Here is a 128,030-nt window from a genome sequence, read left to right as displayed (position 1 = left end):
AAAACACCATTAAACCAAATCTTTTTTTCTCACCTCAATCAGAGCCAAGTTTTTCAGCATTTCATTAAAAAATAAGTATTTGAAATTGATCAGGAGACCTTAAAATGAACATTTCCAGGTTCTAGAATAAACAAGGTCATTTTCCAGATAATATTTTTCAGAAAAACAGGACTTAGTCACGTAGCTACTGTTCCATTAACCAGGGTGCCCATGAAAACTTTTGAGTGGGTTTTGTGCATCTCTGGTCTTGGGAAATGCCAAGTTTTGCTTCCTGCATGATAATCCTGTGCAGATTAAGAGACGGGGGTTTGTGTTTCCCGCATGCAAACAGAGGGCAACATCGTGTCCCCATTTGCAGTGCAGTTGAAATCTATTTATGAAGAGCCCCGGGCGGATCTGAGTTACATTAACCATAGGCACAGACTGCCTGCGTTTATGTGGCAAATCTACCTGTAAGAGGCAGGGAGCCTTCAGGATGGGGTTGACAAATACCATCTCTCATTAGGCAGAGCTGTGGCAGGTACTGATTCCCCTGGAGCTGCAGTCGTGATGCTTATGGTTCCTGCCAGTGTGCAAGCTGTGTCCTGACTTGCTTGTTGATTCCTGCAGATCAACAGCAAAGAAGCTGGCTGGGTCTGACCCCTTTGGGGCGAGAGCAGGATTAGCATTGGCTTTCCTCCATCACTTTTCCTCCACACTAGCTTTTGGTTGTCTCCATACATTTCAGGTGTTGAAACTTATGTCTCGCTGCTCATCTCTGCTCAGTGGCTCTTGTTCTGGGATCACTGGAGCTATCAGTCATGCTTTAATTATGTGGAGCTGTTTACCTGGGCTAAATGCATGCGGGTGACAATTTGGACGCCATATGAGTTCAGTGGTAAAAACTGAGCCTGGGACTCAGGCCAAGGAAGCAGGACCAGAGGGAGCTTAATGGGACTTCCTGTAAATCACAACTGCAGAGTTTCAGCTGTGTTCTTCAATTTACCTAACTAATGTTTTCTCCAGCCCAAGTTTTTAATCAATGATAATATCGTTAATCACATAATTATGGCCTCATCCCATTGTCTTATAAGACTTGGGTGACTAGTAAGGACACGGTAACACTTCAGTTTGTTTTGCTGTGTTGTATTGACTAATTTAATGTAGTTGAAAAGAAGCAAACGTGCTGGGGACAGAATTCCCAAAATATAATATTTGGCTGACAATATGCAACATTGAGCTATTTCTGGAGAGTAGGTTTGTTTTTTTTGCTTATTTACACTGGTTTTCATGTCAATACACACCCTGTCAGAACCTGGAAAAAGACTTGCTTGGGTCTCATCACGTACATTTAACTCACAAGCACACATCAGCATTGTAACAAACACACAGGGGAAGAATGATTTATCCAGGCAAGAGGCAGTTTAATCATGAAGGTTCAGATAAAAATCCTTTCAGTAGAATCATGGAACCATAGAATGGTAAGGGTTGGAAGGGACCTTAAAGATCATCTGTCTCCAACCCCCCTGCCATGAGCAGGGACATCTTCCACTAGACCAGGTTGCTTAGAGCTCCATCCAACCTGGCCTTGAACACTTCCAGTGAGGGAGCATCCACAGCTTCTCTGGGCAACCTGGGCCAGTGCCTCACCACCCTCATGGTGAAGAGTTTCTTCCTAATATCTAATCTAAATCTGCCCTCTTTTAGTTTACAGCCATTCCCCCTTGTCCTATCACTACACATCCTTGTGAAAAGCCTCTCTCCATCCTTCCTGTAGGCCTCTTCAGGCACTGGCAGGCTGCTATAAGGTCACCCCGGAGCCTTCTCTGCTCCAGGCTGAACAGCCCCAACTCCGTCAGCCTGTCCTCATAGGAGAGGTACTCCAGCCCTCTGATCATCTTCGTGGCCCTCCTCTGGACCTGCTCCAACACTTCGATGTCCTTCTTATGTTGGGGGCTCCAGAGCTGGACGCAGTACTCCAGGTGGGGTCTCATGAGAGTGGAATAAAGGGGCAGAATCCCCTCCCTTGACCTGCTGGCCACGCTTCTCTTGATGCAGCCCAGGATACAGTTGGCTTTCTGAGCTGCAAGCGCACACTGCTGGCTCATGTTGAGCTTCTCATCCACCAGTACCCCCACGTCCTTCTCCTCAGTGCTGCTCTCGAGCCACTCTCTGCCCAGTCTGTACTTGTGTTTGGGATTGCCCCAGCCCATGTGCAGGATCTTGCACTTAGCCTTGTTGAACTTAATGCGGTTCACGCAGGCCCACCTCTCCAGCCTGTCAAAGTCCCCCTGAATGGCATCCCTTCCCTCCAGCGTGTCAACCACACCACACAGCTTGGTGTCCTCGGCAGACTTGCTGAGGGTGCACTCAGTCCCACTGTCCATGTCGCCGCCAAAGATATTAAACAGCACCGGCCCCAGTACCAACCCCTGAGGCACACCACTCATCACTGGTCTCCACCCTGGACATCAAGCTGTTGACTATAACTCTTTGTGTGTGTCCATCGAGCCAGTTCCTTACCCAACGAGTGGTCCATCTGTCAAATCCTTGTCCTTCCAATTTAGAGACAAGGACATCATGCGGGACAGTGTTGAATGCCTTGCACAAGTCCAGGTAGGCGATGTCAGGTGCCCATCATTTGTCCACCAACATTGTAACCCCATCATAGAAGGATAGCAAGTTGATCAGGCACAATTTGCCCTTAGTGAAGCCATGTTGGCTGTCCCCAATCACCTCCTTGTTATCCATGTGCCTTAGCATGGTTTCAAGGAGGATCTGCTCCATTATCTTGCCAGGCACAGAGGTGAGGCTGACTGGCCTGTAGGTCCCCGGGTCATCCTTTTTTCCCTTTTTAAAAGTGGGGGTGATGTTGCCCCTTCTCCAGTCAGTGCCCAATAGAACATAGGGAGTTCTTTTGTAGATTAACTCCTGCAAGGGGCTGAAATCCCAGTGTTAGGCAGCATCAAATCCCACTGATGCCATAAACCATGGCAAGGAGCACGGAGACTAGGAGTTAAGAATACATGTTATTGAATCATGTAAAATGTTTTTTGACTCCTGGATTAATGTTAGAGACTTGGGTCTAATGTTATAGTTTGGGGAAAGAATATTTAATTTTTCACATCCTGTCTTTTTGTTCAGTTTTGACATTTTTTGACATTTTTTTCCTGCTTGACTGACCTGATCTCCTTCTATGACCAGGTGACCCGCCTAGTGGATGAAGGAAAGGCTGTGGACGTCATCTACCTGGACTTTAGTAAGGCCTTTGACACTGTTCCCCACAGCATCCTCCTGGAGAAAATGGCTGCCCATGGTTTGGATGGGTGTACTCTTCACTGGATAAAGAACTGACTGAATGGCCGAGTGCAGAGAGTGGTGGTGAATGGAGTTAAATCCAGCTGGCGGCTGGTCACGAGTGGTGTCCCCCAGGGCTCAGTTTTGGGTCCGGTCTTGTTTAACATCTTTGGCAATGATGTGGATGAGGGGATTGAGTGCTCCCTCGGTAAGTTTGCAGATGACACCAAGCTGGGTGGGAGTGTCGATCTGCTTGAGGGTAGGAAGGCTCTGCAGAGGGATCTGGAGAGGCTGGATCGATGGGCTGAGGCCAACTGTACGAGCTTCAACAAGGCCAAAAGCCAGGTCCTGCACTTGGGTCACAACAACCCCATGCAGTGCTACAGGCTTGGGGAGGAGTGGCTGGAGAGCTGCCTGGTGGAAAAGGACCTTGGGGTGTTGGTCGACAGCCGGCTGAACATGAGCCAGCAGTGTTCCCAGGTGGCCAAGAAGGCCAACGGCATCCTGGCTTGTATTAGGAATAGTGTGGCCAGCAGGAGTAGGGAGGTGATCGTGCCCCTGTACTCGGCACTGGTGAGGCCTCACCTTGAGTGCTGTGTTCGGTTTTGGGCCCCTCACTACAAGAAAGACGTCGAGGTGCTGGAGCGTGTCCAGAGAAGGGCAATGAGGCTGGTGAGGGGTCTGGAGAACAAGTCTTATGAGGAGTGGCTGATGGAACTGGGGCTGTTTAGTCTGGAGAAGAGGAGGCTGAGGGGGGACCTTCTTGCTCTCTACAACTACCTGAAGGGAGGTTGTAGTGAGGTGGGTGTTGGTCCCTTCTCCCAACTAACTAGCGATAGGATGAGAGGCAATGGCCTCAAGTTGCGTCAGGGGAGGTTTAGATTGGATATTAGGAAAAATTTCTTTACTGGAAGAGTGTTCAGGCATTGGAATAGGCTGCCCAGGGAGGTGGTTGAGTCCTCATCCCTGGAGGTGTTTAAAAAATGTGTAGATGTGGCACTTCAGGATATGGTTTAGTAGGAATGGTGGTGTTGGGTGGATGGCTGGACTTGATGATCTTACAGGTCTTTTCCAACCAATTGTTCTATGATTCTATGACATTTCTCTGCCAAAGTCCTCCTTTACTGATCCACTGTTCCTAATTTTACTGGATCATCAGCATTGTCCCATCTGGAAAGACGGCAGCTCTTTTCTTCAGAGACATTTTAAGATAAAGAGATCCTCTTCTACGCCTCTTGGGTGTAGGGAGGACTCTGAATGCTGAATTTCATAGAGTTCCTTGTATTCTCAAAGAAGCAGGGATAAATGACAAGGCTGTGGGAAGTCCAGCATTTGAAGTCCAATCTCCAGCTCTGTTGCAGACCTCCAGTCTGACAATTGGAGCAGATTCTATCCTCACACAACAGAAATAAGATGGAGCTATATTAGGGAGTAAAGTTAGTCTTCCCAGTTTAATCCATAAAGAAGTTTTCACATTATTAACAAAAGCATACACCTTGGTTCCTGCAGCCTAGGCCAGGCTTGGCTTAACCCAGGGCTGTGGCTGGTTCTTCCTGGCTGGTGCTGCCTGGAGGCTGTGCCCAGGTCTGCTGGTGTTTGCCCTTTCTGTGTTCAGGGGTGTCGTGAGCAGGACTGGGTTAGGGTGGGCTCCCTCTGCTTTCAGTGGCTCACTGGCACCAGGAGCACCAGCCGCTGGTCTACCTGCTGCCATGCTGCCGTGTGTGCAGGTGCCTGGCTCTTGCTGGACTCATCCCATCTATAGTAGCTATCTAGATATGCATTTCTGTCTGAAATCAGCCCATCTTGAAAGATGCTTAACAAAATACACTCTACTGGTTTTCTTCCCCGCAGGCCAATCTATCATTCTGAATTGGGCAGAAAGGACCTTGCTTAAAAAGGTGCCTCAAAGCTGGTGATCTGTGCTCATCAGAACCAGCCACCATCACTTAATTCCTTCCAGTCCTTCCCCATCTTCTGATTTCACCTTTTTACTGCCATCAGTATTTATGTTCTCCCCTGTCCAAAGACTCATTGTTACTTGGTTTGCAGCTGGCTTTTGCTGATATCATGATTTCACTGGAGATCTTGCAATAATTAGCAGTTTGGATTTTCTTCTGAGGATGCTGAGACTCATGGTGGTTTTCTTCGGGTTTTGGTTTTCTTTTTCAGAAAATGAAGCTCTAGTTCAGTTACTGCAGAAAACTGAAAGTTGCAACTGGAAGTTGCATGAAGATTGAAAACTAGAAGGCAGATATTCAGAACATACAGAGTGTTTTTATAAACCCGTCAATTTTTGAGCCAGTTTCACAGTTTCCAAGCCTAGCTTGGAAGTTTGGAATGTTTTGGGGTAGACAGTACTACACAAACAATATCCATTTCAAACACACATGCATCCACAAGCCTCTTATTGGCACTTGTGGAATTATCAGTAAAATTGAGGTTTTACATCTGAAAATTAAGGTTTATATGAAAAACGTAGCAGTGTTCACCCATTGAGGAAAAGCATGAAATCCAAAGGAGCTCTGAGGATGGGACACAGCTGCAGCAGGCATGCGAGGAATCCACTCACACAGCAGCTCCCTGCAATGTACCATAGAGGACGGAACGGAGTGGAGACTCCGTGGCCCTGCTCCGTGATGATAAAGTGGGAAGAAATGGTTCTCTAGAACTGATAAGCAGCTCATCTGGTCCCCTGAGCCAACAGGTTTTCGAAACCTTGCCAAAGTGCTATCCTCTCGTGAACTTTGCTCATTTTAATATCATTTTAATACCAAAACACACCTCCATCCCAAAGGCTACCCGCCTCCAAGGTGCGACCACCCCTCTTCGAGTCTGCGCTTTCGATTTTTCGTAAACTATACCTTTAAATGTGAAGCGAGAGAATTTTACACCAATCATGATAAAAGGTATGTATGACTACAGTCACTCAAACTCCACCTTAAAGATAGAAAGGATATAAAAATAGCCAGAGAAATGGGGGATTTTCGGAGAAGAAGATAACACCGTAGATTTTCGGAGAAGATCTTCGGAGGAAAAGAAGATAACACCGTGAGCAAGTCAAGGGAAACTCCACCTCAGACTGCCTCCAACAACCGGGATTGGCTGACGGGCTGAGCCTTGCTTCTCCCCGCCTTGGGACGCCTTGGGTGAGACTTAAACTAAGCGCTTTTCCCGGGAATAGTTACTCCCTAATGTTTATAGCCAGGCTGTATTATTATTTATAAACTTTTCACGCGTTTTATATTTGCACGTGCTTTCTTGCAGACAGTCACTATCACCGGCAATTCAAAAAACCTCTATACCTGTTGCACAAATAAAACTGCACTGTTCAAGTAGCCAGTTGTCACAGTTTCTCACTGAACGCGACCAAATGCAGCCGTGCTAGTTCATGAGCACGACTGGACTGAAGGTGCAGACTGCTGTTAGTGTATCCAGGATCGTGGTAGTTTAATATATGTATTAAACGCGACTGGACTGGTAGTGGCAAATTGGACATCACTCAGAATTCAAACATAGCCGCACCTAGCCTCTCACTTCGGTGAAGAGCGTTAGAAAGCAAGAGGGTTTATTTTCTGCCAAATTAACGCGACAGCACTGTGAAAACATTGCTATTTCTCCTACAAATAATACCATGTGATATTATTCGTACTAGCTTGATGTCCCAGTTGGAGCTGTGTCATGCAATGCGCCAGTTTTGTTTTCATCTTGCTACTCATTCCTTTAACGTCCATGTGGTAGCTGAAATACTGCAGCCTGCTGACCTTACTTTACTGTTTTCCTCTGATTTTCAGTTGTGCTGAGATTAGCACTTACTTGTTTTTGCAATCCTTGCCTTTCCCCCTTGTTCTCTTCTGTATGACATGATCAAAAATTGTTTGCACAGGATTTTTATGAACTTCTGCACTCACTAACTTGTCTTTTGAAATATCCCCCATCAATTTTCCACTTTGACATCTCCTGCAGCCTGCCATTCCTTAGCACTAATTTCTCTCACTTCCCCTGCTTTTCCAGGAAGAAATTCTGATTAAGCAATAAATGCTGGGCCATCCATCATTTTATGCCAGTCAGAAGTTACATGGTGCTTCTCAGCCTCTAAGACACAGATCATTCTTAATCATCTGTAGTAAGCCATGGGTAAAAAAGATGAAGACCTGATTTCCATTTGCCATCCCCTTGTGATCCTGTCTGACACTACGGAGGCACGGCAAAGCCATTGTAAGCACCATGTAACAGTGCAGCACAGCTGATTAGAAACCTGCAAAGCTCAGACAGTTTCATGAAAATCCTGTCAGTCAGCTTTCATTTGATTTCTGGTTATATTTTCATTTATTTACAGTATTGCCCATTATGTGTAGAGTGTTTGCTAAACACTGAAGAATAATGGTCCTGTCCCACGTAGCTGACAGCAGAAGGGCTGACAAAAGGAAGGAATGCAGTAAAAGTGGTAATTTATGTATGAGTCATGTTTCCCAGCCAGCTGTGCTGATAAAAAATGGCTGGTTTTACAGGAAGACTGGAAAACAACAACAACAAAATTACCTCTGTGAAAAAAAAAACCAAAATATTTGGACCAGCACTTTGATTAAAGATGACTTATTGCTGACAGCACAGGGAAGGGAGTCCTGGAGAGGCATTTAGATTTGTCAGATGCAGGCCTATGTAGGGGAAGATATTTCTAGCATAGACACCTGCACCTAAGACAATATGGAAACAGCAGCAGAAGATCTTGCCTATGGCACAGAAAAAGCTGATAAGGACGCAGGAAAACAGAAGGTGTGAAGAGTGAGAGATGAGAATTGATAAGGCAGGGGTGGAGTTGTGAGCCGAGGGCAGTTGTTGAGGCAGGGGAGGAAGTCATCTGAGGTAGTTTTTCAGCAGATTGCCAAGTAGTCCCATATCCACCTAATGCAGAGAATTCTGCAGGAAGGTTTGCGTTTTCATCCAGCCAGCGTGACTTGGGGACTGACTTTGCTCCACTTAGAGGCAATGACAGACTCCTATTGATTCATAGGAGCCTTAGAAATCAAAGAAAACTTGCTGTCATAACTGGCTAATTCAATAAAAGCATTGATTTCTCTGGCTGGACAATTAAAGAGCATGAATGCAGCATAGCTGATTTCTGTCTCTGAATTAATGTAACAAATGATCATTGATTCAAGTGAGAGGAAACTGTACCCCAAAGGAAAAGACCGCCCATATTAAAAAATCACCCAGCCTATTGAGTTGGTCTTTAATGTGCCACAGATAGAGCTAGTTGCCATTCACTGGGAACCCTTTGCCTGCATTTCCCTACATAACCTGTCGCTCAGTTGTAGAGCACCCTTGGGTTCTGCATCAACAGCTGTGGAACCGTCTGGGGTTTGTCTGAAACAGTGACTTTATCAGCCAGCATTCCTGTGGAGGGTTTGAGAGTAACTTTTTTGGACAGAGACTCCTGCAGAGAAAAAGGCAGCTTAGAGCAATGCTCGTCTGTGCTTGGCACGGGTGAGCTGTCTGTGCCTGATGTTTATTGTAAAACAGAAACAGTCTTTATGTTCATACTTATCTTCCTTTAATTCTCCAGCAACTCATAAAGGGTTTCCCTCAGTCACAGCATAGTGGCACCAAACGGTAGGTTGTTTCCGCCACTTCAAAAAATGGGATGAAGAAGAATCTCTGAATCTTTTCTATTTTTCCTTCTTTTGCAGTTCCTGGTTTCTCATGGACATAGAAATCAAGTACCGTATCTACATCTCCACTGCAGCTAATGGGAGAAGGCACCTGGACACATTTGTTGCAGGGAAAATCTGAAGTTGACATATCTCTCCTCTTTGCAGTATGCATCTGTGTTGGTTAGCAGGACTTGGAATTTAGTTGACTGGGTTCTTCTCACCTGGCAGAGCAGCTGAGGTAAAGGCAGACATACAGGGACAGGGAATATCCCAGAAAGGGGATGCAGGAGCCCCTGGGGTTCAAAACTGGTAGTGGGAGCACCTCATAGCATCATTCCAGATGAATGGCACTAGTTTTTCCCTGGGCTCAAGACGGCTCTCTCTTCCCCCGCAGTAGGGAAGATGCTTTGAGCCCAACATCAAAGCCATAAAAAAAGGAACTTCTCAGAGCACTCACAGTAGCTGAGAATGAGCCCAGATATTTTCAGGGCTGCTGGGTAGTTGCAAAGTTTGGTTATAGCTTCATGCTTTGCTACACTGACTCAGGAGTCGGTGTCTGATGCAGTATGATGACACTTCTTTCACAGGCAACTGGTTTGCAACTGTCCATTTGTAAACCTCTTTGTCTGTGGAGATCAGCTTTAATGGTGTTGAGGTGTATGGTTAAAACTTGAACTACCTGACTGTACCACAGAAGCCCTGGCAGATCAGACTGCAGGGGTCCCAGCTGCTGACAAGACCAGCCACCAAGGGTGACTAGCCTTGCAGTAGGGAACACATCCCAGTGTCCCTGGCTCCTAATTTGCAGGCTGGCTGGTGTATATGGGCTGCCAGCGGAGGTGGGAGCTGTGGGTATGCTGCAGCACTGGCACAGAGGCACGGTTGATTCTGCTGTTCCCTGCTAGGGATGAAAACCTGGAGTGCAGGACAGGCAGTGACATTTTAATGGCTACGGTTGTTTGCGTCAGTGTACAAGAGTCAGGGCACTGACCTGGGGAATGTTACGTTTTGACCTTGATCCATGGGCTTTGACGTAGAGCAGACCCACCTCGATAACGGATGGGACTTCCCAACACACGCTGACCTGCCAGAGGTAACTATCTCCTATCGTCACCGTGCAACAGTCAACCACTGCTTCTGTGTTTGATGTCTCTTTTTTTTCTTTTTTTTCTTTTCTGATAGCCTGCACCTGTGATAGAGATGTTCTGAGAGCCCCAGAAGACACAATGCTCCTTCTTCTCTTCATCCCAGGAACAGGACTTAAGAGATGTGATGAGAGTTGTGGAGCATTAATGGAGCAGGATGCTCAGTGCTAGAGGGGAGGAGGGATATTTTGATCAGCCACCAGGATAAAAACTAAGCTGCTTTGCAACATAGCCTGATACAACGTGGCCGTTTAGAAAAATGTGCCTATTAAAAGGTCAGGTGTGGTCTTGCATTCTGGACTGACGCTTGCACAAGCTGGTAAATGATACAGAATGAGTACCTCACGAGGTTAATTTTGTCTATTTGGGATCACCACGAACAGCCCATTAGAAAATAACAGTTTTCTCAGAGGATGCCAAATTTCTGGTTGTTATTATTTCTGCAAATAATACTGAATCTGTAACTTGATTGAGAGCAGCTTATTGCAATATTCAGTGGTCAGATTCGGAGTGTTAACTGGAAAGATAGCTACTTAGTGTGCTTCTCTTCACTGAGCAGGGGAGCGAAACTCTTAGAAACAAATTTCTCATGTGCAACAGGCAGAGGGACAACCACAAGTTCAGTTTTGCTACCCCAAACCATTCAACAATTGTGACATCTTTGCATTATGTGGTCTTTCTGATGTCCATATCTTTTTAGAGTTTATGTTTTTCAGCATTTCTTGCAGTTGTGAGGGCTGAAAATGGATTTTTTGCTTTAAGGAAAGACAGTACTCTCATTTATACCCCAGATCCCAGAACCAGAAACGTTAGGGAAAAATTAAATACCTGAGAGCACCAAACTGCAAATGTTCTTTCAGAATAAAACACAGGATTTGCTCGCAGTAAACTGTCAGTGCTCCTGCTGGAAGTGTAGAGTGCTTGCAGAAAACCTCTGTGAAAAGCACCAGACAGACTTGTTTAAAAATTCAGGTACACATTTACAGGCTGAGAACTTTTTTTTTACTTTAGTTGTAACATAGCCCCACTCTTGTAACTGCTGAGGCTGTCACAGAAGCTTTTTGTTTCCTAGCAAAAAGTACCAGAGGCAACAGTGGTACGTTCAAGCAAGCTTTGATGCAGAATTTCAAAAGCATGATTTCTATTCCCTCTCCAAAGCCTGGCCCCCAGAGACCTTCCTTGACCTCTTCCAGGTATGAAACAGTCTCACATGGACTGTGGTGCTTTTCTTCATAAGATTCTTCCATGTCCTCCCCACATGCATCTTTCCAAGCAGACAGCTGAAATGTTACCAGCAACGCTTTGTTCTGTGGATGGATTTTGATTATTAATAAGATGGTCAGGAAGAATGGGACAATTTCATGTCTTGTCAAAGCAGCACAAGTAGGATGCTGCTTTTATGAGACTTGCCACTGCTCCTCCCTCCTCTAGATCATCTCTTTCATGTGCCTGAGCAGGGCTGGGCTGCTTCATGGAGAGCTGTAACAGCATGGGAAACAGCCCAGGAAGTAGTTTATGAACAGCAAAGAGAAAACAAAAAAAGCTGATTGCAGTTTGAAGTTGAATTTCCACTACCTTCCAAGCGGGCATTCCAGTATGAGTACATTAAATTCACATATTACTCAACAGCCAGGGCTGTTTAGCAATAAGGACCTCTGGCACTGAAAGAGACTCGAACTAAATCTTTCCAGCCAGCAATAAAACGCAAGGAGTGTCATGCTGAAGATCACTGGGTCACATAGCTTGTTAAGGCTAGAGGCTGGAGGCTTATTTGTGCAGTCGCTGCAAGTGATGCTGTCCTGTGACACGCTCACTGTCATGGATAACTGCCTTGGAGAATAAAAAAGGAAAAATTAAATGTAGTCCTACAAATGCAGTTCTGTAGCCACAGTAAATTAAATTGTGCATGCACACACATATACACAGAGAGAGCATGAGGGCTTTTTGAAACTTCATCCGTGCTGCATTTGGAATTGGTTTTATAGCTGTTGATTGTTGTCTGTGGAAAAAAAGAACTGCAAATGATGCTTGTTGTGCATCCCAGAAAGTAAGAAAAAAAAGGCACAAAGCTAACGCATGCTACAGTCTTGTATGGGAGTCCCCAGCTTCCAGTCTGTGGCAAAGGAAGAAGGCAGTGCGAGGTTTTCACATTTTCTCTTACAAAAACAAGGTGCCTGACTCCCCAGCTTTCATGAGATTTGAATAACGAAATAGTTCTAACATGTTTATGTTAAGGTTTGACTTCTGTGGTGCTTTGCATTGCATCCACAGCATGCAAAATGCCTTCCTGCTGTCAAGGAGAGGCCTCTGGCTCCCACAATCTGGAGCCCCAGTCCTGAAAGGATGCCATCACACGCATTTCTTCCGCTGTTTGGGTAGCTGTTCCACATTAAAGTTGTCTGTGGAGTTAAGCATGTGTATAAATGATTGTAGAATTGGGGCTTTGAGATACTTAAGGGCTATGAATTTTAAAATGGTTTCTTCTGGGGATTTTACAGGCACTTGTGCCTGCCTTGCTTATACTCCAGCTGTGGAAAATTGTCCATAGTTATCTGATACACCATGTGTCTCACAATGGCTGGATTGACATTGTTCCTGCTCAGCTCAGAGCATGTGTGTTATCGATTATGGCTGAACTACCCACACCATGGTGGGACTCCCAGCTTGGGACTCTCTTCAGCAGCCAGGAGGAGGGTGATAGCCGAGTGACTTAGTGCTCCTAATCTGGCTGCACGCGTGGAAATGGTCCATGAAGCCTTCTGCCATGAGAAAGCACCTGAACGTACTGTTAGCAAGCTACCTTACTACCAACTGAAGGAAGAGGCCCCCAAGTTACCTAATTTTCAGGGGACCGAACATACTTAACTTTGAGCATTGCAGCCGTGGCTATGCGTGCCTCTAAAAATCAAGGGAATCATAGGGACTCTTCAATGTTCAAGAAAACGTGCTGCTGAAACTACCTATGCTCTTACCCCAGAGTGTGTGTGTGGGGGGGGAATTATTCCACCTTCTCACATGCATGAGAGTTTTTTGTCAAAATCTATATTTCCCTTCCCAAAAACATTATTTAACCAATGCTTGATAAGGATTTTTTTAAAATTAAGATTTTCCTCAACTTTTCCATGAAATATAAGATACTTCACTGTCAAAAACCATTCATTTGGACCACTTGTAAGACGTTTCATCAAAGTGGCATTAATATATGGGACTGAACAAGTCTCTGTAAATACCAGTGGTGTAGGAACGCAGTGTTTTACATTCGTGGAGGCCCAAGGCTCTTGCCTGTCTCAAAATGATGCATTCTTCGGCAACCTTTGTGCCCAAAGCAGTGTGAAAATTGTCAGGCAGCTCAGAATTGCTTGCAACATTTATTGCTATCCTAGCCCTTTTCCAAATGAATCTGTGCCTAACTTGCTTCATGTAAATGCAGGAGACAAAATGTTGGTTCTGCAATAGCTTGAGTAGTCATGCAAGCCAGTGTCTAGGTATCATAGACTCCTCAATATTGCTGTTCTTGTGCTGAGAGGAGAAATTTTTCCTATGGGAGACAGCTAATCTAGTGGTTGATGATTTCTGCTATTACATGTTATGTTATTTGCACTCTCTAGGTTTCTTCATACAAGTTAAACAGCCTGCACTGGTGAGAAGGTTAATGCCTTGCTGTGTCATCTGACTGACACTGGATATTATCTCCACATTTATCCTCTGGTTTAACTTCTAGGAAGAAGTTATATCCCAGCTAAATATCACAATCCCATTTCCTATCGGAAGTCCTTACTGCTTTCTTTGAATTATCAGAATGGCACAAACTGAGGCTTGTTCACCCATTCCTACTGAGATACTTGTATATATGTATGTATATCATTGTCTTTTAACTAGTTTTGGAAAAGAAGGCATCGGCTAGCTCCTTTCAAGCGGTTACACAGATTAGTGTCTACGGAGAGTGCACACATTCATGGTATTTTTTCCTCGAGCAGACATCTCGTGCTACTTCTGTTTTCTTGGAGGCAATGAATGCTGCTCCCAGTGCATCACCAAATGTCTCATTATGAAGTCATTAGAGAATGGTTTTTAGAAGTGTTTTGACTGTAAGGAACCCCAATCGTTATTGTTACTACTACCTTCTGGCAATGGAGAGGAAGACACTGATGAATCCTCCTTTGATGTCTGTTAAAACAAGCTGAAGAAAAAGGGCAGACCTTTGGACTCTAAATAATGATACTATCCATAAATAATAAAGCTCTTCGGGGCCTTTGTAGACAGACTGTAATTTCCTGCTGAAAGGTATTCATCTTCATGAACAGTCCCAGTGTCTGTCCTGTGCTCCTGTGCTGCTTTCTTACCACTGGTCCAGCTGTGTTTCATGGCTATAAATTTCTTACAGAACATATTTCTTATTGTGGTAGTTGTAGTGGCATCCAAAAGGACACACATCTTGGGTTTTTTTGATAATTTAAAAGTTTTTCCAGACAGAAATTTTGTTTGGGCAAGAAAAAATCCCAAGAAGCAACAAACAAGGTCATTTGTTTGAGATTTCCAGACTACAGAGGTGACTACAACTCTGGCCCAGTTCTGCAACTTGGAAGCTGCAAAACTGAGCAAGTCATTTGGGATGTCTTGGATTTTGGACCAAGGCGCCCAGAATTTAGTCACCAAACAACCTGGCTAACAGTCAGGGGGATCTGCCAGGCCTGCTGGACATCCAGAGGTCCTGGACTGATGGCTCTAGACAACTTGCTTTTTAGCTTTGCAGTGCATATACAGTAGGACCAGTACAACCAGGACCTATCTGACCTGCTGAGCAGGTTCTGCATGGTGGATTGCTGTATGCCCACCAAGCATGGCCTATTTTGGATGTGATCGACTATCTGTGGCTATCCAGAAGATGCTGGACTTGCTGTGTGCTTAGTGCAAGTCTGTTCAACAGTACTTGAGTTTAACTTCTCCTCTTTCTCTGTTCCATACCCAAGAAAACTCATGTGATGGAAGCAAAGTCACAGTATCAACTCTAGACTTTACCTTGTTGTCATTTCTCTTTCAAAAATAAAACTGCAGCGTGGTGTTAGATAAGTCCAGTGGTGAAAAATCTCTGAGGTATAAATCTAGAGTAGGTTCTTGCCCATTTGGTTATCCAGGGATGGGCATATCATAGCTAAAGAGCTCTGTGTGTATCAAGGGCACCTCCCAAGATAAGGGAACATCATGCAACCACTAGTGAGGGCGTACCAGTGGCAGACAGGTGGGTAATTGCAAACTCTAGCTCTGCAGTTGAGGCCCAGGTACACGGCAGCACTTCTTACAGAGACTCCCAGGGAGCCACTCTCTTCCCCAGCACGTGTACCACATCTGCTTCCCCGGCTCTTCAAGGTACACGCTGCGTGCCTTGTGCTCAGGCACATACAGATTTTGAAATACGGGCCATAAACTTAGAGCATGCCTTGTAATAAGCCCTGCTTATATACACTGTGCTGCCTTCAGCTGAGGAAATGGGATCAGAAGCCCAGACTGTTTTCCTCAGGAGGGGTGCTGGTGTGATAATTGATAGGGAAAGGAGGGGTGAGCACTCTCTCTCAGGCTGGTTAACTGAGCCTCAGGTTGAACCACCCTCCCTCTCACATTCAGTGAAGATTGCCCATCTCCATTGTATGAGTCAGAGAATCAAACCCTCTTTCGGGACATCTATCAATCACCTGAAGAGGAAAAAGGGTTCTTTAACCTTTCCTTTGCTATAAATTAAGGAGCTTTCAAAAACAGTCTGTAGGTGAGCAAGCCCTTCTCTGCTTCTGTCTGTGCCCCTCCATCACTGCAGTGCTTGTATGAGACTATTACAACACATAGTTTTCTTCTACGGCAAGAAAGTTCCCAGCTATAGGAGGCTGACAGGCCTTGTGTAACTTGTCATTACTCATCAGCACTCCCCACACTCGTTTAGATCTCAAGGTGTGGCTTTAATTAGCTGATTTTGTAAGAACACCCACGTGACTTGGTGATGGATAGACACCCTAGAAACCTATTAAATAGGAGTGTAGTAACTCTATGTCTTTAGAGTACTATTTCAGATTGTTGTTTGCTCCTAGAAATTGAGTCTGTTTGTCCATCCTTTCCTGTAACTTCTAAACTTGTTTGTTAATTTCAACCAGGTTATGCTGGTGGATAAATCACACAGAAATTATCAGGCCTGTAGGTATTTCATAGAAAGGTGCAACCAGGTAGAAGAAAAAGAGTAGGTTAAATGCCTGCACTGAGAATCCTGTGCTTGTTTAGGTAACAGAACATCCCTGTGGGAAGGAGCATGTGGGAATGCCCCAGCTATGAGGGGAAAAAATATTGCTTGCAACTCAGTTACTTAATCTGAGCAAACTGGACTATAAGTAGATGTCTTATTATCTTATAATAATATTTGTTTGTGTTTTTTTCTGTTGCTACTTTTAAGTTCTCTTATCTCAGCACCTTGGTGATGTCTTCCATTTTGCTAGGTTTCTGTGGTCTTCAGTACGTATCAACCAAGTCTCATGGGCTTTTGCTGAAGCTGCCTGGGGCTTTGAAGTGGTCTGCAATCAAGATATGTGCTTGGCCAAGGACTCTTTAGTATTTGATATCACATAGAGTCAGCCTTGTAAATCCAAAGACTTTATATTGTTTGGAGCTAAACAAAGCTTTGCTTTGCTTGTCTTTATAACACTGAGCAGGTTTTTGGTCTAGTTAGTAGCCTTTTGAATAGCGCAATAAAATCAAGTGGTACCCTCTGTACAAGTTGAAATTTTGCTTTACCCATGTTTTAGTGGGGTTTCATTGGACTTACTTTTCAGTGGTGTCCTTAGATCTGAAATAAGAAGCTCTTTTCTAACCTTATGCAGTCGAGACCATCAAATACCTTCCTCAGGATATCTTGCCCATGTTCTGTAAGTTAGACAGCTGTTCGTTCATCTTCACTCATCCAAACTCACCTTAGACATGTATTTGCGTCTTTCAGCCCACTATTTCAGGCTCTGTGGGAGGATGTCTGTCCCTACATAAGCTTACTTGCTAGCTGGTCCTGTTTTTATATGGGAGAACCAAGACAAGTTTTCTTTTTCAGTACTGGTGGTCACTGCTCTGTTGATACTGGCTTAATGTTCTGTGTTGCAGTATCTATCAGGATGTACGCTCTTGGTGTTCTTTCTACTTTTTCAAGTCCGCCAGTTGTTAAGCCAATCTTGCATTTATTATGGAACAAACTAAAAAAAACTTCTTTTCTAAATCCAGGTGACTGAGGGTTTATCTTCCCATCATGTGTGGATGACTATAGCTAATTTTTAACTTAATACAATTTTAATCTTTCAGGAAATGTGTGTTTCCTTTGCATACAGAACAGCGCACTGTTGTGACAAGCGCATCTTGCCTCTGCTGTCTCCTTATTCTTGCAGTCTGTCTTTAGGCTTTTTAATTTGGAAGCTGGTTTGTTGAAGTTTTTTGGCAGCTTTGCTGATGCTTTCATTTGGAAAACATGGTTGTCCCCAGCCTTGGAAATACCCATTGTTCTTTGCAGAGTGAAATCCATTTTTGACAGTGACCTTGCTTTTGTCTTGTTATCAGTCTTACCATAAATAGTGCGATCTCTAATTAGTCCATCTGTCAGCTGTCCAGGTTCACATGGCAGGACATGAGTGTTGCCACGCAGATCGGAAACTAGCTGAATGCACAAAAGAATGATACATGAGAAATGTCAGGATTTGGATGCTGGTAGCTGTCTAATGTCTTGTTGCAAGCCTTGGCATTAGATCTGGTGTCAATGTTGTTAATAATCTAGGGGAGGGGTTAAAGGACATACTAATGGATCTTGCAACGATATCGTCTGCTTGCTCTTACAAAGCAAGGCTCTTGAGCAAAGTTTGCATTGTAACAGGCATTCCTGTTACTGCATCAGGTAATGCCCACTTGCTAGCCTTGAGATTCAGTGGGTTTGTGGAGACTGAAAGTTGGACCCTGGCCTCAAGAATAAGGATTTGGAGAAAGAGTTTTAATTAAGGAGGCACTACATATAACTGTCTGAGCACAACGGACATGAGGTGGGCTTGAATACATACTGTGAAGAACTATGCATTGCTGGGCTTATTTGCTGAGAAGGAGGGTGAAATAGAAGGGGTATGTGGCTCTGCTGGTGAACTTTTACTGTACCAGGGAGAGATTAAACTGGGGTTATTGGTGACTGCCAGGATCTATCAGTAGCCGCTGCCTTTCACTGTCCATGATTTGTGCCCACAACTCTTTTCTGACTAACTTTTAATCCTAATTCGGTGTTGTGCGTGAATGGTATCACAGGGTTTTGTAACTGGTGGAAAAGGGACAGAGTGAAGCCTCCAAGCAGCCTGTGGCAAGGTAGGTGTGCATGTAGGAGCATCACAAATAAAGCCCTCAGCTGCTGGGCGTGGTGGGAAATGATTCATGGACCTGTAGGTTTGCTTAGGACCAGATGTAGATGAAGGTGACCTTAGGAGCAAACGAGTAGGGTAAAGGGCTGGCTGGTAACACTGCACTTCTGAACAGAGACACCATGGCTTTAAAGCCAAAAGCTGCCTAAATCTGCTCCTACAGAACATTGTTGACGTAAGAGGAAAAAAACCCTAATGATGAGCTCTTCTGAAAATCCTATCCCAAATGTTTTTAGCCTGTGGTGCCTCTAATTCACTTGCAGGAAGCTCAGACATTTTGCTTTTGGTGTTTGACTGCTCTGGTATCAGAGTGTTGCAAAACTCGTACTTGGTTTGGGGGCTTTTTCCTGGAAATAAGGCTGCTCTGTAGAAATAAACAGTTAATATCCAAGGGCCTTGAGCCGCAAATCAGCAGCACAGTTCTCCTTGAACTCTTTAGAGTGGGTCCTGTGTGACAACATCCTCGTGTTTCCAAGCTAACTGATGACTATGGACCACTGGAGGGAAAATTGCTTCCAAGAGGAGCTGTTTTGCAAATGCATTTTAATGGGGGCTGCGGGGGAAATCACCATTGTGGAAATGTCTTTGCTCGTGGCAGAGTGGTACTGTGGTGATGCCACATCACCTGCAGTTTCCATAGCGGATAATAATATTGCTGCCCATTTTAGGTTTTCTGAGGGCTCTGGCTTTTTTCAAAAATGATGAGTGAGCATCTCTCTAAAAAATATGCCTAGTTCAGGTGCCTGAAATTAGGCACCCAGAAAGTGTGGAGAAATTTACATCTCTAGGTTCTTGTCATGCCTTTGGAAGGCATTTGGAGTGACCCAGAGAGTATATGCAGTCTCACACTGGGGAATGCCACGGGCTGCTCAACAAAAGCCTTTTTTTATCATCTAGCAAATTGTGTTCCAGTTTGTACAAGTGTCTTACGCCATTTCAGCATCATCCAGCACTGTGTACCATGTTGCCTAATGCTGTCAATTCCTCAGGCAACTGCTTCCCTATCTGTGAGAAAGGCAGTGTTTTAAGTTGGCCACAGACTTTTAACTTTTACCTCCCTCAGTGCTGCAAGGGCATGTGATGTTCTTTGATTCCTACTCATTCTAGTTTCAGAGAATCCTAAAATTTAAACTTGGTTTGAAGGCCTGCCCTTTGATAGAGGACTACTCCATGAAAATGAGCAGCTGTGCAAGGGCTTTGAGCTGAAAATCAGTCGTACCCATTGCATGAAGGCTTTTCTTGCTCTGTTCTGCATCTGTCTCTGGTAGAAATGGTGACACTTCTATTTTTTAGCGCCTTGCTAGTGCGTGTGACCTTAGCAAAGTGCTGTCTAACAGGACATGTAAGTGTGCACTTACCCTTGAGCAGACAGGTCTGCGAGCACCCTACAGCTTGCAGATAGGAGTGTGGGGCTGAAGGCTGCTTACTCGGCAGTCCTTGGCATGGCTTGGTTTGTGGATAAGAGATCACAGCTGAAGTCTGTGCATAGATCTGAGATCTCTAAGGAGAGTGTGTCAAACATCTGGCCAATATTAGCTTGCACAAGCCATGAGGAAATCCCATCTGTTGCACAGTCTGGACTTGCTCCTGAGCTAATTTTTGTAACCAAAGACACTGCAAGCTCTGTAAGAGGAAAGTACCAAATTCAGAGTCCTGCGTCTTCATGAGTCATGGCATTACCCCGTCAGTCCCCTTGCAGATCTCCTTTGGTTCATTCCGCTTTGCGTGTAGTTCTCTGGCGTGGTAGTTCATCTGGTTATGCTTCTTCACTCACTGCTGGTGTGATCTCTCCTCCAGGTCCTTGAGGGCACCTAACCACTGTTCACCTGGCTGCCTCTGAAAGTCTCTGCTGTGGTTTAGTTGTAGCATGCAAAGTCACTACAAGATTAGTGTTTTGTTTTGGTTTTTTTCCTGGTAGCCAGTAGAATAGGTTTTTAATGTTTCTTTTCTGGCACTGGCTTCAAGGTGGTAAATATTCTGCCCTGTCAGATTTGCTCCAGCTACCCCTGTGTTTAGAAGCCAAGCCATGAGGGTTAATGAGCAGACAGCTGCTTGCATTTTATGGTGCTGTTAGCTTTCTGGTGTCTGGACCTATTGTTTTGACCAAGCAACTAGTGAAATGTTAAATACAAGGCTGGGCGTTTCTCCTCATCCTTCTCAGTGTGTTAGATCTGGAGAGAGCCCAGCAGCTCTTCCACAGGACAGTTTTCTCTGTTCATGGATCCGTCCCTTACATTGCGCAGTGCTGCTGCCTGAGGCACACACAGCTGCTGGCCCTGATACAGCAGGACCCATAAGGGCATGTCTTCTTGTAAGCATGTTTCCAGCACTCTTGCAGATCATGCATGCATGGACTTTATCCTCTTCTCTTACCAATTCTGTGTTGCATCATTTCCCTAAGCTTTCATTTCTTAGAGGTAACTTAGCACATCAGAGTAGCATGAGTGCACTCGTTTTTACTTAAGTAAAAACTCCTCTACGTTAAAGAACATCCCAAGGAAAGGTCTTGGAGTTTGAGTTCTCGGTGCAATGGAGAGAGTCTTTTTGCCCTGGAGGCTACAGCCCCTGCATGGCGTTGTGAGTCATAGCCACCACTGCAGTACATGTGATGGGTCATATCTGTAGAGAGCTGCATTGAATGAAGTCACATTTTGGAGCTCCCTTGAGGGTTTCCTCAGCTTCATGGTCACAGAAGCAAATTCTACTTTTTTTCTCTGTGATCCAAACCAAGAATTTGCCCTTCAGCCCAGAGGGGCCCTAGTTCTTCAACCAGAGGGGTAAAACAACTGAGGATTTATTGGGAGAAGGAAGAATTTGGCCTTGCCCTCCTCTCCCCCTCTGCCTATATGCACATGTGCATTGTCACTGGAACATATCTGCCCTGGTAATTTTGTCTGGGAGTAGCCGTGTAGTTGCACAGCTTCCTGTGCCATCCTCAGGGATTGTTAAATAAAGGAATTAAGAAGCAAAAAGGTATTATGGCTTTATAAAGTTCTCATCTTGTGTTCTCGAACTGGAACACTACAGTGTTTGGGGATTTGAGTACAGGTGCTCTGAGAGGCAACTGACATTGAGTTATTCTGGTTTTACAGTGGTGAACTCGAACAAATTACCCTTTGGGTGCTTCCCAGTGGGGATGTTTGTTGACTCAGTCCACACAGGAAGTAAGGATGTGCCTTTGCTTGGGAAAATTATTATCCAAATGACAGTGTTCTTTTGAAACAGTTTTGAAGCAATCAGACACTTGCCTTAAAAGACCTTGGCAAAGCAGTGAATGGTGAAATTATAAATTTCTTCTCTCTTACCCCCTCAGAGCAGAATTATCTATATTTGGATTTCTTTTTTCAGCTCCAGAGAGGAAATGAATCAAGTTTGCAAACAGCGTTTGGACCGAACACAGTGAATGCAGTGAATGCAGCTGTGCCTCTTACATGTAGCTGGCCTAGAATGGTGTCCTGAAAAGCAGTGCTTGTTCTCCACTCAGACCTGAATGACATCTCTCTCTCTCCTAAGGACATTTGGTAGAAAAATGTGAATCTAGACCTGAGGGGTTCGACATTTATGTTTTCTTTCCATCGCTATCAAAACTATACCAGGGAAGGCTTTTAGGCTCACTGTAGCTCGAGCTCCGCTCCCACCATTGGAATGTCCAGTCTATTTAGGCTGAAGGTATGCCAGGCAGGTACTGCTCCATCACCTTTGAAGTATTTCCTAACCAATCCAGAGAAGCTGTTTCTCTTCAAGTACCACATCTCTCTCTCCCTCTCTCTCTCTTACTATCTCTCTCACTCGCTGCTTTTAGCAATCCTTAGATCAAAGCTCCTCTTTTTCAAGATCATTCTGGATGGCAGGGCTGCTGCCTCTACTTTTGTCCCTGGATGAAATTTGGCAAGGACTCATTCAAGATGTTTTTCACTTTTGAGGCAGGAAGTTGGTTTGTGGCTGGAAGAAATGCCATATGGGAGGATCTTTTTTGATGTCTCATGAAACATGCTGAGAGCAGTGAAGTCTTCCCTGGCTTGCCTAGGTACTTTGAGGATGATCTCAGCCTTACCAGATGGCGTACTTGAGTGTACATGCTCCTCTCTCGAGGGGGACCAGAGCTCATCAAACAAGTCCGTAACTGTTTTCAGAACTCATATTTGTTACAGTCCTTAGTGCAATCAGCAGTCCCCTCTGCTGTCATTGCTTCTCTCTGTACATGCAGTTTACTCTTTCCTTTCACCTCTATCTGGTTTCTTTAGAATACTTACCACTAGCTTGAAAAATTCAATGATCAGTTGAATAATAACAGTGTTTAAGCTATGCTAGTGCTCTGAAATTTTTGTGGGGTCTGATCCAGCAATGCCATTCCCAGTGGATTTGATGTGTTATATTGAATTCAATCAGTGAGAACCCCAGGACCAATCTCCTGGAGGAAAGGGAAGATGAAGGAAGCTGAACAATTAGATCAGCTCCTGAGATTTTCGTTTATATATATTTTTTAACTCCTTCATTTAGTTTTCCTGGATGGTTAGGTTTAATTGGGACATTCAAAAGTATTAAAAAAAACTAATTCCCAATCAGCAATGCCAGGAAGATGTATGCAACTGTCTTCTTCCCAGCCATTCCCTGTGAACTCAGGGAAGTCGGACTGGCCTGGCAAGTGGCCTAACTCTTTGCTGTTGATGACACCTCTCCAGCAGAAGCGGTGTGTGGGCAGATGGGTAGTTTCATCATGGGGAGGAGGAGTAGGAGGCATGTATCACCTTTTGTTTAAGCACAAGCATCTTTTTGGAATGCTATCCATTTTATCAGTTAGGACTTGAACAATGAGCAGCTAGGAGAGGCTGGATATTGTAATTAACACAAGTGGAGGCAGGCTGCTGCATCTGCCTGCCTGCCTGGAGAAGAATAACCTGTTGAATTTGCTGGGAGCTATTGCTGTGAGGACAAGAGCTACGGTTACTGGGATTGCAGCATCCACAAGTGGATGAAGTAGCTGCTTCAGAGCTATGCTGTGGGGAAGAGACAGAGGCTTGGATATTGGACACTGGACGTGCGTTTGGGTTAGAGCCTCTGCTTTTGCCTCCTAAGCCTGGGGAGGAAGAATACACATCCTGTTCACTTTTGGTTGGGTCAGCCAAGGATGGCTGCACTCTCTCAGCACTTGAGGATCCTGCTGTGGAAGAACTGGCTGAGTGTCAAGAGGCAGCCGGTAAGTGTGAAAACAAAGTAGTAGAGGAGGGGGAACCTGGAAATCACAAGAGCTGAGGTGCAAAGGGGGCACTGCAGGAGAGAAAGGTCACAGTATTAAAACAGAAATATTATGAAGGCTGGTGATAGAGGCAGAGTGAAGGAAGGGAGGAATGTCATGGGAGTGGAGCTGGGTCTTTTTAAGCCAAAGAGATTTGGTCTTGTGTTTCAGCTTATGCATGAAGGCTCAGGAGTCCTGAGTGAGTACCACGGATGCTACTGTTCCCACAGGGCAGTGGTCCGTGCAAACAAAACCATGCACAAACTCATGGGCAGACTTGAATGAAGGCTGCAGTTCTGTACCTGCTCCCATGTAAGCAGACCCCATGGTCGGCGTACAGCCTCTAAGGAGTCCCTGGGATTTGGAGGTGATGGGGGGTACCCTTATATAGAGCCATTTGTAGAGGGTGGACAAAGAAAAAAGTAGCTCTGAGAGATGCAGGTAAGACAAATTTCCAGTGCAGTCTAATGTGTTGCAAATCAAACACCCCAAATGGTCTTTCTTTCCAAAAGATAAACCGTTGCCAGCAATGTCCAGAGAGCAATCTGAATTGCAGCAGCATCAGGGAGGCAAATGTTCCTTTGGGTGGCATTACCTGTCAGGCAGAGCCTGCCCAGGAGTTTTGTCCCAGTCCCTTTCACTAGAGCCGCACTGTAATTTCAGCAGGAGCATGCTGCAGTGCATGGACTTGTATTGCAACCTGTTCTCTTGCTAGTAATCCAGATGTGATAGTTTTTAAATTTGCTTTGGTTGAATGGAAGCCTTGGCAGGTGCAGAAAAGGCTGACAGAAGAGAAATGGCCATGGAGGGTGTGATACAAGGATGGAGTGAAAGGCCTCATATCTCTGCGTGCTTCTGCAAGATCTGTTCTTGCCTGCCCTGTCCTGCCTCTCGGTTTTGGAGCCTAATTCAGAGAGGTGCTGAGTTCATCTGATTGCTTGTGATCTTCCGTAGGAGCTGTGGACTGGCTGTGTACCTTAGAGTATCCTTCACTGCTGCAAAGGATACAGGAGACTTTTTCTGAGATGCAGAGAAATCCCCGTAAATTACTCTAATTTCTCGAGAGAAATTGAAACAGCCTTGTTAAAAGTAGAAGGCTTGAGTGTTTTTCAGCTCTTATGTACCCACAGTAAATGCTAGCCTAAGCCCTACCTGTACTTCTGACCATACAGTCTGTCTTGCTTTAATTCTGGTTTCCTGTGGAGTTGAAATATCAATTCCGCAGAATTGAAGTGTCAATTAAAATAAAAATCTATCCACTACTGATTATTTTATGGCAGGCATTCCCTGCAACCATCCTTCATTTCCCTCTTTTGCTCCAAATTAGGGAGCTTTCTCTGTCTGGATAAACCCACATCTCTGCTCCCAAACACATCCGGATTTCTCTGTCCTTCTGCTTGCATTGTTTTTACCTGTGTAATCTGACTTCACTTACAGACCAGGCTTTTAGAAAGCGTTTTTTTTTTAGTGTGCTTGTTTTGTAAGGGAAGGGTTCTGTTGTGCTTCTCAGCTTCTGATGATGAGGGAAGGTGGTTGCTGTCGCTGCAGTGGTGCCGGTTGCCTTCACTGGGCAGACTGGTATGTCACAGCATGGGCTGACGCCAGGCAGCTCCCGTCCTTCCCCTGCAGACTGAAGTGCTTTCCTGCTCTGTTTATCAGCCTCTCCAGGGCTGGCAAACACACTCGCTTCTGCCTTTTGCTTTACGTTTTATTTCCTCTGAGCTCTCTGCAGAGCGCCTGGAGACACTGCCTCTACCAGTGCTGCGTGGGGAGAGCTACAGTTTGCTCGAGTGTCAGTTTGTTGAAATCGGCTGAAGCCCTGCATCTGTGGCCAGAGAGTGCCTCGGTACAGGTTATTCCTGCTGAGAAAGGAATGGTCATGAGTTTAGGAGGCAGCCTAAACCTTGCGTTCCAAGAGGAACTGGAGAACTTGGTGCGTCTTGCACTTGTGTTGCTTTCCATCTGTCACTTCTAGGCTGCTTGGTTATTTAAACAGAGGTAGGAGGGAGAGAAAATGTGTCTCCATCCAGAGATACTAAGTAAGGTCTGAGCAATTAAATCTACTTTTAGCAGTGAAATAATCGAGCAACCAAAGGATTATGCAACCTACATCGCAGTGCTTAATGTCCCAACAGCCAAACTGAGGTTGGTTATGGCTCAATTCAAGTCAACACGTTCCACCTGCAATCAGTTTGGCCAGGGTGGCTGTCTTGTTTTTGTTAACTAGAAATGCCTGGCACCGTGGGAATGCTGTTATGTTGCAAATGATGTACCCAGCTACTATTAAATCCAATTAAGTCCAAGGGTGGAGATAGTAAGGGAAGAGCTGTCTGGAAAGCAGGGAGTAAAAGCAGCATTTTAGCTCCAAATGCTACGAAGATTTTCCTGAGTAGACACAATCAGTATTCATTTCTTGCCCCAAGAATATGACATCTCTTGCCCTTGCTTTAGGCAGGCTCTGACTAATATCAGTTTCTGTGCTGTTACCCCATAATTTTACTTTAGCCTACGTGGTACTAAACAAGGAGGATACGTTAATAATACAGTTTGCATGTGAATTAATCAGAGTTAAATAGTGTGTTTGGGGACTGATTGCAGGGAAAGCATGTGATATAAAAAATTATAAAAAGATGTTAGTTTCACTGATGAATCTTGTTATAAATAGCAGTTTTTATATAAAAGGCAGGAAGTGATGTCTGTAGAAGCTAAAATGTTGCTGAATGCTGAAATTATAGGAGTACCCTCTCTGAAGGGATGTGTGGGGAGGTAGCTTGTGGTTTGATGCCTGTCAGTTGCCTATTTTGGGCCATGAATCTCGCTCCTACTTTCATAGCTGTGTCATCTCATCAGGGATGATAGGGATGGAGTTGCTGTAAAACAACCACCTTGAAGCTGAATCGCTCTCCAGGATTTGTTTGTCTGTCTGTTTGTTTGTTTTTATGTTCCAGTAAATGTTACAGGAAATGAAAACACTGTTATGGGCTTGGAATTACTTTGGAAAAGCAGTCTGGGGTAATATGTGCTGATCTGAAAAAAACAGCAACACAATGATGAAAAATGGGATGATTTTGAAGTAAGACATCTTTGCAGTTTCAAAAATTGGCATGAAGATAGCACAGCAATTTTGCAGCACTGAGTAGTTTGAGCTTAACTACTGGTGGATGGAAAGCTCTAATCTAGTAAGCACAGTAGCAAGCTAACCAGCTTGTGCAAAAGCTGTTGATAATTTGAATAATTGCATTTTCCTAGCTTACAGAACTCCAAGGCTTGTAGTTTTAAGACTGACTTTGGGCCTTCTACCTAGATTGGTTTACTGCACTAGGTGATTGGCAGACTGTTTTCTTCATTCTTGTCCATTGAAATGGTCAACCCTCACGTCAGAAGTAAAAGCTCCATAAATATTCATACTTTTTCCACTGTGCTAGACCAATTTTACGTCATCTCTCTTCCATCTCAGCTCATCTATATGGACTGTTACAGTCTGGAAGTGGAAAGAAGCTCATATGAGGGCTCCTGGTGATTGGTGTTCACATGTGACTTCTCCAGCTGATTGGTTACACAGCTCCATAAACCCCTTCCTTCACCATGCTTGAAGTCCATAGCTTGTAAATGACTACTGTGAAAAATCTTTCTGCTCTACTTTGTGGCTGAAGTACTGTTTGTGAAGAACAGTGAAACTTTGGGGGGGGGGGGGGGGAAATGCTATAGACTTGTCAATTTACTTATCAAACACTTAAATTCTGGGGTGTAATCAAATCAAAGTCATCTTTACCCGTCGTTTGATCAGTGCCATGCACTGAAAGTGAAACCAACCTCTCGCACTTCAGCTCTCTTATCTTGTGATCAGTGCATCTTGTACTTCTCAGCATGCTTTTGCTATTACTTAGCAGTGTCTCAGAGCTGTGTAAACACTGTGCCCCCTAATTATCAGCAAGACTGAAACATAGGAAGGCCTGTGTTATTTTCAGGCTTGTTATTTGCTCTTATAATCTTTTGTAGTTTTTCTTCCTGCATAGATAATACTTGGGCTTTAATAGTATGCATACCAAGACAGGTGTGATTTACAATGCATCTTATAACTCATTTAGGGTAGTACTTGTACATTCCAGACAAGCTCTGAGACACATCAATACAACAAACGTAACCGATATATTTTCATTGCTGTTTTATAGGTATGGTCGTTCATTTTAATTTCCTGGCCTGTGGTTGTTTTCATAATCTTGGCCATTATCCGTCTCAAATTCCCTCCAGAACCACAGCCAAACTGTAAGTAACTGGTTTGTTTTTATGTCTTTGGGATTTAGTTCTCATTTCAGTGACTGATGTGTTAATTTGACGTGTTTTGTTACTTTTACAAATTTTGTTCTTATGTAGTTTCCAGTGGAGATTTCCTGGGATGCAGCAGGCTGTAAATAAAATGTCTGTGTACCTCTGAGGTTGTTTCTGTCTATGTTTTTTTTTACTTAGTTTTATAATTAGAAAAAACTTCAACGAACTATCTCATCAAGATGGGCTCAGATACTGCTGTTGTAGACAGCAATATAAATTTACATGATAAATTGAGGGACAAGAGGGTAGCTGGGGGAGATCTTGTTCAGTAGAATGAGTAAGGGTATAGGCTCCAAGTGGGATTATGAAGGTGAGGTAACAAACATGAGGTTGGTCAACATGAAAGATTTTACCTTGTGTGTGCTACCGGCAAAAAGCACATATTTAGGCAGCTTGCTACTAAAGCTCAGCTGATGAGTGAATGTGAAGCATAGTGTAGTAGTAGTGTGAAGTGTAACTTGCTTGGCTTCTGTGACCGGCTGGTGTATGAGAGCCCTTTCTAACAAGTCAAAGAGCAGTAGGTTGGGTGGGTGAATAGCTGTTGGTGGTTAAATGGTTGAAGAGTTTACACAAGGTCGTTTTCACTTGCAAGCCTTGCTTCCTGGGTCAGGAGAACATGTCTGCATCTCAGAGCATGGGTGTGCTTGAACCTGCTCTAAAGAACTTACACTGATTTAGTGGGTACTTATCACAGTCAGAAGAAGCATCCCCCCCATACCTGGCCACATTTGTTCATGAAGTTATATGGTAAAACAGGGCAGCGAGTTTATCCAGTTGGAAGTCTTCTTCCCTTCCACAGTGTTAGTTCTGAGTTGGATCAAATCCCTGATTCTGCTCTCTGTGGCCTCACAAGTGCAGTCCCAAGCGAGGAGAGGGGAGTGGGTGAAAGGGCTGGGGCCCTTTCTTCAGCACTAACTCGCCTTTGTGTTGGGAGAAGCCTATCATGGAGCTGTGCTCTTTGTTATCTACTAATTAGAGGGATTCCTTGCCCTTGTCATTGCAGAGACCCTGAAAGTGTGTGCAAGATTCTTGCTTCATGTTGCACATCTACTCTGCTGAATTGCAACCATGTGCTGCAGCACAAAGCTGTGCAGAGTGCTATTAGTGAGAGCCATAGTTTCGCAGCACAGGGTAGGAATAGGCCTGCAAAAATTACCCTTACTAAAAGATTTGCAGCATCTAATTCATAGAAAAGACACCAACATGGATGACCTGCATCAGCCTGTCATCGACTTGACAAGAACAAAGCCCTGGCTGGGCAATGTTAGATTTTTATATCTGGGACAAGGAGACTGATGCAGGGGAAAAGGAGAGAGAGTTTGGCAGCAGTGAGGACAGGCAGCTGGCTTCCAGAATTTGTAGCTATCAATCAGATGTGTAAAATTTGATTGTGAGGGATCTATACTTGATGACGTGTGTGAGCACTGGAAATGTTTGACCCAGTGACATGTGTGATTCTCTGAACAAAAGTCTTTGTTTCTGTATGATGTGTGAGAAGCGGACACATTGTGACAAATACTGGATAAACAATTAGGATAACGCTTGTCCTAGAGAGCTTGCAGCCTAATCTGACTAAAGGTTTGTGTATCCCATTCTGTAGACAGGGATGGAAAGCCAGAGTAAGTGACTTTCTGAAGGTATCACAGGAAGTCTTTAATGGAGAAGGACATTCTTGATGTGTTAGAGTGGTCTTTTAACCCTAAGCCCATCTCCTGCCAGCAAAAGGCCTCTTTAGGCATGTTGTTATATATTTTAAATTCTCCCAAATTTCTTTGAACTGGTTGGAGCAGGCAAGACAGGACACGTTGTACTTTGTGAAAACCCCAGGTTTTGCCAAGTGTGGAAATGGCAGTCCTCCCACGCTGCTCCATTGGTTGTACTTCCTGTCCCTGATAAATCAGATAAAATGAATGTCAGGAGAGCCAGCTGGATGGTAAAATATGTATTCTTTTGCTCTACATGGCTATTATTCTGAATGTATATTTATTTGGAGCATGTTTGCTCTGGACGGTTGCACCTTTGAATTAATGGATTGGAAGGAATGTTCTTAAGACAGCAAGTTGTGCTTTGCAGGAAAGGGGAAGATTGGGCAGTGTCTTTGGACTAGTGTCCTTTTCTTCCATAGGTGAATTCTATTCTGGGACAAGTCTCAGTAAGTATGTGAATATGTGTCTGTCTGTCTCTCTTAGAAGTGGATGACAGGAAGTCTATTGCAAGAGAGGTTTTATGCTGGAAAATAATGGTGGTATGTTCTTCTGATCCAGATGTTCAGGGACTATCTAAGAATCCCAAGCAGATGGAGAAGAACGTTAACCAGAACATCAAACAGCCAGTTTCTGCTGCTTTTTCTAGTTAAATAAGAATAGCCACTTGATAATTACTCTCTTTTTTGACAATTGGAAATATTTTGCGTGAAAAGCAAAGCAAATCATTTGGGAACTTTCTTTTCTGATAGAAGAAAAAAAAAAGGTGGTGGACACATCTAGGAAAACCATTACAGGAGGGAGGGTTTGTTCATTTTCAATGAAATAAATTCCACTTTATGCTGAGTTCCAGTGCTAGCCTTAAAAGACACAATTGTTATGTAGTGACAAGAAGCTACTTCCAGTTCTGCTGTCAAGAGATTATTGCAGGTAGGCAAAAGTCGGGAAGCACAGAATCCATGGCACAGAGACAGAATAAGCTACTCAGATGCTGGATTTTGAAGCCTTAGAGATAACCCCACAGAAGATCTCGGTCTGTAAGCTTATCTCATGTATTCAGGGCCACAGAAATATCATGAGATCTATTAAAACAGCTCAGATTTGAGACAGTAAGTTCTTCTTAAGGATGTGTAATTATACATTCAATAGACTGAGGATTAGGTAGAGAAATTACCTAGCAAATATCAGTGAAGAATGAACAAGTGGCAAGAGCTTCCTGCAAGAGCAAATTTCTTGCTTTGAATTATGTTGTGTAGCACCTAATGCAATGGGAGTTCATGCCAGACTGAACTCCGAAAGGAAATGGCATGCCAAATAAATGTCACCAGTCAATTGGATGCTCATAGGAGAACTAAGAACTGAGGAAAACAAGGAGCTGAAACTCATCTGATATATAATTTTCTCCACAACCAAAGCATCCAGTACGTGAGAAGAAAAAAACCACCTCTCTTTTTTCTTCCAGGTATCTGTTTGATGATGTATTTCCAGGTCAGCAGAGATTATTGTCAGGAGAAATTACAGAATCACAGAATCACAGAATAGTAGGGGTTGGAAGGGACCTCTGTGGGTCATCTAGTCCAACCCCCCTGCCGAAGCAGGGTCACTTGAATATCTCCAGAGAAGGAGACTCCACAACCTCCCTGGGCAGCCTGTTCCAGTGCTCCGTCACCCTCAGAGGGAAGAAGTTCTTCCTCATGTTCAGACGGAACTTCTTATGCTTCAGTTTGTGCCCATTGCCCCTTGTCCTGTCACTGGGCATCACTGAAAAGAGCTTGGCCCCATCCTCCTGACACCCACCCTTCAGATATTTGTAGGCATTTATAAGGTCCCCTCGCAGCCTTCTCTTCTTCAGGCTGAACAAGCCCAGTTCCCTCAACCTCTCCTCGTAGGGGAGATGCTCCAGTCCCCTCACCATCCTCGTAGCCCTCCACTGGACTCTCTCCAGTAGCTCTTCATCTTTCTTGAACTGGGGAGCCCAGAACTGGACACAGTACTCCAGATGAGGCCTCACCAGGGCAGTGTAGAGGGGAAGGAGAACCTCCCTCGTCCTGCTGGCCACACTCTTCTTGATGCACCCCAGGATCCCATTGGCTTTCTTGGCAATTTCTCTTTCTCTGTGTACCCAGTTCCTGTGATGATCTGAGTCTAAGCACACAAAATCCCCATCCAACTTACTATGCACATCACAGTTGTGGCTTTTGACCTTTTCGTTACAGTCCTTGTGTTTGCTAAAAGGTATTGGGATGTGTTTTGTGGCATACATGTGGAACAGGCAGCTCTGGATTGGAAGCCTACAGTGTGAAAGCCAGTGGGTTTGATGGTGTCTTCTAGTTTTTGCGTGCCTGTATCACCTGTTTTATAGAGTGAGTAGGGACAAAGTCCCTTTCCATCACTGCAGGTTTTTGCCAGGTATGGGAATTGTGTATGAGATACAATCTGTCCCTCAGGGCTCAACCCACTCAGTCTACAGAGAAGCCCGATTACACTCCTTGCTTTAACTAGCACTGTCACACCCTGTCACACCCTCCCCCCCTGCTTTCTTCTTCTTCTGTTCTCCTTCTCTCCCCTGCTGTCAGTTTGACCTCATCATTATTCTCCGTAGAAGCTCTCTTGGGTGTGGTTAGTTGTCCACTTGTTCACAAATCCTGCTTTTCAGTGCTATGGAGATGATGTTGTAGAAAAACCTTGCTCTCCTAGTAGACCCAGGGCTCTGCTCCCCCTGGCTTTCTAAGGGACAGCCAGTGGGCTACAAAAGCCGTGCCTCATTCACAGATTCTTATCCTTCTTCACTCAAAGAAGCCATGCTCTTGGGTCTGGTCTTAAAATCCACCGAATTCTTTCTGCCAGGGAATTCACTGCCTGAACTCTTCTCAGTGAAGCACACTTTACTTTTCACCTCTGCCCAGAATTTCCACCCAGATTTCATCACCCCATTGGAGGTGCCTGCAGGATGTACTGCATTCACTTGGGGATATTTGTAATATCCCCAGACAGACTCGGTGACAGAGTGCTCTGCAAGGCTGCTGTTTGCAGCCAGTATTCTGGGCGAATATTGTAATAGTTGAGCACTAGACTGTTTGTCAGCACCAGCATAGCTGTTTAGGTCTAGTTTAGAGCCAGAGCTGTGTGGCACAACACATAGGAGCAGATACTCATACTCGTGCTCTCATTCTTGGCTCCAGTGCTCCTGGGAGAGGACTCAGGATAGTAGGGTCTGTGAGCTATGCTCCATTCAGTCTTACTGTGATCAGTAGCTAGGATTTGAACGGGTCCAGAATTGGTTGAAAAAATCAGTGTGAATCACGGAGCAGGGATCTGAGATGCCATAGGAAGAGAGGCTGTGGTTTGTTGTACCTGCAGATGGACCTTCCTGTGGTGAGCACTGTTCCACGTTAGAGGTAACTGATGCTTCAGTTATCCTGGTCAAGGCAGTGTCAGAAAGAAACAGGATGCTCTGTATCACTTAAAAGAAAAGGATGAATGCAGATAGCATGCCCTTTCCCAGTGTCATGGGAAAGGGGATAAGGCAGCTGATTGTGATGGGCGCCAGATGTTTGTTCTGTCCTCATCACCTCCTGCCTGTCTCTGCCCCTCTGGCTGTTGCAGCACTGTGCTGGTAGATGAGTTCAGGGGGTTTCTGCCCTGTGGGTCTGTGTAACTAAGGACCTCAAACCACTTTTAGCTCTGACAATCAGTTCTCTGCCTCAATCCCAGCATGTTGTCCTGATGGAAAAAACCTTACTACACTAACTTTGTCCCACAGTTAACAGAGGAAGACTTTGAGCTGGATTAATTCTCCATGTGATTGATGGCTGTGGCTGCCAGGACATGTGTGAGGGCAGATGGCATGGAGCAAGGTGGGCCACAGCAATATGCTTCCTCTGAGACACCGTCCTGGAGATGAGAAAGCTCTGAAAAGATGCTTGCACTTGAAAGGAATTTGTTTCATATTTGGAAGGACATGAACTCATCTCTTTTCCCAGTAGTGTGGAAAAATTACTAGGTTCCCCTGCTAATTACAGGGAGTTTAGCTGATGGCTCAGTTACACAGGCTGTTCCATTCATTTGGATAAGTCATGGGTATTTATGCAAGGCATAATCCGCCCCAAGGGGTCAGCCTACTCTGTATTACAGACAAGCACACACCGGACTTCCACCTCTCCTTCACCATTTGCCCTCCGCTTCTTTTCTGTCAGTTTTCTCCCCTTTTCTAGACAACCCAACACCAGATTTTTTTGTCCATGCTCAACTGCAGTGTGATTAGCAAAATAGCCTCATCAGGTCCCACCTTGCTCTCGTATGAACTTTGTTTTGTTTCATTCTGTTGTGCTGCTGTTGTGCCACGGAGCAGACTGCCATATAATGATCTGTTTCCTTGAAACAGTGCTGAAGGGGGGTGTGAATTACATTAATTATCCCTATATTTGCTGGAATAAACATATACATTGATCTCCTTACACAAGCAGTGCACAACCATATGGTTCCCTGCAACTTGCCCAAGCTTCCACTTCGCTCAGAGACCCATAGCCTGAACAGAGTGCTGTGATGTTTGTAATGCCTCCCTTTTCATAAATCTGCACGCCTCCTTTTCTTTCCACGGAGTGTTCTGTCTTGTGAGGTGTGACTGAAGGGTCTTTAGAGCTGAAGACAGGAACTCCCGAGTTACCTCCCCACTGAATTACAACAGGGCCTTGAGGCAGTCACTTGATTCTAATTGACTTCCTGAAGCATCTGAATCCAGATGCTGCGACCTAGGAGTGCAGAAGTATTTTTCCAGAGGTGCTGAGCAGTTTGGCTTGCACTGAAATCAGCAGTTGTGGATGTCTGTTTTCTGGAAAGGTCAATTCTGTTTAAAGAATCTAAACCTGGACTCCAGAGACTACCTGGAGGCACTCAGCGTTGAACAACATCGTTGAGTTAGTAAGCACAACTTTTGTGCAGACTCTTTTTCTAGAATCTAGACAGGGATTTAGGCTTTTAGGTTCCAGCTTCCAGCTGGGAAATGTTCCGACTATCTTCTTATGTCCTGTTTGTGCAGTGCCCTGCTGCTCGACATACAAGAGCAAGTTGGCTGTATTACAAGACCAAGTTAGCCTTGTCTGCTTTAAATATTGCTTTAAAAAGCCTTGTAGGAAAAGGGCTAGTGTACAGTTCCCACTCTCTCTTGGTGTGTTTGTGCTTCAGGCAGTGGAGCATCCCTCCACAACACAGTCAACCTCCTGTGTGATCCCTCCCCATCAGCTCTGTCATTTCCCCATCTTGACCTGAATTTTAAATACCTCTTAGAAGGTTTCCATCTTCCCTCCTTTGTTCTTTGTGTTTGGTATGGAGGTTTTTTCTCCTCCCTTTACACCTGCTTTTTCTCCCACTCCATTGCAATTTTTATGCTCTCTGGCCTTTATGATCTATCTATCTATCTATCTATCTATCTATCTATCTATCTATCTATCTATCTATCTCCCTGATCAGTACGTGAACCGAATACGTTCAGATTCAAGTGTTGATTTTTAATTTATTAAATAAGGGGGTGCAAGGGGAAGGTCTGTGGGTGAGCAAAACTAGCTTGCCTAGTCTTAATAAGCATAGAAGTAGACGCCGTCTGCTCTGGGCTGGTCGTCTCATTTGCAGAGCCTGAAATGCTTGAGGGAAGAATTAGGCAATGAAATGCTTCCTCCATTGAGGCCACCAACACAGGGAGGAGTCTTGTAGCGAGTTGTTTGCTGCTTCAATCTCACTCTCACAGGCAGACAACAGAGGACATTGTGTTATTGGGACACTTGAGAAAACAAGGGTGCTATTGCTGTGAAGATGAAAAACACAAGCTCTCAAATCTCACCCAGCCACATTGGGCATCTTGAACAGAGTTATCTGGGGTCCTGATGAGCTTTCATTTCAAAAAACAGTGAGCCAAGTACTGGTTGTATGACTCAAAAATCAGGGTAGGCTGTGTGGTACACAGGTGAACTGGTGTATAACTGGTATATGTAGTAGCTGCTCACAACATCTTTTTGTTACCTAATGATTTATGTGGGGGAAATAAAAAAAAAAATTCAAATTAGACTTGAGGGAAAGAGGGCCAAGAATGACACTGCTTAAAGCATAATAGGAAGGCAGAGGGGGAATATGTGTGCTCCAGGGACAGCGAGACTTGGACTAACACCAGATTGTCATGACTAACCTGTGTGCAGGACCCAGCTGGCAGGTTTCCCCACGCTGCGTGCCATCCGGACCTGTGCCAGTACTGGTGCCGGGATGTGCAGGCGGCAGTAGGTTGCACCACGTATGTTTGAGCTTACTGTGTGCTTCCTTGCAGCATGAACCTACCCTAACACACAGCAGTGATGGAGGCTTGAGGAGGAACACAAATTACACAATAGATACGGAGGCTGTTTGGTGTCTTGAGGCTTCGGGGTGAATCTCTTCTTTCAGTGCTGTCTGCTCACCAGGTGAAATTGCGGAGGTAAATGGCAGTTCTGCTGGCTGGGCAAAAATAGGGTGAAAGAAATCGCCTGCTAGCTCCAGAGTGGTTTTTAAGAATCGGCTTTGTGATACAAAAGGCAACAGGGTAAGGGCGGTGGGAGTGTAATACCAAACCATTAGCTCTGATCTGGCACAGCTCTTAAGTACGTGTTTAACCTGAAGTCTGAGTAATCCTGTTAAAATCAGTAGGGCTAATCACTGCTGTGGGATGGGCTTTGGACACACTGAACAAGCTTTGGGCTGTACTGCTGGGAACTGTAACACTTGCTGTCCTGGTCCTATTTTTTTTTTTTTGCAACAAGTGTGGGACTGGTATGGGCATTGATCTTGCAGGTATGCAAAAAGTAAAGGAAAGACTCAGCGGGTCCTGCTCCCACGAAAGACCTAATTCTCAGGTAACTCTGAACATGTCACATCAATACAAGTGCCATGGCAATTAAATATTCTCTTTTTACAGGTGAAGGCAAAGGCCAGCCTGCTATTTCGACTGTTCTTCACACGTGTGGGGAAAAACAAAACAAAAAACAAAACACCAAAAAAAACCCCAAACAAAAAACAACAAAAGAACACCAAAACACACAACACCAAAAAAAAAAAAAAAAAAAAAGCCAAAAAAACTACCAAAACCCAAAAAAACCCTGCTTCAAAATTAATCTTGTTCCATAGGTTTGATGATTGTGTTTAGTTTTTGGAGAGAGATCAAAAGTCCTAGCATTATCATAAAGCTTTCCACAAAATATATGCAGTGTATGTTGTTATTCATAAATAGATGTGAACACAGCTGGAAATGGGCAGTTGTATGTGGCTGAAGAGAAACAATTATCATCATTATGGTATGAAACAGGCATGTTTATCTTTCTAAGTCTGCAAAGGAATAAAGTTTAAAGCAATCCTGTGTGACTATGGGAAAGACTAGAAAGGAAGTGAGAAGGTTGTGTCTACACAATATAGTTAAACATTGTGCTTAGAAAGTTGGGAGGAGATCACCATAGCAGTAAATGTTTTCATTATATGTTTTGTGATGCTTTAGATAAATATAAATCACAGCTGATTAACAGTTAGAATTGCCACTCTGGGTTAGACCCCCTGCTGGACACCCCAAGTGTTCCCTTCACTACATAAATCTCCAAAGGTTTAAGGTTTCTTCAGCCAGAAGCTGAAGGGGTTGAATAAAAGTGATTGTGTTTAGTAGCCACTCACAAATCTATTTTTGTGAATTTGTCTAATTCTTTTTAAAATGAATGTCTAATTTTCAGCACGCACCACACTGTGGCAGTGACTTCCACGACATTTTGATATCTGTTAAAAAAAAGGTACTTTCTGTCCCTTGTGCCTGCTGCCTCATGATCTCATTGTGTTCCTTTATCCCTGTGTTGTGAGGGATGATCGTGTACACGCCCTTTTCATCACTCCTCATGAGTTTATTTCTCTATCAAATCACTTTTTGGCCATCTTTTTTGCTGGAAAGTTCCACTTATTAAGTCTCTTTGTAGGATTTAGCAATGACAATGCGTTTTCAATTAAACACAATACTTCTTAATGAAGTCATTTGCTCATTAATGCCTTCAATTCACTAGTGGGGGAGCTGAGATTTGTATGGATTTTTTATGAACTGTGGAAGGAATATCGAAGGAATTAATGCGTAAGTTATATGCAGTATCAGAGTGTGTGAGATCTGAAGCCAAGAGAATTTTTTCACGCCCAGGGAGGGGTAGTGATACGACATTAACTATGAGTGGGTAGAAAACAGAAAAACTCAGCATGCGTTTTTAAATTAGTGGTAAAGGAGGAAGAAAATACTGCTCATGTACCTAAATTTATTTAAGAAGTAGCCATTCATAATGGAAATCCTGTATCTTTGGTATGAATAAAATAGAAAATAGAATTTGTCTGTTTTTGCAGGAGAGATGGCAGAGCTAGGTAGGAAGCTCTGAAACCGGAAATACAGTGTGGGCAGTAAAGGGAGGAGGAATGCATGGATGATATCTCGAAAGCAAAAGATGTGGTCTGTGTAGCTCCACTATATTCAAGGGCCTTGGCGTGTTCAGATGGTGGGGCTGCAATGTGGTTAGTTGTCTCTCAGAGTAGCAGAGCTGAGTCTGGGGAATCGAGGGAAAGGAAGATAGTTAGCACACTGAGTGAACTGGTGGCTAATTTAAAATAGAGACCACTGGCTGCTGTACACCAGAGTGTAACCTGTACCGAATGTGGATGTGGTCCTATCTTTATACCCGTTTCATGCACAGTAGTAATACTAAATGCAAGAAGTGACAACGTGAAAATACTACTAACTTATTTTCCTTTGCTCTGGTGTGGAGAATAATGGCTGCTATCCTCCCAGCACTTGCCTTCTTTGGGGCAGGCAGCCTCACTGCCACGGGCTGAAGGGGGTGACACTGGGGGCTGCGTTGATGGTGCTGTGCCTGCGGTCCGCTGAAACTCCCAATTCCTTGAAATTAATGGTTGGACTGAGCTAATGCAAAGGCCTGAAGCTTCAGTGCGGTGAAAGCAGCAAAATCAATGTGGCAACGTAAAACATGGTCCATTTAGATTTAAACATTTCAGTCAATTTCAATTAATCTTATAGATCGTAGTGAAATAGTAATTTTCATCTTTCTTGCATGACATTTATTACTACCCTGACATTTTTCATCGTTATTATACCAAGCACCTTTACCTGAAGAAAACAAAATGTTTTGCTCGTGTTGAAGGGAAATATGCTGGAATTTACAACATTCAGGAAAGTGAGAGAAATTCATTTTCTTCATTTTATTCTGAATGAGAGCAAATGTGGAAATGGCCAGAATTTCCAGTGGCATGCGTGTATTTATTCTATGTGTCTTGTATTTATTGTTACTGCTGTGCGTGCCTTCTTTCTTTTCAGCTCTTGGAGGTGTGGCTGGCCTAGGTAGATGCTACTGAGCAGGGAGAACCAGCCAGCCCGTGCAGTGCTGAGCCCTTGGCCTCTTCTGCCCTTTGCGATTCCTGTCTTGTTTTTCTCAGATTTGGTGCCTTTCTTTCAGTGGTGACAGAAAACCAAAGCTCGTAGTGAAAGGGGACAGTAAAAGACTCTGCACTCGGGATTGTGCTGGTGGCAAGACCAGCAGCCAGTCTTTACTGTCAGGATACGGATCTGGGCTCCGGTGTTGGCTGCAAAGAAGTCAATTTCACAAGAAATGTGCCAGTGACCTCTCAGCTCAGGCATGGGGCAGCAGTGGGTGCAGTGACCTCTCGCTCTTGGCTCATAGGCAATGTAGTGAGACCCTCTAAAGGTAATCGTAGTTTTAAATTAAGAGATTTAAAGCTGAAGACAGTGAGGACCATGCAAAATGATGTCGTGTTGTGGATCTGCTGTATTGTGTGATGTAACATCATAAAGTTGGGGACTACAGGGCTAGGGGAATCCATATTCCTTGGATATGGCATTGCCATAGACTTCAGCTGGAGAAAAAGCTGCCTTCTGCAGCATGTGTAAGACTGAAAGGATTCCCAATGATGGAAATACTACAAAAGTTGCTAATGGTGATAAGTGTTATGTTTCAGGTTGCAAAACTATTCCCGTCGAAAGATTGTCCTTTAAAATTTGCAGAGCGTTTATGACTTTCCTTCAATAATGTTTCATGTTGTGTGCTAATGTGGTTGACGTGCTGGATAAATCTCAGCCAAGGGAGAGACAGGTAGTTACGAATGTCTCCTGAAACACTGAAGGGAGGCAGGAGCCAGCTTCCTACCCAGCCATCCTTGCAGGGGTGTACAGGGCTGACACAGGTAATGAATTTGTTTGTGTGGGCAGAGCAGCCATGTGGCTCCATGAAATCACGTCTCCTTACCACGAACAAGCGGATGGAGAGCGGCCAGATGAAGCAGATTCATTAATCTCTTGACTCACCTTCTCATCAGTAAATTCCTTCCTTTGCAGGGTAAGAGGGAGTTACAAGCAAGAACTCTGAGGCTACGCTATGTTTGTCTGGGGCTTGGACTCCTGAATCAGCCATGCTTCCTGCATGGTGCCTTATGCTCTGGCTCTGCTCTGATCTCAGGCACATTGGCCAGAGGCAGCGTCAGAAGCTGAGCTTCCTGTGACTGCACTGCTCAGCTTCTATTAATTTAAGTTGTTGGCCTCTGTGCCCCTGAAGGGCGTGATTTTGAAGGCTGTATGAACAGGGGAACAAGTGCTTGGTGGTTCTGATGGTGGCGAGATTGACTGCTTGCTATTTGCATGTGACAGACCTGTCACACCAGCATGGCCACCCTGTGCTGGGCTTGGTGGGGTGAGCACATAAAGAAGACAGCGTGCATGGTGTGGCTTCTTCAGCACCATCAGCTTGCCATACAAGAAAGCAAGGGTAGGATTCATCTCCCAGCGGTACGTGTCTGTGGAAGGGGTGCCTGCATCTGAACCAGCTCTTTAAACTTTCTTTGGAGTTGATGGAGAGCTCATCAATGCAGGTGGCAGAGCCAACATGACAGTTCATTTCACCCTGACAGATAAGCATTGTGTTATGTTTGTGTATTTGACACAGAGCGCGGTTGTGCTAGATACTCAGGGTTAAGAACCAGTGTAGATCTCAATTATACCAAATGGGAATTTGGCAAAGACATTTTTGAGATTTTTCTGTGTCATGGTCTTTCTCAAAAAACTTCCTTAATTCTCTAACTGCTGTCAGAGTCCAGGCCTACTCCAGAAAAGTCCTCTCTGGCATTGCCACTGCTTTTGTGCCAAGAACATCGTGGAGTTATACTGGTTCATGCCTGCAGTCACTCAGTGATGGATTAGGCCCCATGGTTGTATCCAGGTGCCAGCAAACTGCTCAACATCTCATGCAAATTGGCAGAGCCTCATTGAATACCTCAATCACATGGGGCCAATGATGTCTTCACAGGCATCCTGCCACCACCATGAGTAGCAGCACTTCCAAACTTCAAGTCATTAATTCTGCCTCTTTGTTTTTTGGGCTGCTGTTTCAAAAGAAAAGAAAAGAAAGAGCTGGTACCATCACCATGTTCTCACACTGTACACCTTGCTTGTGATACAGCAACTGATTGTTTAATTGTCAACTTAGTTCAAAGTGTACCACCTTTGAGTCCAATTTTAAAATTTGTTATTGCTACTTATATCTCATGTCCTCATCTGCTCTGGATGCAGCAGGATCTCTTGCATAATTGTCTCTGTAAACATCTCGCATCTCTCCAGAGAAGACCAGTGCTCCTCAAGCTCCCAGCCCCATCCTTGTGTTCCCCAGTCTGCTGTCCGGTTAGGAGTTACACAGCATTAGCTGCTCCAGGACTCCTGAGAGACATGAGCTTAGTTCCTGGCCCTGGTTGTTGCTGGTAGATGTGGATGACTATGGGGGCTGTAGCTGTTTCCCTCCTAGCTCCTACCTGTCTCACTTCTTTGTGGTTATGCTCTCCATCCTGAACTGAACCTCATGGCTTTCCGGGTCTTTGAAGCTGCATTTTGGTAGAGGCGCTGATAAAGTGAGGTCAGTGGTGTGCATTTTTGGACTGGGATGTGAGTCCTGCATAGGAATGAGGGTGCGGAAGATCAGAAGGAAGATGAGAGAAAAATGCCAGTGTGCGCAAAATGCCATTTTGCAGGGTTGTAATTGGTGATCTCAAAGGGCAAATGTCCCAGGCATGGCAGGGAATATTCACATGAAAATGCTTCCAGATTAAAATGCCCTACTTGGTAGTTTCCCTTGTGGGCAGCAGACTTAATTACACTTCAAAACCTTCAGAGTGGCATATGTTTGCTCCTTTGGCCCCAACACCAGAAGGGCTGTTGCTATCTGGCCCGAAGCAGCAGGAACTCCCATGCTAAACCACAAGTTGTTGCATTTTGACCCCAAAATGCAGTGCATCCTCATGGACTGAGACCAACTGTGCTGAGGAAAATTCAGGAAAGTCCAGTCTCCTTCAACGAGACGAACCGCAGCGTACTCCACCTAGCACTGCCATCCCTTTAGAAACATCTGTTGTTCTGACCACTGCTGTAATTAATAAATGTAGTACAAATGTAGTACGGTGTCCTTATTGGAGGGTTTAGAGATAAAGCTGTGCCTGGGCAAGAGTCACAGGTCGCCTTCGGAGACTAAAGAGCAAGGTAATCAATTAGAACAGGCCTGCCTGCGGGCCTTCTGGAAATCTGGATCCTTTCCATGGTAGACATAATAGCAATGTCCTTTGCCAGGTAATTTTCCAAATGATTATTTTAAATAATATGTTGCTGTGATCCAGCAAAAGAGTTTCGAGATTTATTAGAGCATTTGTCACTAAGAGGAAAGGCAGCCGGTGAACTCTGCGGGCTGGCAGTAAGCAGGACAGGGCAAGTGGCATATAAAATACTGAAGTCCCTAATTGCTCAAGCCCATTCTGTGCTTGCAGCAATGGGAAACAGGGACATACATCTCACCTCTCAGCACTGGCTGCCAGCATCACAGGTCACCAAGCAGATGGTATGGGAGCTGCTCTGAGATGGCAAGAGACGCGGAGGGGGTGATGGTGATGGATCGCTTCCCTCCCTTCCCTGGGCAGGTTTGCACAGAAAGAAAAGGAGGTTGTCTGGTCCTGGATTCATTGCCCCTTCCTGTGGTAAAAGCTGTGACAGAGCCCTGTTTTAACAACCTGGCTTGAAACTGAAGCTTGTGGCTCTGTGTAGAAACTAATCCAAACAAGCCTTGGAGGACATGCTGTTATGGGTGCTTCAGGTTGCTCTGGCTACGTGCCTGCTTTTATTTTGTTTTAGTTTTTTAAATACAGAATTAGGGTATCATAAACCTAGGGCACTTTTGTCTGTTCTAGCCTGTTTCTTGCATTTTGGAGTAGAGGGGGGAAAATTGTTGTTGCTTTGGGACTGACAGGTATCTTACAAACAAATAGCTGGACTCTTTCTCCCATTAAATAGCCTTTCATGGCTTTGTCAGTGTTGAGGGGGAGCTTCTAGTGGGATTTGGCAGGTTGTGTTGCCAAGGTGGAGTAGAAGAGTCTCAGTGAAACTGAGAATCTGATAGAAATACATGGCAAAAAGTGCACGTCCACATCATAATAATGGCATTTTCTCTCTCCTACTTCCTCCAGGTTATCTTGCACCCCGAAACCTTCCTAGTGCAGGCTTCTTCCCATTCCTGCAAACTGTGCTGTGCGATTCGGATGCCAGATGTAAAGGCACACCGTACACACCAGAAGATCTGCTGCCAAGACTTAATGACATCTCATCTCTCAGACTGTAAGGGAATCTGAATATATCTGGGTGTTACCAGCTGTAAAGCAAAACTTGCTTTGAGGTGGAGGGAGCAGCCATGCGTGTGTGTATGAGTAAGTGTGTCCAGAACAGATATATCTCAGATACCTGTTAGATACAATCTCAGATATCTGAACACTCAGAAATGAGAATATGGGCTGCAATATGGGATACCATAAAAATGTTCATATTAGGGAGAGCTATCAATAATGTGCCAACTGATCAATGTTTGATAGTAGAAGAGAATTTCACTCCCTGAGAAAAATGCTTCTGCTCACCTGGATCAGAGCAAAGAAACTTTTGTTTGCATGATTGTGGGTCAAGTCCTGCAGGGTGTCAGTGGAGAAGACTTCCACCAAGAGCAGCTCAGCGTGCTCATCTGCCACTGTGGCAATCGGCTTAGGGTACTTTGGGTGAAAGTGGCAAATGGTCCCCAGTGGTTCTAGTTTGAGGTACAAGAGCTCTGGAGTGGCTGCTCTTTCAGTAGATCCTCTAGGTGCCAGCCAAAGTGGGTATCCTCTCTGCAAGCCATCAAACGTTAGGGAACAGCTGAAACTGAAGAAACAATTTTTGCCCACAAAAGCATGCAAATTTTGAAGTGTGGTGCTGGCTGGTCATGTATTGTTGGAATGTCAGTTTGTTGAAATTGAAATGTTCAGTGGAGGCATTTCAATTTCATGGATGTTCCAGCTGAAGCCAAGTAGCATTTGCTTTGAGACATGCCAGCCAGGGTTGTTTCTACCTATTGGCTGCCCGCTTCTAGCACGCCCCTGGGGAACATGCCACTTTGAGACCTGGCCGGTTTGTGGAGAGCTGAAAATCTGGGTATCTTGCATACAAGGTCCCTGGTTGCTCATCTTTGATTTCAGGTAAGATGTTGCTCCATAGAGGCTATGTCAGAGCCTCAAGAACCCCCTTGGCCAGAGCTTGAGCATCTGAAGAGCTAAGGTGGGCCCCACGCCTTCCACCAGAGAGCCCATCAGGCAGGATAGGGGATCCTGGCGTTGGTGGCTCCTTAAGGGTCCTCCTTAGTGCAGAGGGACTGGCATTTCCTGGAGCAAGTCTCAATGGTCAGGGTCTTTCCATTGGTTAGGAGTCTGGATGACTAAATATGTGGATGACTGAGGTTACACAAGGTGAATCCTAATCAAATTCAAGGTCACACAGCAGAAGGGGGCAGAGCCACACAGAGACTGGATGCCTGGATTCACAGCTCTTCAGTCATTTCCTCAGTGTCATTTTTTTCCCCTAAGCGTGCTAAACAATGGTTAATTTGGGGCATTGAAATGAAGAAACGGGAACTTCTAGCACCAAAGCTGGAGGTCTTCCATGGGTTTCAATAGCTACAAAGCCTCCTTGCTTTCTGTTTTTGGTTTCAGCACAGCTGTTTAAGAAATAACTGCTTTTTCCTGCCAGCTGAAAATCAAAGGATTTGGCCAAACTATAGCTCAAGTCACATGAGTCATTAATAAGCATCTTGACCACTATTGATGCTAAAAGATGGCTGTGTGAAGTGTCGCACAACTATGTGGGTATGCCTACCCTTATGTGGTCAATGTCAGCCTTAGAAATTTATTGTATTCTACAAGAAAAAAACACCAAGTAGCCACAGCAAACCTAGCAGGATACAGCAGAGTATAAAACCTCTGCAGAAGGTTGACTGGGTAGGGGAAAGCTCCAGAAGCCAACATGAATAGATGTAGCTCTGTCTGAGGAGCAGAATCACCATGGGTGAGTTCGTCACAAAGGCAAAGTATTTGATCTGTGACCCTTCACTGTCTGGATGTATTATTGTGTAATATTCTAGAGTTTGTAGTATTCAGCTAATTCAGACTGGGGTTTTTTTCCCCCTCCCTTTGTGCAGCTCACTGAAGCTGTTGTTAAACTATTTAATAACTTGCCCTAAAACTGCATCTGACCAGTGACTAGGAGAGAAAATGGGCAACGTTCTCATCTTTGATTCTGTTCCTTAGGAGCATTTACCAAGATGCACAAGACATGGTCGCTTAGAGATTTCCCCTAATAAAAGGGAACTAAGTATAAAAACTGAGCTCGACACAAACATCTTCCTTTCTTTTCGCCTGTAGTGAAATGTTTGAGAGGGATGAAGTAAGGTCCTGATATCTTGAAGGATTTCATGTTGGGGGCGTGCAAGCTGCTGTTACAGCTTAGAGCTGTTCAACAGACATCCAGGCCTCTCTGCTCAGTCTGAGTGTATTAACAGTGTCATGAAGTTCTGCACTGTTTCTGCTGCTGAGCATACATTGGTGGAGGACAGACTAGGACTTGATACAATGAGACCTTCTTTCCAGAAGTGGGAATTTTTTAAGGTTAGACCAAATATATATGTCAAGCCTTGCCTGTCCTTGGTGTCCCTGCAGAGCAGGCATGAATGTGTTCTCCTCCATCTGTTTCGTGTCTGAGTGCTGCAGTGTGCTTCCTCAAAATACATGCCAGGCCTCTAGAAGGAACAAGACTTTTGCAGAACCCAGATTTCTACACACCTGCCATGAAATCCAGCTATGGACCCCTTCTGATTCACACAGTAGTTAAGTCTAAGCATAATCATAAAAAGCTCTGTGAGTTGTTACAGATGTCTTTTTTTCTTTTTTCTCCTCCTCTCCCTCCTTTCTTTTTTTTCTTCCTTCCCCCAGTAAGTGGAGGAGCTCATCCAGTATGACAAAGGACAACCAGCCATCACTATGGAGTGCGGAGGTTCCTAAAAGCGGGAACACTTCACTGGGTAGGTTATTCACTGTTGTGCAAAGTTCTGGTCTTTAAAGGCTGATCTTTTGAAGCTCTCTGGACAGAGATGCAATTCTTGGAGCACTGCTGAAATGGTTTATGTGTTTTATACAGGCACGTGACCATGGCCATGACATTAGTGTAAATTCATGGGAATAATTACAAGTAACTGTCTGTAGAAAAGACTTTTGGAATTTGGCCAAGAAACCAGGATTAAATTGTTACACTTCACAGGAGCAATGCAAGATTGCAGACTATTTGGACATTAATTAAAGACCTGGCTATTTATGGAATATTGCCCTTTTTCTGCCCACAAATTGTCCATAAACATCTTATGATTTTTTTCAACTGTATTTCTTATTCACAGTTATCCACCAACTAAGTCGCCTTCAGTGGATATTTATTGTTGATGATGATCTCCTCTCATGTGATTCTCTTTCCTGAAGGAACTTTCAGACTTCAATTTTCCAGAAAATCATTACAATTATTATTTATTGATAGTAATGGCTAGTACTATCTGTAAGCCTTCATGATGGATAGTCCTTTCTCCAAGCTCACGATCAAGTGAATGGTTACAGGTTTGTATTCTGTGACTGTTCTGCCCCAGCCATTCACTGTTCCAATTAGCATTCCTGCCAATGCACTCACTCTTTGGTGTATGGGCAGAAAAAGGCAGAACACAAAAGGGACTGAATGCAGAGGCATGGGGGAAAAAACAGTAATCAATGAACAGTTAGGGGAACTATCAACTCGTATTGACAGCCACAGATGATCAGTGAGAAACTCAGTTCTACATCTTATTTAAAAAAATAGAATAAAAATTATAGGTCAGCTTCTGCTGGTGTAAACTTGCATAGCTGCTTTGGTTTCCGTGAGCTGGGTTGTTTTGAAAGCAATGCTCAGTGCAAGTGTTGGCTTTGGTGTGCATCAGCTGGGGACCTGGCAGTATGCCATCATGTATAGCGGGAAGCAGTGCGCCAAATCTGTCAGAGCTGTTTCTGAGTAACAAGTACCACCCACTGGTGCCAAGACCTGGAGAGTTCTCCCTTACAGGGCTATCAGCTTGAGCTGAAGTGGGCTTCCTTGTAAGGCTTCCCATCTCTCTTCTTGCATGGGGGACCTGCATGACTGGAGAAAAGAGGCGGAAATTAATGTTGAACTGCAAGCAGATAGTTAAATGCATTTAATTAAAAAAAGTTACAGAAGGAAATAATGTAATCCAGGATTCAATTACATCACAAAAAAACTTAAGTAAATACAGGTGCCATTGGCTGTACCTTTGGAAACAGATTAATAATGATAGCATGCCCAAAGCTGTGGTCAGCTATCCTGTATCATGGTTTGATGTAGCAAAGAGGTTAAAAGACATTAAGTAAAATACAGTGTTTCAAACTGTGTTGCAGCATTTGGGGATTTGGTATCTCATGGAGAAAAAACCCTTCACAACATTTCATCACCATCCAACTTGACTTCCAGCATCAACATGCTCAACAAAATCCTCAGTTTTGGGAAGGTAGGTCTGTATTGCATAATAGCTGAGTGCAAACATTTCTGTGTCATCCTATTTAAAGAGTTGGAAGCTCAAAGTTACCGATATACAGCTTTTATTGCTTTCTCCGCTGTTATGTGAATGTGCTTCATTTTGGGAAGAGGAAGACAGTTACTGTGGGTGGACTTTTAAGCTTTGTGGTAAGTTTACTATCCTCTAAACAAAAACCAGATAAACCAGACACCTTGGGACATAATACCAGGAACTACCAAATCATAGAATCATAAAATGGTTTGGGTTGGAAGGGACCTTATAGATCATCTAGTCCCACCCCCTCGACACGGACAGAGACACCTTCCACTAGACCAGGTTTGTCAAAGCCCCATCCAACCTGGCCTTGAACACTTCCAGGGAGGGGGCAGCCACAGCTTCCCTAGTCAACCTGTGCCAGGGCCTCACCACCCTTGTAGTAAAGAATTTCTTTCTTATGTCTAATCTAAATCTGCTCTCTTTCAGTTTAAAGCCATTGCCCCTTTTCCTATCACTACATGCCCTTTTAAAAAGTCTCTCTCCAGCATTCTTGTAGGCCCCTTCAGGTACTGGAAGGCTGCTATAAGGTCTCCCTGGAGCCTTTTCTTCTCCAGACTGAACAGCCCCAACTCTCTTAGCCTTTCCTCATAGGAGAGATGTTCCAGCCCTCAGATCATTTTTGTGGCCCTCCTCTGGACCCGCTCCAACAGGTCCATGTCTTTCCTGCACTGAGGGCTCCAGAGCTGGACGCAGTACTCCAGGTGGGCTCTCACCAGAGCGGAGCAGGATCCCCTCCCTCGACCTGCTGGCCACACTTCTTTTGATGCAGCCCAGGATACAGTTGGCCTTCTAGGCTGCAAGCGTACATTGGTGGCTCATGTGAAGCTTTTCATCCACCAGTACCCCCAAGTCCTTCTCCACAGGGCTGCTCTCAATCCCTTCATCCCCCAGCCTGTATTGATACCGGGGGTTTACCTGACCCAGATGCAGGACCTTGCACCTGGCCTTGTTGAACATCAGGAGGTTCGCACAGGCCCACCTCTCAAGCCTGTCCAGGTCCCTCTGACTGGCATCCTGTCCTTCTGGTGTGTCAGCTGCACCACTCTGCTTGGTGTCGTCTGCAAACTTGCTGAGGGTGCACTTGATCTCACTGTCTAAGTCATTAATGAAAATGTTAAACAGCACCGGTCCCAGTACGGAACCCTGAGGGACACCACTTGTCACCGGCATCCATTTGGACATGGAGCCTTTGACCACTACTCTCTGGCTGCTACCTTCCAACCAATTCCTTAGCCACCAAACAGTCCATCCATCAAATCCGTATTTCTCCAATTTAGAGAGAAGGATGTTGTGAGCGACTGTGCTGAAGGCTTTACAGAAGCCCAGACAGATGACATCCATAGCTCTTCCCTTGTCCACTGATCTAGTCACACCATCATAGAAAGCCACTAGGCTGGTCAGGCAGGACTTGCCCTTGGTGAAGCCATGCTGGCTGTCTCAAATCACGTCCCTGTCCTCCACTTGCCTTAGCATAGCTTCTAGGAGGATCTGTTCCATGATCCTCCCAGGCACAGAGGTGAGGCTGACAGGTCAGTAGTTCCAGGGCCCTCTTTCCTACCCTTTTTAAAAATGGGCACAATGTTCTGCTTCCTCCAGTCACCAGAAACTTCGCCTGACTGCCATGACCTTTCAAATATGATGGAGAATGGCTTGGCAATGCCATCAGCCAATTTCTTCAGGACTCTAGGATGCATCTCGTCAGGTCCTATAGACTTATGTATGTTCAGGTTCCTCATATGGTCCCAAACCTGGTCTTCCCTTACAGTGGGAGGGGCTTTGCTCCTCTGGTCCCCACCATGCAGTCCATAGACACCAGAATGCTTATGTTTTTGCATTAAGGCTTACAAACACACACACATTTCTCGTCATATGAGGAGTTTGAGGGAGTTCAGTGACACTGATCACCCGTTAGAATTCTGTATGTGTGTAAGTGCTTGTAATGACAATGCTTTTCAGATTTCACTACTACCCCTTAAAAAAATTCTCATCGTCACATTTAAAGCCATCCCAAATAGAGTATTTCTTTAAAGCTGCCTTTAACATTACAACTTACTTTTAGAGCCAGACCCAATATTCAACTGCAGCAAATCTCAAAGTCATTCTGTGTGAGGTCTTCTCGCGATACATAGCACATCCCGATCTGACTGAAGAGAAGATGGCAGCCAATATCCACCAGACATTCTGTTTTACTGACTCATCACTTTTAGAGTCATTTACCCAAGAGTTCAGAAGCCAGCTCTCTCAGGTAAGTGCCTGGGACCTTTGCTAATATCTGTAGCTAGCTAGTAGCTGTGTTAGTTCACACGCGTTATGGTGGTGTTTGGGAGATACAGAGTGTGACCCTGCCTGGCTAGGAGTTGGTCACCTCTATAACAAATTGCATATGGTCCATGACGAGGCTGAGCTAATTCTTGTGAATGGGATTAGCCCAAAGACCTTAGAGTTGAGTACACACCTTGGAAAACAAGGACATCCAGCTGTCAGCTCGTGGCCACTGAGGCTTCTAACCATGCCTGGGTCTTTTTTCTCTTCTTTATTTTCCCTGCTGCAGTGACAGGTAGATAGAACAGTGTGAGGATGTAGTGTAAATAAGAATATTTAAAGCTAGGGGAGGCAATAAGTTTAATCATGTATTGCCTCAGTGCATAACTTCATCCAATAACTCCTGCATTTGATCCAACAATTCATGATTGAAGCAGTACTTGTCTTTGGGAAAGCTATATAATTAAAGCAAATGAATCCTTTAAATGTAATGCCTTCTTTTTTTTGCCAGGGTGAGAACTGATATTAATTTATCTTGTATTCCTAGTCTTTGGACTGTTTGGGACATTGTGAATCACAGGGCTTGTCTAAACAGAGAATTTATTGTACAATCCGGGGTGTGAAGGTGAAGCACAGTCACTCAGTTATTGCCTGTCACTAGAGTCCTTTGAATGTATTGTTTGTAGAGTTGTGTACAAGTGCAGTGCAAGCTGAAAAACATAAAAAGACCCACTGGCAGCAAAGGTTCTTGTTCTTAAATAATTTCTTGCATTGTTATTTGTTAAGGTGCAGCAAAACCCACAGTACCAGGCAGTGTTCGTCAATGAAATGGTCTCGTTTCTAATGCTCATCTCTCAAGTGCAGAATGACACCTCCCTGTGGCATCTCCTTTTGCTGGCCCCAGATGTGTTTCAGGGCAGCATGCAAATGCAAGACATAATTGATCTCCTTCAGAATCCAAGCAGGTAAAAATACAGAAAATGCCAGGAGAGAGGCACTGAAAGTTGGTGGGTTTGGCTATTGAACTCTAAGGGCATCACCTCTCGTCTTGAAGAAAGGGTGTTAGCTTAAAAGCGTGATTTATTTGGAGGATGATGTGGCTCCATACTGATCCATCTCTAAAGCTCTCTACGGACAGTGAGCAGTGTTTTGATTTTCAATGACTCTTGTGTCACTTTTTAAAAGGGAGCTTGACATGAACTCTTAGTTTTCTTCCAGCCTGCTTAGAGGCACTGTCATGCCCATGTGCAGATAAGGTGGTGAGTAACAGTCACTGTCTTTGGTTGAAGAAAAGCCCTCCTGCCTAGATAGTTGTTCAGCTAAAGAAAGATGCTGCTACTTTCCAGACAAGCATAGAGCCAAAGTCAAGTTGCTTTGGAACACCTCAAGCATCGTAGGGGAGCCATAAATTCTTAAAAAAAAAAACAAAAAACAAAAAAACCCTGATTACCTGATTGACTGCTCTTTTATCTTTGAAGATTGGTTCCAAGAAAGCAGAGGGAAGAGGGAGCCTGATTTTTAGAGTATGGGGTTTTGCATATGTTTGACTTTACGAAGAAAGAGTACAGTTATGTTCTTGCTCAATGGTTATATGAAAACCAGAGCTGGCTTAACTGCATTAATTAACTGTGCTGGAATATTTAATGCTGTATGCAGCTAGGACAGTAAAAACTCTTCTAAAATGGGCTTAGCGTTGAAAACCCTTTCCTGGTCCATAGTTGGTCTAAACTCTCACTGATCTTTAGAAGACTTGAATTGCTCAAGAGATTAGAGGACTCTGTTCCAAATAATCTACTGGATATGTGACTGACACTGATATAAATTATTCTGAATAGTCTGCTTTTCACAGCACATGGAGGACAGGAAGCAACTGGGTGTCTTAAGGTTTTTTTTTCCTTGGATGCATGAGCAGTTGGGTGAAGATGCCAAAAGAGGTTGTAGAAGCTTTGCCACTTTGATTACACCCAGGCTTAGAGGGACTTGTTTGTCATAACTGGTATGTTGCCAAGGCACTTAAAAACCTGTACATTTAATATTTAGGTAATTTGCCATACTGCATTGTGAGAACTATTTGTAAGTTGCAAGGTCATTATCTATAAAGCAGTCAGTAGCAGTGTAGCAAGAATTTTAATTTTATTCAGAGATGTTTTGTCCATGCTGCTGTTTCTGTCACAGGATTATTTCATTTGTTTGCATTTACTAGCTTGCAGAATCACACCTGAGAACCAGCACTGTTTGAGTGCCCAGGAAAAATGATTATTTACTGTGGTGCTCTGCTTTGCTCTACAACTGCAGAGCTGGGCAAAGTTATCATAACAGAGGCACATAGAATTTCATCACTGGAACTGTGCAGTGCTTTTATGCCTAGCATCTGGCAGTGTAAGTGCATGAGCAAAGAGTTATTGCAAAAAGATTGCACAAACAGTATTTTTAATGATGCTTACAAAAGCACATCTTGGCGAGCCTGGCCATGTCTTTTACTCGGGCAGTACTGACCTGTTAAAGAAATGCTGTACGCGGAAGTTTTTGTAGTATAAATATGAAGATACATTAGAAAAGAACTTTTGCTCATTGTGGCATCTGTATTAACCACGTGATAAACAACACCACTGTGAAACAGTAACTTCAAAGTCATGAACTCTATAGAAAGTTTGGGAGCAAATTTTATTACCCACACAAACCTGTGTCTGGTTTACAGACTGAATTCACAAATGCTCCTGCTTTTTGCGTGAAGATAATTTTTCAGAGAAGTATGTAAGTTGAACTTTTTCTCTAAAGCCAATGTCTGCAAAAGTCCTGCAAGACCGAAATAAAAGGGCAACACCCCTTTTTTCCATGTTTGCTACCGTCTGATCTTAATGATGTGCATCCACTTTTGGCAAGTTTATGCCTCTCTCCTCCTTGGCTCTGCCGTTGGTCAACTAAATATGTCATTTACAACTGCAATTTCTTTGCTGTCTAAGACACTTACTAACAAGCACCTCTGCAGAATGGAAATGGTGAGCACCAAGTCCATGAAACCTGCATGGAGACATTATGTTAAATGAAGAGAAAAGAGATCCCTGGTGCTCTGTTCTCACTAGCGATCTGTTCCCACAAACCAGTATGTATTTATTCATGCCACTGAAATCGGCTCAGCTAGGTTCTTTGTGTATCACCTGCAGAACTTCAGGCAAGCAAGAAATTGTGCATTTCACAGTGCATACAGTGACCCTGTGCATACAGTGAAGAGCTACTCTTGATACAGGAGAAGCAAAAGGGACTAATAATAATCATGAAGTTTTCAGTAACCTGCATACATTGAACAGTGTCTTTTAAATGACTTCCTCTGTGATACAATATGCCTGATTATCAGCTTGTTCTTTCCTAAGACTGAAAAACATTCCTTGCTTCCCTGTCAGCCTGGATATTACAGTACAAAAGCGGAAAGAAGGAAAACTGGAAATGGTAACTGTTGTTTATGATTGCTTCTTCCATCCACAGATGTTGTCCCCTAGGGATCCCTGCTCTCCTTTGAGCCTTGTGTGCTCAACTTCTTGGTTTCTTTTAGGAGACTCAACTGCAGCAGTGAATCAGTGGACAGGCACATCACCTTAGCGTTGTCTAAGCCCTGTTGTGAGGATTTAAGTGGTCTATAGATTTTGCATAACCTTTTGAATAAGTACATCTAATGAGTGCATCACGTATGTTTCTGCCAATATACCACCATGGCTTTCCTATCAAAGCCCTTTGTATTTGTAGTGTGTGCATGATCAAACAAATAATTAAAAGTAGGGGCAACGGCTTGTCTGTCAGACACTTTAGGAATGATAGGCTGTACTCCAGCTGTTTCCTATTTGAACACTTGTTTTATTTCTTCTCCTAAACCTGTAACCACAACTGATTTTCCTTGTTGTTGGTTTCCCTCCCCCCCCCCCCCCCCCCCGCCCCTTAGTGTTGTGCTGGCAGCTCAGAATGTCTCTGCATCACTTGTGACTGATGATACAGTCAAAACTGTTCAGAATGGGGTTACAGATCGTCCACGTCCCCTGAACTGCTTGGAGCAAGGTAAGACTCCTTCATATAGTCATATCTCTGCTGAAAACCTGTGGTGCTGAGGAGAAGCAAACTGCAAGCTAATAAGTAACCATACAGACTGCATACCATTCAGGGCTCAGCATAATGAGTTCTCCTTTCAATGTTTTACAAATGTAAGTAAAATACCTCATTTCAAATGGAAAAGTAAAAAAAGCTTGGTTTTGTCAGTAGACAATGAATTAACATAAGTTTGCAGTCTCAGTGGAAATGGGAAGTGTAATTTTTTACCTTGATTTTTTATTTCAATCAAAATCTGCCTCTAGTTGTGGGCTTTGTCAAACTTACCTCGGTATATCAAGACAGGGATTGGGGCTGGGCTGTGCAACAAGCTGCATATGTCAAGACTTGCCATTCCTCTAAACTGCTGTCAGCTTACGGCAGAGACAGAGTCCTCGACATCCACCTCTAACTGAGGTTATGTGAACAGGCAAGTGAAGGGTACAGCATCTAAATGCTGCAAGGGACAGGTTGGTGAATGCCGTCTGTTCTCTGTTTCTTGTTTGATAGATATTGTGGAAGTTGGGGTGAGTAAGGAGAAAGAAGATTAATGCAATGCAAGTAGGGAAAACATGCAGATGTGGCTAGTGCAAGGACTGGACACATGGAGATATCGAGATGAGTGTAAATGGCTATGGGAGACATAAATGATGCTGCAGACAAAGCCTATGCACAGGTAGTAAAAAAGCATTCCCAAATGAAGGGAAAGAAATAATAATAAATATTAGGCCAGCTTGTGCTGCATCACTGATGGCAAAGTGCTCTTAAAGCAGGAGGAGAACTTCATTAGCACCCAGATCACAGGGGCATTGAGCTGTTTAATTTCTACAAAGCCAGGTAGCATCCTGACTTCCTTCAGAAGGCCAGGAAGAGTTATGCACCAAAAGAGCCATCAAATTTCTAAACAGGATCTTGTGTCTTGTTGTAGAAGCCTAACTTCATAGATACATGTTATCCTGAAAAGATTTGCCATACAGCTCTTCTCAGTTTCCAAATTAATGTGACCTTTACTAATATACTCTTTACATGTTTGTTGTAGATAAAGAAAAAAGTTTGGTGACCAGATTTATTTGTAATCACTTTGTTAACTGGAAAGACAATTGGAGTTTAGTATCTGAATTGGAAGAAGTTCTGAGGTAAGACATTAGCCAAAGGGATATTGCGAACAGTATATTTCAAATCTATGATCTTTGCTCTAAATCACTTTACATTTCCACTTGCATTGATTTCATATTCACTAAAATGCTTTTTTTTTGCCCTCCAGAAAAACAGAGTCACCAGAGATTGGTGGAAAACACTCCAAGAGGTCCATTAATTCAGATGATTTGGAAGCCATACAAAAGTCTCTGCATCATTTAAAAGGCTTTGAGAAAAAAATGAATAGAAGTGAATCAAAAAGCTTAAATCTATTCAGAAATTTGAAGAATGAAACATTACAGAAATTGTATGCAATTCTTGAACTGGGAATGAATCCACATCATGATTATAAATTAAAGGAACCATATAATAAGGAAATAATTGATGAAATCTATAACTTCACATCACTGCAATTACAGAGTGACTTTAATGGGACTTCCATTTTCAATATAATGACCAAGTGGAAAGAAATTCAGAGTGCTTTAAAATTAGCTACAGTGATTTGGAATCCAGTTCTGTTAAATAATTCTAATTTTAGTACAGCACAAACTAAGGATGCTTTCAAAATGTTGCTCTCCACTAGTATGCCATCATTTCTGGAAGACTTCAGAGATCGTTTAAATGGAATGGAAGAAATACCATCTTTGTTTTCTGATTATCTGCTTAAGCCTGTTTCCTACAGAAACTTTCCAGACCAGTTACTAGCTCTCCAGAAGATGTTTTTTATAATGACAGACACAACCATAGGTTATCAGTACCTACTGATGCCTGTGTTTGAACTGATGCGGAAAGTAGAAAGCTCCATGGGTGAAGCCTGGTGGGATGAGTTGGATGCCTATTGGCGCATTGGGGAAAAACTGAGATCGATGAAGTGGAATAACACAGGCATCACAGCCTATGGGCAGTTTTTAGAGGTATTAAACAGCCATTTACAAAAACTTAGTAATAATTCAAATAGTTTCTTCAGTGAACAGTTGGATCAACTGACAGAATTTATAACAGCAGTGTTTAAAGAGTTTGGCAAAAACGCTGAAGTAGCCAATATCTCACTAGTCGCTCAAGCCATACAAAAGACCTTGTACATATTAAAAGACTTACAGCTGAATTATAATGTCACTAAATTAAAATCTGTAGATCTTTTCTTTAATTTTGACAATAAAACCTTTGAGAGCTTGTCTGAACTTCTGAGGACAGGAATGAAAATCCTTCATTATTCAAATGCCAGTGAGGCTTCCAGTGAAGAAATAATTAACCCTGTCTATAACTTAACACATCATCTACTGCAAGAGTTCAGTGAGTCTTCCTTACAGCACAGTACTTCACTAGAGGCAAAAATTTGGGAGTTCTTGCATTTAGCCTTGAGTCTTTTCCTTGACAATGGCAACAATGCTTATGGGACACCCCAGAACTGCTCTGCTCAGGACGTGCTCCAGATAACACTTGAGATGCTGTTTGAAAATGCCACTCTAAGTGAGTCCTTAGCCAGGAGCCCCTGCAAACCCCTCTTTGATTTTATGGGTGTGGAGGGAACGCTGCACAATGACACCTTTACAAAAATGTTCCAGCTTGCTGTAACAAACCTGAAACTGTCTCCAGAGTTTGCTGTTGTCTACAAGAACAGCAGTGAGCGCTTTTCCAAAGAGCTGTCATGCATTGTCCAGTCCCTGCAGTTTTCTCTGAGTTTACTTTCCAAATTAAACCTTGTCTCTGAGCTGGAGAACTCCTGGGTGCAGGAGAAGGCGAGAGCTCTGACTGCTGTCACGAAGGGGCTGCTGCAGAGTAATGCCTCCTGCCCCATCCTAGCCCAAGATGTAGGTGCTGTGCTCCCATCTCAGTTTGTGAACATCCTCATTCCTTTCATGCTGAATGAAACAGTACTGAACTCCCTACATTCCTCTGATAGCTCAGCAGGCTGGCATTGGCTGCCTGTGTTTTCTCGTCTGTTACTGACTGTTTCCATGAGGAACAGCAGTACACATGAACTGCTACAGGTGGGCAGAAATGCTTCCAACCAGTCTGAGTGGGGACATTTCTCGCAGCTCTGGCACGCCACTGGCAACATGTTGACCACCAAATGGAATATGACGGAAATGGATGAATATGTGAAACTCCTGGAAATTATGAAGAAAGCTTTAATACTTGTGGACTTTGCGGTAGCTCCTGGAAAAATATTAGTACACCAGATTTTTCATAGTTCTAGTGGAGGAATTAAATCCTCAGATCTGAATGATTTGTATAGTTCATTAAAACTCTTTTTCAGTTCAACTTCTGCCAAAAAAAGCATGCTGGACTTGGAAAGAATATTGCAAGAAATATTTCCACTCTCTGAAGTTGGTGGTGAAGGATTGTTCTATGATAATCCCTATGGAAAAGAAAATCAAGATGTTCTAAATATTGCTGCAGTGATTTGGAATCAGATAATTTTAAACAGGACTCATTTTAATACAGAGAAAACATGGGAGGTTATCAAAATGATTGCACTTCATGCAATCTTCCTTGAAGGCATTGAAAATTATCTCGACACAAATGAAAACGTGTCATCATTATTTTCTGACTTCTTGTCGGCCCCTGTAACTTCTGAAAATTTTGCAGAACAGCTCTTGCCCCTTGAGCAGCTTCTCGCTGCCATGGCAAAGGTGAATACGAGTGATCATTATTTGCTGATCTCTTCTTTGCCTAAGCTAATGCAGAAACTCCAGAGTTCGCTTCATGGAAGGCAGGGAAATGAACTTCATGCTTTCTGGCAGATTGCTGAAGTACTCCAGTCCGTGAACTGGAGTAGTACAGACAGTCTCACTTCCCAGTCACTTCTGGACATACTGCAAAATCAGCTCAGTACCATGAAAAATGACTCTGGTCTTCCTTTCAGTAAGGAACTGAAGCAGCTGGTAAACTTGGAATCCTCCATATTTGAGCTGTATGGTGAAGAAGTCTCCAGAGGAACCAATATCTCCATATACTACCAAGAAATACAAAGGAGTATCTTCATTTTAAAAACTTTGCTGAAAAATTATAATATCAGTGAGGTTGAAACTATCAACCTATTATTTGATTCTTACAGTAACTATACCCAGAGACTGACTGAAATCTGGAGAGCAGGAATGAAAGTCCTTCATGACACCAACTTAAACAAAACGCTTGAAGAAAAAATGGACATTGTCTATAATTTCTCACATTTTCTGCTACAGAAGGAGTTCAATGAGTCTTCCTTACAGCACAGTACTTCACTAGAGGCAAAAATTTGGGAGTTCTTGCATTTAGCCTTGAGTCCTTTCCTTGACAATGGCAACAATGCTTATGGGACACCCCAGAACTGCTCTGCTCAGGACGTGCTCCAGATAACACTTGAGATGCTGTTTGAAAATGCCACTCTAAGTGAGTCCTTAGCCAGGAGCCCCTGCAAACCCCTCTTTGATTTTATGGGTGTGGAGGGAACGCTGCACAATGACACCTTTACAAAAATGTTCCAGCTTGCTGTAACAAACCTGAAACTGTCTCCAGAGTTTGCTGTTGTCTACAAGAACAGCAGTGAGCGCTTTTCCAAAGAGCTGTCATGCATTGTCCAGTCCCTGCAGTTTTCTCTGAGTTTACTTTCCAAATTAAACCTTATCTCTGAGCTGGAGAACTCCTGGGTGCAGGAGAAGGCGAGAGCTCTGACTGCTGTCACGAAGGGGCTGCTGCAGAGTAATGCCTCCTGCCCCATCCTAGCCCAAGATGTAGGTGCTGTGCTCCCATCTCAGTTTGTGAACATCCTCATTCCTTTCATACTGAATGAAACAGTGCTGAACTCCTTACATTTTTCTGACAGCTTAGCAGGTTGGAATAACCTGTCCATGCTCTTCAGTGTGGCACAGGATGAGCTCCACGTGAACGACTTGCTACAGAGACTCCAAGGCACCTTCAACTTCACCACACGGAGTTATTACTCCAGTGTCTGGGATGTGGTTGACAGTTTCCTAAACACCAAATGGAATCTAGCTGAAACGGCTGTCTTTGCAACGTTGTTGGAAGCAGTGGCAAACAACTCTGCCAATGATGTGTCAGCTCTAGAAAATGCAGAAGCCAGTCACTACATTCTCAAAAGCCTGAAATTCTCTGATCTGCTAAATGAATTCAACATAAGTTCCAGTTTGGCTTTTCTCTCCAACAAAACTAGTTTTCACACTATGATTGATATTGTCGCTCATCACTTCATTGTCATGGCAGAAACCCTGTACAACAAGACCCTACCTTGGACTCAGAGTGACAAAACTCTGTCACTATCCAGTTTGGTCACACGGTGAGTTTGCTTTTTGGGTATTGTGATTGCTTTTATGGGTAGTGACCACCATCCTCATTCCAGCATGCGAAGTATGTTATTTTCTTCCAGTGGAGCAGTTTAATCCTGCAATCACTGTAATTTAGGACACTAGGTCTAACGTGGGTTAAATTGCAGAGGAAGTTTTTCCTTGAACTGAATACGTCACTAAAAGTGAGACTTTCAGAAATTTTCTGTGTTGGCATGTATCAGTTCACGGTGGAAGCAGAATCCTGTCGAAAGCTTGCCATGAGTGGTAAACTCTTCAGAAACCCCTTCTTTGTGGTCTGACTTTAATTTTTGATTCTCAGTCTCCCCTAGGCATGCCTTTCCATCTATATCTTGCATCCACAGTGAACCTTTCAAGTGTGTTTTCTTATACATATGATTTGAGAGTGAATGACAGCTTTGGAAGATAACAGCAAAAAGAATTGATGAAAGAAGATTGGGAGGGTACCCACTTGGGACATGTCATGGGAGATATATGGCTTCATCTGGAATTCTTATTTACACTGCCAAGGAACAGCATCTACACAGCTGACAGGTTGCTCACTAGTATACCTTGTTTCTGAAAGAGAAGCTGATTTAAAATCCTATCTTATTTTTCAGATTTCTGTTTTTAGAATTTGAAAATGCCATCTTACAGGTGACAGTGAATAACAGCTATAACCCTTACCTGATGTGTTTAATAAATGTCACTGAAGTTGAAGACAGCAAATTGACAGGTAATCATGATTTCATTAATGTTGTGGGACCTCAGCTGGAATATGTTGTGCCTGTCTTTTCAAAGTGTTTTCTCTAATGGTGGTAAGGAATGGTGCTGCATGTTTTCATCCACTGGCAATTAACTGGAGCTGTGAGACCTCAGGAAGCCAGACTCCTTTTTTTGTTTCAGTTATGCCACATTGCAGATATAAGTTTTCCATCCAGCTCTATCCAAAAGGCATGTCTGCTCTTCGCTATGTGACGACAGGTTGCTGACATTCAGATAAAGAAATCTTACAAATAGAAACCTATATTCCCTTCACAGCTTTATGGACCCATAAGATGACAGCAGTTATTTTTGAGAGTCAACATGGTATTTCACATAGATATTCATCATACAAGCTTATTGTAAAACCTGAGAGGTTTATCTGTTCACAGTACAGAGCTATTCTGTGTGCTCTGAAGGGCACTGTCAGATGTCCTTTTACCAGTGTGGGGTGGATTTCTTTAGGACCAGAGCACCTATGCGGACTGGATCCATTATAATCCAGATTAGAACCTAGGTCTTGGTCTGTGATTTCAGAGGTCCTGAGCCATGTGAATTTGGTGGAAAATAGCAATGCTTGGTAGGCCTCAGAATAAAAGTGCCAATATTCCCATCTGTGAAGTTTCTGCAAGTCTGGCATTTTTGTCTCAAGTAACTTTTGTTTTCTTCCTTGCACAGAAAACATCACACTGCTTTTGAAGCAAACTCATCTGAAAAAGAACAGTTTTATGCAAAATAATAACTCTGAGAAACATTCATCCATACCAGAGCTCCTGAAGCTAAAAGTGAGTCTGCTTAAAATGCTGACTTGAAGGACATCCCGCAGTGATACATGAATGTGCAATGAAGATTTTGAAAAACAGCGTATGGAAAAAAAGTTTCTTAAAAGAACAGCTGATAAAAACTAAGGCTGGAACTCTGTTTTCTGCCTGCTGCCTGTGTTTAAAGGTCGCCATTAAACTAGGCTAAGGAAGTTGTTCTTCTGTGAGTCCCTACCCAGTGTATGCCCATTTTTCTGAGAAGATAGAGGTCTTCCCGTCCTTCCAGTCTGTTGGATAAAATGACTTCTGTTTTCCGCCAGCCATTCCACAAGAATGGGTACTGCATAAGTTGACAGTGGCAGCACATTCTTCATAAATCAGTGCACCAGTAGTTTTAATGTTCAGTACATTGAGACTTAGCAAAGCACCTTGCAGAGCTGTGATCATTCTGGGATGCCTCAGCTTCATTTGAGAAGTATGTAGGGAGGAGTTTTCAAAGGCACAAATAGCAGTTAGATATCTCTGCTCTGCTGAAAATCAGTGGAACTGGGCATAGCCAATTGGCAGGTATAAGCACAACTAACTTAGTCACCGCTATGCCTAAGGAGCTATGCCAACGCCAGCATGGCTGGAGCCCAAGTCCCCACATGCTCCCTTAGCCCTAGATGTCTCACAACACCATAACAGCTTCTGAGATTAAGCACCTAAGCAATATTGATTCATGGACTTCCCTCACCAGCTTTGGATATGGCAATGCCTCATTTGGATAAAATGCTTCTTACATCATACACACGTCTTCACTAGTAGCACACATGCACTTTATTTCTACATATGAGAAATAGAATTTAAAAATCTTTTCAAAAAATGATAGCAGTATGCAATGCTGTTGCTGCTTAATAATATATCTGTAACGATGTGATGAGCCTCAGTGTGACAGGTACTTACAGGCACAAAACAGAAAACAGTTCTTGCCATAAGAGACTGATAATGTAAATAATGATGTCAGACAGAAGGGAAGCTCATAATAGTAGAGTAGGCAAAGGATTATAATTTTATAAAGGTTAGCAGATGCGGAGGTCCTGACTTCTAGCCAACTCCCTTTTATATGCTGTAGTAGATATGACCAGGTGGTGTCTGAAAGGCTAAACCTGTTGCACAAGGTAGATTTATCTGATCTTTGGGAAAATTAATTGGTCGACAGGCAAGTCCAAATGGAGTATTACTGTGTATGCGTGTTGGGCAGGGGAAATGCAATGTTAAGGCTTGCAAGGTTTATTAGATCCTGTGCAATGTTGTGTAGCCAGATCTGCTACAAACTGATGTAGGAATGATTGTTATGAACCGTTCTGTTGGAGACCTTTTGAATGAAGTAAAAATATATAATACTTTTAATCATAAAGAAAAATGGAAAGGGACTGCTAGACTCTTTAAAACTTGCCATTTCTAATTCTGTCATCTAACTGGTGTTTGTGCTTTTGTCTTCCTTTTCAAAATTTCCTTTGAAGATATCTCACCTCCGGGATCTGACAACACTTCTTTGTGACTTTGAGAGCTTTAAGTCAATACAGCATATTTGCCATCTCCCTAATGTTAGTTTTGGAGAACTGTGTGAACAAAGTCAGTCTCATGAGCAGCTCCTCCACACTGTTGAACTGAGCAATCAAGTTGTGACCAATGTGAATCACAGAAGAATCTCCAAGGAGCTTCAGAATATACTGATTGGGGATGCTGCAAACATCCAGACACAAATGAACTGGTGAGGCTCTCCCTCCGAATTAGGCTGCTTTAGTTTTTTATTTAAGAAATTATGAAATTACTTCTTGCCTTCTTTTCGTATTCCAAATTTTGTTGGTTGTTTTGTTTTTCCAATTTAGGTTTCAAGAAAATGTACCAGAAATTGCATTCTTTCAAGAGATTCCTCAGTATATGGCTACTTTGAATTCCATGTTGAACATCACTGAGAATTTAACAGATTCTAGCAAGCAAGGTAGTTTTCTGTTTTTACTTTACAGTGTTGGTAAAGAGCATCATTGGTGTACCATACTTTCTGTTGGAAATCCCAAGACTTGCTTAGCTGCCAGGAAGAAGTGATAGTAATGAGATAACCATACACCATGTCCCATGCCCTTGGGATCCTTTATCTAGGGGAATTCTAGAGCCTGTTCTAGACCACTGTTTTTCTTCTGTGCAGCACAAATACTCCTACGTGCTGAAAGTCCCGAGTCTTTGTTTTTAATCAACTTTTTCTATCGCTAGACCTGTCAACTTCAGCCCACAAATTGGACTGTAAAACTTAGGAAATATGACTATATTTTGCAAGTTTTTTTATCAGCAGTGATGTACTGCACTTCCATACTTCACCTAAAGTCCTCTCTGTGTGCTTGAGATTGCTGTATGTCTGGTGAAAGCTGTTACATCAGTTGTTCTTTGATTGATTGTTCTTTACAGAAAAGTTAAGAGATGTGTTTAAAAATGTGGACCAGCTCAAAGAGGATCTCAAAAACACAACAGGAATGTCCCCAGCCAGTATTGATGATCTTCTGGAAGCATCTCTCCCAGAAAACAGCAGTCAGGTAAGTTTGCTGTTATCCTGGTGGGAGATCTTGTTGCTTTCTACCTCTCAGACCATTTAAATCAGAATTCATTAGTGAATGCAGCTAAGCAGATCACTGCATGTATGACAGCATAGAGAGAGGTAGATGATCCCACAGGAACAGGCAGCAAAGGATGTTATAGATCAAAATAGCCATCAGAAACGCAGTAAGAGCACTCATCGACGTCAGTTCAGCCACTGGAGACCAAGAGCCATATGGTCTCTTTGGCTGTCCCCAGTAGCTGGTAAGCAGCCATGCATTGCCTGGTGAGTGATTGCTCTGATACGTAGCAAGGGAACAGTTCACTGTAACAGACTAGCAAGGACTGAGTGGGGTCCTCGGTAGGGTCCTCAGTGCTGAGGAGCTGCTGCAGTCCAGATGGAAAAGCACACTTCTAACCACAATTTGTGAGAGCACTCGCGGTCCAGAAATAGCCTCCCATGATGAGAGATGAGCTTGCTTTCCTCAGCCTCCTGTGGAAACAGGGCTCCAGATGCTTTTCCCCTTTCCAACTGTCTTATCTGGACTGAGCCCTAGAGAGCGTGCTCTTTTCCAACCTTTGCATGCATCAGTCAATGGGAAATTGAATCAACAAAAGCTTTTACTACTGTGCAAGCTGGGCAGTAAAACACAATCTTTAGAATTTGTCCCTTGGAGCAGGAGTAATGGGTAGGCATTTTCTGGTTCTCAGGGTTGAAATATGACACTGTGGAAAGAAAACAGCAAGGCAAGATTAATCCATGCATACTGGAGTGAGCAGCCTATCCCCTAACAAATCTTTTCTTCCTTTGTGCAAACACAGCTCATTTCTCAGATCTTCCAGCTGGAGTCTTGTCACGTCCGTCCTGCTGACCCACAGCTGCAAACAGTAGCAGAAGAGTTCTGCAATCTCTCTCTTTCAGAGAGGACTCGTGAGATGTACATCCTGGGGGTCACTCTGTTGCGACACTTAGACATTTACAATTTCTTATACAAGGTTAGCGTTGGATTTGTAGAGTGCTTTCTGTAGTCTTTGCTGCATGTAGTGGCTGAAAGGTCATAAAATATCATTGCAGTGGCCAGAAGCTATGCTGATTTACACAAGCCAAAGATCAGGCTTTGCTCATGCAGTAATTTTTATTGCATATCCATGCTGTGACAGCATGGATATAAATGAGGATCCCAGCTGGTGTAAACTAGCACACCTCATTTAAAGGCCCTGGACCTACTCTAAATGCCTCCCTATCTGCTAGTATCGTTTATACGCTGTCACAGCCTCTTGAACATTCCCAGCTGAATTCAGGCTTCCCAAGAAAAAGGCATTGGCCTAATTTTTTTTATTCCTTGAATAGGGATGCCCTGGAAAAAGTCTTGTAAAATATATTTTCCGAATCCAGTTGGCACTGCTCAGTTATTAAATGATTCAAATATCCCACGCACACAGCTATAGAAACAGCATGTAAAAATACCATTCACAGAGAAGTGCGTATTGAATACATATTTTAAAATGCTACAGAAGTGATCCTGGGGGAAAAAAGTTATTAAATAAGAATGCCAATGAATGTGACTCAGGTCAAAAGTCAGTCGTAGTGTTTGACAGCTATGCTGTGCAAAATGCTACCTCTTAGAGCCTCACATTATATCCCAGCCAATATCTGATACACATTTCCCAACTGTAGGTGTTTGGAAACATGCACTGTTCAGAATATGTAATAAGCATGGGAGTGGTTTGCAAAAGCACTTGGAGATTTAGGAGTATAAATCCCATTCAGCCTCCATACAGTTTTGAAAATCCCACAATCTTTGTCTTGGGATTAACACAATATGGGCATGTACATGCATGTGTGCACAGGTTCCTGCTAATCATAATTGATTTTCTTCCTGCCTCCTGCAGATGCTTTTCCCTAAGGAACTTCAGAAACCCATGGACAAGATGTTAGGCCTTCTGACAAAAATGAAGGATTTCAGACACCAGGTTGAATCTGGCATTGATCCGTTGCTACAAGCTGTTCATTCACTGAAAAAACTCCGGCAGTCTAGAAATGTGCCACTGACTAAGGTACGCGTAGTCTGCATGTGCTTTGGAGGCAAAACACCACTGGAACAGTTTCCACAGGAATTTCTTACCCTAGAAGCCAAAGATGCATTAAATCATAGATTACTGATTCTCTTCTAAAGCAGCAGTGTCCTAAGAAAAATCTCTGTCAAACTTACATGCTGCCTTCCTGGGAGAGCTTCGATCTGGAGCAGTGGGACCATCGTGTGCTCGTGATGGGGGGCACACTAGGAACACATGCTGTGGGAGGGACACTAGGAACAAAAATGCAGGGGATGAACAACTGTCTTGAAGGAGGGCAGACTTCCAGCAAAATACACAGGTGTACTGGAAGGGGTCAGCTTGTGAAAGCAACTGGAGAACTGCCCACAAAAGGCTGAACTTGCGTAAGTCAACAGCAAAAATTTGCTCTAGCTTTAGTGTACATTAGATCACACCCAAAGCGTCAAGACTGCTCAAAACATTACTGCAAACCTAGTCCTGCTCCAACAGCTGCAATAACTTCATGTTGCACCACTGGATCAAGTCCCTCTCCAACTCATAGTCAATGACAGCATAGATCACAGGAATAGTTTCTAATAATCACTTTACCTGCATATTGCAGAACCCCATGCAGTCATGGACTAGGTGGGGACAGGGGATGTGCATATCTGTATGACAAATTCTGTCGTGTAACCCAGGCTGTATGTGTCACCAGGCACATGTTATAGGCAAATCCCACACTGGGTCTCCTACCTGGAAATTAATTTCCCATCTCTGTCACAACAGAGGTTAGCCATAAAAGCATTATTTCATGGAAAGTCACTTTTTTTGTGGAAACAAATTTCTCATAATAAAACAGTGTAAAAATGTTCAATCCCTGCCTTCTATTTCTATTATTTCTTTTTCCTCTCAAAACAGGATGCTTTTAACATGCAGGATTTATTTGCATTTTGTCTTTTCTGCAGGCATTATTTAAAACAAACAACTTTAGGATAACACATGGCACATTTAAGTCCATGTCAAAAGTTCTCTGCAACCAGGAGATCACACCCCTGTTTTTTGAGTCCTTGCTTCCAAATTTTGGAGACCTTGCGAGCAACAGTTCTTCTGTGGAGGATGCTTATGTCCAAAAGATGATGAGGAAATATGGGATTCCTCGTGACTCCAGTAAGTCCGGCTTTTCCTTAAGACAAAAGCATTTCAGAGCCAAACTCTACTGTTTCCAGAGAGTTCCAGTGCTGAGGTGTTCCCCCGTAAGTCTCTGGAGGGCTGTAAGTGTTCATGATTTATGCTAGATGAAGATCTGCACTGCCCTAATTATTGGTGGTTTATTTCCATAAATGTTAAAACGAAAACAGCCTATGTAGGAGAGTAGTGCTTGATACTGCACTGTTTCCCATTTGTTGATGATCTGGTCTTAGGGTTTGACAGGTCACTGCTTTTTCCTGATGTGTGGTTTTTCTGACTGTAGTGACATTATTAGCTCCTCTGAGTTCACAAAACTCCATTTAACCTTGAAGCAGAGAATCTTGGCTTGAACACTGAGACTCTTGTTTTGAGTTCAGCAACAGGAGATCTTGGGGGTGGATTGCTTTTGTCAAGATACATTATATCAGTCAGCAAAGAGGACCCCGAGGTCAGTCTCTGGACACAGCAATAAACTGGGCAGATGGGAGAAAAAAATGCACTGGTAGCTTTCTCATGTCTGGTCTGTTTGTGCTCTGTGCAATTTGTTTGCTTTTCTCCCCTTGCAGCACCGTTTTGCTTATCGTTTTATGTGGACCTGGTCAAGACCCCAACTGGAGCTTTAATTTGGTCTTTTTTGAAACCAATGGTGCTTGGGAAGATCCTTTATACACCAGATACTATAGAAACTCGAGCAATCATGGAAAAGGTATGGCTCTGTTTACAGCACATCAGGATACACCCACTCAGAAGGATTGTAATTTATCTAGCACAGGCTTGTTTCTTTGAGAAGCAGAAGTCTATTTTCTGGCTGTTTGAAGTATTAGTCAAATTATCTTTTCCTAGTTGTATTGCTGGCCATATGAATCATCTTTTGTCTTTGAATGAATCTTACCTCCAAAAAATTGCTGTTACTCTAATATTTATTAAAGAATTTTTAAGGCTTTCAGTTTATGAAGTTTCACCCCCATATTTTCAGTAAGAAATAGATGTCTACTACGGCAAATGCTATAACCAGTACTTGTTCACGAGCAGACCAGCAGTAGAAGGAAAGCCGATACCAAGATGTGCTTCAAATCTTACATATGAGGCCATATTTTTAAGCATTTGTATCCAAATTCGATGTGTAAGGGACATTTTGCCAAACAGTGATAGGGTGCTAAGAAAAGTCCCACAGAAACCAAATTTGGTCTTATCTGTTTTATTGACTTATATATTTTTAAAAAGCTTTAAGGTAATGAATAAATGAATCCTTACATATTGTGGGTTTTTTTATAGTCTAATGCAACCCTGAAGCAGATGGCTGATCTAGCCCTGAAGTCCCAGGAGTGGCTGGACAAGTCTCCTGTCATCATGAATTCACTGACTGAGTTCAACCAGACAGTTCCGATGATCAAGGTATGAGATCCTGTCTCCCCTGTCTCTCTCGCGGGAGGAAACTGGGAGGATGAATTTCTTCACTGAAGTAAACTGGGGTTCCAGGGACCTCAGGGGCATCATAGGTCAGCTGGGGAAACCCTTCTCAGGCTTTTGTCCTGGACTTCACAGTTTCTCTGCCTATCTATTCCCGTAACAGAAATACTCCTGATGCACCTTTCCATGCAAATCCTCCTTCTGAAATGATCTGTTTGTAATATACTCCCTGACACTGGCCATGCTGAGGCTGCTGGAGGGCTAAAATGAGCAGGAAATGCTCTTCAGTTTGTAAATTAACTTTCTGCTTGATGGAGTGATCCAGCCAGCCAAGACCAGGCAAGAAATGACTTTTTCAGAAAATGAAACAGTGTCTGTAATAAGCATGTGGCTCTGAGTACACACATAAGAGCTAGAAGATGCCTTTTTACCTCAGTAAATGTAAATAAGATTTCTTTTCCCCCTCCTAAGGAGCCTAGCCTTGCTTCGATACAGAAAGCAGTAAGCTGTGATGTTTCACATACTTGCTTCCTGTCCTCTGCAGTAAAAATTGTCTCTTTTTCTTACAAAACTATGGAAATGAGATCTCTGGAACCCTAAAGCATTACAAGTTAACTTCAGTGGCTGGAATTCATTGTAATTTCCATGGCACTGAGAGAAAATCCAGAGTGGAATACGCAAAAGTGAAATGAAATATTCTCTGCTGACTGCCCTCATTGGTGGAATGATGAACTATTCAGCCAAACGAGAATCTGTCTGCTGGTCTCCAAGCTAAGATTTGGTCACTTACCCATTGTCCTCTGGGTGTATTCACAGGACTGAAAACAGAAACAAATGAAAGTTTCTGCACTTTAGAATAACAAAGATTATCAGTGATTATTCCATGGGACTCTGGTGCCTGGTGGAGACTCAGTAGGCATCCTGTCTTGACTCCAAGAAACCCTAGCTTGGACTCAAAGGGCTCTGTATGATGTTTTCATTGCTAGCCTTTCCTCATCCTGATACACAGAGCAAAATATGGAAGGTCAGGAAAGGAGTAGGAGGGGGTTGTACAAATGGTCAGTGATGGCAGCTGGTCTTTCGTATTTGAGAAATACACTAAATATGCTGAAGGGGCTTCTGGTCAAACTGATGCTTTTTGTTTTTACTTGTTGATAGAACACCCTGCAGAATCCATTTGTGCAGGTTTTTATCAAGCTGATGGTGGATTTGGATGCAGCTGAACTGCTGAGTCAAATAAATGAACTGGGTAAGTTGTTCCACCACATGTGCTGCCCTCTTATTTGTACTTCAGGTCTGGGAGCTCCAGCGTCACCAAACTGTAGCCATCTTCTGGTACTACTCTTCTCTGGCCAGCATCAGATGCTTCAGTGCGAGGCAATTTCGGCTGAGATTGGAAAATTTTGTGGTCTATGGGAAAAGACGCTTAGAAAGCAAAGGGGCTTGTACGAAGGGATGTTTCTTCTGAGTGTTGAAGGGATAGTAGGATGGGAATCTCTGCAGCTGAGTGTGGCCACTGGAGGACACTGTTTAGCCATAATTATCACTTCAAATGCGATACCTGGGACTCTGCTGGGAAATGTTGTGGATGCATCACATCAGGGTTCAACTTAAAACTTTTCCAGGGCAGGAAAGCAAGGAATCAGATAAAGGTACTCAGGCTGATGAAGCCGGAGGCATCATTACAAGATGCTCTTGCTGGAATTTGCTGTTCTCTGGTGGTCTTGCATGGTCTTTCAGGGTGGGAATTGCTGATCTGCACTGTGGTAATCATCAGCTAACAGCAGTGGTGGATACATCCCCTGTTAGTGCACTGCACGGTGATCACAGTCCCTTCCTAGCTGGTCTTATTGTCCCTACCAGCTTTTTCAACGAGTGGCCATGAATGTCAACATAAATCTGGGTTATGCTAGCAAAACCCAGCATAAACCAAGAGTGGTTGTAGTCTGTTGCAGTCAGAAGGATATTCACATACTGTTTGTGATGACCCCTGTGTTATTTCATGAGTAGCATCTGCTGTCTTAACTCCCCACAAAATCATTGTGCCTGCAGCAGCTGTTCCATATTAGTTACGCTGCATTACGCAGTCACCTTTTAAAACAGCCAGGAAACAGCAGCTTCTTTATTAAACTGCATTATCAGGTTTAGTACACGCATCAGCACAACAGACATAACTTTTCCTTGATGTGCTTCTATAAAGCACTTTCTCCCCTGAGACAGAGCAGCTCAAGACATGAGTTGATTACATCAAAAACCATAAGATGTGGAATGAATGGCAAGCATCATGTGTGAGTCTAAAACCTTCAGCAGGTTAGTAGCAATGTCTGATTTGGGATGGCTGTCACATCACACTGTTGGCATTCTCCCAAAGGCAAACTCACAAGCATGTTACAAATGATTAACATAAAAATTGGGTCAACAATATGCCTTCATTGCACTGCTAAGTGCAGAAATGTATTTTACACTTAATGTTTAGCATGATGGGGTTTTTATTCCTTTCCGGTGTCATTGTTAGTGTAAAGAGCAGAATGATGTGATGAATTTTTTGCTATGTGTAGTGATGCTACTGGTTTTGTTTGTTTTTTTTTTTTTCAGATGATATTCGGCTGGAATTACAGAACAATGCTGACATTGTCGATCAGCTGAATACACTAGCTACCCTTGCTGTAAATGTGTCCTCCTGTGTCTCATTTAATCGCATTCAGGCAGTCAGAACCTTAGAGGAAATGGAAATGGTGGCTAAAGAGCTCTTTCTGAAGAACGAGCTTTTCGCAAGTATGTGGCAGAGTCTTGAGTCCCCGGGTAAATGAAATTTAGCCTGGTACAGGGTGGGAGTCCAGCATAAGAAGTTTGGCTTTCCACCAGCAACTGTTGTGGTCACAGCTCCCATCACACAGCATTTGATTTTCACCTGGTGTGTGTGGGACCTGCACACTCAGACCTCCTTATGTCAGCGTTTTGCACTCTCCTTTTTATACCTCCTCTTCTCTTACACCTCCACTGTCTGTATAGAAAGCTTTTGATCAACTGATGTTTTCTCTTGGTAAGTTCTCAGTTTGAACAAAATTTCACTGCACTTAAGAGATTTTCATGATATGTACCTTCTTCCAGATTCCCTGGGAAAATATGCTTTAATCGAGAAAGATATGAGACAGTTATTTATTAGAAGATCATGAAGCTCTTGAGGCATTCCAGCCAAACACAGCAATATTATATCAGGTCTTCTCAGTCACATTTTTCACATTTGTGGGATTGGATTGCAGCTTCAGATCAGACTGCAGAAGAGTGCAGGGAGAGTAGAGAATAGGAACTTATGTTAATTTTAATGATACAAATGTGTCTTAATTTTTAAAGGATGCCAAATATCTCCTCAATCAGGATTTACTCGTAAGTCCTGTGACTTGTTTGGTTTTATACCTCATAACTGAGGAGTAGATAGAAACCTTTGCTTTTCTTGGAACTTCAGACTCTGATAATATTTGTCTATTCCCATAAAAGCAGTTTTGTTCTATGTTTGTCCTCCATTCCATCATATGCTTTATATATGGAATAATCAGGAAAAATACTCTAGAGAGAAAACCTTCCGTGGCATTGCCTCTACTCAGACAAACACTTTAAAGGAAAAAAGTCCTGTCTGTCAAACTATGTCTACAGCATGCCATTTCCTAACAAGGACTTGCAAAACTTTTACATTCTTAGATGTCTCGGCTTTGCAGGAATTTAGATGGGCACAAAAATATGTGTGTAGGTCATGAACAATTTTCAACACCGCGTTCCTGAGGTTTTTATGTTACAGCATCATTATGTGAGCTCTATTGATAGAGTACCTTTGGGTACAGCTTCATGAGAGGTGTGTGTGCCGAGTGACATACCTAACAGATATGTGACAGTTCATGTTAACAGCAAGATTTTTCCAAATACAGCTGGTTATTTTGGGAGCCTGTGACTTTTCAATGCTCTATAGGAAAAGATTTAAAGGCTCTGGGGGTATATTTCACACCCAGAATCGTTGGTCATGTTTGAAAGTACGAGGAGCTGCAGTGATGTATAGTTTCTACTTCCAGACCCTCGATAAGCAGCCTACCCATCTGAGCATCATTTGTGCAGCAAGAAATGAAATGATGGATTGTAATGTAGAAAAGGCTTGTAAAAATGAGGAATTCCTACGTATCTTTGTGTACTGCTCTTGTGCTGTCATCTCTGAAGGAAAGCCTTTTCCCTTTCTTTTCCAAGGTATTATTTTCAAGCTGCCTTCAAGTCATAGCAGTGCTGGACGCTCAGTTCACAGGGACCAGGCCCTCCCTCCTGTGCTCCACTACACCATCCGAATGAGCAGCAGGATCACACAAACCACCAACCGAATAAGGGAGCGCATCTGGACAGTGGGCCCGCACAATTCCACCTCCCAGAGCCAGATTTACAGCCGGGCATTTATTTATATCCAGGACAGCATTGAAAGAGCCATTATTGAGTTACAGACTGGCAAGAATCCAGAGGAAATAGCTGTTCAGGTTCAGGCCATGCCCTATCCCTGCTACAATAAGGATATGTAAGTTTGTGTGGCTTTTGTCTTCATGCTTCGTGTAAGCTTATCTTGTCTGACTGGTGGAGTTCACCAGCTGCGCTGGTCTCCTTAATACCATGTTCACATGGCACACCAATAATTCCATTTTGTGTTTGGTTTTTATTTTCCCCAAGGGTCTGAACAACAGAGGGAATTTTGAACTCTAACATAAATGGCCTCTGTTTTCTTTGTCTAATCTTTTGTTTTCAGTGCTCTGTATGTACCTGAATTGTCATGGTAACTATAGGTTTTACAGCAGGTAAGATTCGCTGTCCCTGTTTTACCACACATGTTGGAACTGAGGCTGGGGTTGGTAGGACTTGCGTTCAAATATGAGTGTTGCCTTGTTCTTCAGGTGTTTACATGCAGACAATGCAGCACAACTTAGGAAATTTATTTACTGGGCAAAAAAAGAGTCCCTCCGTTTATGAGCTTTGTTCCTAGAGATTGCTATCCAGCTGTGGTATTTGTTATTCATTCCAGTGATTCTAGCTAATGTTCAGTGAATAATTCTCAATACAGGTGCCTCTCAGATGCTTTAAGAAGGATAAGAGGGAAGACGAAATTCTACCATTGATTTCTAGAATAATGAGGGAGGACAGAGAAGTTTTTGATGCGCTGAGTTGCCAGGGTTAACGGCCTGTTATACAGAGCAGTGCAGCGTGAACCGTGTGTGGACCAGAGTAAGGTCTCAATGGTGAAGCAGATCAAAAAGTTTTGGATCAGCTTCCTTTCCACTCATCTTGAGCCAGATCTGCAGCTAGTGTAAACTGCATCTCTGCCAAATGCAATAGAGAGAAGTGAATCTCTCACAGCTGAAGACCAGCCCCTCTGGCAAGATGATTTTGGTCTGTGTTGGAAAGCTGGCAACATGGTACTTTCTCAGAGTTATTACCCTGACTGCAGCTGGTGGCCACACTGAGTGGAAAACACACAGGGAAGAGATTTCATGTCCATCAGAAAGCACTGAAGGATGTTGAGCAAATAGTATTTGTAGGTTGGATGGTCACTCTGTCCTGACATAAGGGTCTCCCTTGGACTGAGAGTACAGACTAGACTTAGGAGCTCTTTTTATGGAAAAGCCTGCGTGTCTACTGCATGAGCTAAAAGATTATCTGAGAGCTATAGCTATAGGAGCTATAGCAGCCATAGCAGACCCATTAACCTCCTGTGTCAGCCTGTCACTTAAGAGAGCCGAGAATTGTGAAGCCTGTGTTGTAGACCTGGATCTGCGATACCTGTTCCATGGGTTAATAGGACAGATGCTCTGAGGGGAAGCACCTATATCCAAACTCAGACATCAGGAAACATTACCTGATAATAAAATTTGGCCATTACATCTGTTATTAGAACTGGGGATTGTGGCTGGCTGCTGTGATGTTTCAAAATGAGATGCATGCCATCAGAGAGCCAGGAGATGCCACTGCCCATGGTGCTTCCTCCTCCTGTCAATGGTGCTGCTGAGCAAAACTTCCAGAATGCATCTGGAAATCCCTCTGTGATACGAAAATAGAAAAAAGATTTTGAACAGTCAGGAGTTTCATGAATAGCAAATCTGATGCAATGGCAAAATAGCCTTTTTTTTGTAATTATTAATTGTACTCCACATTTTGAAATATAAGCATGTCTCTTCCTGTGCCAAAGTATTATTCTGAAAAATATATTCTGTATAAAGCTTTAATCCCCAGAACATTTTGTATTCAGCTAAAGCCTGCATTTGCCTTTTACAGGTTCTTAACCAGCGTGACCTACTCTCTTCCATTTGCTCTGATGGCTGCCTGGGTGCTGTTTATAGCTGATTTTGTTAAAACACTTGTTCAAGAGAAAGATCTGAGGCTTTATGAGGTATGGTGAAACTTTCTGGGGCGTGCAAAATTATAAACAGATTTTCCTTGTTAGTGGGTAGTATGTCCCACATGCAATATTAAATGGAGCAAAACAAGCATTAAGGAAAATAATATTCCAAATAGCTATTGTTTGACCTGCAGTGTTTGTATTCTGACATTGTAACCAAGCTCAAAAGCATAGAGATGTAGGGCGTTTGCCCTTCAAGTGGTGAGAATATTGCTTTGCAGTTCTGAACACTGGAAACATGGGGACCTCACAAAATTACAAGTTTTCTGAGGATTTAAAACTCTCTAAAAATTGGCTTTAAGTAATTTTTTTTTTGGTCCCCTTTGGGGGCAAAGACATGAAAAGTGACTTATTTCCTATCCTTGCAGTTATTATACTTAATATTTCAGAAGGTGCTACATATTACATCAGCTCCTCTGAAATGAAGATCTTCATTCAGGTTGCCTGTTGGAAAAGAAATGACATTGAGACACAGGGAATTTATTAAATTAACTCGGGTTTTCAGTGTGAACACAGTCAACAGAGATGAGCAGCAAAGAACTTTTGTAAAACTAAGCTTCAGCAAGCAACAAAGGCTCGAGCAGATTTGTTTTTTATCCAATACCATGGAAACAAACACTGATTCACCAAAAACATTTCCAAGAAAGGGCACTCCATGAAGTGTGATGAGATTGAAAATGAGAATACCCCAGTGGCTAGCCAACAGCCCCTTTCTGTAGTTTAGGGAACCCAGTTTCACTGTCTCTAAGAGTCAGGGTGTCAGTAATGTTTTTAGGTCTGTAATAATCTACAACAGGACACCAGCACCTGTAGTTTCTTTTGGCTTTATCAATACAAATTTACAGTTTTATACAAGTCTTGTGGACTTAATCATCAGCTAATATAAATTAATATTGCTTCCTTATAATCATGGTAATTTAGCTATTATTTGTTATCTTGAGGGTACGTGAGAAATGGTTTAGTTTCAAAGATACATAAGAGCTTTTACACTCAAGCCACTGGATCAATTAGCATTATTTTTAAAAAATCACCAAAATGCTTTAGAAAAGTTACAATCCTAAGGCCAGGAGTTGCTCTGGAGCTTATGGGCTGCAACGCTTCATACTTGCAGATCCTGTCTGTGCTGTTCTTTTGCAATAGACTGCTTTGCCAACCTAGGGCATTCCAGAAATGTGAGTGCATGGTTTCTCCCTGGTTATCAACATGCCGTATGCCAAAGTATGAAAGAGCATGTTTTGATTGTATGCCCTGTCCAGAAACTGAAAAAAGAAACAGTTCAATATCAGCAGAAAGATCACTTAAACAGTTGTCATTTTTGATTTTTTTTTCACCTTTCTCTTTGTAGTACATGAAAATGATGGGTGTTAATGCCAGCAGCCATTTCATCGCCTGGTTCATAGAGTGTGCCATCTTCCTTCTAATTACTGTCACCTTCCTTGTCATTGTTCTGAAAGTGGGTGACATCCTTCCCAAAACAAACACAGCACTCTTGTTCCTGTACCTTATGGACTACAGCCTGTCCATCATAGCCATGAGCTACTTCATCAGTGTTTTCTTCAATAACACCAACATAGCAGCCTTGGTGGGCAGTCTCGTGTACATCCTCACCTTCTTCCCCTTCATCGTGTTGCTCGTCATCGAGAATCATTTGAGCTTCTCTGTGAAGAGCCTACTGGTAAGTTCTGCTTTTCAATAATAGGGACCGTGTGTGGAAGCTGACACCTTCAGTAAACTTCAGCTCTTATTATAGCTTGTGGCACAAATAAACACGAGTTGGGTGCCTTTCTAGATTCCATCAGTGAGTGGTGACAGGTACGACGGCACATGACAGGAGAGATGGTCATGGCCTGTATGAGGGAGACCTGGAATTAGTGTGTCCCATGACTGAAAGCAATACTTGTGGAATTTTAGTGAGTTCCCATCTGCCAGGTGAGTTGGAGTAGCTCGAGATATGTACTTTTCCCTTTTGAATTGCAAAGAAAAAGCACTGTGAAAAACGAGGCTGTCTCAGTAAGTCGTTTAGTTAGCAGGGCTGTGAGGGAGAGCTGGCTCTGCTCATCCTCTAGTTTCATGTATCTTAAATTTCTAGCTATGGAAATAGATGTAAAGCCTTGTTTCTTACCAAGGGAAGAAATAGGTAGATATTAGGTTCCACCAGTCAGCCTGTATTCCAAAAGCCAAAAATAAAGCCCTGTATGAGAGATGAAGTTAGGTCCTGAGCATGGAAGCAAAAGGCAGGCAGGCTCTAAGAAGACTCTGCAGCCCAGCACGAGAAGCGTTACCCATCATAAGCCTGGTCCAGTGCTCTTTGTGACGGCTGGAAAAAGAAACCCACTGATTTTTCTAGTTACTGTACTGAGCCAATGAGGTACCCGATTGGTTGACAGATTTGATTTCTCTTGAAGACTAATGCATAAATTCTTTGTTTTCAATTTTGTTTGTTCCACAGAGTCTGTTGTCTCCAACTGCGTTCAGTTATGCAAGTCAATACATTGCTCGATATGAGGCACAGGGCATAGGTATGTTTATTGTAGACAAAACTAGGCTTTGAGGTCCCATGGTTTTGACATTTCATTAACAAATATGGATTCTATTTGTATTTCTAAATTCCTTTCTGCAGGCCTGCAGTGGGACAACATGTATAAGTCACCAATGATTGGAGACAACACTTCCTTTGGCTGGATGTGCTGGCTCATTCTGATAGACTCTTTTATTTACTTCATCCTGGGCTGGTATATAAGGAATGTTTTCCCAGGTAAGAATATGAAGCATTGAGGCTGGTGCTCTACCATCTATTTTGGAAAAAGATGAATACAACACTGCCTGATTCCATCGTTCAGGCAATACAACAGTCTGCACGCACAGGATACCTCTGTTTCTAGATCAAAGGAGCATGACTTTGTGGATGTCTGAGAGTGTTAATGAAACTGAGAGAAGGCAGAACATGGGAGAATTAGGGTTCCTCTGCTTATCACATGGGTAGGTGGGTCTCCTGAAGAAGCTGAAGTCAAGGGCACAAGAGAATGTGTTTGCAGTCTGCTCCGTGAAAATGAGAAGAGAGCATGTTAGCTTGCGTTTGTCAGTTGAGTAATTTTGTGTTGTGTTACTTATATCATTTGATTTCAAAAAGTAATTCCTGCCTTGGGCAAGAGCCAGTACATTTGTCTTTTGCTTTTCTTCCCCACCTAATGAAGCAGTCCACTGTTATACGGAAATCTATCCAGTGGAAAATGTAAAGTACTCCTGCCCTCCAGCTATGAAGTTACGCAGAATAACAAATTAGTAAATGCTTCCTATTGTGTTAAATGGGCAAGTTCTCCACCATGTGTCAGTACTACATGAGAACATCAAGAGGGGAAAGATCTCTGTGGGGTATATTTTTGCTATTTTGAGTGCACCCCAATAGTGATACTTCCTCAGAAACGGATATCTGAGTGAGATTCCTCTTCTCCTTGCAGGTAGATACGGCATGGCTGCTCCCTGGTATTTCCCATTGCTTCCATCTTACTGGGTTGAATATAACAGTTACCTCCCTTTCTTTAATGAGAAACGAAGAGGCCTTCTCTTCACCAAGCTGATGTTACAAAAAGAAGCCACCCTCAACAATAAGATATGTACGTGAGTGCTAGATAGGGTAGCAATACTAACTTACGTTTTAGGTAAACGAAGCCAAATTTGTAAAAGGGCACCATACTCAGAAAGCACATTTCTATATTCCTCCTTATTTTATAGCACAGGAAAAATTGGAAGTTGTTACTTACATGACTGGAGATATGGTTTTTAAATCATACTTGTTCTTCCTATTTGGTGTGGAAATCCAGTACTGATTTTTCACATGCATATTTGTGTATGTTGTAGTTGGGAAGTTACCTTAGATGCATTTATCTCAGTCTCCAGTGCTCTGTGTAGAAGTACAGTTTTGTTTGTGCAAGCAAATACAGGTTTCTAGTTGGCAAAAGGGATGTGTGCTTCTTTGTTCATCTCTTTAAATATTTAGCCTGTAAAATATTGTGAGATCATGCATAAAAGCTTGCTGATTCTACCTGACCAAAAATAACTCAGTAGTTTTGCTGTATGTCCTCTAATTTTCTGTGCTTGCTTAGTATATATTAAGTTAGGTGCTCCAAAACATTGAAATATGAGACCTTTGCAGAAGTGATTAATGCTTATTGTCAGGAGTTATTAGAAGCTGCAGAAGTAAAAAGGAGAAATCCTGGAGAGCTCAAAATGATACAGATCCTCTGAAATGTTCTCTACATTCCTAGCTGAAAGGCACCTACTTTTGTTCTATTTTGATTTTAAAAGCCCTGCTTATCTCTGAGGTGAAAAAATTAGCAGAGACCTGCTGCAGTGCAGTAACTGTCCTCTGGTCCTTCAAAGGTGCCCCCCCTCCTCACCTGGAACCAGAGCCCACTGATCTCACCTTGGGAGTCTCCCTCCGTGGCATTACAAAGGTTTATGGATGCAAAGCTGCAGTGGACAATCTCAGCCTCAACTTCTATGAAGGGAATATCACTTCCCTGCTGGGACACAATGGAGCTGGGAAAACTACAACCATGTGTGTATCCTTTAAAGCTGCTTTTTTCATAGTGTGGGGCATGATTGGGTGAATGAGAGAGCAAGTGGGGCTGTGCAGTGTTGGGAGACTGAATAAGATTCTTTAGTAGGCCATATCTCTCTTGTTGTTTTATCTTGCTCATGGATGACCTCAACAGTCCCTTCATCTACTAGAATTAAAGGTTCTTTTCTGCTTAGGAACATGCTTTTTAGTCTGGTAGGATACCTGTAATACACAGCACAGCAGCTGTTCCAGCATTTTGTTCCATGACACTTTGGTGCCTGGGATTAGGTTGTTCCGAAAGCTGTGGGGAGCTTATGCACACACCAAAGCTGAAGGGATGTTAGCAAGAAAGGTATATTTCAGCTGTACAAACTCATGTGTTGGCTAGGCTGGAATGGCAGTGGGTTAATACATCGGTCTTTCAGCCGTTCCAGCCTTGCCATTTATAAATTATTGTTTGAGTTGTTAGATAACAGCACTAAAACAGACCTGTAGAACTTGATTTCTCCACTGATATATACATGCATCACTCTGAGAGCAACATTAAGCTGATAAATAGAAGCCTCAGAAGAGACAAAACCAGTAAGACAGATGTATGCTTCATCTCAGCTTATTATCAATTCATCTCATATCCTCTTTGCAAAGTGTAGACAAAGGTGATCTACAGAAAAGTAGAATGGCTTCTTGAAACTTAGTTCAGGCTTCAAATCCTGAGTAAGGTCACAAGTTACTTCTTTCCTTTTTAATGATAGTTAAAAGTCCCAGTAGAGAGAGGAGCTCTGGGAAGGTGAACAGCAGTCTGAGATGCATCTTCTCACTTTAGTCCCTGTAGGACAGCACCAAAAGTGACCTATGTTGTGCAAATAGATATTCTGAGCAGAGGGTGTTTTACTCAGATCTGTTAGTTATTGCTAGGTAGGTAATTATTTGCTTGAACTAGGTGAAAGTGCTGCCCACTGTGAAGTGTCTGTGGTGGCTTGACCCTGTCTGGATGCCAGGTGCCCACCAAAGCTGCTCTGTGACTCTCCTCCTCAGCTGGACAGGGGAGAGAAAATATAACAAAAGGGTCATGGGTTGAGATAAGGACAGGGAGAGGTCACTCAGCAATTACCGTCACAGGAAAAACAAACTTGACTTGGGGAAAAATTAATTTAATTTATTACCAATCAAATCAGAGTACGATAATGAGAAATAAACCCAAATCTTAAAACACCTTCCTCTCACCCCTCCTTTCTTCCAGGGCTTAACTTTATTCCTGATTTGCTCTGTCTCCTACCCCCAAGTGGCACAGGGGACAGGGAATGGGGGGTTGTGGTCAGTTCATCACATGTTGTTGAACTGCTGCTCCTTCCTCCTCATTCTCTTCCCTTGCTCCAGCGTGGGGTCCCTCTCACGGGAGACAGTCCTCCACAAACTTCTCCAAAGTGAGTCCTTCCCACGGGCTGCAGCTCTTCAACGAACTGCCCCAGTGTGGGTCCTTCCCATGAGGTGCAGTCCTTCAGGAACAGGCTGCTCCAGTATTGGTCCCTCACGGGGTCACAAGTCCTGCCAGCAAACCTGCTCCGGCGTGGGCTCCTCTCTCCACAGGTCCTGCCAGGAGCCTGTTCCACGGCCTGGAGGGAAATCTCTGCTCTGGCATCTGGAGCACATCCGCACCCTTCTTTTGCTCTGACCTTGATGTCTGCAGAGTTGTTCCTCTCATGTATTCTCCCTTCTCTCTCTGGATGCTGTTGCGCAGGTTTTTTCCCCCTTTCTTACCTGTGTTATCCCAGATGCACCACCACCATCACTGATGGGCTTGGCCTTGGCCAGCAGTGGGTCTGTCTTGGAGCCAGCTGGCATTGGCCCTAATGGACATAGGGGAAGCTTTTAGCAGCTTCTCACAGAAGCCACCCCATGTAGCCCCTGCAGTACCAAGACCTTGCCACGCAAACCAAATACAGTGTCTTGTCTGGAAGTCCTTCCCCATTTCTTTTTAACAATGGCAGTGAAATCAGGTTTCCATGCTCTGATGTGGTTAGTAAGATGAAGATGCAGTTTTCAGTCTCTGTTGTGCTTAGCAATAGGAGGCTGTCTGGATACTGCAGACAAACCTCAAAGAATGAAGAGTAACTGCATTATATGAATTCCCAGTGATTAAAGTGGAAGCCAAGGGCATTCATGGGTATTGATGTACAGGATATGCAATGGTCTGACCTAGGGAGGGGAAGGCCAGAGAAAGTAAAAAGTATGTGTGAAAAATAGGCAGAGTTCAGTGTGTGAGCTTGGTACTTGCCCTCGCGTTCCCGCAGAGGGGTAGGAGGATGTCCTTTGATACTAATTGGCCACTGCTCAGCCAAAGCGTGGACAGACAGCAGAAGCACCAGTGGTCGGTGGTTTCTGGCTGGAAGAGGTGTCGTAGTTATGTAAGAAAACTCTGAAAGTGATAAAATGTGCAGGACCATGTGAAAAAAATAATTATGGCTTTCTCCTTTTTCTAACTTGCTTTTCTATTTATTTTTCCCTTTCAGATCTATTTTGACTGGGTTGTTCCCTACATCATCAGGTACTATCTTTGTGTATGGCAAAGACATCAGGACTGATCAAGAAGTTATCAGGAAGAACATGGGTGTGTGTATGCAGCACAACGTGCTCTTTAACTACCTCACCACAAAGGAACACCTGCTGCTCTATGGGTACATCAAAGTCCCTCAATGGAGTAAACAGGAGCTCTACCAAGAAGTGAGGAGGTATGAAAATAGCAGGGTTGGAAAAGGGAGGGAGTGCTGTCAAAATTATTGTGTGGTAGTGCTGTTGTCACTGCAAAGTTCAAATGAATGATTTTGAAGACTGATGCATACCCTATATAGAGTTCAAATAATGCCTTGGTCTGACTAGAGGAATATACTGAGTGTTGGTATCTGTGGCTGTAAGAAAATAACGTCTCTTCTCCAAGGGGTTTACAAGCTTCTGTGGCAATTCTTTGGGGATGAATTTATAGGCCTAAGGGTCTAGTCCTTGCTGTTTTACAGTTTTCCCCAGAAAGAGATTTAATCAACCAGTCAGAAAGATGATGTCGGCTTTATTGGTTCTGCAGAGAAGTGAAGCAGCCAGAACATCCCAGGGAGTTTGGATCTTGGTGTTCTCAGTTGATGAGGCTGAGCCTTTAACCTTGACTTGTCAGATGGAAACTTTGAAAACATCCTAAAAAAAACGTTTTAAATTAAAATCCCAGTGACTGAGCCACAGGGTGAATCATTTCCCTGCACTGTGACCATTCAGCAGAGTAGTCCATACTTGAGCAGTTTTTCATTTGCAGTTATGTTTTTTGGGTATTTTCAGATTCCCTCCTTTTAAAAGGTGCTTGAAGGACAACATTTGGGGGGTGTTTTTAATTTGTTTTCAAGGACTTTGAAGGAGACTGGACTGTACAGCCATCGTCACAAGCTAGCTGGCTCCTTGTCTGGGGGAATGAAGAGGAAGTTATCTATAGCCATTGCTCTCCTGGGTGGATCAAGGGTGGTGATACTAGATGAACCAACCACAGGGGTGGATCCATGCTCTCGCAGAAGTATTTGGGAAATTATCTCCAAGAATAAAAAAGGTACCGTGATGAGACAAGATGCTGCCCAGTGGCAAAGGGGATTTGTGTCACTTCTGAAAATGATATCAGTGGCTTTGAACGGTGGGTTTTGGAGACCACAGAGAACGAGTTGTGGGAGACTGGGATTGTGCAGGCCCTCTGGGTGCACCCTGGTTGTTTTTTGTAAATTCACAGTGTCATTTGAAAAGTAATTTTACCATAATACGCAATTTACAATACAGTAACTTTCAGCTTCTCTCTAATGTTGTCTTTCATCCAGTTTCACTAATAATTCCCAAAAAGCACAGTTGATTTTCACCTGATACTCTGTCCCCTCATTCGCCATAGCTTTCACCTGTCTCATGTAGTCATGTGCATTTATTCTGTGGTGGCTGAGATGAGCTTTGTGTTTTTCAGGCAGAACCATCATTCTCTCAACACATCACTTGGATGAAGCAGAAGTTCTGAGTGATCGAATAGCCTTCCTAGAGCAGGGAGGGCTCAAATGTTGTGGTTCACCATTCTACCTCAAGGAAACATTTGGTGATGGGTACCACCTGACACTCACAAAAAAGAAGGTTTGTGTCTGAGTTGGTCCTGAATTTTCAGCATCTTGTGAGGGAAACTGAGTCAGTCATATGATGGGAAGGAGGGAGGCACATCATAATGTCCCACAGAAATGAAGCGTGCTGCAGAAGGTTCATATCAGTCTTAGATGTCTGCAGTGGAATGGTTGTTCCAGTATAATTTACTTTCATGGAATAACTTCTTTATGTGTCCACTTTATGCCCGGGTAAAAGCGGGATGTGTTTTGTGTTGAAACCCTTGGGTTTGGCCACACAGGTTCGAGAATATGCTGGACTGTTTCCTGGGCTGCCAGTAAGATAATTTTTTCATATACCCCAGCCACTGAGATACCTGGGTTACAGTGCATGCTACTCTCTGGCTCACTCTGCTAGTCCCATGCTGGAATCCACATGATTTTTTTATAAAGAAGTTTCCTTCAGAAAGACAGCCTACGTGGAGAGCTCCCCAAAACACAGCAGTCTTAGCTTCAGCCCCTCTACACAAAGCTTTGCAGCAGTAATAGACAAGACAGAGGTCTGAACTTACGCTTTCTGTATCCCAGGTGCATGATGCAGTCCTTTTTATTCTCCCTTCCCCGCTGGGCCTTAGCTCCCTTTTGTGTCCCATGAGCACGGTCACCGCAGCAGGCACTGCTGGGGGCAGAGGCAGAGATTCTCCTGCTTGTGAGCCTGCATGGAGCTGAGCTAGAGCTCTCAGCAGCTTAATCTCTGAGGGGGGCCATCAAGGCTTGTTCAGGGATGCAGGCGCTTACAGCTGTGTCGGCAGGAGCTGAGTGACAGATCCAGGGATGGCAGTGGTACCAAAGTACTACTGAGGATCTGGATGTGAGCACGCTGCTTCTTGGTGAGAGGTGCTAACAGAACGTGTGGCCCCCACTTCCCTCTAAGCAGAGGGAGGCTCTCCAGCAGGACCACTGGACCTTAGGAAAACAGGAATGTCAGTGCTCTGCTTTGCTGAAAAAAACAGGGTCTCTCTGAGGGTTAAAGGCAAGGCTGGGTGCAGAGTATGAATTCTGGAGATTTTCAGAGAAGTAAAGGAGATGGGAAGAGTCCATTGATAGTATCTGGCCTGAGGCAAAATGTTCTGCTTGCAAGGAGGGGGGAACTCTGCTCGTGATAGCATACAGTGCTGTTTGTAGCCCCAGCACACAGAATAACGCACAGATACCATAAGAGATCAGCCCCTCTTCTAAATTGCTGGCAGTATAGATCAAGAAAATGAAAAAAGACCCATGTGCAAGGCCCATTTTTCATGAGAAAAAGAATGTGTTTGTGCTGGCAGCTAAGTTCTGTTGTGGCTAGGCTTTTTCTCTGTTGTACTACAAACCCTCTAGCTACTGCCACGTGGTTGATTCAGCCCAATCCCAGTATCTCTGTAGACAGAGAGAGACCCACAAGATCTTAGATGGACCAAGACGGACACAGTGCCATACCTCCTGTTCAAGGGCCAGAAACCCTCTTTCATCTCTTTTTGATATTTAACCTGAAATGTGGCATGCCTGGACTGAGATCACCTACTGATTATGCTATGGTATAAATAGGGCTAAATCCTGCAGTAGAAGTTTGACCTCACAGCCCTCGGTGGCCACAGAGTGTTTTCCTCCTTTTTCAGAACATGATAGAAGAGTGTGACACCACAGCAGTGACCTCCTTGATCCAGTCGCACCTCCCGGAGGCTTATCTCAAGGAGGATATTGGTGGAGAGCTCGTGTACGTGCTTCCACCCTTCAAGTCCACAGTCTCAGGGGCCTACCAGGCGCTTCTCAGAGCCCTTGATACCAGCTTGAGTGATTTCCACCTTGGTTGCTATGGGATTTCAAACACAACCGTGGAAGAGGTATGAGCTCAGGATCCACTCGATTTAATGCAATGTTGTGGAGATTAACTTCACAGCACTGTGTAGCTCTGCTTTGTGGGCTAGGTGGTGGCATGTTTTGGATGAGAGAGCTGCATCCAGGGGAAGAAGTGGTTTGGTTGTTCACTGTGTTACACTTTCGAACATGTGAGTGTGTAGATGTATTCATACATCTATAAATATACTAATGCACAAAGTGTACTGTTGTCTCAGCTTGCTAACAGCTTTTTGGCGTTTTACCCAGAAAATGAGATACTGGAGTTAGACTAAGTAGAGAGGGCAATGATGTTTTTCTCTTTGAACTATTTCCTGGTCTCCAAGAATCTGGATTTGTCTGCAGACGCAGTCAGCAGGGAGGGTGTTAGCAAACTGTTTAGCTGATGAACTTCAGTGTGGAGGCTGTATTGTACAAATGGGTCACACAGTGCATCTCAGAGTAACACATGCACCTACCTCACCATGGGAAATCTCTGGTCAAACACACACAAACATTTAGTTGCAGAAGAAACAAAAAGTAGCTTTAAACGATGAGCAGTGATGACCTTTGTGTTGCAGAAAGGAGGGAGGGAGATCGTTACCTTTCTGCTCTTAGATGATCCTTAAGGTCCCTTGCAACCCAAACTATTCTATGTTTCTATGCTCAGAAAGTCTTGCTTGCTTTTAAGTTGTTTTTCTAAAGCAGCACGAATGAGTGCTTTTGTGTGTGCTGTGCTGCTTCCTCAGCATGCTGCCAGAGTGCAAACCCCATGAACGTGCACACTCCCAACATGGAGGCAACCGGGATTGTCAGAGGCTAGGGGGGAAAATATCCCAGGGACACAGCCCTCCTTCACTGGTACGGTGCAGGGAGAGACAGAATCAAGAATCACAGAATGTTCGGGGTTGGAAGGGACCTCTGTGGGTCATCTAGTCCAACCCTCCTGCCGAAGCAGGGTCACCTACAGCAGGCTGCACAGGACCTTGTCCAGGCGGGTCTTGAATATCTCCAGAGAAGGAGACTCCACAGCCTCCCTGGGCAGCCTGTGCCAGTGCTCTGTCACCCTCAGAGGGAAGAAGTTCTTCCTCATGTTCAGACGGAACTTCCTGTGCTTCAGTTTGTGCCCATTGCCCCTTGTCCTGTCGCTGGGCACCACTGAAAAGAGCTTGGCCCCATCCTCCTGACACCCACCCTTGAGATATTTGTAAGCATTTATAAGGTCCCCTCGCAGCCTTCTCTTCTTCAGGCTGAACAAGCCCAGCTCCCTCAGCCTCTCCTTGTAGGAGAGATGCTCCAGTCCCCTCACCATCCTCGTAGCCCTCTGCTGGACACTTTCCAGCAGCTCCTCATCTTTCTTGAACTGGGGAGCCCAGAACTGGACAGAGTACTCCAGATGGGGCCTCACTAGGGCAGTGTAGAGGGGAAGGAGAACCTCCCTCGACCTGCTGGCCACACTCCTCCTAATGCATCCCAGACGCCTGTACACTGCTCACTCTGTGGGTGTGGAGGGAGTAGAGTTATGTTCAGCCTGAGCTGAAATGCAGCTTCGTTTACACCTACTCAGTAGTCACATAATAGGTGGTGTTAGGACAAAGTAAGTCCGGGGGGAGGGGGGGGCAGCTGCAAAGGTTGAAGTTTCCACTGTTGCAGCAGGAGAGAGGCAGGAGGTGACAAGGAGCTGGACAACAACAATTTTATACTGAAAAAAAGTGAATTTCTCTCCAGAGCACAAAGGGAGCAGAAAGAGCATTGTAATTCACAGTTGCTGCACCAACTACAGCTACAAAGTAGGAGAATGGATTTGAATTATTGTTTTGGTTAATGGATTCATTTGGATCAATTTTCTATTGTGTTTTCTTGCTCCATAGGTGTTTCTCAATCTGACAAAAGAGCTAGGGAAGGACCAGCAAGAAGATGCTGAACTGCCCGAACAGCTGCCTGGAGCCAGTGGTCAAACTGGCAGTGACGATATGTCTATGAGCATGGGTACCTTCACAGACAGAGATGGTACTAAACTACCTACAGGTTTTATTCCAGATTTGTCACAGATGCAAACAGTGACAGATGGACTGCTTTGAGCTCCCTGTCCTTTGTTGAAAACCACATTTCTCTCAGCCAGGCAATAAGTCACTCAAAGTACAGCACTCAACAGCTGTTTAGATCCACTGGTTTGGAAAAGCCTGAATCACAGAATAAATGACAGAGGGGTTCTATTTACATCCACCTTTCTTTAAATTGATCCAGATTTTAATCTAATCAAGTACAGCATGTGGTGAAAGAGCAACTGTATACTTCTGAAAGTAATTACTGTAATTGATGTAGAGGATTATTTCTACATAACCAGTAGAATTGGAGAGAAACTTTGTGGAAACTCCTCAGCTTGTTGCAAAAGCAGCACAGCTCTGACCTGGGTCTTCCTCACTGCTTTTTGCTCTGTCCCAGCTGTTGCAGTGTGGTGAACAGCTTGAATGGCCAGACAGTGGGATAAAGTCACATTCAGAAAAGAATCAAGCCACGCCACTATATCTGAGGCTTTGAGAGCTGCAGAAGGTGGCATGGCCCAAAAATGAGCCAATACATGGCTGAACAACCTTTCTCACAGAATAGAAACACTTTTTTACTTATGAATATACCATTTATAGTTAGGGAAGCAGATAAGGGATAACACAGAGGTATTTTCATGCTCACTTCTCAAAGCTGACCTGCACTGTAAATGTTACTGTAAACAGTAACTCATATGCGTAGAGAAGTGTTTTGTGTGACCGCCGACGAGAGCACTGAAAAGGATTTGCTTCATGTTGTGTTATATAGGGTAATATTTCATAAAGAGGAATAGGTTGCACAAGGTTTGATGGTGCTTTTAGTATACCACAACCCTGTCCATGCAGATGATCAGTTGGTTTATGTGCCTTGTTTTCTTGTTTTGAAATGAATTCTCTTCTTGATTTCTCTGAGGACCTGCTTTCTAAATTATGAAAATTTTCAGTTTGCAAATATAAGAGAACAATATGTTTCCCCTGTAAGTTGCAGCCGGGTAGGTAGGATGTAGATAACTTTTGCATCTGGAAGCCTGTGTTCCTCTTGCAAGATCTCAAAATGAATTCACTACATGTATGCATTTGAAATGAAACAAAAAAAATGGTGTTACATGAGCTTATGACTCAAGAGCCAGAAACAGAGTCCTGTCCCAAGCCTGACCCTTGCTTATGTTCCAACTTAGTAGTTTTGATTTGCCATTTGTAAAGGAGTGCAGGAAGCTAAATATACTCCCAGGATACTATAACCATCATTTCCCTGCACTTCACAAATACTGATCCATGACAAATTGCGTTCTTCCTTTGTACCCAGATCAGCTCCTGATTAGATCAAAAAGCCTGCAGGGTTTGCCATTGCTGCTTAAGAAGACATCAGCTTTGTTTATTAAAAGATTCCACCATACTCGGCGGGATGTCAGAGGCTTCATCGCTCAGGTGATCCTCCCGGTCCTCTTTGTGATGGCTGCGATGGGACTTGGGACGCTGAGAACTAAGGAGACTGAGTATCCCGAACTGAAGCTTTCCCCCTCTCTCTACGGTACATCCGACCAGACAGACTTCTTTGGGTCAGTGGTGTCCTTTGTGATCCTTAAACACTTCTGTTGATAAAGAGCCAGTTTAGCATCAGGATTATTTCTAAGCAGACCCAGTGCAAAAGTGTGAGTCAGATAATATGTAGCTATGTTATCTGTGTAGTTGTTATGCAAAGAACATGTAGAAATCCTGTTCCTAAGGGGTCTCGAGAGAGAGACAGCTTGGCTCAGACCAGCAATCAGAAAGCCTTAGAAAAACATCTTCTCAGCTGGAATTAACTGTGAAATGTGGGGAACATTCTTTGTGTTTACCATTGGAGTTCTCTGACCCTGTGACAGCCATACTGCCCCAAGGGGATTTTCTTAATCTACATACTCTTCCCCCGATGTGAAATGGAGGTCCCCACATCAGTTGTCTCCAACGCTACAACTCTGGGGTCAAATTATACCCATCTGGTGAACTGTCTGCATCGCCCTTCTGTCTGTCAGTACAGGACATGCTTTCTTGCCCAGGCCCCACTAGTCCAAAGCACACAGTCATTTGAAGGGCATGTGCTTCTTCATTGTGATTAAGATGTCACCACCGAATTATTCTATTGTGCTTAAAAATCCAGTCATCAAAATGATTATAACTTGTATCGTTCCGATTTCGTGATGAGAACTCCTGTCTTTCTCCAGTGGTTCTCAGCTTTCAGTCAGAAATGTAAAATTTAGCTCTAAAGCAAGCATGTCTGCTCATAGGTGTTCTTTCCCAGGACTGCTCACGCCTTTCCACTTTAACCCTACTAGATGGGGAATGAGCAAGCACTGCATGTCTGAGTCCTCTGTTCCTAATGTTCTCTGCCTCTCCTGATGGATCATTGCTAGAGAGCTGGGTCAGAAGAAAAAAGCATCTTCTTGAATGACCAAAACCAAATGGATTTCACAAATGAGAGAGCTGACCTGAGACAAGACTGGAAGTAATGCCTGAAAATTGCAGTAGATACTTTTTGCCTGGAAACAGAATCTTGATTGTCCAAAAGTTCATCAGTATCTTGCTTAGATCTAGAGGCAGCAAATCACTGGAGCAGGTGTGCAGCTCTAAGCAATAAGCAGTCTTTGTAAACCTGTGTGACTGCCCTTACATACTGCATCTGCAGGGCTAGCACCACAAGTAACCATTTATTTAGCATTTTAAATAAATCCTGTTTCATTCAGACAGTTTTCCCCTGCTCAGTGGTAGTGGAAATAGCTTGAATATTTCTCTTTTTTCTATTTTTTCTTTTTTTTTTCTTTGTTAAATCTTAGGAATTTTAATGAAACTACGAATGCTTTAGTCACTTCAATGCTTGCTTTCCCTGGAACGGATAACACATGCATGAATGAAAGCAATTCGTAAGTAGTTCTTGGTTTTTTTCCATTTAAATTCCAAATCTGCAAGAGAATTGGCATAACACCATTAGCCATTAGAACTTAATAACCCTCTTTGATCATCTGCAGAGTTTTCATACATTGGTGCCACATGCAGAGGAAAAAAAAGTATTGCTGCCTCTCTTCAGATTGACTTGCAGACTCTTTCAGCTCATTAGGAGGTGTGTAACTGGCCTGTGCAGGCAGGCGCAAGCTCGTGCTGCTCACACACTTGAGCTGGTGGGGTGCAAGTCAGTTCTGAGCAGGGAGCTGTGTAGTCATGATTGGTGTGAAGCAGACCTCAGCCCTGCCAAGAACCTACGTGGCTCCCAGGTGGCCTGGGGCGAAGGCTTGCATCTGCTAGCACAGAACGGTAGATATTTTTGAAGACAGGAAACTATACTGTGCTTTAAGGCTGAGACTGGGACTTCCACACAGTCCCAGAACCTTGACACTGGTGTTCTTTGCTTGCCTCAAGAAGTATTCACCACTACAAGTGGACTCCTTTATCACTCTGAGTAGTAAGGGAGCAGCTTTGGTGGTGGCAGAATGTCAGGATGAGAGCAAGCTGTTCTCGTATCTGGGAAGCAGTCCTTGCCTCCCCCATAATCCCAATTATTAACACTGAGCCCACCCAGAAAGTTCTCAGCATAGATTTTGTTACCTGTATCTGAAAGCTGTGCCATGAGGGCTGGTTTGTTTCAGGCTCTGCAGATGAATTTTCAAGGGACGGGTAGTAAAATCCGTGGCAGACTTGCATGCTCATGCATGCCACATGCAGGCAAATATTTATACTTAGTATTTACAGGGACTGCCTAGTCAGTACAGTCCATCGCAGGGCTCCCCAGTTATTGCAATGACAATAGCCCTTATTTCCACACTGTGAGATGATTTTGACCTTTGTGTGCTAATTCCTTACACTGTCTACTGTGGGAAGTGGTGTCTGGATTCCTTCTAATCAGCTGAAGGAATCCAGGCACAGAGAGCAGTAGTGAGGGCTCTCTGCCGAGAGGCACTGAGGGCAATGGGAGCATGGGTACTCCCTGAAGCGCACAGAGCTGACAAGAAGGTCTGCTTTTCTGCTGAAGCTGCTTGCTGCCATCCTTGCTGTCATTAAGCACGATGGCAATTAGCATCATTTGCACACCTGAGCATAGAGAACCTCAGAGGAAAATGTGTTCATTTTCAGGCAGTGTTTAAAGGAGGACATGCTTGGCCAGTGGATTTTCAGTGGAAACCAGAGATCTAAGTATTCTGCCTGCAACTGCACAGATGGCATCCAGGTAATTTGAATAAACCCAAAAGAGAGGGAGTTTGGGGGGATACCTTGCAGGTTGAGAGTGGTTTTGTGGGCAGGCATGATACGAAGGGGAACTCAGTGTTCAGATTCCTCCTGTCTCTTTTTGGTCTTGCTGATTTTGTACACTGGATAACCACTATCTGCACCAGTCTGGAGACAGGAAGGAAAATGCCATCCTCAGAAGATTCACATGCTAATATATCTGCCTTCCTTCCCGTGGTGGGAAAAGGTTTAATGCTGTTTTTCAATGTTGTATGATTGTCCCATTTAGCAGAGGTGAGCATGTATTCAAGAGCAAAATTGCATTTTATACAAGCACCGTCATTAGATGAAAGCACAGATATTATTGCTGTTTGCTCTTCAGAATTTAACTTTATGTAAAGTCTGGATCCATCTGCTTTTACTCTGCTTCATGTTATAAATAGTGATGATTAATAACATCAGTTAGGTGGTACATACAGACCCAGATATAGGCACTGCTGGGCTTATATGCACATGGGGAAAAGGCAGATTCTGCTCCAGGGATGTTACAATTTTACAGTCCAGTTTGAACCTGAGCTCTCCTCCCTCCAGTGCTGTTCACCTGTCTTCAGCTTTTTCCAGTAGGAAATCAGACTTATGGAGCAGTGTGATGCCATTTGTAAGATAAAGCAAGTACTTAGTTGAATGTTCCCTGTCATTCCTTAAAATGTGGGTATTTTAATGGAGTTTTCTGGACATACACTTAATTTCACATCATCAGAAGTATTGGTGTAGTTGCTCTAGTAAGTCAGGATAATGTTCAAAGCTGATTCTCACCTCTAGCAGGCACAGGCAGGTGTTCCTCAGCGTGAAGAAAGCTATTTTGTGTATTCTAATGCAAAGTTATGAACGGATAGACAATGCGGGTGGCTAGAGTTTTTGTTATGGATGAGCTGAAGGAAGCAGCCAGCATGCTGTCTGGTAGGACACTTTAACCTTATGAAACAGTTGATGTGACTTTGACCCTTGGCATGTTAAATTATACATTCAGGACTAATCTAAGATTTCTCTGAAGCTCGGGAAAATATTCCCAATGACTGACAGCAAAACAAAAATATAGAACGTCACTGCTCTGCAATGCCAAATGAGAGTTTGAGGCCACCATGGGGTTTTCTGCTCTGTGAGTTGTTTTGCCCTCTGCTGTTGTCTGTGCAGTCACTCTAACGCTCTGCTGAGTAGGATCAGCCTTAATTCAGCAAAAATCTTCCTACGTATCATGAAGTACATTTCAAGGTCTCACTGATGTCAGTAGAGCTGAAGTGTAGACTTAAGCAAAGGTTGTTTTGAAGCACCTCACTGAATATGTTCAGGACAGCATCCAGGGACGTATGTCGTCTGTCTTTGCACCCTGATTTGCAAATCATCGGCTTCTGTAGCAGTCAGTCTCAGGAGTAGAATGTTGTCATTGCCTGCTCTCAGTCTTACCCTGATATGCTAGTTTTTAAAACACAGACACTAACATTTTTGTTCATTTGCCTCTGCTCAGACATGTCCACAAACGAACTACACTCCTCCTCACAGAAGGACCTTCTCCACACGGACGCTTTATAACCTTACAGGGCACAACGTGGAGACCTACATTCTGGCAACCACCAAAGACTTCCTGCAAAAACGGTACAGCATGAATCTCCAGTCCTTCTCCCCTGAATTGTACTCTTATACAGATCGTATCCACTGTGCTTGAAGAGGTGACACTGCAGTGGAGGTTTAGAAGGGCCTCTCTGCTGATGATCTCTGTGAATCTGATGAAAAGAGGTAAAAAGTCCTGCAGTCATGGAGTTAAAGGTTCGTGCAAGTGCTCTGCTTGATCATAGCAGAGATAGCCTAGGGATAACATGTCAATCACCTGACAGGCTGATGGCTGGATCCACAGACAAGCCTTTGTCTGACTCAGAAATGTTTAAAAAAAGGAGAATCTGACACAGCCTGTCATGAAGTAAACCCTGGGGAGAGACTTTCCTCAAAGTTTCATTGTCTGAAGAGTCTCAGTGTCTGCCAAGTGCTTCCGTTCCAGCGAAATTAGAGGCTGAACGTTTTCTTGCACCATGGGGCTGTTAGAGCTATTAGTGTGTCTGGACTCTGCAACACAGCCACGCAGAATGTCTTGGGGCATAAATAGCCTGCCATTAAGGTTGTCAAGGAATATGTTCATCTGCCATTGATTTAAACTGAGCTGCTCGGCTTCCAGGTAAGAAGCAGTCATCTTATTCCAGTGTGGTAGGCATGCGGGTTAGCAGTCTGTGTGGCTCCAAAATGTTTCTCAAATGGAGGCTTTCAGCACAGTTATGTGATAGTTCTGCCAAGTTTCCTTCTCCCTTTTTTTCCGCCCAAATAAGGGCTCCCACAGCAGTTTTGGCTTGGCCACACACTACGTACTGGGATAAGTTCTGTTAAATCAAGCTGGAATTAACTGAGGCTACAGTGGTGTGCTAACATGCACCAACCAAAGGTATTAGAGCTTTTGAACGAGGATAGCAATGCATTTCCCTTTGGTTTTCACTCAGGTATGGTGGCTGGAGCTTCGGGCTGCCTTTGACAACAGATCTCCAGTTTGATATCAGACCGGTGCCCCCCAACAGAACATTGACAAAGGTAACTAACCTCCCCTGCTCATCCTAGCACACGAAGCATGGGACCTAGGACAAGTGATGTTGAGTTCAGGGCTATTTCAGAAAATAAAGTGAAACCCCCTGAAACCTGCAGCTTGGCATGGGAGAGATGACTTGCAGTTCATTGCCTTTGCTTTTCCCCATTCTTCTCTATTGGTCTGACTTTTCTTGCTAGCAGGAGACAATTTTTCTGCCGTCATAATTTTGTTATACAGAGGTGAAAAGATCAATTAATTAGTAGTACCTTTATCTCATGAGAGAATGTATGTACCTTAACTAGAGCTGTTTGGTGCGTTCTGATATACCCGTTTCTCTGTTTCTGCTCAGTGAAAATGTTGTAACGCATCAGCTTTAAAAGCACCGAGGCTGAAATCTGAGGTAGCAGGGAAATGCAAGAGAGTTGGCAAGATCCTGTGATCTCACTGCAAAACCTAGCTACTGGGAGAGTGTTCCTGCAAGAGCAGTGGTTTTTTCAGAGGTGGCTCCAATAAAAGGGAATCACAGGGTTTATTGTTTCACTAAGTCCCAGAGCTCATGTAATGAATTTGCAGATGTTTTCACCCCTTCAGTCTTAGAGCTTCATCTTAGATCTGAAAGTACTGCTGTTTACCACATCAGGTTTAATACTTGGAAACCTTGATAGTGCTGGAAGCATGGCAGACTCCAGCCCTTGCTCTGCTAGGGCAAGCAGAATGAAATCACTGAGCACGCACAACTTGGGGATATGCAAAGGTGGATGCTGTGGGCTGTGTTTAAGCCTCTAACATTAATAGCCTAAGCATTCTGTCCTTTGGTAGGTAACTTACACCTCCAACCTGGGTTTAGGCTGTAGGTTGTGCCTAAAATAGGTGACAGTAAATCCTCCCAAAGTACATGTGATCTGATTTTTCCTCTCAGTTCTCAGGTTTTGTCATGGTATAGGTAAGAAAAGTTATCATGGGGAGGGAAAGGCTGTTGGTGAATGAGGAGGTGATGACTGGCTATTTTCTGCCCTAAAGCAACCTTTTCCCCTCTGGCTTTCAAGGGGTGTTAGACATTTGACTGCTTAGCCTCCTTTGGGAAGTCTCCACTGCTGGTGTTCGTCAGATCTGAGCAACTCATTACAGAGAAGGAAACGAGTATGCTTTATGTCACCTATCCAGCTAGTGCTTCTTTCTTCACTCCCAGAAGGCAAACTAAGCTGATGGGGCTGCTTGTGCTGAAAGCGAAATGTGCTTTTATATTTATTTGGTACTTGATATGGTTTAACCTTTGGACTTTAACTCATAGAGCTTATGACTTTAGATAACAACCAAGGAATGATTCAGTTGTGCAAGCAGAACAAACCAAAACGTTATCAGTAACAATTTCTCTCCCAAATTGTTTCAATTTCTCAGTTGTGTGCAGGTGTGGTATAATCCTGAAGGTTCTCTCCCAAATTGTTTCAATTTCTCAATTGTGTGCAGGTGTGGTATAATCCTGAAGGTTATCACAGCCTTCCAGCCTATCTCAACAGCCTGAACAACTTCATTCTTCGAGCTAACTTGCCAAAAAATGAGACTTCCAGATATGGTAAGTGTCCCTTTACTGAGCAGATGATTTCTCCCCTTTGGGGGAGATATCCTGGTTCTGCTGAAATCGATGACAACACTTACTTTGACTTCAGTGAGGCCATTTCTTTATTCACAATTATGCAATTCCTTTAAAAACAGAATTAAAAAACATGAATAAATGACATATTTCATTTGTCTTTGTCAAAGACTCAGAGCAGCTGGACAGAGAGGACCCCAGCTCCTACACGAAACACTTCGTTCATCAAAAAAATGCCAATGGTTGCTATTTGATTTATTGCCTCTCGTCATGATACTGAAATAGCTGTCTCTTGATAGATGCCTATTAGTTATGCATAGAAAGGCTACTTTCGGTCATCTCCAGGAGTGGTTTAGATTAGTAAATTTTAAAATGTCACCTTTCTGCTGAGAGCAACTCAGGATGTGTGGGTATGTGTATGTTTGTGTTTGAATGAGAGCGAGCGAGATTAAGTGAGAAACATAATTTTCAGCTTCATTTTTCCTCCGACACGTGAAATACATAGCTTCCAAGGAGTGTTAGTAACCCATTGGGGTTATCAGTTCTCATAGCTTCTCCTCAACCAGGTAATGCAGCAACCCCAATTCCTGCTGATAAACCAGGGCACCCTACATTGCCATTTGCGGTTTAGCCTGCTTTAAGGGTGCAGCATGGGCACAAAGATCCCTGTGTATGTATGCCTGTCTCTAGAGATGGAGGGAGTGCAGGGAGAAGAGAAAGATTTATGTTGATGCCATTTCGAGAAATCTTATACAGAGATTTATGGGATCTGACAAGAGTAGCAATTGTGGGCAGAAATGCCCTACCAATTGATTGTCTCTGACAAATGGTGCCCTTCCAGCCATGTTCTGGTCATGCCTAGCCCCCCTCGCCTCAGAGGCCTGCTGTTCCAGGTGACAATGAAATAGGTGACAGTGTCTCTTTGCTCATAAGACTATTCCTCACCGATGTGTCTGAATTTAACGACAGTAGAAAAGGCATCTGGTCTGAAGCTCAGAGTGTCATGCCGTGAATTAAAGAAACAGCAGAATGGAATGCTGATTACAAGTCAAAACACCATGTCTCTCTTCCCACCTCCACGTACCGATGCACTGAAACTCGCCTCACAACAAGCTTGGCTCACAACAAAGCGAAGCCAGTGCCTTGTCCCTGCTGCCATCCTACAACACCCACTGGCTCGTGCCTTTGAGATTTGCAGCATGCCCTCCAGGTCAGCAGGTTCGAGCTCTTCGGTGTGCGCCACAAGATCATATCACAAAGCTGCAGCCCCTGCCCGGGTGCAGGAGAGAGGAGACCTGAGCCAGGCGCTTCCAGCAGCAGGAACATCCCAGAGCAGCTGAATTATTAAGCAGTGAAGCTGCTTGCCCTGTCTCTGTATTCCCAACACATGCCGTAGTGAGAGCAAAGGCAGGAAGCTTGTGTGAACAGTCAGAAAGTTTTCACAGGGAAAGTTTTATACTAGCAAAATAACAATTTTCAGTGTGAAAGAATAGCAGCAGCTTTCTTTCCATCTGTCCTGCTGCTTATGTGTTTTTGGAAAGAAATGCTTAGTAGTAAATGACCAGACAGATAATTCGCTGCTTCCCACTAATGATCCAAGCCGTAGAATGGGGGAAATAAAATGAACGGACGAGGATAGCTCCCCCGGGGTAGTGTAAATCCAGTTTGAAATACAATTGAACAGAAGTTCTGCGTGGTATGTTCCTGGCAGCTAAATCTATTTGTTGTTGTGACAAATAAATGACAGTTTAAGAACCATTGAAATGGACAGATAAAAGTGTGTTGTCATATCAGCAGTTTGAAAGAGGTGCCAGTCCTGCTTTAGAGGTTTGACTTAGACTGCGTATATTTTTAAAAAATACATAAAAAGCTTTTTACCCTGTCACTAAGCAAGTCATAATAGCTTTTGACTTATGTATATTGTGCTTTCTCTTCTCTCAATCCCAACCAACAAAAAAGAGAAAGCATTGAAATGGAAATTTTGACTTCTAGCCTAAGCTTCAGTAAAAGAAAATGGCTTTATAGTGAGGTATTAACAGATTAGACAGAGAGTACCTTTCTTTTTCTCTCCCTCTGTCTTTTAGAGAAGGGAAACACTTCCCGGCTGTTTGTGTTATCAGCAGCCCAAGATTTTAATTCCATTTCTCTCACCGATAAACAAGTCTGAGGTGGTGTTTTTCCCCACTCCAAAATGAATTTCCTATGAAATCTTCCCTTTCAAATTTATTTGCTCAGTAAGCACTTGGTCAGCTAAACCCACAAGTCTCCTCGTTTCTGTCCCCCATGTTCAAGTGCTCGTTCTTAGGGAAAACAGCCCAGAATAGTTCTTCCTCGTATAAATGCTGAAAGTCAGGCACCTAGTTGTAAGTAGCTTAGATTTCAGAGGTGGCATGTGCTGGCAAATCTCTCTGGATTTAATATCAACTAGAGGTCCTCCTGTGCTCTCTGAGAATGGAGGTGCCTAAATATGGGTTAAGAACCTTGTTTTTAGGCACATAAACTTCTTAGCCTAAACTCTTTCTCAGGTGCTAGAGTCTTAGAGATTGAGCTGTCATCTTGGTGGGACCAAGGCAGAGACCTTCAGAGGAGGTTGGAACTGGCCCACCAGAGCCCTCCAAGTTCCTCTTTTTGTTAGAAAACTCCAAGTTGCCTCCAAACAGCACACGAGCTGTGATGAACAACAGTAGTGTATTTCGAGCTAGGTGTTCTCCTTGGTAAAGCAGTACTTAAACTAAATCTTATGAAGATATCCGCACATGAACAGAAGATTTCTCTCTTGCAGCTTGTGCCTGATACAAGCCCATTTTTAAGGGATCTTTTTGGAAAACATCACACTAGGCTTACAAACACAGTAACTAGATTTTTGCTGGTTCCTTTGGACAAAATGATCTATTTTTTTTTTCCTAGCTGCATAAGACAATAGTTTGAAATTAACTCATTGCCCAACTGGGAACAAAAATGTCTGTAGCTTACTTGGTTTTATGCTAGCATCACAACAGATGCCTGTACTGAGAAAGACATATTTCATAGGAAGATAGTAGTTGTGGGGAAAGCCAATAGGGAATAATTTGTCTCTGACGATAACAGAACAAATGAAATGAAGTGCGATCATCAAACAGCAGCTTTAAAACAAAAGATATTAATCAGTTTTGAATGTGTTAGTGTTGAGAAATCTAGCCTAAAATACACAGAACCACAAACATGTGCCTAGTTTTAAGGTGTAGGAGTGCTCTCACTGAAGTGAACGATACTATCAGCTGGACAGATGCAGGAGCAAGGTCTAGGGTTTGAATTTCAGATCTGCTGTGCATCAAATTGAAATTGTAGCAAAAATGAGGATGGTCAAAATTCTGCCCAAGACCACACCAAGATGACAGAGCAAAAATCAACATTTGATATGTTTTTCTTCTCTGCTCACAGTTTTCTGTATTATTGTCAATATCAGGAACTGGTGAAGGAAGCTTTAAGTTAGCCACATTTTCAATTTCTTTTCTTTTTTTTTGTAGGTATTTTCTTATCAACTCACCCATATCCTGGAGGACAGAGTCAAGAACAAGTAATGTAAGGAGATTCGTTTGGCTGATGCCTGAATTGTTCAGCTTCAAAAGGAGCAAACCAGCTTCCCAGAAACCATAAACCAGCCTAAATTACTGAGTACCTTTCTCTAAACGATACAAGTGCTCTCTTCCTTGTCTTCATTCCCTCTACACATGAATAGCATGCCGCTTGCCACTGCTGCTGATTCCTGTTAGGGGGTCTTTACAGGATCCCATATAGATCTGGAAGTCACAGTTACAGCATCACACATTTTTGTGCTTTGGCACAATAATAATAATTACATATTTTTCCTTTTGAGCTTTCCAATCAATGCTATGGTACAGTGTTCTGACTCAATGCCGTGAGTCCTTTTTGCTAGGCATAATTGCCATCAGCAAAAGATGCTGGCACAGAATCAGGACCTCTGCTTCTGAGCTCTACACAGTGCCTCTGCAAAGAGGGAGATCTGCCACTTTGACTCACCATGTACATCTTTCTTCACTTTCTCCCCAGGCTCAACAGCTTACTCGACATCATAGTTTCAATGTCTGTTTTGGTTGGCTACTCTATCACAACGGCAAGCTTTGTGCTCTACGTGGTAAAAGAACATCAAACCAAAGCCAAACAACTGCAGCATATTTCAGGCATTGGGATGACAAGCTATTGGGTGACTAACTTCGTTTATGATCTGGTAAATAATTCACATTCCTAAATGCACCAAGAGGAGCATTACACAGCAGGGGAAAAAAAAGTTCTTATTTAAAGTTGGTTGCCTAGACTTCTTAATATTAGTACTACCAAGAGTGTTATGCAGTAATTGTTCTCTAAGGCACTGAAGACATTTAAATGTGAACTGCAACACTAGATTTTGCTAGGCGAAGGCATTCCTTCTCTCTTGAGTGTATGCAAAACACTCAGCACATTTGTATGAGAGCAACACAGAACAGGCCAGAGCTTGATTTCAGTTTTAACATGCAAGCAGCGAGCTGCTTTTCTGATAGCTTGCAGGGCTGGGTTAGTTGACATGCAGGCTTTATGCATCTGGGGTAAGGCTTTGGGGTTTGAGGCTACAGCCGTTTTGGAAACCCTGGGAGTACAGGTTGTGACATTAACAGACATCTCACAGCTGACAGTCCCCTGTTGGGCAAAAAATCCATTGCTGGGTTGAATGCTCTCTTTAAGATTACATATTATAAAGGTTTTTAAGCCAAGGAAAACTACTAATGCTGCTATATGCCTTCCAGGGCCTGAGCAAGTTCCTTTCTACAGTGCTGCACTGCGCTGTATAGATTTACCACCTTGTTCCTATAGATGGTTGAGCTCCCCAGCACTGTGCCGCATTACGTGGTGTAGGCATGCCCTTGTTCTTCCTGAAGTTTCCTCATGGTAAAGAGGGTTAATAGCACTGCTGGAAAGCATCACCGGGCTAAGAGGATAAATGTGCATAGTGTCTGTAGAATAAAGTGCTTTGTGTCTTACGAATTACCTTTGGTGCACAATGTCAAACCTTCACACAGAGAGCTGCAAGTGCAGACTATCTCTGCTTGTGAGCTTTGGCATTGCCAGCTATGCTGTAATGGTGATCAGCTCTATGTATCCCACAAATTTGTATTGATGCAGTTCTGCTAGTGCCTAAAATCCCAGTGAAATCATCAGCTCCTGAAAAGGAAGTCTTCAAGGCCATTTGGGTGGCCAGCCCCCTTCCATGCAGTGAGGGCTAAGGGCTGAAATCCCTTGGGGAATGTGAGCCTTCACTCTTTCTGCAGAGCACAGCCTAAGCTTCTAGCTGTTTTGGTAACACCAATGCACACGAGCAAAGCACTCCTAATAATACTGTGCTCACCACAAAACAGCCTGTTTATAGGGCCTAGTGTGATTAGTCAACAGCACAGGTATCTCCTGCCTTGCATGAGGGGCTTGGAAGTGGTCTGAAGGCAGCGTGGCTGCAGCCTGGCTTGGCAGAGCAGCCCCGAGTTGCAGCGCAGAGGTGAGGATGGGGCAGGCCTCTGTCTGCTTCCCTGATCCGGGCCCTCGCTCCAGCACTGTATATTTGTAAATCAGCCTGTGGAAAAAACCCCAGAGTCCTTGCCACAATCAGTATTCAGTGGGCTGAAACTAATCCAGCACTCTCAGCAACTTGATATTTCTCAGTGAATCCCTGCCAGTAAATTCTGTTAAATCCCAAAGCTGGCGAAGAGAGGAGCCTCTTGAGGTAGACGTTTGGTAGGTCCCTGGCTTGACTCAACGCTATAAAGAAAAGATTTACAGGGCACAATGAAGTGGTCTGACTGCAAGGCTAACAGAAAACCCAAAGGGGTATTTTTCATTCACAACCTTTTCTTAAGGCACTTTCTGCCCACACTCCTGAATATTGAGGCTTAGCTTATTCAAAGTGGCTCTGTGGGAATTCATATGCAAGACTCCTGGAAGTCTCGGGGGGACTGAGACCCGAACTCTATTTGGTTTCCCTTCGAAAACCAAAGCTGCGCTTGTGGGACCAGGTTCAGACCCGGTGTTGTTGCTTCTGCATTGTTCTAGAAAAATGTTTATGAATTATCATCCTAATAACATCTTTTTAATATCATTTTGCAGGTACTTTTTATGGTTCCTATTGGACTTTCCATAGGAGTTATTTCATCCTTCCAGATACCAGCTTTCTCCAACAACAGTAACTTACTGGCAGTATTTCTTCTGCTGTTACTGTTTGGGTAAGTGTGGAGCTTAGTTATTTAAATATCACTGCACAGAGCGAGGGACTGGATATTGCAGGCTGCTGCAATTTGAGATCCAAGGGAGGAATACATGGGGTTTTTTTCTTCAACCTACACTTTACAAATGGTGACTAGTTGCTCCTTGCAGGAACAGCTAGATAAACTAATGTTGTCATGCCTGCTTTACTCAAAGCAAACGCTACATGAGGGTATGAAATATTCAAGGTCACAATGGCAGCCCAAGCTGTAAGTAGATGCTTAATGAACTACTACAAAGTTTGAGATATAGAAGCATTTCAAAATCAGAGAGGAAAAAAAAAAAGCAACAGCACAATTCGGGAAAACTTAACAAAACTCTCGCTCTGGCTTTGAATCCTCCAGGCCCAGTCTGTCTGCTTTCAGTCGGGGCTCTGTGTTCAAAGCATGTATCATAAACTTTTTCTCCAAATTCTAACGGATACAAAGCCATTTTTCCTCATTTAAGCTCCTATTATGTGGAAATCTATTCACATGCTAAAACAGAACTGTTATGTTGTCTGAGGTCTTTAGTTGTTTGTTTTCAATCGCTCTTTGAGTTACTGTAGAGTTGAGTTACTGCATTGTTGGCATTTTACAGATATGCAACATTTTCATGGATGTATCTGCTGGCTGGGTTTTTCAAAGAAACAGGAATGGCCTTCATCATTTATGTATGCGTCAACTTGTTCTTTGGCATCAATACCATCATTACTCACTCGGTTGTATTTCTGCTTTCCCAGGAAAAGGCCACAGATCAGGTAGGAATCCTACAAATACTCAACTCTTGGTGAAACCACAGGAAGCTTCTTGTTGAGTTTGGTGGCTTTGATCAGGTCCTTAGCAGCTGGCTGGTTTCACAATATCTGAGGGTAGACCGAGCAGAGGACACTAGGCACAGGACTAAAGGAGGTTCTCTGGGGATAGGACATGAGTCAAATACGAATCTTGCTTGTCTGTAAATATGCACCCCCAGTAAAGAAGAAAATGATGGTGGCAGAGGGGAGAATACAGAAAGAGAGGTAGAAGACTGCCTGTGCAGAGAAGGGCAGGGGGTGGGTGTAGATATTTGATAAAAAGTCAGTGGGGACTTTGAACCATTGTGAAGTTCTTGCAGCATGAACTGTGGAGAGTGACAACCAGATGTCATTGCCCTGAGTCTGACATGTGCTGCATTAAACCCAGCACTGGCTGGCTGTCATCTAGATCTGTAATGCAATCATCTTCTCCGTGCAAGGATGAGAAATGACTGGGAGATACAGTGATGATTCCCTAAAGCAAAGCCTTCTCTTCAACTGAGATATTCCTGGGGATCACTGGGATGAAATGTACACCTACATTTAGTATTCTTTTTTTGTGACGGGTAATTGCTTTGTAAAACAATAGCTGGGTTGGATTTTTTTCTCTAGCTTGGCAGTGCTTGTTTAGCAACCCCCTGGATTTTAGGGATGTGCAACTATGATCATCTTCTATCCCTCTGTGTCCCAGTGGAAGGGAATAAGTCTTTTTCCATGCTAATTTACCCCCTCTCCACTTTGCTGTGTGTGCTAATCCCTTCTTCTGCTAGAAATATACCAAATCTCTATGTACGAGAGTTCATAAGCATGAGACTGCCCTTCTATGTCTATTAAAGCCAAATCTCGTGTTGTATGGGGCTGCTTGTTCAAGGGAAACAGATGGGACAATGCTCCAGAGGAGCAGGGTTGGGGAGCGGGCTGCGCTGCGCAGCGGGCTGCTGCAGCGGCTCTGCAGTTGTGGCAGGCACAGTGCAGCTCAGCGGCAGGATTCAGCTCTGGCTCACGGGTGGGTTTCGGGCTGCTGCATGCACCGGGTGAGGCGGCTGGAACAGCAGTGAGGGACTACACCCGGAGCTGGCTGCTGTTTGCTGTGGGTGATCACTACCTCAGAGCTGCCTGTTGACATTTCTGACCTTGTGCCTGTGAAACGAGCTGTCTCCAGAGTTCTTTGCTCTCAATTTATCTCTGCTCTGAGTCACCAGCAAATCCCAATGTAATTGTTACACTTCAGTCCCACAGTAAAACCTATGAATTTATTCCATGAATAAAAACAGTGACTGACTGTGCTGCTTTTTGTTTTTTTTCAGGGCTTGCGTGATCTCGCAGAAAACCTAAGGCATGTGTTCCTTCTGTTCCCACAATTTTGCTTTGGCTACGGCTTGATTGAACTCTCGCAGGATCAGGCGCTGCTGGGATTCTTAAGAGCCTATGGAGTCGACTACCCTGACAAAACCTTTGAGCTAGACAAGACCACGTCCAAGCTGTTTGCCATGTTTATCCAGGGCACCGTTTTTTTTGCCATTCGTCTTACAGTTCATGACAGGATGATTCAGAGAGTCTGGAACAACATACTAGAGTAAGTAACATCTGGAGTCTCGCAATGAAAACAGACCAAGCCAGTGCTCAGTGGTTTAATTCTGGGCTCTCACACCATCATTGTCAATTATGAAGCCCATAAATTTCCAAGACACTTTGCAAACACAGAGTAAGTTTTTTCTGGCAGCAGCCCCAATACCTACCATCAATTAGAGTATTAACTAGTAGATGTATAGGTTACCAAAGTCCCTTGGCAGTCCTTGCTAGCTGAGACTATGGCCCTTGTTTCAGGGCTCTGGGTTTGGTAGACTGATGTTCAGCTGGTTGATAAGAGGAGTCAGTCCATTGACAGCCGCCTCTGTTTGAATTTCCCCATCTCCTCTGGCTTGGGTGCGCACAGGGAGGAGCGAGAACAGTCCTGTCACCTGCATTACAAGTGTCTACGAGGCAGGACCTCCTCCAGCTCAGAACATTTGCTGAAAAAGAGAAAAAAAAATTAGGCGGAAAGAGAACATTGGGTTTTAAATTCCCTAGTGGTGCAAATATCAGGAGAGAATAGAAACTGTCTGTCTGTGTATGCTCACACGCCCTGGGGTCTCATGGGAAGGCTCCTGAGTATCCCAAGCACAGAGGCCTGCTGCTGTCTGCTTGCCAGAGGGTAAGGTCCCCTCTCTGCCTTTCCTGTAGGTTCCTGTTTGACAGAGTGCACGGCAAAACATTGCTTCTGCCACCCGTGGCTGAAGAGGACGGGGACGTCCAGGCAGAGAGGAACCGGGTGGAGTCTGGCAAAGCAGACTTTGATGTGGTGCAGCTCCAGAATCTCACAAAGATCTACCACCTTCCTCACAAACGCATCGTGGCTGTGAAAAACATCAGCCTCGGGATTCCGGCTGGAGAGGTAAGCGAGGGGGAAGGGCTGTGGGCACCTCCCACCCTGGGCAGGGAAACTGGAACAGATCCACAGTCCCACTGTCATCTTCTCTCCCAGTGCTTGCTGCTGTCCCAGCACGACTGTAATGGTTTGTTCTGCTCAGACCTCCTCCTTCCTTCGTCTGCCTTATTTATTGATTCTTGGGGTTATGGTAGCGACTGAAGGGTCCTGGTGGATTTGGGACACCAAGTGACAGTTTGAAGGCTCTAGGAAAAGTGGACAGGACAGTGATGGACCTGTATCCAGAGCACAATGTCTGCATGCCGTGTACAGCACCTAGCACAGCGCAGTCTTGGGGGATCCCTGTGGATTGCCGTGTGGTAAATAAAGACAGCAGAATTTGTCCAGTTGCAATAGTCACCTAAACTAAACTGCACGGGAGACAGTGATTCAAGTTTATCTGCTTCTATTTTCCCACCAGCGAAATACAAATCACTTCAGCTGAACACACATTTTCATGAATCAGGACTTAAAATTAACTCTAAAGAAATAAACATTCTTTGGTCATGTCAGTGCAGTTACCTGCAAAAACACTGACCCCTGAGAAAAGACAGGAGCAGATGGAGTACCTCTGAGACCCAGAGGAAAGTTCGTGGGGCCTCTGGAGACCAGATCCTACCTCAGGCTGTGCACCTGACTTGTGGGCAAGCTTGGAAGTAACCCTTGGTGCCTGATTTGGGTTTTTTTAATTGCCTGGCTCCCACTGAGATGCTGGGCATATGAAAGGATGGAGGGTGCTGGGCAGGAGGAGAACAGCAGCCTCACATGGAAAATGTGGCGCTGATCTTTCTGGCAGAGGATTTTTTCTAAGCCACAGCTACCATCAAGGTTTCTAACTGTTGGCAAAAGCCAGCCCGATGCTGGTGTCAGCAGCGGCCGTGGCCCTGCACCACAGGCGGTGCGCAGATACTGTTCCTGCATGGACCTCAAGGTAGGGAAGAGCCTTGGATCGATGCTGTGCATCTGCAGTGGGCCCAACATGTGAAGATTTTCACATCAGATGGTCTGTACTAAAGATATCAAAATGATAGCAATTATCAGCACAATGATAATTGCTTATGCAACACACAACCGCATTATCTCCCACCTTAGCAATAAAACATAGATTTTAGCATGAGATACTGAACTGCACTACAGGGAGCCAATTCTTAATCTTATTAATGTAGTGCATTAGTGAGATTATTTGACAAAAAATCTTGTGTCGCATTAAAGTTTTACCAATGACAGCACAAACCTCACTCACCTCATTCCTATGAGTAGCTCTGTTCCTGTCCATGGAAGGCTTTGCACAAATCAGATGGTCAGGATTTGGCCTGTCAGATGAGCTCGCTGCAACAATGCACCTTGCAGTAAAAGGAATGACTCTATTAGAGACACATCCTTGATTCTTCACCATATTAAACAAACGGTCCTAATATAAGCTGCAGTATATTGCACCATAAACAACCTCCATTATAATGTTCGTATGCTCTGAGTACTTCTGCCTCTCTTGCAATTCGTCTTGCTCAAGGGTCCAAAGAAAAGAAGAGACAAGATGTGCTGAGCACTCATCTTGGAGCAATATTTCTGGGTTATAAATATGGCATGGTTACATTTCTACTTTTTTTTCTCACAACCCAGTGCTTTGGCTTGCTCGGTGTGAATGGAGCTGGAAAGACGACCATCTTTAAGATGTTGACAGGTGATATCGGAGCATCCAGTGGAAGGCTGCGGGTCCAGGATCATGCTGGGTATGGAGGATGTGATTTCTGGGGAGAAAATCAGCCTGGGAGCAGTTTTTAAGGCTGGATGGCAAAGGAAAAGAAACGTAAAAGTCTGAAACAAAACAAAGCATTCAAAACAGAGTAAAAATAAATAAAGCGGGGAATTTAATCCTTTGAAGACCTTACAGTTGCTTCCCTAGGGTTTGCATTTTGCTGTCATACCTCTGCTGTTCAGTGGTGTTTCTTTTCGCTTCATTCCATTGCAAATGGGATCAGACTCAGATCCTCAGCTGAGTGTGATCCCGCTTCTGAACTACTGTCTGGAGACCAGTAGGACTCATCTCAAAGTGTTCTTCCTTTGCAGAACTGAAGGCCTAAAGGCTGAAGGTCTGCAAATTCATAGCATTTTCCTTCAAGGGGTGGGGAAGGGGGTAGAAAGAAGGAAAAAAGTTTTGTTTTTTTTCTGTCTCTCTTGTCTGATTCCAGAGTGCACTGGCAATTCAGTGTGTTTAAAAGACTTGCCAACTTCTTTATACAGGTCCTTGAATGACATCAGTGAGGCACACTGGTCACTTTTCGGCTACTGTCCTCAAGAAGATGCCTTGGATGACTTGCTGACAGTGGAAGAGCACATGTATTACTATGCTAGGCTCCATGGCATCCCAGAGAGAGAGATCAAAGGAGTGAGTAACGCTGGGGCTTGACTTAAAGCATTTTCCAGTTATTGAGAGCCTTTACACTGATTTAATTAGTCGTTCAATAAATAGACATGCACGTGGTAATTTATGCCTGGACATTGTTCTGAATGCAGTACTCTTGCTCCCATAGGTTGTACTCCAGCTTCTCTACCGGCTGAATCTGATGGCCTACAAAGACAGAGTCACCTCTATGTGCAGTTATGGCACCAACAGAAAATTGTCGACTGCTCTGGCTCTCATTGGGAATCCATCAATTCTGCTGCTGGTGAGAACAGGGGCCTTGTTGGGAGAAAGATGAGCAGATCTTCGGGCTGGCAGGGTACTTTGACAGTCCAGCAAAACCTTCTCGGGCCCAGCTTACAGGATGCTCCCTAAATCACAGAATCACAGAATCACAGAATGGGAGGTGTTGGAAGGGACCTCTGTGGGTCATCTAGTCCAACCCTCCTGCCGAAGCAGGGTCACCTACAGCAGGCTGCACAGGACCGTGTCCAGGCGGGTCTTGAATATCTCCAGAGAAGGAGACTCCACAAACTCCCTGGGCAGCCTGTTCCAGTGCTCTGTCACCCTCAGAGGGAAGAAGTTCTTCCTCATGTTCAGACGGAACTTCCTCTGCTTCAGTTTGTGCCTGTTGCCCCTTGTCCTGTCGCTGGGCACCACTGAAAAGAGCTTGGCCCCATCCTCCTGACACCCACCCTTCAGATATTTGTAAGCATTTATTAGGTCCCCTCGCAGCCTTCTCTTCTTCAGGCTGAACAAGCCCAGCCCCCTCAGCCTCTCCTTGTAGGGGAGATGCTCCAGTCCCCTCACCATCCTCGTAGCCCTCTGCTGGACACTTTCCAGCAGCTCCTCATCTTTCTTGAACTAGGGAGCCCAGAACTGGGCGCAGTACTCCAGATGGGGCCTCACCAGGGCAGTGTAGAGGGGAAGGAGAACCTCCCTCGACCTGCTGGCCATGCTCCTCCTAATGCACCCCAGAATGCCATTGGCTTTCTTGGCAGCCAGGGCACACTGCTGGCTCATGGTTAACCTGTCGTGCACCAGGACACCCAGGTCCCTCTCCGCAGAGCTGCTCTCCAGCAGGTCCACCCCAAGCCTGTACTGATGCATGGGGTTGTTCCTCCCCATGTGCAGGACCCTGCCTTTGCCTTTGTTGAACCTCATCAGGTTCCTCTCTGCCCGACTTTCCAGCCTGTCCAGGTCACGCTGAATGGCAGCACAGCCTTTTGGTTTATCTACCACACCTCCCAGTTTGGTGTCATCAGCAAACTTGCTGAGGGTACATTCTAACTCTTCATCCAGGTCATTGATGAAGAAGTTAAACAAGGCTGGGCCCAGTACTGAGCCCTAAGGGACACTTAGCCTGACAGCATATGCACCAAAGTTTAGATTCCAGCAAGCACCCAAATTTTCTCTGAGGGCAGAAGAGAGTGGTGAGTCTGCCAGTTTCTCTGTTAGCAGAGGTCAAAAATGGATCCTATATTTGCCAGTTAAACTCTCCTTGCTTCCAGCTCTTTCTTGGCTATTTTTGAATTGACTAACCTGCAAAGTCTTGCATGAAAAGGGGCATCCAAGGCTCCAAATCTGTAGGAGAGCAAAGGAGCAACATCCCTCGGGATTAGAACATAAAACTATTTTTCTAGGTTTGACTTCCAGTTTTGTCTTTCACTTTGAACTTTCCAGTTCTTCCATGAGATATGTCATTACTAAAATAATACCCTTTTGTGCAGTCTTTCCACTTGCTGTGTTTTGAACGTGTGCAGTGCTCTGTGAGCAGGTTTCCCAATATTAAATTTGATACCCAGTGGACATAAATCTCCCTTGCCCCAGCTTGTATCAAGCCCAGCACTGCTGCATTTACTTCTGACCTCATGTACACCAACCCTCTAGCTGCTTTTGTGACATAAAAAAAAGTCTCAATAAAAATAGAAGGTGGGGAAATTTCCTCTATACTGACTGCTGCCCGAACCCAAGCTGGTTTATTTCTGCCTTATATAAGCTGTTGTCCTCAACAATAATAACTTGTCAATTGGAAACTGGCTAATAATCGTATCAGCAATGTGTAAGCTAGGAGATAGTATACTGTCTTTCACCTCTGGCTTCATGTCTCTCTAAATGGAGAAATGCAACTCTTGCTTTGTCAGCATATGAGAAGGAGGCAAAACGCAGGTGCGCACGGGGACCAAGTGCCAGCTGATAACTTCTTGCCTGAGATTGTGCCTCTGGTGTTTATGGATAGTTAAAACACTGTGGTATAGAATGCACAGTAGGGCTGATCTTAGACGGTGCTATCACAGCCAGTCAGTTCCTCTAGGGTCTGTCGGAGGTGGGGAGATCCCACAAGTCACCAGGGGAGCTGTGCGGTTCCAAAGGGCAGTCAGCATGGAGGTCAGAGTCAAGCTGACTTGTTCCTGCTTGAAGGGAGGGTAGGATGTCTCAGTCAAATCCATAATGCAGTTGAAGATAATCCTTCTCCCTGATCTGTACCTGTGGGTCCTTACTAGCAAACATATCACTAATGATGAACCTAAACGTACAGAAGTCCATGGGACCTGGTGAGATGCATCCCTGAGTCCTGAGAGAACTGGCTGATGTAGTTACCAAGCCACTCTCCATGATATTTGAAAAGTCATGGCAGTCAGGGGAAGTCCCCAGTGACTGGAAAAAGGGAAACATTGTGCCCCTTTTCAAAAAGGGTAGAAAGGAAGACCCTGGGAACTACCGACCTGTCAGCCTCATCTCTGTGCCTGGGAAAATCATGGAACAGATCCTCTTAGAAGATATGCTAAGGCACATGGAGGCCAGGGAGGTGATTCGAGACAGCCAGCATGGCTTCACCAAGGGCAAGTCCTGCCTGACCAACCTAGTGGCTTTCTATGATGGTGTAACAACAAGAGTGGACAAGGGAAAATCAATGGATGTCATCTCTCTGGATTTTTGTAAAGCCTTTGACACGGTCCCCCACAACATCCCTCTCTCCAAATTGGAGAGCCATGGATTTCACGGGTGGACCGTTCAGTGGATAAGGAATTGGTTGGATGGTCGCATCCAAAGGGTAGTGGTCAACGGCTCAATGTCCGGATGGAGACCAGTGACGAGTGGAGTTCCTCAGGGGTCCGTACTGGGACTGGTGCTGTTCAATATATTTATCAATGACATGGACAGCGACATCGAGTGTACCCTCAGCAAGTTTGCAGATGACACCAAGCTGAGTGGTACGGTTGAGACACCAGAAGGACGGGATGCCCAGAGGGACCTGGACAAGCTGGAGAGGTGGGCCTGTATGAACCTCATGAGGTTCAACAAGGCCAAGTGCAAGGTCCTACACCTGGGTCGGGGTAATCCCCAGTATCAATACAGGCTGGGGGATGAAAGGATGGAGAGCAGCCCTGCTGAGAGGGACTTGGGGGTACTGACAGACGAAAGGCTGGACATGAGCCGGCAATGTGTGCTGGCAGCCCAGAGGGCCAACCGTGTCCTGGGCTGCATCAAGAGAAGTGTGGCCAGCAGGTTAAAAGAGGTGATTCTGCCCCTCTACTCTGCTCTAGTGAGACCTCACCTGGAGTACTGCGTTCAGCTCTGGAGCCCTCAGCACAAGAAGGACACGGAACCGTTGGAGCGGGTCCAAAGGAGGGCTACAAAAATGATCTGAGGGCTGGAGCACCTCTCCTATGAGGACAGGCTGAAAGAGTTGGGGCTTGTTCAGCCTGGAGAAGAGAAGGCTGCGGGGAGACCTGATTGCAGCCTTTCAGTACTTAAAGAGAGCCCATAGGAAAGATGGGGACAATCTTTTTAGTAGAGACAACAGTGACAGGACGAGGGGTAATGGTTTTAAACTAAAACAGGGTACGTTTAGGCTGGATATAAGGAAGAAATTCTTTACAATGAGGGTGGTGAAACACTGGAACGGGTTGCCCAGAGAGGTAGTGGAGGCCCCATCCCTGGAAACATTCAAGACCAGGTTGGACAGGGCTCTGAGCAACCTGATCTAGTTAGTGGTGTCCCTGCTTGCTGCGGGGGGGTTGGACTAGATGACCTCTAGGGGTCCCTTCCGACCCAAAACTTTCTATGATTCTATGATTCTATAAAGAGAGCGCAAGTCATAGGAAGATCAGATTTTGAGTGCAAATTTACATTCACTCCTGTCTTTCCCAACAGGATGAACCAAGCTCTGGAATGGATCCAAATGCTAAACGCCACCTTTGGAAAATCATCAGTGAGGAAGTGCAGAACAAATGCTCGGTGATACTCACATCCCACAGGTAGGGCCGGTTGGCTCTGTCTCCAGTTTCAGGGTCTGCAGGAGGTGTGGAGAGGCCCGTCCTTCGCACTCCCCATTGGTCCTCGCAGAATTTCAGGGCACCAAGCTATGACAGGCTTAGGGAGTGGTTGTGGCTAAGTGTGGGTGCCCACAAAGACCCACGATGCTGTAGTACTCTAGGGAAGATCAGTAATGTTCTCTGGTCACAAAAATAACTACTTTTTTTATATTTTCTCAACGAGTTTCTTGGTTGACTTTTCAGCATGGAAGAATGTGAAGCCCTCTGTACCAGGCTGGCTATTATGGTGAACGGGAGCTTTCAATGCATTGGCTCTTTGCAGCATATCAAGAGCAGGTCAGTAAAATGTACCTATTTCACTTTTACTGAACGGCATATGGAGTTACTAACCTACACCTCTGAGGGCTCAGAACATGAGACCTTTGTTAACAGGGCATCAGAATAACGTCATTTTCTGGTTTGTTTCTTACTACACCATTGAAATTCTGTGTTAACTACTGCACTTTCTACTCTCTTGCAGCCTTTTTTTCCCAGAGATGTGTTCCCCAAAGTAATCTGTTCACTGCTGAAAATGTGAAATGCATGTTAGAGCTGAGCTTCGATTCTATTAGTTATCACAATAGCTTGACTTCTTATTAAGATTCACTCCAGGTTAACAACCCTGACCCCATTCAAGCTGCACTCTGCCTGGATTAGATTTCCCCCAAGAGGCTGTGCAACACTCTCAAAAGAATTTCTTTATGTGTTTCTCTTTCCTACTGTGTTAATTGTGATTTTCTTTTTCCCCTAGGTTTGGAAGAGGATTCACTGTGAAGATGCACTTAAATAGCAACACAGTGAACACTGAGACACTGACAGAGTTCCTGAAGTCACACTTTCCAAACACGTGCCTGAAGGTAAGAGGGACAAATGCTTTCAGGAGAGGCTTTCGCAATCCCTTCAAATTAACCAAGAGGATCTTGCAAGACAGACATCCTGTAACATGGTGTGCACATAGATCCGTGCTCTCAGCGTGTCAGGGATTCAGACACACACACTTGTCAGTGCCACCAGCCACGTTGTCCAAGGGCCGGAGCACCCACGTTGCCTTGGTGGCTTAACCTCAGCCGCACAGCTGCAGTGGTTCTGTAAGGCAGGTGTTGGTGACCCTCTGCCTCTGTGAATGGTCCCACTGAAGCCTGGACTGCATGGAGATACGCTTCGTATTGAGAGGGTGAGGAGATGGTTGGGTGCTTCCAGTAACTGAATAACTGTAAAACCAGAGTAACCGAGTCACAAATCCCATCCATTATCCATAACCCAATCTCTGCATTAATCAAAACAGCAAACTTGGCGCTGGAAAATGCTATGTCTACCCTCAAGTTTCCAGCTCTGGGGCTTAGTCATCATCTCCCAGGCTCAAAACCCACAAAAACAAAAATAGGGAAGCACCAGTCAATATTGGACAATAATATTCCTGAACTTTGGGCGTCAGAAGGAGAGAACACACCCTCTGCCCCTTCATTCTCCCATGGTTCAGCTCCTCTTTGCTTTTGTTCTCAGCCAGCCATCAGATCTGTTGGCTCTCTATAGGCATCAACCTCTTAACTTTACCCCATCGTTCCTGTTCTCCCAGGACCAGCATTTCAACATGGTGGAGTATCACATCCCGGTCTCTGCAGGTGGGGTAGCAAATATATTCGATCTCCTGGAAGCCAGCAAAGCAGCCTTCAATATCAGGCACTTCTCAGTGAGTCAAACAACGTTAGAGGAGGTACGGAATTAAAGATATGTGGCCACCCATTTAAAACTGTTAACGGGGGAGCAGACTGATGGTTGCACATAATGGACTGCTGCACACAATAGACTACATTTTGAAAGGGATTTCCATCTATATTCCTCCCGGGGATACTTTATCAGTACTACTGCCTCCAGATACCTGCGCTGGCACTAGGAAAATGCACATAGCAAGCTGCCCGTAGCATAAAGGATCTGTTCTTCCCACTGTGACTGCTGATTTCAGCAGCCTCATGGGTATGAATGAAGGGCAGGATTATGAATCACCCCCAAGTCCAGTGCTTGGCTTCCTGGTGGTGGACTTTTCCCACCAATCCTGGAAATTTGCTTGATTTCACTCTTTCTTGTACTGTATTTGGGTCATTTAGCATTACTCCAAACCTAGCTTCATGGTGAAATTCCTTCCATTCTCCCTTGGAAGAACATTCCCAGTGCCATTAAAATCTTGCAGGAAACACATCAGCTGAAGGGATGCTGCAAGGACTACCCAGAAGAAATCATCCTGCTGAGCATCAGCATGTGATATATTAGGTCTGTGCCAGAGACAGGAGCAAAAACTGCAGCCCTGAGGTCCTACAGATTGTTAAACAGAGATCTGGGGTAGGAGGCCCTCACCATTGTTTTATAGAAGGGGCAGCGGTGAGAGGAACGGGCAGACAAACCACAGGAAGCCCCCAGGCACGTTCTGTGGGAGGACGGCCTGGATTTGTGCATATGGAAATATGATTGCAGGTAGCGTGCCAGTAAGCATATTTTATGTATTCCTCAGATACTGTTCAAACAAAGACTGTTACGTGTGTTTATACATACCTATCTATATAATCCGCAGTTGTGTGTGCATGGATGTCAAGAATAAATAGACAGGTGGGTTTATAAAGTAATATAATAGCTGTATTACACTGTGATAATAATGAGCTACCACACAGGTGTTACCTTGGTAGTACTTTAGAAACATGAGCTGCAGAACAGTTAGGTGTTGTACGGAACGTCTACCTTTGCATCCCGGCTGTTGGTTCAGCGGTACAGGAGTGTGCATCCATTTATTTACATTAGTCCATACAAACTCACTATTTGCACTTCTCAAACCCAGCGTGAATCCACTCCTGAGCGCTCTCTCCAGGCTCACAGTCAATGAACAGCCATTCCTTTTTTATATTAATTTGTATTATAAATTCTTTATGCTCTCACATACTGAATGTTTTCCTTTAAAATTCCAGGTTTTCATCAACTTTGCTAAAGACCAAGCAGATCCTGACAGCGTGGATACAGGTCCTGATGTGACACTGGACAGCTCTGACACAAGTAGCCAGGATAGCACCATAAGCTCCATCTATTGAAAGGACCCGACCACAGAGGATCGTAGAAGCTGGGGAAAAGACCTGATGACCCCTTGGGGTTCCCCCAGCCCTATTTTCTATGATTCTGGGATGGTGGGGATAAAAAGTCCCATTATCTTAAAGTACTTTTTTTTTTTGATATGCACTTACATTGCTACTAGGAACATGGCAGGCATTGAAGACTGGCATTTGGTTACAAATCAGATTGGTTCTTCCACAGGTTTTGTTTGTTTTTTCCTCCAGTTCTTGTTTTATGGTCACTTGAAGGCCTGTGAGGATTTAGTTGACATCACCTGCTGCTCATGGCCATTTGCTTACAGCAGGAATGGCCATGATGCAGCAGAGGAGCTGCCGGCTGTGCAAGGTGTTTGACCAAAAAGCAGCCCCATGGCTGCCCTCTCTGCAAGCCCATGCTCTGCTCCTTGCTCTGCAACAGACTTTCTGGGCGACCATGAGAATGTCGCTCAGTTTTGACAGGTTCCCCACCGGTGAAATGGGGTTCATGGCCTTGCCCTGCCTCACAGGGGTGTTGTGGGGATGTAGGTGTTGCGTACGGAGAGTCACATATGCCATGGCGGGGGGCATCATTGGTAATGACATAAAGCTTCTCTGTAGGCGTGGGTTATGTCAGTACAAATACAATTATTTTAAAAGTCAGCACTTCCAGTGGTTTCAGTCTGGTTTTGTAGTTTATTGCAGCTTGCTGTAACTCCTTGAGTAAGTCCTCCAGTCCCCGGCAGTTCCTGTCTCTTGGTACCCGATGGAAGATCATTCCACCAGCCAGCCCCTTTCTCCTTCAGGGCTTCTCCATGACAGCAGAAGGATGGTACGAGGCAGGTGTGTTAGTTAAGTCCTCTGATACGAAGTTTGCTTCATAAGGTTGTGTTTCCCTGAGCAGAGTAAATCCAACAAGCATCTCCCTTGCTCAGAAATACGTCTGCCTCCGCCAGCCTCCCTCTCCCAGGCGGCTCTGCCTCTCCACTTCCTTTTCAGTGACCTTCCTCCTCAGCACCCGTGTGGTGGCTGCCCCTGTGATGCTACAGCTGTGTTTTCCCACATAATAAGGCATAATTAGCTTCTCCTTCAAAGACTGCCCACTGGCTTTAAACGAGACCTCTGCCTACCTTCCAAGCAGCAGCCCCCCACTAGCTGAGTTCAGCACACCAGCACGCACACCCTGCTTTTTTCCCCCCACAATCAGTAATAGGTAGAAAAGTTTAACATTACTCTTTATTATATGGATCGGCGTAAGGCCTCAAAGGCTCAGTCGTGGGTCAGGGCATTGATGTACGTGGTGCTGTTCAAGCACATAATGAACTTAAAGCCTTTGAACTCAATAAACTTACTGTTGCTGGTAAGAGACTGCCGATAAAGCCGGGTCGTCCTTGCCTTGTAAGACCCGGGAAGGCCCATGCGGCACTCAGTTTGGGGTTCACGCATACAATTGCAGCCAAAGGGTTTTTGTTTTTTTTCCCTTTTTATCCCCCAAAGCTAATTTGAGCCAAAGGAAACTTCAGATGAAAGCTTCAGTGACACATCTTTCTCACCCTGATCATCAGAGGAGACTCACTAGTTCAGTTCCCGTTTGATGCTAAGGCTTGCTGAGATAATCACATGAGGAACAGGTACTTGAAATACCAAGGGGGTTTGGGATTTTGCAGTGGGGTACTGAAGTTCAGAGATTAGCTACTGCAAGGAGGTCACGTTTTCTCCTCAAGCTTGGTGTAAACTTCTTACTGATAGCAGGAGGAGTTTTGTTGTGGATTGAAGGTATTATCAAGTCTTGAATTATGCCTCAACCTGCTGACTGTAATTAAAACTGGAATTCAGCTTCTTTCCAGAATGCATTTGACACCTGCAGTTTATAAGTAACTGAAAAAGCTGCCCAGACATTCATTGTAGCTTCTATTATTATGTCTCCAGCTCTGCAGAAGCTCTTTTTTTCTCATTTTCATTGCATATCTTATACAGATCACAGTATAAAATTAAGCTTTTCTCTAATGGAGGGCTTGTGCTCCCTGCAAAGGACTCGGAGCCTGAATGCCAATGATTTAAATGCAGCCTTGTAATACCAATCAGAGTATTATTTTATTATGTCGATGGCTTTGCAACTGCCAGTGAAAGATGGATCTTCAGACTCTGTCCAGATGTACTTTACATTTAATTGAGGGAGACTGATACAAAGCTATTCTTTTGTCCCTTCAGAGCCTACTAATCAAAAAAAAAAAAAAGCAAAAACGGAAGTGATTCATTGGAATACTTCAGCAAGTTGCAGTTTAATTGGGTAAAATAGAGTTTTCGAAAAAAAGCAAAAAGCATCCTTTGAATTTCCAGCCAATTCTGGCATTAATAGAAACATCTGCTTCATGCAAAATGTGTCACGGCCATGATATACGCTGCCCGTTTTCACTTGCAGGTAAAAATAAAACATCTGCTATTGCAATCAAATCTGTAGGTATTGGTCCAAACACGCCAAAGTTTACATACTTAGGGGAATTTAATTGAAGCCTGTGGAGAAGCAGTTACAACTGTTTAGGGGGTTGAAGCATCTGGCAAGGAGGCAGTATATAACATCACCGGGGGTTGAATTACCTCTTGTGCCAGATGACAAATATCCCGGCTCCATGCAAAGCCTCACGGATTCAACCCGTTTCTTTCGGAGGGGCACAGCCCAGGCTCGATCCTGGGGCGATAAATGTGGAAGCTAGTACTATCCTGCCTCCAGACACCAGCTCCAGGTTTCTCATCGCCCCTTTGTCTCCCCGAGGAGGGTTCATTCTAGTTCCAGGGCTGGCTGGGAACTCAGAGCCCTGCCTAAGAAAACAACTGATTAAGTCTGCCTTAAAGATCATGAGCAGGCTGTACACGTCGGGGAAGGACAGTGTGCTTGCGGTAACCTTCACCCCCCTGACGTGCAGGTGTAATAGCATGTGCCCCCTGTTGCCAGCCCTCTCCACATCCCCTCAAATTTTTGCTTTACATGATTCTGCTTTAAAAAAAAAAAGCCAGGCAGCCACCGAGCTCGGTCGTTTCTTTGGTCCAAGCAGGAAGGTAAGATCATTGAAAACACTGACCCTGGTGTCCCTGGAACGGACAGAGGAGCGCTCTGCGTACCGCTGCACATCACCTCTCCAGGAACAAGAGATGAATGCTGCGGTCCGGGGGGAAAACAAGCTTTTCATCTCACTTCTTTAATGCGTTCTCACTTCAGCCACCCTTATAACCCTTGTTCAAGGCAACAGGGAGCAACAGTGCTGGGCAAGCCCTGCTGGAGCATTCACGCAGGCTGAATGTGTTAATTGGAACTGCATGGGCCTCAACCGAGCTTAATTTAAAAATGCTCTAAAACATTACAGACACAAGGTATAGGCAGTGCTATAGCCAAACAAGGCTGGGGCCAGGGAGTCAAGGAGGAATTTCATAATTGGTTGTGTGGGTTGTGAGGCTGATTCAAATCAGTTTTGTAATTGGAGCTGTGGACTTGGAGACAACAATTCAAATCTCCATCCTGGCTCTCTTTCATTTATCACTTTGCACTGTTGATGAGAGCACGGTGCTTCTCCCGCCTGATCCTTGCTTAGCTTCGGTCTCGATGTAAACGGCCACCGAGGGCTGGAGTTGCAGGGTCAGGAAAGGTCTGGCAGGGACTGAAAAAAGCTGTCCAGAAGGGCCAACATTAAGCAGTGGTTCTCTCAGCCCTGGCCACTACCTTAAATATAAATTCAGGGTCTAAATGGATTTTTTTTTTAGCCTTTCATGAGAACCGCAGGAGTGGTTTTGTAACTGGATTGGATCAGAAAACATGTTTACAGGTTAAATGAACACCTCCAGGTAAGTGTAACTCCAGTGACTAGTGAAGCACAGGAGCGGGCGATGCCCACGGACCTGCTGCCTGCATGGAGTCACTCCTGGGATCCAGGATTTTCAGGATCCGACCTCGTGCCAGGCTCAGGATGGGGCCCAGCCTGTCGTAGCGGCTTCGGCTTCCTCACATTGCTGCAGCTTCACTGAAGCTGCTGTGAGGTTTTTTGGGCTTTTACAAGCCAAGAAAAATGTATGCTCCTGCACTTAATAGAGGAGAGGTTTTTTTGTGAGCTGGTGGAGGAAGAAAAATGGTTGTTGGATGGCAGCGGCACATAGCATGATTTTACTCTCTTTTTATTTTTTCAGACAACAGCTGTGATCTTGCATAGCTATAACAAAATATCAACAGTGTATTAAAAGAGAGCACAACAGAGAAAAGAAGCAGTGGGGAATGACAAAAAAAATGAATTCACCAGAATTATTATTCCATGACAGTATTTAAATAAAAAAAAAATCATTCTAATTAATTTAGTTGTTCAGGGAGAGGGTGGAAATAAGGAAGATGGCACTGAAATAGTAAGAACAACATTAGTATGGGACACAGCCAGCGCTAACTTACCGTTGGCGCTGCTCCTCACACTACTCGCATACACAGCACTGGTAATGAGGGAGGACGGTCGGCCCTGCGGTGCTGGGGCGCAGCCCGTGCTCAGAGCAGCGTAGGGAGCATGGGCCAGACCAGGCCCCCCAAAATATCTGTACCGTGGGGGGAGCGGCACAAGGCCACCCCAGGGCGTATCAATATTTTGGGATCAGGGCCTGACGCGTGCCATGGTACAATCCTGCAGCACCCGAAAGCTGGCACGTGTCAAAACAGGGGACAGTCGCAGTGGCCACATTCAGCTCAGGGTAAAGAAAAGCTGTAGCTTGCACTTGCAACCCATGGAGCAAAGCTCAAAACCAGACACCTCTCCACAGCATTCAGTTCCCGGGGGGTGCAGCCCCCCACTTCATTGCTAATCGCTGCTAGAAAAGACTTTTGGAAATAGGCTATCGCCAGGGTGAGCAATTCTGAGGGCTCCGTGCTGGGAGATAAGAGAAATAAATGGCGGGGCTCCCACAAGCTTTAAGGCTCAAAGCAACAATCTGATCATCTACCCCAACCTCCATGGAGGCTCTTGAATTTTAAGCAGTGGGTCTTTCGCTACGCACAAGGGTGTTGGGTAGAAAAGAAGCATCTCTTCGAAAGAGCTCAGGTCTTCACTGACTCCAAAGAAAGAAACAAAACAATGCATCTTCAGGGCACGACAGAACTTACAGTAACACATACGAGATAAAATCTAAGTGAAGACAGGGTAATAATTGAGGTTTTTACCTCCATTAGCAGGTCAAGGTGAACTCTCAGCTCTCTACCGTCTATATCCTCGTTACCAGCTAAAGGGGTTTTACGCAGCCCTCGGCTCTAATGTGTGGTGCCTATTTCACCACCAGAGCCTAACAAATTGACGCGCATCCAGGGTGTGGAGGGAAGGAGGAAGCAGGATGATGTGCCCCTCCATAACCAGACCCAATTGGGTTATCCCTGTGCAAGACAGCAATGAATTTGAGTTAAAATGATACCAACCAGATTGAAATGCAATTAAAGGAGTTCCCTTAGGGTTGCGCATCCAATTAGCAGAGTACCTTTAATTACACCAACGCAGTTTCAAATACACACATGCTGAGCGGACCATCAGCAAGGAGCTGAAGTATCTGCCTGGTGACCCATATCCACAAGAGCTCCAGAGAAGTTACACATGGGCTTGCATCACCAAGTGGTGGTCTGCTCCGCTGCTGGGGGAAGAGCTGCAGGGGTGGCCCAGCCTGGCCTAAGAGCAGGGTGACCGCTTGCACGGGGCACGCAGTGCTCCTGGGGGTGTCAGCCCACAGTGAGCACCTCTGCTGCGGGGGCTTTCTCCCTTGCTCCTGTGGCCTCAGCGTACAAGGGCGGGCGGTGGGAAGTCTGTGCAGACAGATCTGCTCCGGGATGGATCACAGGGGATGGAGCTCGACAAAAAGAGCCCTGAATCGCCTTCCCAAGGATCCTCTCTTTGCTGGGTGGCTGCAGTGGCAGCGTGGAGACACTCACAGCCTGTGTCAAGGCCCTCACCTGAGCTGGGTAACCTAACTCCAAAGGGCTGCCTCTTATTTACCTTCAGCCAGCCCTAGGAGCAAGGCAGAGAGAAACACACAAATCATTTTCACTTTTGAACAGCAATTTTCTCTGATAAATAATCACTGGAAAGCAATGATGATCCAGGTGCTTCTGAAAGGTAGAGATTTTTCACCCTTTTTGGTGCATAGGACTTTACCTCTTGCAGTGATCGAACAAACCCTGCTTCCAGGAACTGTGGAAGCTAAAGCGTTTGAGTTGAGCTGGGTAAGAAAACTCATTAAAAAATTTACAATGTAAGCATTAGGAAGTGCTAGAAACACCAAAGCATTTCTAGGTGTTCCTCAACCATCTCTGCAGAGCTATGTGAGGTATAGGAGCTCAGAATACTTTTCTACCTCTACTCATGAGCATAACAGCACCCTCAGAGCAGCCAGATGCAGCGGGTGGGAGTCGGGAGTGCCGTCCTTGGCTTGGGGCTGTAGTCAAACTCCCTGTTGAAGCCTATAGTCAGGCTGCCCTGGACTGCAGAAGGCTGTGACACCACATCTTACTGCCCCCAAAATTCCTATTTAAAATCCTGCCAAAGACAGAAATCAAGGCTGAAGGAGACTCTTCTCTTTGTACCCCTGAGCCTGAGGGCTGGTGTGTGTTGATGACCCAGGGACCCAATTTTAATGCAAAATTACTTCACCTTGCACCAGATTGGGTCCTAAGATCAGTAGTGATAGGTGCACAGAGGCATGTTCTTCATACATCTTCATATGCTCCTCCTCAAGTGTTTCTTTGAGTACCTTTTGCTTACATCAGTAACACGGGCAAAATTTGAGACCATATGCTTAATCAGATTAACAATTATAATCGTGCCCATCCATCACCACAAAGCAGGCTATGATGCTGCAGAATCTGTTCTGCTTCAGGAACCCGGGAAATCAGAGCTGCACCTGACCAGCTGGACAAGGGCAGCTCGAGGCTTGCCATGAAAGAGCAAAAGAGCGATTGCTCAGGCTGACTTCTTTATTCGTGTTTTTTATTAGCTTTCAGAGCCTCCCTAGAAATTATTAAAGCTTCTCCAGGGAGTGCAGTGCCACAAAGGGAGCGTTTACTCGCGGGCTGGTGCTTCACGCTGCAATAACCCTCTGCGAGGGTGTGCTGGAGCAGCTGCATGGTTTTCCTCCCTTGCCTGGGCAGTGAGGCCTCTCCTTCAACCTGCTTTCTACACCTTCAGCATTTGACCATCCTCATTACAGACTCAGCAAGCAGCTTTTTTTTTTTACTCATAAACAGCTCTTTGCCACGTATCGGTGGATGGCAGCAAAGGCAAAGCTCGTATGTTTGTTACAAACCACCCTGGTTGTCAGTGTGAGGTTCGCTGGGTTAAACGGAGCCTCCTGCTCCTCAGGGCTGGGTTCTCAACTGGGATTTGAGAGACTGGGCAGGATTAGGGAATACCATGGAGTTGCAGCAATGGGGACCTTCACGTGGAGGGTTGGGGCTGAAAACTAGGCAGTGTATGAGCACCGAGGGTACAAGCATGCACTTGGGGAGGCTGCTTGTGAACCATTCTCCCACCAAGCTTCAGGTTTAAACTGGGAAAAGGTGTTTTAAGAAGCAGAAACAGCAACAAAAAAACCCCCTCAAACACATATGAAAAAAATCCCAAACCTTCAAAGGTCCTTAATGTGCCAGAGCTGGACCCAAAGATGCCTGCAGGGACGGAGATGTTGGAAACGGCTCAGCCATGGCCATCTGGAGGAGGGATGGGACGAGTTGCGCCATGCCTGTCGCCCTGCCTTTGCTGACGGTGGAGGCAGCAGAGCCGAGGGATGCAGTTTCAGCCAGAGTTCATACTGCAACCGTTACAGAAATCCCATGTGCCGAAAAAACATAAGTGTTGGTGTACAGAAAAATGTAACTACTGGGTGAACATTAGTGGGGCTTCAGCCCTGACCTGTGAGACCAAGCAACGTCCACAGCTCCCTGAGAGAGTCTCGATGTTAGAGGGGTTATTTTTCCACTGTGAATATCCTACACGGGGTGATCTCAGGGGTTGAAATCAGCCATATATGACATGTTGACTTAGTGCCCCTCCGCATGATCTACCACCACTTCTCACGCTAGGTCAAATGGGAGAGACAGGTGTCATCCCAGGACTGCAGGACTGCCAAGTTTCTGTGTTACTCCCCAGCCTCATCCGGATAAACCAAGCTGCGGTGTTGGGTCGCCCTCCCACCCCCTTCGGCGTTTTTGAGCTCTGGCTCAAGCAGAAATTATGGGCAAGATTGCTTGGCCCCTGTAACAGAGAAGATCAGCCTACGTGGTTATACGAGTCCTTGAAATTATCCTTAGAAATGGGGTGCTGTTTTTCCACCCACTCAGACTGTGCCATGCAGAGGAGCTCAGCACTGATCTAACAAGCATAGAGGAGGTCGTGCCACTGGGCTTTTCCCCTTCCCCAGGGGCCTGTTTGCATGGCTGGAGAGGGAATAAGGAGCCTTTTAGGCTTGGCTGGCTCAGGGCAGGGGGTGCCGGCAGTGGGATGGAGCAGCATGGGCACAGGGCTGGGAGCGTGCCCAGGCTCTCGTGGGGGGGAGGTTTTCTGCAGAGGAGCCCACAAATCACCTTTCTTGCCTCAGAAGTGAACCGAGAGGAGGGATTATAGGAAAATCAGACCGCAAAAATAGGCGTTGGTGCTTGGTGTGTTCGACTGACAGACCCTGGTAATTAACTTGGAGGGGAGGGTGCGATGGTGTTGACTGCCGCCATGACTTCAGCGCTCTTCCCGGCAGAGGCTGGCGAAGCCGGCTGTGCTCCCCAGGCCAAAGGGGAACAGCCCCCCCGGCTCTCCGGTCGGACCAGCGTTTCTTCTGGCACTTTATAGCAATCCTATTTGTGGATTAAAATGCAGCTGTCAAGGCTGCCCATACAGGATTTACAACATGGCCTCAAAATACAGGAGAAAGTAAAGCTGAACTCTCCTTTGATGTTTGCAAGAGTAAACTGCAGACCTGAGCTGAACACACTGTAAATAAGGATCATTAATCATCAGCTAAGCAGCACGCGGTTGCTGTTATTTATTGTAACAACATAAATCATCAGGAACCGCTATCGTGTTAATTTGGATTTAGTATGGATTAGTATAGCAAAAAGAATATCCTCACTGACTTAAAAAAATATAAACCCTTACTTGTAAACACGCATAGATGTGCTGGGGCTTTTGTTCCTCAGTTTCCTCCTGCTAGGAAGTGAGTTGGGGAAATGCTCCATGAGCTTTGCGTGTGAGGGCGTGCAGTGGTTCAGGGCCAGCTGCAGCTGAGCGAAATCTGCCTTGCGATTACACGCTAACTGGGTGCCTAGGGGAAAGGCCAGACCGGGAGGTCTCCGACGCATTTCAGAGGGGCGGCTTTCTGTGCCGCTCCCCAGCCCTTCCTCCAGACCCTGTGCAGGGCACGGGGCCCGCGTTTCCCAGGAACTGCATTGCATCCATGTATCGCTGTAGTAAACCCTCGGTTTTCCTTATTTTTTCATTTGCGGCTCAGCTCTGGCTGTTACATTTACAGAGCATGAGGCCTGGTTTTTGTGGGATGCTGGAGCGCTCTGCTCCTGCCTTTGGAAGGAAGGCTTAGCAGGGAAGGAGCATTTTGATTTAAATTAAGGGAGCATTACCCGTGTATTTCATATTCTCCAGAAATGCCAGCTATACTCCTTGCTGCTATATTTTTTCCCCCCCTGGTTTGATTTTATTCAAGCTAAAATGTGGGGCTGAGCTGCTCATGCACCAGAGCAAGGCCGGCAGAGGCACCCGTCTGCCTGCACCCAGTGTTCTGGGTGAGGAGCTCACGCCAGGGCTGGAGAAGTGGCCCCATCCCTCCCCGCAGAGCATTTCTGAATTCGGTGGGGATGGCGCTGTGCCCCGCAGGGATCCCCTTCTCAGCGCTCGGACACAGCATCTGTCCCTGCCCTTGAGCGCCTGGTGTAGTCGGGGGGGGGTCTACTCAACCCCCACAAAGTAACTTGAATTCTTCAGTGAGGCAGGTTTGTTGTTAACAAGTCATGGCAAATTTCCACCCAAAACAAGCCCAGTGCCCCCAGTCCCAGGAATCCGTTCTATCCTGACGAAAGTGGAGGTTGCTGAGCCCTGACCAATGGTGTGGAGATCCCTGACCGACCTTGTGGAGCACATGGCAACCAAAAGGTAAACTTAAAAGCACGGATTTCAAACGGACAGTCGGCTGTGTGTGTTCAAAAGGAGATGTACAGGGGAAAAGGGAATTAAATCCTGTCAAAGGCACCCTGACGGAAAGGACATCATCATGCATTCTTCATTTAAAAAAAACTCCACAGCACCCAAAAAAGCAATGTTTACAGCGGAGCATGTGCTGCTCTCGGCATTCCCTTAGGATGGGATGGACACAGAGACTCCAGACGGGCACAGGACCCCATCGCCCCCTCGGCACAGCCAGGAAACCTCGCTGAAACCTTTAATGTCACCAGTGCTGCCGTAGCTGGGGGTTAGCTCCGCTTAAGATATGGGCCTTGATAGGTGGGAAACAGAAATCAGAATTATTAGGGTTTGGGTTTTTAAAATCTAACTAAAAGGGAAATAAAAAGGATTTTATGTTTTGGGGTGGCCCAGAGATTTCCTACAGACTTCATGCTGCAATGACACGTTTAACAACAGGCTCGTAAATCACAGGTAAGGAGAATGAAAGTGATGCCGCAGCCGCACCTTGACGCCACTGTGTCAGAATGTGCAAGCAATTGCCTTTAACTGCCTCTGCCATTTTTAACCTGTGTTTTGTGTGTGCCGGATCAACAGACACTGAACCAGGGAGAATTCGTCCAAGCATTGAGCCGGGCCTGAGGCTCACATTAATTCATGGGTTAATTATAACTCTAGCACAATAGGGATAGTAAAATAGGACTAATTAGAGTGGGGCTAATAATAAGAGGGATCAAGCTATAGTAGCCACTGTGCAAAACCTGCACCCACATTCTTCAAAGGTGGACTTGTATCCCACTCAACTCACGGATAATCCAACATCTAAAAGCCACTGGAAAGCTTTGACTGTGTTTTCCCGAGCATCCAGGCTTGCGTCGCACCGACCATATGTCTGCTTCTGCCTGCTAGCAGACTGCACCAAATATTTTCATTTTTTACTGTGGCTGAGCAAACAAACACCATCTGTGGGGCTCGTCGAGGGAAATCCTGTTCCCCTCCGCGCCAACGGGAAGGCAGCCACGCGTGTCCGTGGGGCCTGCCATCCGTACCCTGAGACGAGAGCTTTTCTCTGCTCCTCATCTCTGCCCATCCGCTGAGCTGAGTTAGGACATGGCATTTTGTGAACGATTTAAAATTCGGGTTTTGCTACAGAAATGCCGGGCCCTGTCAAAGGAGACTGCCTAGTGATGACCGAGGCTTTGGGGTGGTGGTAAGTGGAAGAGGGCAAGGAGGGGTTTTTTTGGTTGGCTCTATCTACGCATGTATTCCTTGGATTTATCCACGCTGCTGGGATCTTTGGGGTTTTCCAGCCACACCTGGATTCCTGGCCCAGGTCTGATGGTGATTTTTGGTTCTGCTTGACCTGCTTAGAGCCAGGGGTCCAGGTGGGCAGCTGGGGTGCAAATTATTCCCCGTTCAAGCCTTTATTGCTTTGGAATGTAAAACTCCCAGGGGCCACTGTCTGATTTGGTGGGGTCTGTGCCACCCATTTGTGCACCCCAGCACTGCTGGGGAGCCCCAGTAGCAGGGGAGCAGCAGCAGCTGCTGAAGCCAAGGTTTGCACGTGGTCCCCAGCTGCACGGCTGGACGCAGAACTTCCTCCTGCTTTGCTTCTCTTTGTTACTTGCATTTCTGTCAGAAACCCATCTTCTCCCTCTTCTGGAAAAAACAGAAGGGTAATCTCAATTTTGTAGTCTCAGTTTTGTAGAATTCCCCGCAGTTTTGACTCAGCCAGGAATTTGCAGAAAGCTCTCGGCGGGGGACGGGCCTGGCGGATGCAGGTATAAATTCCCTGTCACCTCGGCTGCTTTTCCGCTTGTGCTTCTGCAGCACGGGTCCAGAGCGTGTGCTCTGACTGAATCATTTGTACAAGTGCCCTTTGGATTTAGCAATTCACGCGGCGAAAGCAGAACCGATGAACCACAGGCTTCTCTGCTGCTGCCTTTAATTAAAAATGCCATGTCTAACACCAGCAGATGTTCCTGCTATCGAGACTCGACTAATAATTTAATGCCATGTAATGTAATGCCGACTGTGCTACTTAGTCTGAAAACGTAATAGATTTTTATTATTGTTATTATTATTATTATTATTTCCTTTTGGGGATCAAATCCCTCAATATCTGTAAGCTTAAAACTTGCTAGTCTAATGGCCCTAACCAATTACTGCACTGACTGATCTTAGCAGCCCCATGCCTTTTAAGTTGGCGCTGCAGCCCATGATGCCTCTGAGACCTTGGTGAGCTCACAGGGCTTTGGGCATGTGGCAGAACTGGCCCCAGAGCGGCGGTTCGAGGAGCAAACTAAGCCTGTTAAAGGCTTTGATTCAGACGTTTGGGGAAAGAGGGAATTCAAAGCATGTGGTTCCTCCTACTCACATTTTTTTTCAGTCGTCTGCTGAAGCGATTCTATCCTGTCACCTGCTGTGGGTGATCGGCACGTTGAAGTTGAGCACCCTTTCCTGGTCGTTTCGGGATGTGCCAGGTATTTGAGTGGACGAGAGGAGAGGGATCCCCTCTTCGCAGACTCTTTGGCTCTTTTAACTCCCGGGAAAACGACCGACTTGAGGGAACTGCCTTCCTCTGCACACTCCTTGCTGTTATATGATGAATCACATAATAATTGTATATTTATTGAAAAACAGCTGGGGATCTTCGCTAATGAATAAAATATCAGGTAATGGTGTATTTACATAAAAGGGTTTTTACCAGATGCGCAACGCTTTGAAATGAAGCATGAGGTAGGCGAGGATTTTTTACCTTCCTCATCAGCCGGAAAGCTGAGCGCCATCCTTCAGCGTGGGTTTTGTTCCGAAGCCCTGCATTGTTTG

At 44.4% G+C, this 128,030-nt stretch overlaps 1 protein-coding gene and 1 long non-coding RNA gene across 2 annotated transcripts; both read left to right on the top strand.

The window, feature by feature from the left end:
- The first annotated feature begins 5,460 nt into the window (after nucleotides 1-5,460).
- On the top strand, nucleotides 5,461-14,448 carry LOC142362403 (uncharacterized). Its single transcript, XR_012765038.1, has 3 exons — nucleotides 5,461-6,422; nucleotides 8,964-10,020; nucleotides 10,110-14,448. It is a non-coding gene; the product is annotated as an uncharacterized LOC142362403 (long non-coding RNA).
- A 9,163-nt stretch (nucleotides 14,449-23,611) lies between these two features.
- On the top strand, nucleotides 23,612-115,600 carry ABCA12 (ATP binding cassette subfamily A member 12). The gene is made up of 54 exons (XM_075430081.1): nucleotides 23,612-23,680; nucleotides 27,892-27,985; nucleotides 43,309-43,456; nucleotides 46,126-46,214; nucleotides 47,620-47,729; nucleotides 49,855-50,040; nucleotides 50,844-51,022; nucleotides 53,992-54,104; nucleotides 55,171-55,267; nucleotides 55,396-59,547; nucleotides 60,175-60,290; nucleotides 60,995-61,101; nucleotides 62,583-62,833; nucleotides 62,952-63,064; nucleotides 63,526-63,650; nucleotides 64,474-64,647; nucleotides 65,545-65,709; nucleotides 66,654-66,855; nucleotides 67,443-67,582; nucleotides 68,152-68,271; nucleotides 69,445-69,535; nucleotides 70,882-71,061; nucleotides 72,520-72,835; nucleotides 74,581-74,695; nucleotides 76,050-76,379; nucleotides 77,154-77,223; nucleotides 77,325-77,459; nucleotides 78,163-78,318; nucleotides 79,085-79,262; nucleotides 81,776-81,994; nucleotides 82,652-82,848; nucleotides 83,245-83,405; nucleotides 85,027-85,251; nucleotides 87,115-87,253; nucleotides 88,595-88,847; nucleotides 90,102-90,188; nucleotides 91,393-91,486; nucleotides 93,011-93,138; nucleotides 94,029-94,116; nucleotides 95,579-95,684; nucleotides 99,209-99,263; nucleotides 99,753-99,930; nucleotides 101,832-101,947; nucleotides 102,567-102,726; nucleotides 104,070-104,338; nucleotides 104,986-105,196; nucleotides 106,850-106,959; nucleotides 107,471-107,615; nucleotides 107,761-107,895; nucleotides 111,789-111,892; nucleotides 112,154-112,246; nucleotides 112,701-112,806; nucleotides 113,526-113,663; nucleotides 114,904-115,600. Exons 1-54 carry the CDS (start codon nucleotides 23,612-23,614, stop codon nucleotides 115,021-115,023), a joined length of 11,958 nt encoding a protein of 3,985 aa, XP_075286196.1. The 3' UTR covers nucleotides 115,024-115,600.
- Nucleotides 115,601-128,030: the final 12,430 nt, after the last annotated feature.

This window comes from Opisthocomus hoazin, chromosome 9, assembly GCF_030867145.1.
Source record: "Opisthocomus hoazin isolate bOpiHoa1 chromosome 9, bOpiHoa1.hap1, whole genome shotgun sequence".
In the NCBI taxonomy this organism is placed as follows: Eukaryota; Metazoa; Chordata; class Aves; order Opisthocomiformes; family Opisthocomidae; genus Opisthocomus; species Opisthocomus hoazin.
This window is presented reverse-complemented; position numbering and strand designations above follow the sequence as displayed.

What these genes read in the sequence shown, in the direction of transcription:
- ABCA12 (XM_075430081.1), top strand. Translation starts at nt 23,612, where the DNA reads ATGGCTGCACTCTCTCAGCACTTGAGGATCCTGCTGTGGAAGAACTGG. An exon ending in GAAGAACGAGCTTTTCGCAA is followed by an intron (nt 71,062 to 72,519) that starts GTATGTGGCAGA and finishes TTCTTTTCCAAG; the next exon opens with GTATTATTTTCAAGCTGCCT. An exon ending in GTCTGGAACAACATACTAGA is followed by an intron (nt 104,339 to 104,985) that starts GTAAGTAACATC and finishes CCTTTCCTGTAG; the next exon opens with GTTCCTGTTTGACAGAGTGC.